Source organism: Pongo pygmaeus, chromosome 6 (assembly GCF_028885625.2).
Source record: "Pongo pygmaeus isolate AG05252 chromosome 6, NHGRI_mPonPyg2-v2.0_pri, whole genome shotgun sequence".
In the NCBI taxonomy this organism is placed as follows: domain Eukaryota; kingdom Metazoa; phylum Chordata; class Mammalia; order Primates; family Hominidae; genus Pongo; species Pongo pygmaeus.
The window spans coordinates 147,953,694-148,097,872 of record NC_072379.2 but is presented as its reverse complement, the minus strand read 5'-3'; the positions used below and the strand labels follow the sequence as shown (position 1 = coordinate 148,097,872).

General features: G+C 41.2%; 1 protein-coding gene and 1 non-coding gene across 17 annotated transcripts; one reads left to right on the top strand and one right to left on the bottom strand.

Annotated features, from left to right (window-relative positions):
* Window positions 1-67,112: 67,112 nt before the first annotated feature.
* EZH2 (enhancer of zeste 2 polycomb repressive complex 2 subunit) lies at window positions 67,113-143,262 on the top strand. 16 transcript variants are annotated; one of them, XM_063667936.1, is made up of 21 exons: window positions 67,191-67,295; window positions 83,891-83,930; window positions 103,990-104,113; window positions 104,725-104,826; window positions 117,872-117,988; window positions 120,761-120,881; window positions 121,733-121,873; window positions 123,357-123,459; window positions 123,992-124,170; window positions 130,937-131,028; window positions 132,508-132,748; window positions 133,250-133,419; window positions 133,862-133,956; window positions 135,107-135,147; window positions 135,614-135,739; window positions 136,521-136,699; window positions 138,947-139,042; window positions 140,234-140,315; window positions 141,261-141,341; window positions 141,492-141,576; window positions 142,940-143,262. In XM_063667936.1, exons 3-21 carry the CDS (start codon window positions 103,997-103,999, stop codon window positions 142,998-143,000), a joined length of 2,229 nt encoding a protein of 742 aa, XP_063524006.1. In that variant the 5' UTR covers window positions 67,191-67,295; window positions 83,891-83,930; window positions 103,990-103,996; the 3' UTR covers window positions 143,001-143,262. The 16 variants fall into 16 exon arrangements, with proteins under 16 accessions (XP_063524007.1, XP_054351784.2, XP_054351782.2 ...); XM_063667935.1 differs by having other exon boundaries at window positions 67,192-67,295; window positions 104,725-104,853; XM_054495807.2 differs by lacking the exon at window positions 83,891-83,930 and having other exon boundaries at window positions 67,116-67,435; window positions 104,725-104,853.
* Window positions 129,561-129,622, bottom strand: LOC129041796 (U7 small nuclear RNA). Its single transcript, XR_008503942.1, has one exon. It is a non-coding gene; the product is annotated as a U7 small nuclear RNA (small nuclear RNA).
* Window positions 143,263-144,179: the final 917 nt, after the last annotated feature.

Here is a 144,179-nt window from a genome sequence, read left to right as displayed (position 1 = left end):
CCCCCTTCTCCAGGAAGATGAGCACGTGGGGTTCCCTTCCCAGAGGCTCCCCCTGGAACCTGCCATGCAGCTATGGAAGCAGCCCCAGGCAGCCGCAGGGGCCCAGGTGAAGAAGGCGGCAGGCGGGGAGCACAGAGCCATAAACCAGATGGGAACAGGCAGCCTTTCTGTCTGGGCTTTGGCTCAGGCCCTGAGGGAGGGGATAGGCTGTACCCACTGCTCCCCACAGCCCTGTGGCATTCTGCAAGGTGGCCACTCCGAACCCTGCAACAAGAAGGCTTTGTGTGTTTTGGTTTTGGCAGGTTGACCCGGCAGGGACTTCTTCCTTTTTAAAAATCTTATTTCTTTCTCTTCTGTACTTGTCTCTTTCTTTCTGCTCAGACCTGCTGCTTCATGCCTGACGCACCAGCTCCACTGGTCTGGCTCCCAGCTTGCAGGCAGCAGCCGCAGTGAGGGCCACAGGCCGGGAAGGGCCCGGGCCTGGCTTCCAGGGGCTGGTTTTGGTCCCTAAGCTGCCACTGCTCACTATGCATGAGCCAATTCTCCTCTTTGGGTCTCATTTTCCCCCTCTGTAGAACAGGAATAAGAGTCCCACATAGGCCCAAGTGAGCCAGGAGGGGGAACACACACGGAGCCCAGCAGGTTATAAGTTGATGCCCATCATGGTGCCCGCTATTCCAACTCTTGGCTTGGCTACAACATGTATTTCTCTTTCTCTGTTACTCTTCAAAGCTTGCTGGAAAACACCTTGTTCGAAAGCTGTCAGTGAGTTTGTTCTCGCTGTCTCTCTCTCTCTCTATACATATATATATATATATAATTATTATTATTTTGAGATGGAGTCTCGCTATGTTCCCCAGGCTGGCCTTGAACTCCTGGGCTCAAATGATCCTCTCGCCTTGGCCTCCAAAAGTGTTGGGATTAGAGGCGGGAGCCATGGTGCCCAGCCAGTGCGTACTACATTATTAAGAGTCTTCACTTGAAGTTTTATTGCCTTTTTTTCTGTATGTAAAAACTGAGTTCCAAGAGTAATCCTTTATTGCTCTCTCAGGACATTCACAGGGTAGGTGAAGAGCAAGGCCTCAGGGCTGCAAGTGGAAGCATGAGAGTAGGTCCTAATCTCAGGCAAGAGAGGTGCGCAGAGCCTGGTGCAGTGGAGCAAGAATTGGTAGATGAGATGCCCAGATTGGCCAGGGCTGGAGAAACTGACTTGAGAATACATTTGAGAATTCAGCAGCAGGCAGAGGTCTAAGGCCACCCTGCCTGGTACCTTGGGCTCTCGAATTGGGTACAAGGTCCTTATCTTTTCCTAAAATCCTCACAAGCAGAGTCAAATGATATTATTTTAAAAACATTTTGTTTATAACAGAATAATTTACAATATAGAAAATATCATGCCACGAAATAAAGAGCAAACAATAACAATGATCATTGTAATAGATAGCATTAACTTTAGCTACCACTGATCTGGGACTGTACTAAGTACAGTCGTTCAGCCTCCTAATCATTCTATGAGGTAGTACTATTATTACATCTATTTTAATAATGAGGAAACCAAGCCTCAAAAGAGTGACTTGGGCATGATCATGGTGCTAATAAGTGGCAGACATGGAATCTGATGAGCTGTGGCTTGGTCAGCTCCAGCTGCTGTAACAAATAATCATTGACTGGGTGGCTTAGACAACAAACATTTATTTCTCACAGTTCTGAAGGCTGGCAAGTCCAAGTTCAAGGCACTGACTGATTTGGATCCTGGTGAGGACTGTGTTCCTGGTTTGCTGACAGCCACCTCCTCATTGTGTCCTCACACGGCAGAGAGATCATCTCTTTGTGCCTGTTCACAAAAAGGCACGATCTTCATTATGTGAGGGTCCACCCTCATGACCTAATCATCTCCCAAGGACCTCACTTCCAAATACCATCACACTGGATATTAAGGTTTCAACATACACATTTGGGGAGGACACAAACATTCGGTCCATAGGAAGGTGGCAGCAGGCTTTTGGTTTCAGCATGTCAATCTTCCCTAGGCACTTAGGATTTTTCTCGTCTATCTACATATGTGGCATTTGGACCAAGACACCTGCAGTTAAGTCATTGAATCCTGACAGCATCTATGAAATGTATTTCTCATTTAGTCAAGAATATCCATGGGGTAGGGGGAAGTGGGGGATGGTTAATGGTACAAAAATATAGTTAGATAGAATGAGTAAGATCTAGTATTTGATAGCACACCAGGGTGACTACAGTCAACAATATAATTTATTGTACATTGAAAATAACTAAAAGTATAATTGGCTTGTTTGTAGCACAAAGGATAAATGCTTGAGGTGGTGGATACCCTGTTTACCCTGATGTAACTTTTATGCAGCGTATGCCTGAATCAAGGTATCTCTGCTAGGCACAGTGGCTCATGCCTGTAATCCCAGCATTTTGGGAGGCCGAGGTGGACGGATCATCTGAGGTCAGGAGTTCGAGACCAGCCTGGTCAATATGGCAAAACCCCGTCTCTACTAAATATACAAAAAATTAGCCGGGCATGGTGGTGGGTGCCTATAATCCCAGTAACTCGTGAGGCTGAGGCAGGAGAATCACTTGAATCCAAAAGGCGGAGATTGCAGTGAGCTGAGATCACATCATTGCACTCCAGCCTGGGCAACAAGAGCGAAACTCCATCTCAAAAAAAAAAAAGAAGATATGTACCCCATAAATATATACACAGAGTATACCGTAATTTATGTACCCACAAAAATTAAAAATAAAAAAAAGGTATCTCCATTGTAACTTCCTGCTGTGCACAGGAAGCTGCAGGCATGTGGCCTCACCCCTGCCTGGGTTGTTCTGTTTCTTACTCTCCTGGAGGAGGGAAATGGCTATGACACATTGCTCCAAGGAAAGAAATGCTAAAGCAGGTAATGTTGCCAGATCAGCTCTCTACCGCTTGATGAAGTGACTATTTGTGGCCTTACAGAGATCATTGCTCCCTGCTATACGAGTCTGTCTATCCTCCTCACCTCCTCCAGTCTTCTGCTAACCAACCTGCCAGGGATGAGCACATCCTGCAGAGCCTGAGACCAGCATAGGCCAGTGACATGGATTTCCTATCAGCAATTTACACCCCAAAATTGCATATGTTCTTTTCTTAGAAACATATTCTTGGCTGGGCACGGTGGCTCACAGCTACAACCCCAGCACTTTGGGAGGCTGAGGAGGACGTAGTCCCAGCTACTTGGGAGGTTGAGGGAGGAGAATCACTTGAACCCAGGAGGTGGAGGCTGCAATGAGCTGAGATACTCCAGCCTGGGTGACAGAGCGACTCCATCTCAAAAAAAAAAAAAAAAAAAAAAAAAGATAAGATAATATTTGTATTATAGGCCAGGCACAGTGGCTCACATCTGTAATCCCAGCACTTTGGGAGGCTGAGATGGAAGAATCTCTTGAGGCTAGGAGTTCAAGACCAGGCTGGTCAACATAGAGAGACCCCATCTCTTAAAAAAAAACAAAAAACTGATAATATATGTATTATATACGATAAAATGTTACATTAAAAAGATATTTTAGGCCAGTGCAGTGGCTCACGCCTGTAGTCCCAACACTTTGGGAGGCCGAGGTGGGTGGATCACGAGGTCAGGAGTTTGAGACCAGCCTGGCCAACATAGTGAAACTCCATCTCTACTAAAAAAATACAAAAATTAGTTGGGCGTGGTGGCGGGCGCCTCTAATCCCAGCTGCTTGGGAGGCTGAGGCAGGAGAATCGATTGAGCCCAGGAGGCAGAGGTTGCAGTGAGCCAAGATTGCACCATTGCACTCCAGCCTGGGCGAGAGAGCAAGACTCCGTCTCAAAAAAAAAAAAAAAAAAAAAAAGATATTTTAAAATTTCTTAAATGATTTACTATCCCAATTTTATCCAACCTTCTGTATGTTGTTTTGAAGAAAACAATTTTTTTCAATGTGATTTTACAGCATACTTTGGTGTTACTTTGTGGTTCTTTAGAGAGAAACACAGTGGCAGGAAAATAGCATTATTTACTAGGCTACTTGAGGACAGAGGCTGTTTCTCTTGTGTTTTCCTTGCCAGTGTGCTTTGCCAATAGCGGCGGCCAGTAAATATTTGTTGACAATCTTCTTGTGAAAGTGACTGGTGTTTTGCTTCAATGTAAAGGATAGAAAGGGGATGAGAACCCAAGTGTTAGGACATGGATACCTGGAACCCTTTTTGAATTCAGATTCTTAGGGATTAAAAGATCTGCATTTGAGTCAAACAAGTCCCTGAGTGCAATTATTTATATTGTTAAGTAACACACAAATATATAGATACAAAATCAAATAACCATTTTTTAATCATTGTGTTCAGTAACTAGTAGTTTGAAAACTCATCAAAATGGTCAAGGTCACTACCAATCCTCAATCCTGCTGAGTTTCATCAGTATTCCTAGTAGTTTGGAATCTTTTAAAGGTTGGACACAGCAACTCGGAGGTAAAGAGATCGAGCATCTTCTGGTGTTCATGTGATTCCTGAAGTCAACCTAGATCTTGCTTATAGTTGATAACATGGGTCCTTGTTTTTATTTTTTTATTTTATTTTAATTTTTTATGGTTTTGTTTTGACTTGAGACAGACTCTTGCTCTGTTGCCCAGAGTGGAGTGCAGTGGCATGATCTCGGCTCACTGCAACCTCTGCCTCCTGATTTCAAGCAATTCTCCTGCCTCAGCCTCCCGAGTAGCTGGGATTACAGACGTGTACCACCACACCCGGCTAATTTTTTGTATTTTTAGTAGAGATGGGGTTTCACCGTGTTGGTCAGGCTGGTTTCAAACTCCTGACCTCAAGTGGTCCACCCACCTTGGCCTCCCAAAGCGCTGGCATTACAGGCGTGAGCTACCACACCCAGCTTAATTTTTATGTTCTTTCTTTTTTTTTTTGAGATGGAGTCTAGCTCTGTCACCCAGGCTGGAGGGCAGTGGCGTGATCTTGGCTCACTGCAACTTCTGCCTCCCGGGTTCAAGCAATTCTCCTGCCTCAGCCTTCCGAGTAGCTGGGACTACAGGTGCGTGCCACCACATCCAGCTAATTTCTTAGTAGAGACAGGGTTTCACCATCTTGGCCAGGCTAGTCTCAAACTCCTGATTTCAGGTGATCCATCTGCCTTAGCCTGAGTATCTTTGTTTTTTTTTTTTTTTGAGATGGAGTCTCACTCTGTCATCCAGGCTGCAGTGCAGTGGTGCAATCTTGGTTCACTGTAACCTTCGTCTCCCAGGTGCAAGCAGTTCTCCTGCCTTAGCCCCACCTAGTAGCTGGGACTACAGTTGCCCACCACCATACCCAGCTAATTTTTGTATTTTCAGTAAAGACAGGGTTTCATCATGTTGGCCAGGCTGGTCTTGAACTCCTGACCTCAAGTGATCCTCCCACCTCGGCCTCCCAAAGTGCTAGGATTACAGGTGTGAGCCACCACCCCAGCCTGGGTCCTTGTTTTTAAAATAAGCAACTCCTATGTAGAAGGCATTGAGGCTAATGAAACGAATACAATTGCATACCCACTACTAAAGAAGTTATTATCTATTTGGGGATATAAGACACATTTGCAAATTATTAGGAAACAGCAAAGGATATGCTAAATGGCAACATACAAAAAAGGAATAAACAAGACTCTTTCATGGTTTCCACAACAGAGGAGCAGACCCAAGGGAGGGGGTCCAGTCCCATGAAACTGCGGAACAGCAAGGATCTGTCTATTGGTTAGAGCCAGAAGGGATAGACTCAGCTGGACACCCTCACAAGCAGCAGAAGAAAGTCAAATGGGGAGGTTTAGCAGTCAAGGAACCCTCTAAAATAACTCAGTAGTTCTTTTGAGGTCTCTGGCAGGGGAACAAAGGTAGTGGCTTCCATAAGGGCCAGCCTTCAAATCTGGCATGGGCTCTGATAGAATTGCCCTTGGGCACAGCAGCAGCAGGGGTTAGCTGAAGGAGTGGAAAGTTCTAGTCGAAGTCTGATATATTACTAAAAAAAAAAAAAAGGTCAGGCTTTACATGAACAGCAAATTCTTAATTTGCTCCTTCGAGCTTGTGCCTTTCCTAGATCTGGCCGAAGATAGTTGCTCTGATTAATTTTCCCTTCTCTTACAGGAGAATGTATGAACAAACAATATCAATTTCATGTTTCACACACTTTCCTAACCCATCTATTTGAAATATTATCTGAGTAGAGGTGAAATTTTATTACAATGAATATTAAGGAACTGTTTGTTATTGTCTTGAACTTATTATTGTATGAGATATATAACTAGAAAACAAAATGAACAAACACAGAAGCAAATTAGTTTTGTAGTAAAGTGCAAAGTCCCAGAAGCCAGACTGCCTGGATTAGAATCCTGCTGTGCCACATACTTGATGTGTGCCCGTGGGCCACTCCTCTACCTCAGTTTCCTCAGCTATAAAACAGGCATAATGGCACTTACCACATAGAGTTATCATCAGTAGGAAGTGTTATATTTTTGTTAGATACTAAATAAATAAACACAGCACACCTCATCCATTGAGGAATTGGTGCATTAAATATCCAAAGTAAATACTCTACTATCCATTTCAAAATAATCAGTTGGAAAAATTATTCCAAGGATGTAGCCATTGATAAAAATGTATTCAAAATCTCGGGATACAAAGCTAACCAGGCGGCCTGCGCTGTAGTCCCAACTACTCTGAAGGTTGAGGTGGGAGGATCACTTGAACCCAGAAGTTCGAGGCTGCAGTGAGTCGAGATCGCATCACTGCACTCCAGCCTGGGCGACAGAATGAGACCCTGTCTCAAAACAAAGCAAAATAAAAACTTGGAGCCCAAGGCAGGAGGATCAATTGAGGCCAGAATTTTGAGATCCCAATATATATACACATTTTTTTGAGACAGAGTCTCACTCTATCACCCAGGGTGGAGTGCAGTGGTGTGATCTCAGCTCACTGCCACCTCCACCTCCTGGGTTCAAGCAATTCTCCTGCCTCAGTCTCCTGAGTAGCTGGGATTACAAGTGTGCACCACCACACCCAGCTAATTTTTGTATTTTTAGTAGAGGAGGGGTTTCACATATTGGCCAGGCTGGTCTTGAACTCCTGACCTCATGATCCGCCCACCTTGGCCTCCCAACATGTTGGGATTACAGGTGTGAGCCACTGTGCCCAGCCACAAAAATATTTTTATTTTCTTTTTTTCCCCAGATACTTCAGAGACGGATATGAAAAATTTTTGTTTGTTTTTTGAGACAAGGTCTTGCTCTGCTGCCCAGGCTGGAGTGCAGTGGCACGATCTCGGCTCATGGCAACCTCCGCCTCCCAGGTTCAAGTGATTCTTCTGCCTCAGCCTCTTGAGTAGCTAGGACTACAGACGTGCACCACCACACCCTGCTAATTTTTGTATTTTTAGTAGAGATGGGGTTTCACCATATTGGCCAGGCTGGTCTCAAACTCCTGACCTCGTGATCTGCCCGCCTCGACCTCTTTCCAAAGTGCTGGGATTACAGGCTTGAGCCACCGTGCCTGGCCTCAAAAATATTTTTTAAAAGTTAGCCAGGCACTGTGGCACATGCCTGTAGTCCCAGTGACTTGGAAGGCTGAGGTGGGAGGATCATTTGAGCCCAGGAGTTCGAGGCTGCAGTGAGCCATGTTCGCATGCCACTACACTCCAGGCTGGGTGACGGAGTGAGATCACAACTCAAAGGTAAATAAAATACAATAATAAATAAAACCAAATGAGTTTGTCTTCAGAAGCTGTGAAATATTCTTTTTGGTATCTCTGGGGCAGCAAATTTCCCTCTTTTGAAGATAGATTTGCTTTTTAAAACGATCCAGAGTCCATCAAAGTCAAGGATGTTGAATATGATAACGCAATGGGAAGCACTGTCTTGGCAAAAATGAAGTGATGTAAAATAACACGACCCATTTTCTTGCATGGGCCACACTTCAACTTTGAAGGAGACTTTCAAAACAGAAGCGTTCCAAATATGCTTCAGCAATGGCAGCACTTCTTGGTAAAGTGCATGTATTAGTTATTGATGGCTGCTTAACAAACAAACCCAACACTTAACAACTAACATTGATTTCCTCACACTAGCTGTGGGTCAGGAATCTGGCCACAGTTAGCTGGGTGCTCAGGCTCAGGGTCTCCCAAGGCTTGAAATGAAGGTGTGGTCCACGGCTGTGGTCATCTCAAGGCTCAGTTGGGGAGAGATCGGCCGCAAGCTCTCTCACAGTGCTCAGGGCCTCCCTGGCTGTTGGCTGCATATATAGCTCCTTGCCTCCGTAGGGCTGTTCAGTACGTGACAGCTGGCTTTCCCCGGCAAAGGAGAGAGACACTTTACTTTTGTCTTATTCTATTCCTTAGAAATGAGTCAATAAGTTCAGATTACACTCAGGGAGAAGGAATTACACAAGGGCACAAAAAAATTAGTGCCAGGAGGCAGGATCCTTGCATAGTTCCCTGAAATGCAAGGGATGATAACATTCATTTCAACAAGATATCTTTCTCTCTCTCTCTCTATGGTTGCTTTTACATTTTTCATGTTCTGTAAGGATGCTACTTTTTTCCTTATACTATATACACAATATATAATATATATCATATCATATACACAATATATATCATATCATATACACAATATATAATATATATAATATACACAATATATAATATATCATATACACAATATATAATACATATCATATACACTATATATTATATATCATACACACTATATATAATATATATCATATACACTATATATAATATATATCATATACACTATATAATATATATCATATACACTATATAATATATCATATTATATATTATATTGTATACATAATATATATTATATTGTATACATTATATATTATATAGTATACATAATATATATTGTATACATATATAATATTGTATACATAATATATATTTTATACATTATATATTATATACATTATATATCAATTATATAATATATAATATTATATACATAATATATATTATATACATTATATTATATACATAATATTATATACATAATATATAATATACATTATTATATTATATCTTATATATTATATTATATACATAATATATTATATTACATACATAATAATTATATTACATACATAATAGATACTATATTACATACATAATATATATTATATTACATACATAATACATATTATATTATATTACATACATAATACATATTATATTACATACATAATATATATTATATTATATACATAATATATATTATATACATAAATATATTATATTATATACATAAATATATTATATTATATACATAAAATATATTATATATTTTTGAGATGGAGTCTCATTCTGTCACCCAGGTTGGAGTGCAGTGGCACAATCTTGGCTCACTGCAACCTGCACCTCCCAGGTTCAAGCAATTCTCCTGCCTCAGCCTCCCAAGTAGCTGGGATTGCAGGTGCCTGTCACCACTCCCGGCTAATTTTTGTATTTTTAGTAGAGACGGGGTTTCGCTATGTTGGCCCGGTTGGTCTAGAACTCCTGACCTCGTGATCTACCCACTTTGGCCTTCCAAAGTGCTAGGATTACAGGCTTGAGCCACCACACCTGGCTGAATTTTTGTATTTTTAGTAGAGACCAGGGTTTTACCATGTTTGGCCAGGCTGGTCTCGAACTTCTGACCTCAAGTGATCCGCCCACCTCAGCATCCCAAAGTGCTGGGATTACAGGCATGAGCCACCGCACTCAGCGATATATATTTTTTCATAAAAAATTATTTCACTCTAAAACCTGATCTTACTCACTGTCACTCTTGGGTTTGAGTCATAGGTTGAAGTTATATATGCAAAAGCTAAGTTCTGGTCCATTTCCTTCACGGTGGACCTCATTTCTGATTATTTGTCACCTGAAGTGGATATTGAAGTGCCTATCACATTTAGCACATTGAACAAGATTCTGGTATTCTAACTTTGTAGACTACCAGCCATTGTAGAATTTGGGGGCTTTGTATGTCAAGGCTTTTACATTCAGGACTCAGGTATTAATAGTTTAAGAAGTTTAAAACGGGACACAAAGTGCCCGTTTTCAGCAAGCTCTCAGCAGCTTGTGAATGCTCCTCAGGTCCTTATTAACAAATGATGCCCTTTTTTTCTGTCGAGATTTAGTAACGATAGGGCCCTTTTGCCAGTTTTTTCGAGGGCATTTTTTTTTTTGGAGCAAATTTACAATAGAGGGTGCATATTTTTCAACAGTGCGGCCGTTTATTTGCTAATGAAGAAAGCCAGTGTGTTGGACTTTTTTGATTGAATCCGAGTGTCAACTCTAACCAACTGCTGGCTGACAACTGCAGACAGAAAGGCTGGATGAATGCCAGCGAGGAAGCCTTGCCAGGGAGGTGAAACCGACGAACACCTCCATTCTTACCTGGTTATAAATTGGATATTGATCCGAATCTGTGAACCTATATATTCTTAAATTTTTTTTTCTTATAGCTCTCAGATTTTAAAACCTATATATTTTATATCTGAAACAAATGAACAAGCTTATGCAAAAAAGGTACATTATCTGCTCACTCACGCCTACACAATTATTGAATTTATAGCAACAAACTGTTGATATCTTTTTTATTTTTCATTTTTGAGACAGGGGTTTTGCCATGTTGCCCAGGCTGGCCTCAAACTCCTGGACTCAAGCGATCCCCTCCCACTCCCACCTCGCCCTCCCAAAGTGCTGGGATTCCAGGCGTGAGCCACCAGGAGGTGGAGGTTTCTGTGAGCCGAAATCGCGCCACTGCACTCCAGCCTGGCAACAAAGCACGACTCTGTCTCGGGGTGGTGGGGGGGAAAGTATACATACATATATGTATACATACATATACATACATATATGTATGTGTGTGTATATGTGTACGTATGCGTGTATATATATATACATACACACATATATAGAAAATTAACCTTGATTATAGGGTTTATTAAAAACCGAATACAATATTTAATACATTCAAAGGTAATTAAAGCAAAATTATTCCTTTCGTGTAAATTTTCTTCGCAGGCATTTTGAAGGTTAATACTTCAACGCTGCTGGGAAGTTAATCTTACTAAAAGAAGATTATAACCAATAGGCTTCCTTGAAAGTTTTTCAAATCAGCTAAAAGCTACTCTTTCATTCAAATCGTCAACTAAAAGCTACTCTTTCATTCAAACCGTCAACTAAAAGTTACTTCTATATGCATTTTGATTGATTTATGTAAACGTTGTCTACTACTGTTATTAGTGCAAAACGTCTAGCTAGTCAAGCGCGGTTGTGGGGGGAGACAATGTTAAATCAACTTAACAATAACCCACAACACTCGGACCAACTGCACTAACGTGTGAGTCTCTTGTTATTTATAGTGCCTAATTGGGGTCTTTTCTAGGTAAGGAGACTTTTCAGAGCCTATGCCATGATCGTAAAAAATAAAATGTGTAAAACTTTTTGATTAAACACAATGAAAACAAAACAAAAAAGCTCTCTCTTAAGAGAGTTTGTGAGAATTATGTTAATCAACCAAGGTTTTTCTGCATTTCATTTTTACAAATGCATTGTGGGTAGCGCCTAGCTAAATATGAAAGTAAACCCGGCGCGTGGTTCGCAGCCACGCGGGCTCCAGGCAGTTGCGCTTTAGTCTGGGTGGACAGCTTCGCCGGAGCTGGGAGCCCATGACCTGCCGGCCCGGGGCTGGCCCGGGGGTCAATGATCCAGGAAATGCAGTCACTCGCGTGCCTGTAGCTGAAGCGCGGCAGCTTGTCTTGTCCGTTTTCGTGTCAGTTTCAGGGCTGAGTGGCAGCGTCTGGACTTTGCGGACGCCGAGGACTCAGAAGCTGGGCTCTGGGGAGGGAGAGGGCGCCGGCCAGCCTGTCCCTCTCCAGGGATTTGCAGGTACCACCTGTCGGCTTTGTTTCATCATCAGGAGCCCCTTTGCCCAGAAATCCCGATCGTCTACACCCAGGTCTCTACTGATCAGAGATTGAGAGTGAGTCAACAAGAGTCCAACACGTGACCCCCATAAGTCTACCCTCTTTCTCCCCAATACTTGTAGATACCACCCGGTAACACCCGTGTGTGCTAAAAATCCTATTCTGGGAGTTCTTCGGCAGTTTAAATCGCCATGAATTACTCATATTTTCTCAATCCACCATGAGCCTGGCACATTTCTTTTCAGTAATTGATTGGGAAAGTGCAAGCCATTGGTGACCTTTAGAAGTTTTAAATGTTTATAATGAAAGGGCTAAGGACAGAGGAGATTACCCACACTAAAATATTTTGCACCTTAAAAATGCTAGCAAAAATATGAATTTATATTCCTTCAGGGAGAAGATTTCGTCTGAGGACGTAGGCCGAACCTTGTGTTTTATACGTCATATGAATTATGCTCTGAGACTAAAATATGAAATAGATTCCATAATTAAGCCCTTTGGAATGTCAGCCTCATCTGAATTATTTCTAAGGATATTTTTGCCTTTTTTGGTTTATTAAAAACTTCGTTTTGGGGAAACTTGTATAGATTTTCTGCACTTAGGCAAAATAAAGCATTTTATTCGAAATATTTCTTAGGGTTTTCCTAGAACTTACTCTTCTTTCTTCCTGTAAAGACAAACCTAGGAAATTGTTCAGAAAAAGGCCCAAGGTGATTTCCTAATAACCTATAGTGATTAGTGAGAAAAACTTTGGATATTGGGGATTTCGGGGTTGATTTGATAATTTCAGGAAAATGAAGAAAACCTCAAATTTAAGATATTAAAATGTTTAAAAATTGTCCTAGAGAAAATGATGGTACTAAAAGCTTAAAAATTTCTGAAGATTAAGAGAGCAGACAGTGATTTAAAAAATACATTGAATCTAGGAAAGGCAGTAGATTAAGAAAGATATTAGGAATGTTGTCAAATGCTGTCTTTTAAAGGTGGATAATTGCTTCAGTGACACTTATAATTTTGGGAATTTTGTCTTATGATTAAGGTGGCAATTACATAATAGTCATCATTCTAGATTGTATAAATTATACTTTTTACATTATTTCGTTATATTACTGGTATATTTTTCTTTAGAATTGATAGAATGCATCAGCTTTTTATCTCCCTTTGTAATAGTTATTTAACCTAAGGGAGATCAGAATATGCCATGCCAAAATATGATACTTTGTCATCAGGATTATTTTGAGCTGAAGGCAATTGAGAATGAACATATAGAAAGAAACTTTCTCAGAGCTTCCCTTATCTGACTAAAAGCAGTGACTTCTGAGAAAGGAGGCTGCTATAAATTCCCCCTTTGGGTTAGGTCTACTCATATATGCATTCATCAGGGAACTTTTATGGCCCTGAAGGAGACCACCCATACCTGTCTAGACAAACAGTCTCACAAACTTTCTTATCTCCTGTTTCTTCTCCTGAAAACTCCTATTTGTCTTTCCTAAGGAAACCCATTTGTTTTTCCCACGATAGCCTTTCTCTCCTCTCTTTTTCCTCAACTAAGTTAGGTATATAAGCCCCAAATGCGAACTACCCCTTTGAGTTGCTCATCACTGAGGACTCCTGTGTGTATGTGTATTACACACATAAACTGCTTTTCTCCTTTTGTTAAAAGTACCTGTCTTTGCAGCTTAATTTGCAAGCCCCCAGTTATTGAACATGAGAGTGTAGAGGAAAAGCATTTTCCCTTCCCTACAGGCCTAAAGGAAACTACATGAAATATTAGAACAAGTACTGATTAAAGGCCAGGCGCGGTGGCTCAAGCCTGTAATCGAGACCATCCTGGCTAACACGGTGAAACCCTGTCTCTACTAAAAATACAAAAAAATTAGCCGGGCGTGGTGGCGGACGCCTGTAGTCCCAGCTACTCGGGAGGCTGAGGCAGGAGAATGGCGTGAACCTGGGAGGCGGAGCTTGCAGTGAGCCGAGATGGCGCCACTGAACTCCAGCCTGGGCGACAGAGCAAGACTCTGTCTCAAAGAAAAAAAAAAGAACAAGTACTGATTTAAAAGGTTAAGGGGTTATGTGATGGGAGGGGAATTTTGTGGCCCAGGCTGATCTCGAACTCCTGAGTTCAAGGGATCTGTCCGCCTCAGCCTCCCAAAAGTGCCGGGATTACAGGCATGGGCTACCGTGCCCTGCGTCTTTACTGTTTTATTGGGATATACTTCCATGGATCTTCACTAGTATTATATCATTTCATCCTCAAAACAGCTCTATCAGGTAGTTAAATCAGGTAAAGTAAATATCTTTCCAGCTTATGCCTGTTATGGGCACGGTGGCTCACACCTGTAATTCCAGCACTTTGGGAGACCAAGGTGGGAGAATCACTTGAGGCTAGGAGTTGGAGACCAGCCTGGGCAACATAGGAAGACACCCCCATCTCTAAAAAAATAATAAACAATATTAGCCGAGCGTGTTGGTGCATGTCTGTGTGTGCCTGTGGCTTCAGCTACTTGGGAGGCTGAGCCGGGAGGTCGAGGCTGTGTCAGTCATGATTGCACCACTGCATGCCAGCCTGGGTGACAGAGGGAGAACGCTGTCTCAAAAATAAAAAATAAAAATAAAAGCAAAATAAATATCTTCCTCTAGGACCACAGCTGTAAAGAGCAGAGCAGGTTTCCTCTCAGCTTAAAAGACTAAACGCTGATGTGCCTGCACGCTAGTGCTTGGCCCATGCATCTTTCTCTACCTCAGAGATAATATTGTAGGGGTCAAAGGTACCTAATCTAATGCCTGGGATATAGTACCTATGCTCACTAAGGTTCATTTGAATTTATTTATATTAATTAATTAATTAATTAACTTTTTGAGATGGAGTCTCGCTCTGCTGCCTAGCCTGGAGTGCAGTGGCGTAATCTCAGCCCACTGCAACCTCTGCCTCCCAGGTTCAAGCAATTCTCCTACCTCAGCCTCCCAAGTAGCTGGGATTACAGGCATGTGCCAACATGCCTGGCTAATTTTTTTTTTTTTTTTTCCTGAGACAGTGTCTCGCTCTGTCACCCGGGTTGGAGTGCGGTGGCACAATCTTGGCTCACTGCAAGTTCCGACTCCCGGGTTCACGCCATTCTTTTGCCTCAGCCTCCCGAGTAGCTGGGACTACAGGCGCCCGCCACAACACCCGGCTGTTTTGTATTTTTAGTAGAGACGAGGTTTCACCCTGTTAGCCAGGATGGTCTTGATCTCCTGACCTCGTGATCCACCTGCCTCGGCCTCCCAAAGTGCTGGGATTACAGGCGTGAGCCACTGCGCCCACCTGGCTAATTTTTGTATTTTTAGTAGAAACGGGGTTTCACCATGTTGGCCAGGCTGGTCTCGAACTCCTGACCTCAGGTGATCCACCCAGCTCAGCCTCTGAAAGTGCTGGGATCACAGGCGTGAGCCACCGCGCCCAGCCCATTTGAATGTATTAAGTAATGACCATTGAATTTGATTTTTCTGAGTTTTAGTTGTTTTTTGTTTGTTTGTTTGTTTGTTTTGAGAAGGAGTCTTGCTCTGTTGCCCAGGCTGCAGTGCAGTGGCGGGATCTCGGCTCACTGCAACTTCTGCCTCGCAGGTTCAAGTGATTGTCCTGCCTCAGACTCTCGAGTAGCTGGGATTACAGGTGCCCGCCACTACGGCCAGCTAATTTTTTCATATTTTTAATAGAGATAGGGTTTCACCATGTTGGCCAGGCTGGTCTCGAACTCCTGACTTCGTGATTTGCCCACCTCGTCCTTCCAAAGTGCTGGGATTACAGTTGTGAACTGCAGCGCCTGGCTTGAGTTTTAGTTTTGAAACTGACCAACACTACATTTGTGTCCTCTTTTCAACTCCTACTATCCAAAGCATTTATGCTAGTAATACCTTCTTTTTCTTTTGGCTATTTAGTTGAATATAACCAGCTTTGTTCACACAGCTAGAGAAAGACCTACAGTCAGCCCTCTGTTTCCGTATCCGTGGGTTCTGCATTCATGGATTCTTTTTTATTATTATTTTGAGACAGAGTCTTGCTCTGTCCCCCAGGCTGGAGTGCAGTGGTGTGATCATGGCTCACTGCAGCCTTGACCTCCTGGGCCGAAGCAATCCTCCCACCTCAGCCTCCTGAGAAGCTGGGACTACAGGCACATGCCACCATGCCCAGCTTGCTTATTTATTTATTTAGAGACGGAGTCTCGCTCTATTGCCCAGGCTGGAGTGCAGTGGCACCATCTCGGCTCACTGCAAGCTCCGCCTCCCAGGTTCACGCCATTCTCCTGCCTCAGCTTCCCAAGTAGTTGGGACTACAGGTGCATGCCACCACACCTGGCTAAGTTTTTATATTTTTAGTAGAGGCGGGGTTTCACCGTGTTAGCCAGGATGGTCTTGATCTCCTGACCTCGTGATCCGCCCGCCTCGGCCTCCCAAAGTGCTGGGATTACAGGGGTGAGCCACCTCGCCTGGCCATTTTGTTTGTCTTTTGTTTGTTTTTTTTAACTGAGGCTCGCTATATTGCCCAGGCTGGAGTGCAGTAGTGCAGTCTTGGCTTACTGAAATCTCCACCTCCCAGGTTCAAGCAATTCTCATGCCTCAGCCTCCTGAGCACTCACCACCACGCCTGGTTAATTTTTGTATTATTAGTAGAGACAGGGTTTCACCATGTTGGTCAGGCTGGTCTCGAACTCCTGACCTCAAGTGGTCTGCCCACCTAGGCCTCCCAAAGTGCTGGGATTACAGGAGTGAGCCACTGCTTCCGGCCTAATTTTTGTACTTTTTGTGTAGAGACAGGGTTTTGCCATGTTGCCCAGGCTGGTCTCGAACTCCTGAGCTCAAGCAATTTGCTCACTTCGGCCTCCCAAAGTGCTGGGATTACAGGTGTGAGCCACTGTGCCCAGCCTTTTTTTTTTTTTTTTTTTTTAAGAGACACGAGTTTCCCTGTGTTGCCCAGGCTAGTCTCAAATTCCTGGGCTCAAGGGATCCTCCTGCCTCAGCCTCCCAAAGTGCTGAGATTATAGGCATGAGCCACTGTTCTGGGCCATTCATGGGTTCTCCATCCGTGGATTCAACCAAATGCCCATCAAAAATATTTGGAAAAAATATTTTCCAAATATTTACAATATTTACATTGTATTAGGTATTATAAGTAATCTAGAGATGATTTAATGTATACAGGAAGATGTGCATAGGTTATATGCAAATATTACACCAATTTATATAAAGGACTTGAGCATCTGTGGGTTTTGGTGTCTGAGAGGGTCGTGGAACCAATCCCTTGAAGATACAGAAGAATAACTGTATTGTATTGGCTAGGTGGGTCACATGTAGGAATGAGACAACTCAGGTGTGTACTATGTACACACTATGTAGTGGCGCTAGGAAGAAGGCAGCCCGTTTCGGCCCTGCTGTGGCTGTTCTGCCTCTGGCACCATCTTTCACACCAATGCATGGTGGCTGCAATTTAAATCCGATGTGGAAAATTCAAGTAGGGAATAAGAGCCAAGTGGTGCCAAAGGTTGGCCCTTGTAGGCCTGGAGGGCCTCAGGCTCAGTGTTGGCTCAGTGTTTCTTGTCTGCCCTTCTGTTGCTGGGCATCCCAGAGCCCACATGCCAGGGTACACAGGCGTTCTGAAAAAGGTGCAATTGCTGTTTCTGATTCGAAGAGCAATATATGATTATCGATAAAATTTGAACATGCAGAAAAATAGCAAGAGGAAAATAAAAATTGCTTGATACGCTCATTACTCAGAGTAGTTATTTTCTTCCAGTTCATTGTCTTTGCATTTTTCTTTAGTTGCAATCACACTTAATAAAATTTACTTACTTTGTTACATTTGCTTGAAATATATATAAGTTAGCTGGGTGTGGTGGCTCACGCCTGTAATCCCAGCACTTTGGGAGGCTGAGGCCGGTGGATCACCTGAGGTCAGGAGTTCGAGACCAGCCTGGTCAACATGGTGAAACCCCATCTCTACTAAAAATACAAAAATTAGCACGCCTGTAATCCCAGCTACTTGGGAGGCTGAGGCAGGAGAATCGCTTGAACCTAGGAGGTGGAGGTTGCAGTGAGACGAGATCATGCCATTGCACCCCAGCCTGGGCAACAAGAGTGAAACTCCATCTCAAAAACAAAAAACAAAAACAAAAACAAACGTTAAAGGCCGGGCACAGTGGCTCACGCCTGTAATCCCAGCACTTTGGGAGGCCGAGGTGAGTGGATCACTTGAGGTCAGGAGTTCCAGACCAGCCTGGCCAACATGGTGAAACCCTGTCTCTACTAAAAATACAAAAATTAGCTGGGCGTGGTGGCGGGCACCTGTAGTCCCAGCTATTTGGGAGGCTGAGGCAGGAGAATTGCTGGAACCCAGGAGGCAGAGGTTACAGTAAGCCGAGATCGTGCCATTGCACTCCAACCTGGGCATCAGAGCAAGACTCCATCTCAAAAAAAATAAATACATAAATAAAGTTAAAGCGGGCACGCATGGTGGCTCATGCCTATAATGGTGGCTCACACCTGTAATCCCAGAACTCTGAGAGGCTGAGGTGGGAGGGTTGCTTGAGTTTAGGAGGTCAAGGCCAGCCTGTGTGAGACCCTGTCTAAGTTAAAGCACTTCCCCATACGTTTAAAATCTCTTCATGGGCATCATTTTCCTTGCTGTGGCCAGCCTGCCTTTTACTCAGTCATACCCCGACTGGTGAACATGCCAGTGACTTCCAGTTTTCACTGTTTTACCTAATGCCAACACGTACATCTGAGTTCATGACTCTCAACTGGGTTATTTCCTTAGTATTTTTGGAAGTGAAATCACCAGGTCTCAGCATACTCTTCAGGTTATCGTAACATCTTGCCAAGGGCTTCTCAGAAAGACTATGAGCATGAATAGAGGGTTCTTGACTAGTGCCTCACCTTAGTGAGGTTTTTGGGGATGACCATTTTTCTTTTTTTTTTTGAGACAGAGTTTCGCTTTTGTTGCACAGGCTGGAGTGCAGTGGCATGACCTTGGTTCACTGCAACCTCTGCCTCTAGGGTTCAAGTGATTCTCCTGCCTCAGCCTCCTGAGTAGCTGGGACTACAGGCGTCTGCCACCATGCCCGGCTACGTTTTTGTATTTTTAGTAGAGATTGGGTTTCACTATGTTGGCCAGGCTGGTCTCGAACTCCCAACCTCAGGTGATCCACCCGCCTTGGCCTCTCAAAGTGCTGGGATTACAGGCATGAGCCACTGTGCCCAGCCATGACCATTTTTCTTTTTCTTAATCTTTGAACATTTGAATGGTGGCAGTGGTTTCTTGTGGCTTTAATTTGCATTTTTAATTTAATTTTATTTTTTGAGGCAGGATCTCGCTCTGTCACCCAGGCTGGAGTGCAGTGGCATGATCACAGCTCAATGCAGCCTCAACCTCCCGGGTTCAAGTGATCCTCCCACCACAGTCTCCGGAGTAGTTGGGACTACAGGTGTATGCCAGCATGCCCAGCTCATTTAATTTGCATTTGTTTGATTTGCAGTCAGCATGAACTTTTTCCATGTTTACTAAACATTTCCCCTTGAATGCTTTCCTTATTATTTGCATATGCTCTTATATATATATATATATATATATATATATATATATATATATATTCTTGAGATGGAGTCTCACTCTGTCATCCAGGCTGGAGTGCAGTGGCACGATCTCAGCTCGCTGCAACCTCCACCTCCCAGGTTCAAGCGATTCTCATGCCTCAGCCTCCAGAGTGGGATTACAAGCTCGCACCACCACACCCAGCTATTTTTTGGTATTTTTAGTAGGGGTTTCATTGTGTTTGTGAGGGTGGTCTCGAACTCCTGACCTCAAATGATCCGCCTGCCTCGGCCTCCCAATGTGCTGAGATTACAAGCATGAGCCACCCGCCTCCCGCCTCTCTAATATAAATTTTTGAATAATTAGCTGAATCTGTAGCATAGGCTGAAAACATTTCCCTAGTTTGTTGCTTGCCTTTAATTGTATGATGTTTTAATACATAAACATTTTAGTTTTTAGCAGTCACATGATTTACTCTATGGTTTCTTCTATTGTTTTTAAGTGTAGAACGTTCTTCTCATTGATAATTCAGTTAAATATTCCCTTACCTTTTTTTTTTCTAGATTTTCCTCTTATTTTCACTTAACTGTTTAATAATTTAATTTTATTTTGGTGTGAGTGATAAGAAACCAGCTTCTTATCTTTCTTGCCTAGCCCTTTCCTCTTATCTTAATTGAGATTTCTAATTTCTACGGTATTTCTTAGCTTCAAAACATCTCCAAGTAGTGTTAAAAACAGTTAAATTTTACTACACTGTACGTTATTTTCTGAGAACAAATTATAGTCTTTCAAGAACTAACGGGCTAAATGACTTCAGTCAGTTCTTTTCACCTCTCTTGGCCTCAGAATCTGTAAAATGAGACTTGGAACAGATCCGCTTTTCTACCAAGTATTCCAAGGAGCACAAGTTTGGTAGGGTTAAATGAGAAAAGAATTTTGTGGTCAACTCTGGGAAATTCTCAGTTATATTAAGTGTAAGAGGAATTTTCTTTTCATTTTATTTTACATTCAGTATTATCATTTATTCAAAAGCATTTATTTGAATGCCTCCTAGGCCAGGCATTGCTAGAGGTAGAGCCCTGAGCGACAACATAGTCCTTGTCCATTGAGCAGGCCATGGATTTCAAGGATGTTATGAAAGAGAAAATCCGGGACCGGGTGTGGTGGCTCACACCTGTAATCCTAGCACTTTGGGAGGCCAACGTGGGTGGATCACCTGAGGTCAGGAGTTCAAGACCAGCCTGGCCAACATGGTGAAGCCTGGACTAAAAATACAAAAATTTTTTGGGCGTGGTGGCGGATGCCTGTAATCCCAGCTACTGGGGAGGCTGAGGCAGGAGAATAGCTTGAACCCGGGGGGCGGAGGTTGCAGTGAGCTGAGATCGCACCATTGCACTCCAGCCTGGGTAAAAAGAGTGAAACTCTGTCTCAAAAAAAAAAAAAGGAAAATGGGAGTGCATGGCAGGGGGCATCCTCAAAGAAGTGCTGAGCCCCGCAGGATGAGGAGGAGTTGCCCAGGTTATGATTGAGAGTGGCAGAGAAAAAGAGCAAATGCCCCTATTGAGAGAGCGTGGAACATTGGAGACACTGGGGAAGTCCAGCCTGAAGCCAGATGGATAGGGAGCTCAGAGGCCTTTTTAGGGATTTTGAACTTTGTTCTCAGGGAGACATGAAACTATTGAAGATTTTCATCAGGGGAGTGATATTTCTGTTTTTCTGGGAGCTTCTGGCTGCTTTGTAGAGAAGAGGGAGAGGAAGGCAGAACCATTAGGAGGCCCAAGGTGTTTTAGAGGAGAGACGTCACGCTGGCGGTTCTGAGTAATGGAGTGAAAATGGGGCAAAAGTGGACAGATTTCAGAACAGTTTTGGAGATGTAATTGCAAGAAGTAAGAGAAAGCGAAAAATCAGAAACGACTCCCAGATTTCTGGCTTGTGCCATTGGGTGGATACCATTTCCTGGAGTATGGAAAAAGTGATATTGACATGGAGACTATGAGGTGGAGGGCGGGATGTGTGGAGACCGATGAGCTCTGTTTTGGAGCTGATATTGTGAATCCCTAAAACAAATAGTATGTAGCATCTGTCATGTTTATTTGACCCATATGCATTTCTGTTTTTCAGACAATCTCTTGGGGCCAGGGTTCCACGGAACACATGTTGGTAAAGGCTAGTCTAGCTACTCTCAGAGGTCCTTCCCAGCTCAAATATTCTCTTTTCCCATAATGCTAATGAGAACCAGAAAGTGAACTGCATTGGCTGATGTTTTAAATAAACTTTTTAATTGAATTGTAAAAAAGACGTAGAAGATGCTAACATCCTAAGTGCAGAGCTTGATGAATTTTTACATAGTGTGCATACCCGTGTAACCACTGCCTAGAGCAACACAGCATACATTATTGCAGATGCCTCCCAGAGTGCTTGATTTTTAAGTATGAAAAGCTTTGGAGGGGTGGGCCATTTGGCTGAACCATCACTTCCAGTCTGTCTTCCAGGACAAGTTTGAGGATACAATGGTACAGAGCAGCTCAGACTCTGAGTGCAGCAGGAGTCTGGTGCACTTGGCCTCTTTTTCTTGGAAAGGGCATTAAAAACTAATGGATGAAGTGAAGGATGTTCATCCAGAGTTGGCCTCACCTGCCAAGTGGCCTTTGTGTGAAGATCTCAGGAAGGAAGGGAAGGTCCCTCATCCATTTGTCAAATAAGCCCCAGCAACTCTTGTTGCCTGGGGTTAACAATGACACAGTTTAGGGTCGACAGATATTGATAGGGTTAATGAGTGAATGACTACCAGAATCTCTGCTTCCTGCCCAGGTTCTAGTCTACAGATGCCAATGCCTCCAAGAAAGCAGCATTCAATGGTAGCTCAGTATCAAACTCCAAATGAGAGAGTAAATGAACACATGAATGAATTCATTTCCTGGACGGAAACGTTCCTCCCCTACCTCTTTCTCTGATGACTCTTCTATCTGCCTGGCCCTAATTTAATTGTCTCCCCACTCTAAGAAGCTATCCCTGAGCCCAGATGGTGTCAGGTCCTCTCCTCATATACTCTCCCAGCACCTTATACTTCCTAATGCTTGCACCACTGCTGTTATCAACGGTTCGCTGCCCTATGTGCACAGAAGCCAACAGCTAGGCAGGAAAGGCGTTTTTTTTGTTTTGTTTTAATTAATTAATTTTTTTTTTTTTTAGACGGAGTTTCGCTCTTGTCGCCCAGGCTGGAGTGCAGTAGAGCGATCTCGGCTCACTGCAACCTTTGCCTCCCAGGTTCAAGAGATTCTCCTGCCTCAGCCTCCTGAATAGCTGAGATTACAAGCATGTACCACCACACCCAGCTGATTTTTGTATTTTTAGTAGAGGAGGAGTTTCTCCATGTCGGCCAGGCTGATCTGGAACTCCTGACCTCAGGTGATCCACTCGCCTTGGCCTCCCAAAGTGCTGGGATTACAGGCATGAGCCACTGCACCCGGCTGGCTTTTTTTTTTTTTTTTTTTCTTTTTTTGAAATGGGGGTCTCACTATATTGACCAAGCTGGTCTCCAACTTCTTGCCTCAAGCGATCCTCCCATCTTGGCCTCCCAGAGTGCTGGGATTACAGGCATGAGGCACGGTGCCTGGCTGAGAAAGGAAAGGCTTTATTGCAAAACCTGCCAGCAAGGAGATGGGAATTGGGCTTAAATCTGTCTCCCTGACTTGGGATCTGGGGCAAGTTTACGGGCTCGGAGGGAGAGGGAAAGAATTTGGGAATGTTGGCTGGACAGGGTCCAATTGGAAGGCTTCAAATTTGGCCATTTATGGTAAGGTATGTGGAGGCCAATTTTAGTCCCGGATCTTCCGGCCACTGGACCCCTCGCTTCTGGAAGAGTTCCGGAGTTCGGGTTCCGGTCATGTCTCAGTCTTCTTGGTTCCGAAGCAAGGAATCGTAGGTTCCGGGTGTTGTTAGAGGGTCCAGCGTTTTCTATTGCGCCTGCCTGGGCTCCATGACGTGAGAGCTTTTTGGCTGTGTTGTACCTTCAAGGTAACTGACCATTTTGTTATCAACAGAGTAGGCCCAGTGTGGGCTGGTCTCAAGGTTACACAACTGTCAGCAAATAAAAGGCCCCTAGAGGTTGTCCCATGCCTGAGAGGAGGCCTAATGAGGAAGCCACCCAGAGCAGGGCCACTGACCTTGGACTTCCGGGGCTCAGGTCTTGGCTTCCTCTGTTGCTCACCAGCTTGTGCCTTTGGGCAGGTTACTTACCTTCTCTGTGCCTCGGTTCCTTTATCAGCTGAATGAGGGCGAGTACAGTACCTACCTGAGTCATGCCGTGGATATTAAAGGAGAGGATATTTATGAAAAGTGCTCAGTGCAGTGTCTGGGGCATGGGAGGTGCTCAAAAAACACTTGCTGTGTGAGTGAACGTTGAGTTACTGTTAGACTGAGGGGAGGTGGAAGGTCCTATGGGGTCTGAAAAAGGAGAGAGGTGGAAAAAGCAGGGGTTTGGCGGGGGGAAGGAGGGTGACAATGAAGGAGAGCATGGGATAATGCCAGAGAAGGAGACTGCGACTTTTTTTTTGTTTGTTTGTTTTGAGACGGAGTCTCGCTCTGTCGCCCTGGCTGGAGTGCAGTGGCGCCATCTCCGCTCGCTGCAAGCTCCGCCTCCTGGGTTCACGCCATTCTCCTGCCTCAGCTTCCCGAGTAGCTGGGACTACAGGCGCCCGCCACCACGCCCGGCTATTTTTTTTGTCTTTTTAGTAGACATGGGGTTTCACCGTGTTAGCCAGGATGGTCTCGATTTCCTGACCTCGTGATCCACCTGCCTCGGCCTCCCAGAGTGCTGGGATTACAGGCGTGAGCCACCACGCCTAGCTAGGAGACTGCGACTTCTAATACACACTTTCATTTTAGGATAGGGCCTGACTTGCTTTTACCCATACAAAAAATGCTTCTTAGCATTTGCCCAAGTTAGAATGAATCTGGCCTTGGAGATAAAGAAACAATTGTTTTCATGTAGATGTCACGAAGTCTGTCTCTTCTTACTGCTAGTTCCTGCCTTGGGAATTTGGGCAGGGGGATCACCTAGGTTGGACTAGGCTTGGCTGCTGGTGCCTACCCTGTTGGATAACCTGGCGATAAGGAGAGAAGAAAGGGTGGGGCTCATCCCAGAGTGTTTACCTGTGATCCCTGCAGATGTTCCCAGTGGGGGAAGTACTCATGGACCATCACACCTTCTTCTCCAATTCCCTTTATATTTTTATTTATTTATTTATTTTTGAGACGGAGTCTTGCTCTGTCGCCCAGGCTGGAGTGCAGTGGTGCGATCTCAGCTCACTGCACCCTCTGCCTCCCAGGTTCAAGCGTCTCCTGCCTCAGTTTCCTGAGTAGCTGGGATTACAGGTGTGCGCCACCTTGCCCGGCTAGTTTTTTGAATTTTTAGTAGAGATGGGGTTTCACTGTGTTAGCCAGGCTCAGGTGATCTGCCCGCCTTGGCCTCCCAAAGTGCTGGGATTACAGGCATGAGCCACCGTGCCCGGCCCAATTCCCTTTTTTAAATTTAGATGTTTATGGACTTGATCCCATTCTACCTGAAAATATTTTTAAGGGTGGGAGGTGGAAGCAGAAAGGGATTTACGGAAAAGATACATTTGGTCATTTATTTTCTGGCCTACTTAAGATATGGTTTTGAAGACAGCAGGAGGCCTATGATCTGTTGGCTCTCTAGATGGCTTCCAGCCCTGTGACTCTATGATCTAATAGAATTTATAGCATTAAATATTCCAGTAGTGACTTGCAAAGATTGCTTTGAAGGGATTACAGATGGTTCTGTAAGTATATACTTTCAGAAGAACATAATGCAATTTGCTTTCTAGCCCAAAGCCCTAAAAATAATTAGGTAGGAGTTCAGACAAGTGTTAAAAGACAGTCGTTTCTGGTGAATCCAAGTGGCTTTTAAAAAAATCAATTTCACTTCTCATCAGAAGAGGGCTTGCATTTTAGATTTCTCATGGTTTGTTGAATAGCGATGCCCAATGAGCACACTGGCATTAAAAAAAAATAAGCAATGAGAAAAATTAGTGTGATATTCCAAGCTCAAATTAAGTATAATAGAGTGAGGAGAAAATTTCAGAATGCTGGAGTGAGTAATGTAACTGAGACCTAAGCACTCACCTTTAGGGATTCTTACTTGGTCCAGTTGTGACTTTAACATATGTCTTCCATCTATTTCTGTCTGTTGCCCCTCATGCCTTGGAATAGTTTTGGCCCATCTGGTTTCCTTTCATGGGATCCGAGGGAGACTTTCTCAGTGAAGTGCAGGTCAGAGTTCAGTTTTGGCTGCACGTAGAGAGGTGGAGATCACTCAAGGAGGAAGAGAAGGAACTAAGGACATGCCAGCAGTGAGGGTCCGGCTGCCAAGGGCTCTCGGGGGTGGGCCCCTGAAGATATTTGGCAGGCGAGAGGGAACCATTCAGGAGCTTTCTTTTCCATAACTTTTTATAATAAAAAGAGCAAAACGTTAACATAGAAAAACTAGAAAAAACAGAATAGTATAAAGAGGGAGATAAACATCCCTTGTAATCTCATCTCTCATTGTGGGGTTTTCTGTTTTTCTTTTTGGTTAGGGAGAGATGTGAAAGTGATACTCTTAGAACAGTAACTTGTTAGGTGGTAGTAGGTGTTATGGGGCAGGGGGAAATTCACTAAGGAGGCAGATTGCGAGTGTAGCAGGGCCCAGGGTGAAGTGCGTGATCAGGGAAAAGCCCACAGACTGGGGATTTTTAAATAAAGAACTGAGGCTGACTGGCCACAGTGGCTCATGTCTGTAATCCCAGCACTTTGGGAGGCTGAGGCAGGGGGATCCCTTAAGCCCAGGAGTTAGAGATCAGCCTGGGCAACATAGGGAGACCCTGTCTCTACAAAAAATAATAATAAAAAAAAATTAGCCAGACATGGTAGTACTTGCCTGTGGTCCTGGCTACTTGAGAAGCTGAGGCGGGAGGATTGCTTGATCTGGGAACTCAAAGTTGCAGTGAGCTGAGATTGCACTACTGCACCCCAGCCTGGGTGACAGAGTGAGACCCTGTCTCAAAAAAAAAAAAACCAAAAAAAAAAAAACAGAGTAAAGCAAGACTAATGGGGCTGAGGAAATAAGCACTGGTTACCTGGAGGTGGGAGTGTGCCCTTCAAAGGAGGAGGGCGTAATGGGGAGGAGGGAAGCCCTCAGCTGGCTGCTGTAAGCTGTTGTCTGACTTGGAGAGGGGTGAGGGTGGAAGTGAGCAGAGAAATGGCACTTCCACAGAAACAGGGAGGTCCGTTCATTTCCTGGCGCACATTAGCACCACCTGAGTGGCTTAAAAAAACAGAAGTTTACTTTGGGAGGCTGAGGCGGGTGGATCACCTGAGGTCGGGAGTTCGAGATCAGCCTGACCAACATGGAGAAACCCTGTCTCTCATAAAAGTACAGAATTAGCCGGGCGTGATGGCGCGTGCCTGTAGTCCCAGCTACTCGAGATGCTGAGGCAGGAGAATCACTTGAACTCAGGAGGTGGAGGTTGCAGTGAGCAGAGATTGCGCCATTGCACTCCAGGCTGGGCAACAAGAGCAAAACTCTGTTTCAAAAAAACAAACAAAACAAAACAAAACAAAACAGAAGTTTACTCTCTCACAGTTCTGGAGGCTGGAAGTCTGAAATCAAGGTGTCAGCAGGGCGGCTTCCTTCTGGATTCTTGCAGGCAGGACCTGTCCTGAGCCTCTCTCTCAGCTTCTGGGGGTGGTCAGCAACCCTTGGCTTGTGGACGCATTGCTCCACTCTGTGCCCCCGTCCTCACATTGCCTCTCCTCTCTTATTAGAATCCTTGTCATTGGATTTTGGGATCATCCTAAACCAGGGTGATGTCACTTTGAGATCCTGAATTGTATCTGTAAAGACCCTTTTTCCAAATAAGGTCACATCCACAGGCTTTGAGCAGGTATATCTTTTTGGGAGCTCCCCATTCAACCCATTTTAGGTCACCAGGAGGAACCAGTTTCTGGAGGAAGGTGATATTTGGTGATTCTCTACAGTTTCACAGGGCACGTGCCATCTCATTCTCCTCAAAATCTATGAGTTAGTTTTGCTTCTCTCAGCAACATCATCCTGAAAATGACCTGGCCATAAAGAGCCAAGTTCATAACCTTGAACCTTTCCAAGACATTTCCTCAAAAAGCCACAGCTCTACTGGTGTGTTCCCATCTTGTGATCTGCCCTGATAAATGACTGATCCTGGAGGACAGTGCGTGGCCCTGTCACTGTTCTAAGATAGCCTTTATTTGAGTGAATGAAGGGATAAATGAATGGCCAATTAAATCTGACCTCTGGCCAGTGTTGAAATTCAGTGATCTTCTGATACGTAAAGTCAGTGGTTCTTATGCTTTTTTGTGGAGTCAAGGGTGTCCTTGGGAATATGATGGAAAATAATGGATCACTCTTCCCATACAATTGTACTTATTCTCACCGGGGCATGGTGGCTCACAACTGTAATCCCAGCACTTTGGGAGGCCGAGGCCTGAGGTCAGGAGTTCGAGACCAGCCTGGCCAACGTGGTGAAACCCTATCTCTACTAAAAGTACAAAAAAATTAGCCGGACGTGATGGTGCACGCCTGTAATCCCAGCTACTCAGGAGACTGGGGTAGGAGAATCGCTTGAACCTGGGAGGCAGAGGTTGCAATGAGCTGAGATCATGCCACTGCACTGCAGCCTGGGCAACAGAATGAGACTCCATCTCAAAAAGAAAAAAAAAAAAAGTACTTATTATATACAATTCCTAGAAATTCCCTGATAGAGAGTCAGCTGGCCGATGAGAAGGTGGCCACAGAGCATCTGAAAGTCATGACCACATTTTTCTTATGAGAACTGGATGGACCTGAAATCTTTACCCGGTAAAACTTCCCACCCTATTTCATCTCATGTGGCGTGGCAAAGAAGATTGGACCTGGAAGTTTTCTAGGGCCCAGTATGCCAGAGGGCTTAGAGGAGAAAAGAGACTAAAAAGAGGGCCTGGTCAGGAGATGGCAGATATAATCCAGAGGAGAGGCCACGAGGGCTCCACCACTGGCTCTGGGAAGGTCAAAGCCCACACTCCTTTCTGGAGCTCACTGGGTGATAAGCTGCCTGCAGCGAGCAAAGGAAAGAGGACTTAAAAATGACTCCAGGCGTGCAAGCCTCAGAGTCAGGCAAGACCCGCACGGTAACCTATAGGAAGAAGGGAACTATTTTTATAAATTCAATCTGTAGCTTGTTGAATCTTTATAAAGTCCATATTTAGTTTGCAGTCTTTAAATTCTAATCACGGAGCTTATAGAAATGATAGAAATGAGTAGCATTTATGAGCATTTTGGACTTCCTTCTCATAGCAAAATGGACTTTAATTGCTGTCAGCTTCAGGTTACTGCTTACCTTTTTCTCTGACAGCCATTTTCATTTGTCTTAGGATCTGCATTATATTATCTATAATTGTGTAATGAAAGTGTGCTAAAGTTAAATAAAATAGTTTTTAAATGGCACTTACAAACAGTTTCTATTGAACACCCAACCTAAATCATAATAGCTTAAAACTCTTAAGAGCTTTTATATGTGAAGATAGTATATTGTGAAACATTTCAGATTGTACAGGATGTGTTTAAGAGGAAAAGGAAGCCCTATGGGTTTACGGAGGCTTAAGAATAGAAAGAGAATGATATTTATGTTTTAAAATTCTCTCTGTGTGCTTGTGTACATGTGTATATACAGAAATGCATAGAAGAAGGGAGGAGGCCCCACGGTGGGAAGGGAGGGAACATTCCCTTTTCTCCTGTGTGTTCCTGTGTTGTTTGAATCTTTAAAATGGAATATATTCAGGAATTACTTGTGAATCAAAATTAAAGTAAGATGGAGGCAAATCATCAAGGCCAACACAGCTGGCACAAACAGCCTGATCCGGGATGGACAGACACCCATACCTTTTGGAAAATGATATAGGTCAGCTCATCTTCTTAGGAACACCGCAGATAGCCTTTGCTTTTTTTGTTATCTTTTTTTTTTTTTTTTTTGAGATGGAGTTTTGCTATTGTTGTCCAGGCTGGAGTGCAATGGCGCGATCTCGGCTCACCGCAACCTCCGCCTCCCAGGTTCAAGCGATTCTCCTGCCTCAGCCTCCCTAGTAGCTGGGATTACAGGCATGTGCCACCACGCCCAGCTAATTTTGTATTTTTAGTAAAGACGGGGTTTCTCCATGTTGGTCAGGCTGGTCTCAGGTGATCAGGCTGGTCTCAGGCTGACCTCAGGTGATCCACCTGCCTCAGCCTCCCAAAGTGCTGGGATTACAGGCGTGAGCCACCGCGCCTGGCTGCTTTTTTTTTTTTTTTTTATCTTAAGTAAACTTTGTCTTTCTTTTTTTTTGGAGATGGAGTCTTGCTCTGTCGCCCAGGCTAGCGTGCAGTGGCGCAATCTCGGTTCACTGCAACCTCTGCCTCCCAGGTTCAAGCAATTCTCCCTGCCTTAGCCTCCAGTAGCTGGGATTACCAGCACCCACCACCACGCCTGGCTAATTTTTGTATATTTAATAGAGACGGGGTTTCACCATGTTGGCCAGGCTGGTCTTGAACTCCTGACCTCAGGTGATCCACCTGCCTCGGCCTCCCAAAGTGCTGGGATTACAGGCATGAGACACTGTGCCTGGCCTGTCTTTATTTCGTTTGGCATTTTGAGGAGTAAAATCAGTGCTGCCTTCAAAGCTTCTTTGCAAGGACATAGCTGGGTGGTGCCAGGCTGTGCTGGGGTAGTGCTGGGCGAGCCAGCTGGGCTTTCCCACAGGCAGCGCAGTGTGTGGTGGGTGCTTCCATTTGCTGCTGTTCTCAGAGTGTAAGAACGCGTCCAGAGAGCGAGATACTAAACACCCAATGACACGGTGAATGAGCACCCTGCTCTTCCTAAGCTTTTTTGATAACAAAATTGAATAGACCCAAATATAACCTGGGTTTGATGGGTTTTTCCTGCCCCAGTTGTCTCATCAGCCCTCCCCACGGTCCCGTGATGCCTGCCCTGCTGCTCATTTGATGCAGTTGGAAAAGTCTCAGAGAGGTGATGGGGGGACACATCTTGTGTCACCAGGCTTCTATAGGTACGTCCGTCACCTGGCGCCGCATAACAAAGTACCACAAACTGGATGGCTTCAAACAACAGAAATATGTTGTCTCACAGTTTTGGAGGCCAGAAGTCCGAAATAAAGGTGTCAGCAGAGCCATGTTCCCGGCACTCCTTGATGTTCCTTGGCCAGCAGCTGCAGCGTTTGGATCTCTGCCACCCTTGCCACATGGCCTACTCCCTGTATTGGCCTCACACAGCTCCTTTCCTCTTCCAATAAGGGCATCTATCACATTAGATTAGGGGCACATCATCCTGTGATATGATCCCATCTTAACTCTTTGCATCTGCCAAGACCCTGTTTCTAAACAGGCCGCATTCATAGGTCCTGGGCATTAGGACTTCAACTTACCTTTTCTGGGGGACACAATTCAACCCATAACAATAGGCCACGGCTGGAATTTGAGTTTTCATCTTTCCTTCCCAACAAACCAAACTTATGTGATTCACTTTCTCTCCTTACTCCATTTAAAAAATATCATAGGTAGCCCTTGGTAAATAACAGCATTAGGTGTGCCAGAAACTTTCTGAGAAGGGATGATCTAGTGGGAGGACCTGGTACCCTGCTGGGGAGCAATCCTGGATAGTTACAGGAGAGAGATGTTCCTGCGGATTTACCACGGGGGGACGTCCTGGCAGGAAGTGGTAGTACCACCCTACTGGCTGCTGTTAAAACAACTTGCTATTCTTCATCTGCAGATTTTGCCAGCCCATGAAATTACAGTAGCCATGGCTGATGTCATTCAAAATTCCACAGGCTTAAATAAAACCTCATAAGTGTAGTGACTCTGTGTGTGTGTGTATGTTTGTGTGTGTGTACATGGGTGTTTGTGTGTGCTGTGTGTGGACAGAGTGTATGCATGTGAGGCTGAGATTTAGGTGTGCTGATGACATGAGCTGATTGTCTTTTTCAGGACTGAAATCAAACCACAATTTCTACAGATGTCCCTTGATAAGGGACACCTTGTAACCTAAAGCCTGGACATTTGAAGATTTAGCTAATTCTAGCTAGGGGTTTTATGGAAGTGGTTTAAGTGAGTTTCTTCTTTTAGGGAGTAGTAGAACTAGGACTTGTTGTTTCACAGGCCTCTAATATGCCCACTGGACACAGGCTTTTTGGCTGTAAACTCTGAGTGCAGAAAGAAAGACAGAAAAAGCTAGATAAATGCCGAGCTATCACTGCCGTCAGGAGCTTGGCGGGAGGAGGAAAAGGCTTACAGAGAGGAGGGAGGGAGAAGAGACAGGAGAGGGACAGATTGAGGGAGAGGCCTATGCCGACCTGAACTGGGAAGCACATAGACCAGGGTTCCCCAGGGATCTGACATCAAAAGTAGAGTTTCAGTGAATTAAAAAGATTATCGTTTTAACAAAGGCCCAGGATACGATTAGAGATAGCATAAAAGCTGTTTCAGGAAAAGTTCAGAATAGAAAAGATTCAGTTACGTGCTGTAAAGTTAATATAAATTATTTGCTCAAAAAGTGTATCATCTTAAACGGCACTTCCAGTAGCCTAAAACATACCTGCACACATAAAGATGTGTTTTCCATCAGACTGTACATAGTGGTGGCATCTCTAATCGCCTGGCAAGGAAAATGAGTGAAAACCACGGAATCCTTGGAGCTGCCTCCCGGTGACAGCCATGATGCTGTTTGTCGGGTCAGATTCACCAGATGACTTAGGAGAAAAGTGTATTTTTGTTTATTTATTTTTAACTTTTAATTTTTTCAAAGTGCATTCAGACTTTAATTGCTTTTTAATTTCGAGAGGAAAGAAACGTATTTTTAGAAGTGAGGCTGCTGCACTCATAGTAAGGCTTGGATATTAGACTCTCTAGTCTCAGGAAACTAATCAACTATTTTCTGTCTCTTTACCTGATAAACTGATAAGACAAAAGTAAGTTCTACAAGTGGAATTAAAAGAAAACTCATTAAGAAATTGCTTGAGAGTTACAGCTAGACATGCATAGAGGTCTAAAGCTGAAGTAGAATTTAACGGAATCCCGAAGCTCCAGGAACGACACTATCTACAGTGGGACTAGGATGTGAAACAGACACAAATGACACTGTCAGGGTTTCAGGATCGATTTAGACAGGTTTCATTTTGCAGCGATGGTCATGAGGGCATTTTCAGAGTCAGCTTTAGTAAGTAGATAAGCCCTTTACAGATGAAGAGAAACTTTTAAAATTTGGCCAATATTATTATCATTAATATACTAATTCAATAATGAAAATTTTTTGAGTACTTGCTAAATGCTGTACACTGCTAAGCATGCATTTTCAGTACGTGTGATTTCTAGATGCTTGCTTTTTAAATAATAATTTTCTTTCATTCCAAGATAAAGATTTTTTTCAAAAAGCCTATCTGATTTTATAATAGAAGGATTTATTTAGCAGAAATTCATATTAAGGAAACTAAAATATTCTAATCCGTCAGGTGAGATATGTCTATACTGAGAAGAAGATATTAATATGCACCAAAGCAGCAAGAATGCTTGCTTGAAATCCAATAATTTTTTGATACCCAGTACATGAGCTTAAGTCACCAAATATTAAAAAAAATTTTTTTAAGTGTAATTATTTCTTAAGGAAACTCCTAAGAAATCTTTGCAAGGCAGAGACTCTATTTTAATCATCTTTGTATCACCCATGGCACCCAGCTCAGAGCTTAGAATGTAAAACATGTTCAAAAAATATTCTTTGCAGGAATGTTTGATTTGGGAATCCAAACCTGACAGTGGCATTTATTTACCTGTGGTCATCAATGCTTGCTTTTTTAAAGCGGCATTTTTTTTCCTGCCCTCAGTGATAATTAATACTCAGCTCAGACTGCAGGGTTTGAATGGAGAAATCTGAACAATAGCTAGACAAGACAAAGCCTGTGAAATCTTATGCAGGCTTCTCTATTAATGTGGTTTAGAATGATATGTTAGGAGCACTGTATACCAGAAAAATATTGATTGCATTTCAGATAATGCAATTTACAGTTAATAAGATGGTTAGGCTGGTCCAGGGAAATATTTGTTTTCTTCAACAATGTTAGGCAGAAAACATACATTTTAATAAATACTACATGAGAACAATCCTTTTGGGTGAATTTCAAGGAAACAAACAGACTACCATATGGCTACACATCGGTGGATTTTCACATTTCTAAAATCTGGATAAATGTATTATCAGTAATACTTTGCTTTACAAATAGATTTGTTTGAATTATTCTTGCTTTAGTACCAGAAACCTTTGCTGACATTTTGTATGTAACGTTTAATATCTTAGGATGATAGTTCTAGGACAGAATATATTATGTGATCACATTTGTTTAAAAAAAAAATACACACACACACACACACACACAAGAAAAACTCTGGAAGACTAGACCCCAGGTTTCATGGGGGTTATGGTGAAGAACAGGGCAGAGTGAGATTATAGGGTATTTTTACTTTTAGAGTTAAATATTTCTGTGACATTTGAATTTTTACAATAAGTATGTATTGTTTTTGAAATCAGAAAAAGATATATTAATTTACGGGGCTGACACTGATGATGTTGACAGTCAAAATAGTATTGCAAAGAGCCTGAAAGTAATCTAGCTGCAGAATCATCTACCAAAACTGATTCCTGCCTGCATGTACAAGGTGGATGCTGCAGCATTGCTCAGAGTGGCCACAGATCTGCCACTCCTTGAAAGACCATCATCAGAGGGAGAGAAAGAGGAAGTACGAAGGCGCATCTGTCTGCATAGACTAGGAAAATCTTGCAGAGGATGAGAACCTAGTAACTCTAAAATCACTGGGGGCTGTGCTTTTTCAATTTGGTACGATGTGCTTGATCCACATGTTAAAAAAATTGGGCGGCCGGGGTGGTGGCTCACACCTGTAATCCTAGCGCTTTGGGAGGCCAAGGCGGGCAGATCACAAGGCCAGGAGTTCGAGACCAGCCTGGCCAACATGGTGAAACCCCATCTCTACTAAAAATACAAAAAGTTAGCTGGGCATGGTGGCAGGCACCTGTAATCCCAGCTACTCGGCAGGCTGAGGCAGGAGAATCACTTGAACCTGGGATGTGGAGGTTGCAATGAGCCGAGACTATGTCATTGCACTCTAGCCTGGGCAACAGAGCCAGAATCTGTCTTAAAAAAAAAAAAAAGACGAGTGTGGTGGCTCACGCCTGTAATCCCAACACTTTGGGAGGCCGAGGTGGGCGGATCACAAGGTCAAGATTTCAAGACCAGCCTGGCCATCATGGTGAAACCCTGTCTCTACTAAAAATACAAAAATTAGCCAGGCATGGTGGCGCGTGCCTGTAATCCCAACTACTAGGGAGGCTGGAGCAGGAGTATTGCTTGAACCCAGGAGGTGAAGGTTGCTGTGAGCCGAGATCGCACCACTGAACTCCAGCCTGGGCGACAGGGCGAGACTCCATCTCAAAAAAAAAAAAAAAAAAAAATTGAGACGGAGTCTTGCTCTGTCACCCAGACTAGAGTGCAGTGGCGCAATCTCAGCTCATTGCAACCTCTGCAATGGGCAGAGTTCAAGCAATTCTCCTGCCTCAGCCTCCCAAGGAGCTGGAATTATAGGTGCCTGCCACTATGCCTGGCTATTTTTGTGTTTTTATTTTTGTATTTTTATTTTTTATTTTGTTTGAGATGGAGTCTCACTCTGTCACCTAGGCTGGAGTGCAGTGGCATGATCTTGGCTCACTGCAATCTCCGCCTCCCCAGTTCAAGTGATTCTCCTGCCTCAGCCTCCCGAGTAGCTGGGACTATAGGCGTGTGCCACCACACTTGGCTAATTTTTGTATTTTTAGTAGCAACAGGGTTTCACCATGTTGGCCAGGCTGGTCTTGAACTCCTGACCTCAGGTTATCCGCCGGCCTTGGCCTCCCAAAGTGCTGGGATTATAAGCATAAAGTACCACGCCTGGCCGGGCTGTGCTTTTTCGATTTGGTACCATGTGCTTGGTCCACATGTTAAAAAAAATTGTTAAAAGATTATATATTTTTAAAAAGATTATATTTAGGTTCACAAGCCACAAGATAGCAAAAGAATCTGCTGGGATATTTTCTGTCTCCTCTCAGCGGCCTTCTTACACATAGATGTTGGTTGTATTCTTCCTCTGTCAGGGCTTCTAAACCCATCCATGGTGAAAGACCAGTTTTGTTTTGCTTTTTATTTCTCCAAAGGCTTACAGACTGATACTTTAATACAATCAATAAAAATGAATTACTGGTAAAATGAAATTAAAAAACAACAGAAACATACAAAATTCAAGGTCCAATTTAAAAATTATTAGATGGAGCAGACATACCATTCCTCTGTCAAATTGCTTTTAAAGAGTGGTTAGTGGTTCTCAACCAGGAAGAGGTAGGGAGGGCTCTTGATTTTGCCCCTCCACTTCCGAGGACATTTGACAATAGCAGAGACATTCTTGCTTGTCCCCCCTGGGGAGGGGGATGCTACTAGCATCTCGTGGGCAGAAGCCAGAGACGCTCAGAAGCATCCAACAGTGCAAAGGACGGCCCCCACAACAAAGAATTATTGGACCCCAAATCAGTAGTGCCAAGGTTGAAAAATCCTGCCTTAAAAGTTTCTACATTGCTAATCTCAGTTTTTTGTATTTATCTCTTGGCAGAATGGTAACATTTTTGGACTGTGGTCCACAGACCACATTTTGAGACGACTGCCCTTACATACTTGAACTCTGACCCAGTAAGGTTGCCAGACAAAACACAACTGGATTCTCTAATCCTTTAACTTTGTGAGGCTTCTGAATAAACAAAATAAGAATGAGCACAAGGGAATGGAGCTTAGTGATGTAATCAAATGAAACATAAATTATTCTCTGCAGTTTGCAGGACTGGGGCTTAAAGCCTAGCTTTGTTACTTCTTAGCTGTGTGAGCTTGGGAAAGCTATTTAAAAAATTTTTTTTAATTTGATTTTTTTTTTTTTTTTTGAGATGAAGTCTTGCTCTGTCACCCAGGCTGGAGTGTAGTGGCATGATCTCGGCTCACTGCAATCTCCAACTCCCTGGTTCAAGTGATTCTCCTCCCTCAGCTTCCCAAGTAGCTGGGACTACAGGTGTGTGCCACCACGCCCCGCTAATTTTTGTATTTTTAGTAGAGATGGGATTTCATCATGATGGCCAGACTGGTCTCAAACTCCTGACCTCAGGTGATCCACCCACCTTAGCCTCCCAAAGTACTGGGATTATAAGCATGAGCCACCGCACCTGGCCTGGTTTTTAATTAAACAAAATTTTTTTTTGGTGGAGATGGTGGGGGGAGGTGTCTCACTATGTTGCCCAGGCAGGTCTTGAACTCCTGACCTTAAATGATCCTCCCGCCTCAGCCTCCCAAAGTGCTGGGATTACAGGCGTGAGTCATTGAGCAAGGCTGGAAAAGCTATTTAATATCTTCAGACTGTCATTTTCCCCTCTGTGGAGTGGGGATAATGCCCTCTTCCTATGGCTGTGTGAGGGTTAAGTGTGATTTTCGGTATGGAGAGCGCCTAACCCACAGAGGCACCTGATAGTTGAACTTCTCCATCAAAGGTCACTGAGAGCCCCAGATCATTCTTCTCAGTCTTTTTATTTCTGCAGTGGAGCCTGAGGCAACACCCCTCACATTTCCTCCTCCTTCTCCGAAGAGTGGGGCTCACCAGGAACTTTGAACTGCCAGGTACCTGAGTGAAGGGCAGGTCCTAACTCTTCAAAGAAGATTCCAGGAAGCTGCTTTGTAAAGTGGAAAGTGTGATGCAAATGTTAGGAATCACTTCGCTGGTTTCGCTGATATTGACTGGGCCCCTACTGGATGCCCTTAATATAAAGCAGTGGCAGTCTGGGCATGGTGGCTCACACCTGTAATTCCAGCACTTTGGGAGGCTGAGGCGGGTGGATCACTGAGGTCAGGAGTTCAAGACCAGCCTGGCCAACATGGTGAAGTCCCATCTATACTAAAAATATAAAAATTAGTGGGGCGTGGTGACAGGCGCCTGTAGTCCCTGCTATTCGGGAGGCTGAGGCAGGAGAATTGCTTGAACCCGGGACGCGGAGGTTGTAATGAGCCAAGGTCGCGCCACTGCACTCCAGACTCCGTCTCAAAAAAAAAGAAAAGCAGAACTAGGCTCCCATTTATTCACAGGTATTAAATAAAAATGATCAGGGAGGAAGGGAAAAGACGATTCACAAGGAGCTTCTAGTCTGAGTTATAAGGTAGCCACAGTGCAGTCAGCTCAGGCATTGGCAGGAACTACTGGGGGGATGTCACCCAACAGATTCCACCTTCACCTTAAAAAGTAACTGTCCAGCTGGTCCTTGCCCTCCTGTCCAGACCTGGAGCAGCAGGGCCCATGCACCTGGCACCTGACCTTGCTGCAGGGAACCACAACAGCGTGTTCCTGTTCTAGGAACTGGGAAAGGGGTGAAGGGTGGCTGTGGGCCCAGCTGGAATGCTGGCCTCGGTGGAGGAGGTGCAGAAATGCCTGGGCAAAGCCAGGGGCAGACCCTCCCATCAGCGGGGAAAGGCCCTTGGCAGGTGGCACCAGAGGGGGCCACGTGGTAGTGTGCCCAAACAGGGGCCCAATAAAGTCTTTACTTCCCTAGCTGTCTTTCTTGAGAATACTTCCCTCTGTGTCATAATTGGAATGTGTGAGTCATGCTCTCAATCTCCGAAAACTCAGTGCTCTCGGTTCGTCTGAGTCTGTAGCAGGTGCTGCGGGGGAGGCTGCGGGAAGCCGAGGACTTGCAGCCACCAGGGGCCAGAGCTTCCCTGGACAGCACCGAGGCGTGAAAGGCATTGCACCGAAGACAGGGCTGGGTGGGGAGAGGTATGGCTACAGAACACACCTGTTAACTACCGGTAGCTTTCTGGGGGCAGAATCTGTCTGTCTCAAGCCCCCCAGCATTGCAGCCACCTCTCCCATCGCAGTCCCGCCACTGCTTCTGCTGCCAGGCAGGGCCTGGAGATATGGCTCTTGGTCACCTTTAGTACGCAAGGTGCGGGCAGGCCCTGATAATGAAGAGAATTAAGACAGTTTCTCTCCCACAGACACTCACAGCCTAGACGAGGAGATGAACCATCAACAAATAATTTAACAAGGATTTGGGAACAGAGTGGCAGAAGCTATTCCTCTGCCCAGGAACAAAGAATCGCTCCTTTCTGTTTCCATGTGAGCTCCTGACACAGATACTCAACAAGCGGAGCCAACATGATTGATCTTATGCCCTGATTATGTGGCAAACACGTTTGCATTTTATGATTGTTCATTTTAATTCATATTATCAGGTTTTGCTACCATGGTAGAACATAACGGTCTTAAACCCTGCGTGTTAATCCCAGTTATCCAAGACTTCCCATGATACACTATAAAAATGTCTTTTTACCCCAGACATGCTTGTGACACTATCTTATATCTTACACGATGTGCCTTTCATTTCTAAAAGCAATTCATTCACATAAATGTTCCTGCAGATTGTTAAAGCCTTAGACTCTGGGACCAGGCATAATTGGAGAACGAATCAGATGTATGTTTCAAAGAAACAACCCCAACACGTATCCAAACAACATTTAAGATTTCTTCCTATTTCACAGGAGATGACTTACGAGTGAACACTCACCCTTTTTTGGTATGTTAGTCTCATATTACCTTTTTCTATTAAACCAGGCATGGGTACACTTTCCAGGGCTGAGCTTTTTGCACATGAGCCCTGTGACTCAACTTTGCCATAACCAGGTATCTTGGGGGCTTTTAAAAGTATGAAGACATTGTTAAGATTAGTAAAAACAGAACCTTCAAAGTCATGAACACTGAAAGTACAGAAATAAATCATTTTAGCTTTTGATGGTTTGATGAAACTTTCTATTCACTGGCTTCATAATTCATAAGCATCAAAGTAAAGGAAATTGTGGTGACATGATTTTGCAGTCATAATTTCTGAGCCTCAGAAATGCATTCAGCTGAATCGAATGTAGTATCTTTCTTTTAATTTGAAATGGGTAAAATACAGATCCACAGTTTAAGAATCAAATTCAGTTTAACAATTGGAAAGAACCTTTGAGAAACTGTGTTCCAAACACATTTTACAGATGAATACTATCAGAATACAACCAGTTGATGATCAGGCAGGCCCCTTAACTTCCCCAGTGCTCAGCTTCCTGATCTGTAAAGTGAGGGGCTGGGCTGTATGAACCCCTAAATCGCCTGTCACCTCAAATGTATTTCAGGATTCTAGTAAAAAGGTGCTGAATGAATGAAGCTAATCCCAAGAGAGACTTGGATTTGCTTGAGATCAGACAGTCAGGGAGAGACACACATCCTCTGACTCCCGGCCATTGCTCTTTATAGAGAACAGATTTAGGGTAAAGATCTTGAATTTAAAAAAAAAATTACACAGAGATTAATGAACAGAACACCTTATAAAAAACAACAACAACACACAACTCTATATGAAAAACCAAGTCACGCAAACTTCTGAGCAATATATTTCAGTAACCTGCACTTTTAAATCATAGACTGGCAGCTATGATTTAAGCACCCTTAGACATCCAGCTTGTGTCCCTGGCATGACCAGGTATAGACTGGAGGAATGTCAGCCAGTGTACTGGCTTCTGCTGCTACATCATGAACTTCTCCAAAATGGAGAGACAACAATTCATTATACCATGACGTCTCATTATAGATTGAATTGTAACCCCCAAAACGACATGTTGAGGCCCTGACCTCCACTACTGTATCTGTGAATGGGAACTTATTTGGAAATAGGGTCTTTGTGATGTAACCAAGTTAAGATGAAGTCACTGAGGGGTGGGAGGGGCTAATCCAGTATGACTGATGTCATTAAAAGAGGAGGGAAATTTGGACACAGGGAGAAGATAGCCGCATAAAGATTGAGGCAGAGATTGGAGTGATGCTGCCACAAACTAGGGAATGCCCGGGGCTACCAGAAGCTGCAAGAGACAAAAAAAGGGTCCTCCCCTAGAGCCTTCAGAAAGAGCATGGTCCTGCCAACACCTTGATTTTAGACTGTTAGCCTTTAGAACTGTAACACAATGAAATTGTGTTGTTTTAAGCCACACAGTGTGATACCTTATTATAGCAGCTCCAGGAAACAAATACACCTCTCATGTCTCTGTTGGGTTGACTGGGCTCACCTGGAGTCCTTCTCACTCAGGGTATTGCAGAGAGTGGCTGGAGCTGGCATCACCTGAAGTCTCAACCGGGCTGGATCCAAGATGGTACACTCACATGGCTACAGTTGATGCCGTCACTGGCTGGGGGCTCAGCTAGGGTGTGGACCAGCACACGGCCTCTCTGTGGTGTGGAATTATCAAAGCATGGCAGTGTCACTCCAAAGAGGCAGGAAGTAGAGACTGCTGTGCCAGTAAGGCCCTGGCTGGGAATGGGTGCGGCATCTGTTCTGCTGTCTTCTATTAGTCAAACCCATTGAGGAGGTGTAGCAAGGTGACTACAGAAAAGCATGTGAGTTGGGAGAAAGTGCTGAGCCATGATTGGAACATACAATCCAGCTCAACAATGTTTAATTGGATAAGTGAATGTGAACCTACTAGAAATCATGTAATTCACTGTTAAGCCAAAATATTAGTGGATTTAGAAAGATATTTGAGATATTTGGAGCCATTGCTTCCCTCTGTTCTTTTTTTTTTTTTTTTTTGAGATGGAGTCTCACTCTGTCACCCAGGCTGGAGTGCGGTGGCACGATCTAGGCTCACTGCAAGCTCCGCCTTCCAAGCTCAAGCGACTCTCCTGCTTCAGCCTCCTGAGTAGCTGGGACTATAGGCGCACGCCACCATGTCCTGCTAATTTTTGTATTTTTATGAGAGATGGGATTTCACCATGTTGGCCAGGCTGGTCTTAAAACTCCTCACCCGCCTCTGCCTCCCAAAGTGCTGGGATTACAAGCGTGAGCCACCATGACCGGCCCCTCTGTTCATATTGATTAATAAGATCAGGTTGTAGAAAACATGATTCCTCAGGACAGTTACTAATATACTGGGACCCAGAGGAGTTACTGCAGCCCCCAAGGGTTCTATATGACAAGGAAGGCTTCTTCAAACCAGATTTTCCCCCAGAGTCTTCATCACCCCTGAATCACAGCTCAGGAGACTGGAAGAGATACTTCCTCTCCCTGCTTGGAATCATTTGTTACAACTGTTATACTATGTTCAGTGATCCCCTAGCTGATGGGGAAAGATTCTTCCTGAAGCGCCTAGCAATTCCTTAGTCAGCATGCCTTTGTTAAATGCCTTCTGGGGGTCAGCATTGTGTTGGCTGTTGATGCCTGCAGTCTTGAGAGATGGAGCTGTGAAAACTTCTGTATTCCCCCTCTTTCTTTCTCCTTTCTGAACTGTAGGAGGTGTGGGAGCTCTGCGTCTTGGAGCCATCTGTGTCATGTCTCTGTCTTTAGATATTCTTTTTCCCACTGTGTGGGCCTGAGGAGGCCCCTGGAGGCTGCAGCAGTGAGGCCGGACCATTCTAGGCTATCTGGTTCCCTTTCCTCTGACAGGGTAGGTGAGCTTTTTATGAGCTGGAAGGTCTCAGGTGGCGCTAGCACCTGGAAGGGCCACCCTCTGAAAGACAGATTCCTGCTACCTGTTTGGGGGAGGATGTTTAGAAGAAAGAAAGGCTGCTTAGAAGGGGGCCAGAAACGGGTGCTTAGAAGAGAGAATGGTGCAGCAACCATTTGGAGAGGGCTGCTTTTGGGTTCTTGTTCTCCTTGTGGGGTGGGGGTGGGGGGTTGTGGGGCAGTGGCTTTTTGTTGTTGTTGTTGTTGTTTTTGAGCTGGAGTCTCGCTCTGTCACCCAGGCTGGAGTGCAGTGGCATGATCTCGGCTCATTGCAACCTCCATCTTCCAGGTTTAAGCAATTCTCCTGCCTCAGCCTCCTGAGTAGCTGGGATTACAGGTGCCCGCCACCCTGCCCAGCTAAATTTTGTACTTTTAGTAGAGACGGGGTTTCACCATGTTGGCCAGGCTGGTCTCGAACTCCTGACCTCAGGTGATCCGCCTGCCTTGGCCTCCCAAAGTGCTGGGATTACAGGCGTGAGCCACAGTGCCCAGCCAGGGCAGTGGCTTTCATACTGTACATATTCAAGCCCTTGAAGACCTTTGGTGGCATCAGGGACCACCCAAAGGGAGGAGTGAGTTAAGAAGGGGGAGGAAACTTTGGACCCACTTATTTATTTATTTTTAAAACAGATTTTATGTTTTTAGAGCCTTTTTAGGTTCACAGCAAAATTCAGTAGAAAGTGGAGGCTTCCAATATACTCCCTGCCCTTTGCCCCACTCCCCCAGCCTCCTACACCATCAACATCTTGCATCAGAGTGGTGCGTTTCTTACGACTGATGAAGATACATCACATGTCATTTATCACCCACAGGCCATAGGTTAATTAGGGATCACTCTTGGTTGGAGTCATAAAAGTAGTTTCACTGCCTCAAAAATCCTCTGGGCTCTGTCCCTGCCTCCTCCCAGATCCTGGCACCTGCTGATCTTTTCACTGTCTCCTTAGTTTTGCCTTTTCCCTCACCGCTTTTCGACCAGAGCTTATCTGTTTTCATGTTGGTCTTTTGTTTAAAAATTCATTCGAAGAATAAATTATACTACTTAAAAAGAAAAAAAGGAATAAAGTTACAAGTTAACAGGCAGTCCTATTCCTTGTTAGCTGTGTGATCCTGGGAAAATCACTTCACCTCTCTGAAACTCAATATTTCATCCATAGAATGGAAGGAATGATGACTGTCTCGCGTCAATACTGTTAGATATGGAAAGTATCCGACAAGCACCTGGCGAATAGCAGAGGCTCAACAAGGACAGGTTTCTTCCCTCTGCTCATCCTGCTCCTTCTCCCATTCAGTCACTGAGTTCAGCCTGTTTCATCTCTAGAGTTTAGAATTTCTCTCTTCTCATCCTCATCACAACTCCTTTCTGGTTCAGGCTTGATCTTATTCAGAGTGTCTACAAACAATGATTATCCCACACATTTGTGCCAAATGCTCACCGTTAATGCAACAAAATGTGTAGATACTGCTTGGCAATTTGGAGATGAGCGTAGGTAGATTCCTAGGGGTTGGCCGGTGAGTTCTGCTGGCTGTTCCCCAGTGCCGCTCTCTGGGGTCTTTTCCTTCACTCTGACAAACTGCCAGGGGACTTGGGTGGTTCCTGTAAGGGGCTTTCATGGTGATGGCAGGCTATCCATTTAGAATTCCACTTCCCAAATTCCTTATACACCAAGCTATTACACTAGCTAGCACTAATCTCACAAGATACAGTGTAACAGCAAACAACCACACCACACACACATAAGACCTTAGCGGGGCAGCTTCCTGGATGGTGTCTCCTTAAATTCTCACCTTTGGGTGTCTTTTGAGTAAACCCTTCCAAATAAAAGGCCCTCATTGTGTCTCTCACTGGGACTGCTCTGTCATCTCTGGAATGGTCTCTAGCCCTGCCCCCAATCCGGGATTTGAGAAATAGGTCCTAAGATGAGCAGAATTGGGTAACTGACTGGAAGCTGGAGATGAAAGAAAATGTCAGGGTAAGTCCCGGAAATGGTGGCAGTGTCACCAAGTAAAGCAGGGAACACAGGAGGACCTGCAGCCCACAGGTGTGGAGCCCGGGCAGGCTGCCGGATATGTGCATATAAAGCTGAGTGAGTCCTTTGCGGGAGGCTTGTTTTGATCCACCTGAATTTCCCAGTCTACCTCTTTGGAGACACCTGTTTCCTCTTATTTCCAAGGTCTGGGGAGGGAGCAAATCATTCTCACCCCATGTCCTGTCTACAAGACAATTCTTGTACGGCTTGGCATTTAGTGTGATGCTTTATGCTTTATGGTGTGATACATCTAGTGTGTAGAAACGTGAAATACTGGTTTATCCTTTAGCTGAACTGACTAGTTGTGTTTTGATACTGTGTATTCATGCATATTACAAATACACACACATGGCTGGGCATGGTGGCTCATGCCTGTAATCCCAGCACTTTGGGAGGCCGAGGCAGGTGGATGGCTTGAGGTCAGGAGTTCAAGACCAGCCTGATCAATATGGCGAAATCCTGTCTCTACTAAAAATACAAAACTTAGCCAGGCATGGTGGTGCACGCCTATAGTCCCAGCTACTCGGGAGGCTGAGGCAGGAGACTCACTTGAACCCGGGAGGCTAAGCTTGCGGTGAGCCAAGATGGTGCCATTGCACTCCAGCCTGGGTGACAGAGCGAGACTGTCTCAAAAAAAAAAAAAAAAAAAAAAAACAGAAAGAGAGAGAAACAGAGGGTGAGAGAGAAAGAATGCTAAAGCCAGTGTGGTAAAATGTTAACATTGGGGAATCTGGGTGAAGGATATATGGGAATTCTTTGTACTATTTTGCCAACTTTTTTTCTCAGTCTATAACTTTTTCAAAATTGAAAAGTAAAACAAAAATTAGTTTAATATATGCTATAGGACCCTTTAAGGACTGAAACGAGGTGGTGGAGGTGGGGTGTGTGTGTGTGTTGGTGTTGGAAGTGGGTAGGGAGCACTAAAAACTTGATGGCATCAGCTCTAAGGAAACTGGTAATCACCCAACATAATTGTGGACAGTCACCTCAACTTCTCAGTTGTTTTGAGAAACAATCTTTTTGCTTTTTCTAGATGTAAAGAGGTATAATTGAATAAGTCACAGCAGAAAATGAAAAGATTATCTGTTTTCTGTTACAGCGATTGTGAAATGCACATAGATCTCAGCCCAGAAGGAATTAATTTGACTAACGTAGATGTAAAATCAAAATTAATAGAACTATAATCCCTTTGGTGATCTGCATTTGTCCTGAATGATCTTATCCAACGTTCCTGGTAAGACAGGACACAATATTATTGCTAAGACACCAGGAGTGGGGAGGGCAATAAGTCAGATGGAGAGAAGATACTAGATGTCATGTGCTTCCCTTGCTTAGAGAAAATGGATGAAGAGAGATTGAGCTACCAACTGTAGAGCCTGGACTGCCGAACCAGGATCCTGACCTTAGGAGCCCCTTCGTGATATGAATACACCGGCTCAGACTGAGATGTGGCCAGAGCATGTGGTCCTGATTTGTATCAGGGCACTGGAGGCTTATGAATGATTCCCAGACTCAAAGGAAACAGAGCACCCTTAATTACTTAAGTCTTGTTAAAGTCCAGTACCATCTGCTCCAACAGGTAGGTTTCACCAGGTAGACAGTCAGGGAGGGTTGCTTATGCAACAAGTATTTATTAAGTGCCTTCTATGTATAAGGCACAGTGCAGAACGATGGAAATAAAATGGAGAATAGGATCTATGCCATTGGAGGACTCATAGGCTGGAGACTTCTGACCAAGGAATTCCCATACAACCCAGTTTCTCCATGTGTAAAAGGGGAGACCTACCTCCCTCACATGCTAAACATGAGATTAAATGAATTGAGGCCAGGGGCGGTGGCTCAGGCCTGTGATCCCAGCACTTTGGGAGGCCGAGGTGGCCGGTTTTAGTAAAAACCCTGTCTTTACTAAAAATATAAAAAGTAGCTGGGCGTGGTGGCACACGCCTGTAGTCCCAGCTACTCAGGAGGCTGAGGCAGGAGAATTGCTTGAACCTGGGAGGTGGAGGTTGTAGTGAGCAGAGATTGCGCCACTGCACTCCAGCCTTGGCAACAGAGTGAGATGCCATCTCAAAAAAAAAAAAAAAAAAGAATAAAAACAAAAGAATTGATATATGTAAAGCAAGCAGTAAACACTTGGCATGTATCCAGTGCTCAGTAGTTGCTGGTTCCCCCTCTGTCTCTTCTCCAGGGTCCTCTCCTGCCTGAGCTGTCTTTGGTTACTCTGAATCTTGCCCACTCTGGTCTGTCCCACCAGGATAGTTCCACAGACCCAACTCTTGACCTTCTGCTGTTGTTTTAACCCAGATACCCTAACAACGCCTGAACTTGTCCTTACAGTGCATCCCACCCTTGTACCAAGACCTCTCACTATAGGGCTGACATTTATTTGGTTAGGAAAGCCATCTGGCTTTAAAATGTGCATATATCTGGGCTGCAACAGTGATTTCAATTTGTAGATTTCACCATGGTTGTGCTGTGAAGCAGTGTTCAGGCTTATTAATTTTATATGCATTGGACTTTTTGAAATTGTTAGTTTGTATGTATGGAAATAAATTTTCATGAAACGAACTACAAGTTCCGTTATATAGGACATCTTTAATACCACAGTAAAACAGCTTTTAGATTACTAGAATGTCAGGTTTCTGCTATAAATTTTTGTCACAAAAGGGAAAAAAGAAAGCATGGATGAAATACAAAAAGAAAAAATAGATGTGAAGTTACTGTGGTTTTGATTATGTTTAGAGGGCAATTTTTACTGTTTTCCCAGGGACCCAGACCTTTCTCCATCCTACGAAGAAGGCCTGTAAAGGTTGGGGTTATTTATCTCAATTCCACTGGTGCTCAGGGCAACCTAGGCCAGCTGGAGTTGAGCTAGAGGCTGAGCCAGAAGGAAATAAGAGGCCAAAGTAAGGGCTGCAATTGCAGGCAGCCTCCAACAAGCACCTGGTTAGGTAACTGGGCTCAGACATGGAGGAAATAGGATCTCACAGCCTCCGGGTTGAAACCTTAGCCCAGACCTACCCAAGATGGAACCCAGCTGAGGCTCTGCTTGCTAATGAGCCCTGCCTGCTCTGTGGACCAAGGGTGGAGGAATATTGATGTTTCAGCTTGATGGTTTTCACTGAAATCACATCGATGGCTGTCTGCCTGAGAAAAGGCAGTTTAGGGTGCTCTTTTCTCCTTGGAGTTAATTTTCCCATCTGCCCCAGGCCAGAAAGCCATGGGAGATATTTCATAGCTGCTTACAGAATGATTCAGGTCTTCACAAAATCAAAACTATTAATAGTACAAAGTACAGAATTCAGCAGAAAGCAAGAAAAGGAGCCATGGAGAATGTCTGTTGTTAGAGAAGAAATGTGAAGAGTTGAACCAGAAGCTTAGATATTTAAAAAAGCACAAAGTTGCATGTGATACTGCTTTACTGGGACTGACAAGGAAATAAAATGGAAAAGCAAATTATCCTACTCCAGTCAAAAAAAAAATTATTTTTACATATTTCCCACAATTTTTGTTCTACTCCCTTTATATACTTTTTTCTCTGCCTAAGAATGAATTTTGAATCATCATTCTGCTGCCAGAAATTTGTCTCACATTACCAAGTGTGTTTGCAAAGTAAGGATACTGATTTCTGCAAATCATGCATAAGAATCAATGTCATTATTTCATAATCAAAGTATGTACACTATCTGTTTAGCAGATATAATTTGAGACATTGGCAATCTCTGATTTTACTTGTCAGAATATGGAGTTTGGATTTATTTCAGAACTTTGCATTTTCAAAATAGTTTATACTTCTAAAAGTAATCTTACCTTATTTAATAACTTAATATTATCTGCTGCCCTGCCCCCATTTGATAACGCAAGTGAGATTATCACTAGATTGTCTCAGATTATAAATTCTTTGTCAGCAGGGATTAGACCCCTGCAGTTTCCTGTATATAATATTTTGCAATTAGATGTTTGACATTGATAGTGCTTTGAAATAGGAACTCAGTTTTTAACTTTTGGTCTTTTTATTTTCAACATAATAAACCATGAAAATAGTGAAAATTCCATTTTTCTTGTTATATGATTTTAGGCATTGTCATTTTTTTCAGTTACAAGCTCAGTTACAGAGAGAAGGAATTATGCTACCTCATACAGAATCAGCAACCCACAGACTCACAACACAACCAACTGGAAAAAGCAGAACAGAACCTAGGAGCTGTATACTGTGGAAGACCAGGTTGAAAGACTGAGCTGACTTTAGGTCAGCCTTCTTCATGTAGTCACCCACAGATGGGTTTTAGGAGCTCTGGACATCCCCCAGAATTCCTTGTTGGAAAATTTGGGGGTGAATTAGTGTCTGTTGCTTACTCAGATGCCCAAAGAAGCTCAGGTATCCCCACTTCCCTCAAAAAGGTAAAATCACAATTCTGTGTTTTCTGTTTTCCTGCTTCCATTAGATTGAGAAGGCAAAGTGTTTAAGGGCAGCTAAGGCAACTTGCAGATGATGCTTGGGTGCCTTAGAGTCATTCCCTCTCTTCTTTCTGCTAACAGAACCCTGACTTTGCTGAGGACAACAGTGTGCCCAGCCTGAGGAGATCATTCATGATATTTCAAATCATGACAAGCTCATTCTCTTTCCTTGTAAATATCCCAGCTGCCCTTTAAGCTAGGACATGTGTTCCATGGACATGTGTTGCCTTTCTTGCCAATAAGATGCAGAGAAGTCTTCAGGGAGGCTTCTGGAGAGCTTCTGCTTTCTTGATACATGATAAAGTAGGGGCTGACTCAGTCCCTTCCCCGTCTTTCTGCCTTGAATTTGCATGTGATACTTGGAACTACAGCAGCCACCTTGCAACCATGAGCACACGCATGAGGATGATAAGCGAATATGCAAAATGAGAAGACAGAAAGAGCCTGAGTCTAATGAGTTTTTATGAAGCTGGCAGACCAATCCTGATATGGACTTTCTCTGAGTTTCTTGTTAAGTAAAGAGTAAACCATCCTTATGACTTAAGCTACGGTTAGTAGAGAGTTTCTGCTACTTGCAGCCAAATGTGGGCCTCAATGGATACAGTGAATAATCTTTTATGGCTTAAAATACAATAAATTGATTCTGTTAAAAAGGTACCACTAGATGATGTTTTCAATGAATTGTGTGAACTACATTATTTTGCTAGACTTCTAACTACGCCTGCAGGAAGTGCAAGGGAAAAATCAGGAGTGAATAGAGTGATCATCTGCATTTAAATGGTATTCCTCCTGATATAAAAAATAGTGGATTTCATCTTATTTTTGGTCTGTAATATTCAATGAGTGGAAATAGTTATATAGGCAGAGACTGCATCTCTACTTCCAACTGACGTGGACATTGTTTCTATGCTTTTCTGCTCCAAAGATTTCTTTTTCTTTTTCTTTTTTTTAAAAAACTTTAATTTTAGGTTCAGGGGTATAGGTGCAGGTTTGTTATATAGGTAAACTCGTGTCATGGGGGTTTCTGGTACAGATTATTTTATCACTCAGGTTAGTAACCAAACATGCATTTATAACTTGATAAAATTCTTGTACTATTTCATCATATTGCCTGCATACAGGTATAAAAGAGCAACCCATTTATTAAGGTTTAAAATTTTTGGCCAGGCACGGTGGCTCACACCTGTAATCCCAGCACTTTTGGGGGTGAAGGTGGGTGGATCACTTGAGGTCAGGAGTTCTAGGCCAGCCTGGCCAACACGGTGGAACCCCATCTCTACCAAAAATACAAAAATTAGCCAGGCGTAGTAGTGCACACCTATAGTCCCAGCTACTTGGGAGGCTAAGTCAGGAGAATCACTTGAACCTGGGAGGCAGACGTTGCAGCGAGCCAAGATCGTGCCATTGCACTCCCGCCTGGGCAACAGGGCAAGACTCTGTTTCAAAAAAAAAAAATAAAAAAAAAATAAATTTTTTTGTTTGCATTATATGTATATATGTTTTTTGAGACAGAGTCTCGCTCTGTCGCCCAGGCTGGAGTGTAGTGGTGCGACCTCAGCTCACTGCAAGCTCCGCCTCCAGGGTTCACACCATTCTCCTGTCTCAGCCTCCCGAGTAGCTGGGTCTACAGGCGCCCACCACCACACCCGGCTAATTTTTTGTATTTTTAGTAGAGATGGGGTTTCATTGTGTTAGCCAGGATGGTCTCAATCTCCTGACCTTGTGATCCGCCCACCTCGGCCTCCCAAAGTGCTGGGATTACAGGTGTGAGCCACCACGCCCGGCTGTTTGCATTATATTTTTTATGTGTTGTAAAAAACTGGCTGGGCATGGAGGCTTACATCTGTAATCCCAGCGCTTTGGGAGGCTGAGGTGGGAGGATCGTTTTAGGCCAGGAGTTTGAGACCAGCCTGGGCAACATAACGAGACCCTGTCTCTATGAGAAAAACAAAAGAAAAAAAAGAAAAAAAGCCCATTTGGACATGTAAACCACTTGGAATTTTAAAATCAACTTCTATTGTATTCAAAGATAAAGCACTTAAAAATATTGAGGAAGGAAAAAGCCACGGAATTAAGTTAGCATATTCTCCTCCAATAAATTTAATTACATGTATTTCTATAAATTTACATACTACTTCATATACATTTATGTATATATTTGTGGATTATTACTTTCATTTTTTAGAGACTGCGGTCTTGCTCTGTTGCCCAGGCTGGTCTCAAACTCCTGACCTCAAATGATCCTCCTGCCTCAGTCTCCCAATGTGCTGGGATTACAGACATGAGTCACTGTGGCCAGCCAGATTATTACTTTTTTAAAAACAGCTTTATCTATAGTATACCAAAGGTGACAGGGTTGGATATTTATCAGTTAGTATTGCTGTGTAACAAACCCCTCCAAAACTTAGTAATTTAAACAGCAAAGGTGTTATCACTTGTGACTGCAGGTCACTTGGTCTAGCCTGGGCTTGACTGGGCATCACTCCACACTGAAGGTTGGTTCCATGCCTGTCTCACTCTTCTTGGACCAGCAGGCTGGCTGGGACTTGTTTTTCTTATGGCAATGGCAGGGATGTGAGAGGGTAAGAGGACAAGCCAAATGTGCAGATGCATTTCAAGCCTTTGCTTGTATCACGTCCCCTGACATGCCATTGGCTAAACTGAGTCATAGGGCCAAGCCCAGCATTCATAGTGTGAGGAAATAGACCTCACTGCTGGGCGGGAGGGACTGCAAAGTTAAATGGCCATGTTCACAGGAAGATCCAAGGGACAACAGGTGAAAACTAGAATGCAGTGTGAGGGAAGAAACACTGGTAACAAAGGCCAGCTTCTGACATTGTTCCAGCTCAGTTTTTAGAAACTGACAGAGCTAAGAGTTAAAGAAACTATCTTAGGAAAGAGAGATGCCTGGTACTCCTGCCACAGAAGATAAAATTCTTCATACTGAACATGTTTAGGCAATGCTTAGAAGAATTACCTTGACAATGCTTTTAAAAAGATCACCATTCACTACTATTGTACTCATGTCCCTTTCTAGAGTGAGCCTAGTATTTCTGTGTAATAAAGAAATTTTTTTTGTCATTGTTTTGCCTTTCTGTTGTGCCGGAATTGTACAGATATTGTTTTTACAAAACCCATAATATGTTTTTTTTTTTTTTTTTGGCGGAGTTTTTTGCTCTTGTTGCCCAAGCTGGAGTGCAATGGCATGATCTCGGCTCACCGCAACCTGTGACTCCCAGGTTCAAGGGATTCTCCTGCCTCAGCCTCCAGAGTAGCTGGGATTACAGGCATGCGCCACGGTGCCTGGCTAATTTTGTATTTTTAGCAGAGATGGGGTTTTTCCATGTTGGTCAGGCTGGTCTCGAACTCCTGACCTAAGGTGATCCACCTGCCTCAGCCTCCCAAAGCGCTAGGATTACAGGCGTGAGCCACTGCACCAGGTCATAATATGTTAATGACCAATTTTTTTTTTTTTTTTTTGAGATGGAGTCTTGCTCTGTCACCCAGGCTGGAGTGCAGTGGTGCAGTCTCGGCTCACTACAACCTCTGCCTCCCGGGTTCAAGTGATTATCCTGCCTCAGCCTCCTGAGTAGCTGGGACTACAGGTGCCTGCCACCACACCTGGCTAAATTTTTGTATTTTTAGTAAAGACGGGGTTTCACCGTGTTAGCCAGGATTGTCTTGATCACCTGACCTCAGGTGATCCGCCTGCATTGGCCTCCCAAAGTGCTGGGATTACAGGCGTGAGCCACTGTGCTCAGCCATGACCAACATTTTTAACAATTAGGAACCAAAATAACAGCCATGTTCTTCACATGCAGCATTTCATATTAATCTTCACAGCAACTCTATGAAGTAGGAATTATGTATTATTATATTTTATATTATTTCTGTTTTACAGATGAATTGAATCTTAGGTTAAGTAACCCGCTAAAGATCACACTTAACAGTCAGGATTTGAACTTAGTTCATCTTGGGTGGGTTGGGTGGCTCATGCTTGTAAACCCAGCACTTTGGAGGCCCAGGCAGGAGGATTGCTTGAGCCCAGGAGTTTGAGGCCAGCCTGGGCAATATAGCAAGACCTCACCTTTCTTTAAAAAAAAAAAAAAAAAAAAAAAAAAAAAGAAGATGAATTTCGATCATCTCATTTAGGATTAGGACCCACAAGCTTAACACGACACACACTGCTTCTTGTATCCCCTATGTGAAAACAGTGCCCATGCTTTTGTTGTTCTAGTGCAATTTGGCACATGAAACCACAACCAAACTGAGACCATGAAATATACATGCTGTAAAATAAAATAAGTTACGCATCTCTGTTTCAGCATTTTGGGTGTCGTATCACACCTGTAGTCCCAGCTATTTGGGAGGCTGAGGTGGAAGGATCGCTTGAGCCCAGGAGTTTTAGGCTGCAGTGAGTTACGATCACATCACTGCACTCCAGCATGGGTGAGAGGGCCAGACCCTGCCTCTTAAAAAAACAAACAAAAAATAAATCATTATTACAACTCTTTTTCAGTGTTGGAATACAGAAAATAGCCCATCTAGATTACTTTTGAGCACTCTATCCTGCAGATCTTGGTTGATTGTTGGAAGAATGCATTTTATGGAACACATGTTAATTTTCTAAGGTTCTGAGCTCTCTTATTTACAAGGGCCAGCAATATCACTGGCCTCATTGGCTTCTCAAACCAGTCTGGCCTGGGCTAGCCATGCCCATGATGGACTAGCGATCTGAACTCTTGTTCCATGTGCCCTGCCACCCTGTTTTGGCAGGTTCCAGCCCCAGGACCCCTTTCCCCATTGCTCAGGACCATGGAGGAGTATGTAGGCAGCTGAGTCCCCACTGCTACTTTAAAATGTCTATTTTTTCCTCTCTCATTCTTGATCATGTTCTGCCTACTTTTCTGCAACCTGGTGTTAACTCAACACACAGAAAAACACTTGAAGAAACTTCTCACAACTCAAACCCAGAATTAACCCTTTAGCCTTCAGCCCCACTCTTTGTTTGCTCATGGATCTGAACGAAAGTAATCACTGGGTTTTTAAATGTTTTCAAGAGTCATGAATTATTGTCTTTCTCAATTGTTTTAAGCTATAAAAATTAATTCTTTTAAAAAGGGTATTCTTAAAAATACTTTTGATATGAATGGTAACAGTAGAACACATCCATTTAACCTAAAAGAGTTTTCATGTAACAGCAAGTCAACAATTATTCATTCAACTAGCATGTGATTTTTTCTTCTTTAACAAGAGTGGTACGGTTTTGTGGGTGCTTTGGGGATGGCTAATAAAAATGAGAGGACATACCTGGTTGATCCTGACAGTAGCAAAAGAAGAAAATAATAAATTTTAAAAAGAAATAGGAGGATTGTCAAGGCCTCTGCTGGGGTGGGTAGGGGAGGTGGAATTCAAATTTTTGAGTAACTGACAATGGCACAAGCACTGACCACTCAGAATGACACTGGTCATAAACAGCCTGTGTGGCCGTATTGGTGTCACCTTAACATTAGATGGGTTGACTTTCCCTTGATGCCAGCACTTACTGGTTTCCAGCTCCATCACCCCAGCTCTGGCTGTAAACTTCTGTTAGGCACTTTTTTTTTTTTGAGACGGAGTCTCGCTCTGTTGCCCAGGCTGGAGTGCAGTGGCACGATCTCAGCTCACTGCAAGCTCTGCCTCCTAGGTTCACACCATTCTCCTGCCTCAGCCTCCCTAGTAGCTGGGACTACAGGCGCCCGCCACCACGCCTGGCTAATTTTAGTGTATTTTTTTTTTTTTTTTTTTTTACTAAAGACGGGGTTTCACTGTGTTAGCCAGGATGGTCTCGATCTCCTGACCTCATGATCCGCCCGCCTTGGCTTCCCAAAGTGCTGGGATTACAGGCGTGAGCCACCGTGCCCGGCCATAAATGTTTTATAATACATATATGTTTTATAATCTAAAATGTGGTATTTTAAAATGTTATGGTCTGTAACAATTAATGAAGAAGTACATTGTGCAGTTTTACTTTTTAAAATTATAGAAGCAACGCACATATTCTTTTTGTAAAAGAGTCAGGGCAAGCCACAATGGCACAGAGCTGAATGGGAAGGTTCCCTCCTCACTGTCCTCTTGCTTCCCTGCCCAGAGGTGACAGAGTTTTGTGCACATCCTTCCAGTCCCTTTCTATGTATTTTTCTTTGTATATATGTGCATGTATCCTTCTTATATTTACATAAATGTGGTAATACTATACATACTGTTTTATAAATTACATTTTTCATTTTATACCACATCTTACAGATCTTTCACTATCAGTATATACAGATTTACCTTACACTTTGTTCAAAAATTAAAAAAATAAATTTTATTCATTTGATCTCAATAGCTGCATAGTATTTATTAAATATATAAACACACATTGATAATATAGCTGTACCATAATTTATATACATCCTGAATTATAGAGATTAATTATATCCCGAATGATGGACACAAAGCCCTTTCCTGCTTTTTCTATTCTAAACAATGTTTCAGTGACTATCCTTATCCTTATGTGCATGTAGATACGTTTTGTTGGAAAGGTTATCTAGCAATGGAGTCTCTAGCTCAGAGAGTGCGCACAAATTCAGTAACAGCAAACACTGCCCAACTGGATTCCTAAACACCGTGTCACTTTACACCCTCCACATGGATGAGTTCTGTTTCCTCAGATCCTAGCATTTTGCTGACATCGTATCTTGAAAAACAGCAAATTTATCAGGTGCGTTTGTCAGATTTCTTTAATGCGCATGTCTTCCTTTTATAATGAGAAAACATGTTTTAAAATCACACAGAGGCTGGGTGCAGTGGCTCACACCTGTAATCCCAGCACTTTGAGAGGCTGAGGCAGGTGGATCACCTGAGGTCAGGACTTCGAAACCAGCCTGGCCAACATGGTGAAACCCTGTCTCTACTAAAAAATACAAAAATTAGCCGGGCATGGTGGTGCGTGCTTGTAATCCTAGCTACTCAGGAGGCTGAGGCAGGAGAATTGCTTGAATCTGCAAGGTGGAGGTTGCAGTGAGCAGAGATGGCACCACTGTACTCCAGCCTGGGTGACAGAGTGAGACTCTATCTCAACAACAACAACAACAACAAAGTCTCATGGAAATGTTGCTTTTCAAATCTGAAAGCAAAGACACCAAAATGGTAAAAGTGGTTCTATTTGGGAGATGGGCTGTAAGCAATTTTCATTTCTTTTATAATCTGAAAAAAAGGACAGTTAATGAAAAACAAGAATGTTAACATTCAAACATAGATGTTATTAAAAAAAAATAGTGGTTATAAAAAAAAAAAAGAGAAAGAGAAAGATACCAAATAAGTCCCCGTGCATTTAGCCATTGAACTAGAACTGGAGAACTGGTTTGTTTATACTGCAAAGTAATGCTAACTTGGGCTTTCAGGACACAAAAAACATTTATCCAGGATAGACATTTGAGTAGACCTTTTTAATATGTTATGAAAACACATATAATTATTATAATCTGAAAGTAGAAATGATTTAATACTTTAGAAAAAAATTAATAATCTATTTCTTGCTAGGATCCAGCCTACTTTAAAAGAACACTGGTTTGTAAAATAATATAAGGTGTGCCATATAAGAAAACTACAGGCAAAAACGAGTGCCTTTTTACTGAGAAGTTTCTGCCAGTTCATTAACTATTACACACTATTTTCTTTTTCAGTCATAAGATGTAAAATATTGAGCAACTGATAATTCTTTTAAGATTATCCTAGGATAATCTTTGTATGAGAGTATTCACAAGTGAGTTTACAAGGTCAATTTCCTGTGCAATATTCTAAGTTCAGTGATTTTTTTTTTCCAAAAATTTCACAGGTCGGATTATGTGTGACGACACTGCAAAGTGAACCAGCTCTATCACTTGATATATTGCCCTTAGTTTAAAATGGCTGCTTTTAAAAACATATGGCTCCCAGCTGAAGTTTTATCACTGCTGTTTTTCTTCCCAGAAGATTCTATACCAATTTGATAAATTCCATCAGTGGGAAAATATTTTCTCCTCAAGTTAGGAGTGAATTTCTGTAATTGGAGATGTTTCTCACATGTAAAATACTGAATCAGAACATGTTCTTTTAATGTCAGGAATGTCTTTAGCCAGCAGTTATTAGTACACCAAGAATTGCAAAGCAGCATGTTAATAGACTGTCATAGAACTTGTACAAAACTAGAGTTGCCTTGTCTTTACAGTGGGTGTCCTGGGCCAACAGGCCAGATATCAGCAGTGAGTGTGTGTGACGGTACTCTGCCTGCTGGCCCACGTGTCTAGGACACAAGGTGACAAGAGAACTTTGCAGCTCAAACTCACCAAGGACATGCAAGAGTTTGAGGGCATCACCCTGGATTGGGAACAGTGGATAAGATCAAGTTCAGGATCTTGTTGACAGATCTTTTATCCAGAGAGTTAGATTTCCAAGCTCACTCACTCTATCCAGTAACCCCATTCCCATCAGGAATGCCTCTGTCAGAAATCTGATTTCTGTCCTGGTTTCAGGTTCCAGGTCACACATGCTGCCTTGAGGTCCTAGGTAATGATGACTCTAGGGGTAAAGGAGTTAACTGCCCCGCCAACCATGGAAGTGGGCTGCTGAAGGCACCCAGCTCACTCTGGTCTTGGGAGCAGATCTAGGTTGTCCCATCGCTGACCTGGCCACCTTCTTACCTTGGCATAGCTAACTACTCCTCTGCTCCAAATCCCACATCCCTTCCTTGCTTTCCTCTTGCTTGCTTTCTTGAGGAATCCTCTAAGTCTCCATGACCTCCAACCCCCCATCTTTATTCCTGTAGCTGGGACTACAGGGCATAAAACAAAATAAGCACTAAGTAAATGTCTTTTGAATGAATAAATGAAGGGTCGTGTACAGCCCAGACTTTCCAACATTTTTGCAAACATTTTGAACCGTTTTACGTTTGTCTAATTATACTGTTTTTTTTGGGTAATGAGTTCTTTAAGCTAGTTACCAAGTCAAGTAATTCTGAACTGTTATCAGTAGACACTGCAGAGAATGCAAGAAGTGCTTTTTAGTTGAAACACGCTGGAAATCAGTGAAAAAGAAACTGGGTTCATTTTATCCAGATAGATAGTATATATTTTCAGAGAGTTTGAACACTTGATTCACTTCTCGACCTTTGCGTTTTCAGCCTAAAGATCAATCCCTTGTCTTCATTTAACGGAATCTCTTTTCTTTTCCCTCCCTAACCCCTACCTCACTCTCTCTCTCTTAATCTTTTTAGGTGCAGTGATCAAACATGCTTGTAGTATTTACTTTTGTAGATACCTCCAGTTTTTTTTTTTTAAGTTTGATCATGGCTCACTGCAGCCTCAACCTCCTGGGCTCAAGTGATCCTCCCACCTCAGCCTCCCACGCAGCTGGTATTACAGGCACAACCCAGCATGCCCTGCTAATTTTTATATTTTTTGTACAGATGGGGATTCACCATGTTGCCCATGCTGGTCTCGAACTCCTAAGCTCAGGTGACCTACCCACCTCAGCCTCCCAAAGTGCTGGGATTACAGGTGCAAGCTACCACGCCTGGACTGTTAAGAAACTTAGATAAACAAGATCATACGATAAATATTGTCTTCTTTCACTTAACACTGTATTTATCAGATTCATTCACACTGTTGTATGTAGCTATAGATTCTCTGCATCATTGTAGGATATTCCATTATGTAAATTAACCGCAATTTATTCATTCTACTTTTGATGGGCATTTGGATAGTTTCCAGTTTGCATTATGAACTTTTTTGTACATGTCGTTTGGTAAGTATATACATACAAACATATACTTGCTAGAGCTACACCTAGAAGAATGGCTACGGTATGGAGTATTCCATATTTGTTCAAGTTTCATAGATATTATCTCTTCTCAAATTTCCAAAGTGGCTGTACCAACTCGCACTTCCATTAGCAGTGCATAAAAATCTTCACTGCTTCATATCCTTACCTACACTTGGTATCTTCCGTATTTTTTCATTTTAGCCATTGGGTAGGTATACAGTGGTATTCCATTATGGTTTTATTTGCATGTCTCTGATAACTAATGAAGCTGGGCACCTTTTTATATGCTTATTGGACATCTGTATATCCACTTTTTTGGGTGCCAGTTTATTAAGGGTATCTCCCCTTTGGCCATTTCCTAACATTTTCTTTTTCAAATCGTCTCTTGTGGTTTATATGATCTGGATGACAAGTGTTTTGTTAGGTAAGTGTATTGTGAATTTCTCCTATTCTTTGGCCTGCCGTTTGAATATCCTAATGGTGTCTTTTGACAAACAGAAGTCTTAAATTTAATACAGATCAATATATGATCAATTGATCAATATATCACTTTTTCATTTATGGTGAGCCCTTTTTTTTTTTTTTTTTTTGAGACAGAGTCTTGTCCTGTTGCCCAGGCTGGAGCGCATGGCACGATCTCAGCTCACTGCAACCTCTGCCTCCTGGGTTCAAGAGATTCTCGTACTTCAGCCTCCCGAGTAGCTGGGATTACAGGTACCCACCACCACGCCCAGCTAATTTTTGTATTTTTAGTAGAGACGAGGTTTCACCATGTTGGACAGGCTGGTCTTGAACTCAGAACCACAGGTAATCCACCCGCCTTGGCCTCCCAAAGTGCTGAGATTGTAGGCGTGAGCCACTGCACCCGGCCATTTATGGTGAGCACATTTTTGATTCTGTTTAAGAACTTTTTGACCATTCCAAAATCATTCCCTGTTTTCTTTTACATTTAGATCAGCAACTCATCTGGTTTGAGGCAGGGGTCAATATTTCCCCTCCCCACCCCATAAGGATAGCCAGTTGACCCAAAACCAATTATTGAAAAGATGATCCTTTCCCAACTGCACTGAAAAGCCACCTTTGTTATAAACCATATAGGTATGAGTCTGTTTCTGGACTCTTTGTTTTCCATTGGTCTATTTGTTGATCTTTGGGGCAGTATCACTGTCTTAATTACAACAGCTTTAAAAAGCTACGTTTTGGCCGGGCATGGTGGCTCACGCCTATAATCCCAGCACTTTGGGAGGCCGAGGCAGGTGGATCACCTGAGGTCAGGAGTTCGAGACCAGCCTGGCCAACATGGTGAAACCCCGTCTCTACTAAAAATACAAAAATTAGCCAGGCATGGTGGCAGGCACCTGTAATCTCAGCTATTTGGGAGGCTGAGGCAGGAGAAACGCTTGAATCCAGGAGGCGGAGGTTGCAGTGAGCCAAGACCATGCCATTGCACTCCAGCCTGTGCAACAAGAGTGAAACTCCATTTCAAGAAAAATAAAAAATAAAATAAAAAGCCAGGTTTTGATATTTGGTAGTAAAGTTGCCCAGTTTCATTCTTCTTTAATTCTCTTGGCTCTTTTCGGCCTTTTGCATTTTGCATGTATTTTAGAATCAACTTGTCAATTTCTACACACAACACAGATGCAAACGCACTCACAAATCCTGCTGGGATTTTAATTGGCATCGTGTTGAATCTGTGCATCTTCCAAATCATAAAAATAACATTACCTCTATTTAGAGCTTTAAGAAAGTTTTCCTCAATATTGTTTTGTAATGTTTTGTGCATAGGTCTTACACATCTTTCATCAGATGACTAGATATTTGATATTTTCCCAAAGGTAAATGGTATATATCACTTTAAAAGTTTAATTTCCTGTTTATTGTTAGTACACAGAAATGGACTTTTTTGTAAACTAGGTTTGTATCCAGTGACCTTGTTAACTTCACTTATTAATTCTAATACTTGAAGATTACTTATACAATTGTGCGGTTTTGTTTCGAAGTCTTATCCTTTCCTAAAACCATTTTTTTTTTTTTTTTTTTTTGAGGCAGTCTTGTTCTCTTGCCCAGGCTAGAGTGTACTGGCGTGATCCCAGCTCCTTGCAACCTCCGCTGCCCAGGTTCAAGCAATTCTCGTATCTCAGCCTCTCGAGTAACTGGGACCATAGGCATGCGCCATCACACCCGGCTAATTGTTGTGTTTTTAGCAGAGACGGTGTCTCACCATGTTGCCCAGGCTGGTCTCGAACTCCTGAGCTCAGGCAATCAGCCCACCTCAGCCTCCCAAAGTGCTGGGATTATAGGCGTGAGCCACCACGCCTGGACTTAAAAAAAAAAAAAAAAAAAAAAAAAAAAAAAGATGGGGTCGTTTTGTTGCCCAAACTGGAGGGTAGTGGCTATTCACAGGCATAATCCCACTAGCAGTAATCAGCACAGGAGTTTTGACCTGGTCCATTTCCAACCTGGGTCGATTCACCCCTCCTTAGGCAACCTCGTGGTCTCTAGTTCCTGGAAGTTCACCATACTGATGCTCAACTTGGTGCAGACACCTTATCAACACAGCCCACTACATCCCAGCACTCCTGGGCTCAAGTGATCCTCTATGTCCTCTCTTTGTACGGTATTTTTTAGTCTTTATTGAGCTTCTCCTTTGTTACAGCCCAGAATAATGGTAAGATTAATAAGTTCTTTGCTTCCCCAAATCCTCAATAGTCTTTTACAAGACAGGTGTCACATCTGGAAAATGATACTCTGCCCAGGGGTTGTTTGTAACCATATTTTGGCCAAGTACTCCTCAGTTTCACACTTGAATTTGTTTAAAACAGCCAGGTAATTTCTAGATAGTCAAAGGCTTTTATCTATTTTAGTCTACTTATTTTGTTTGATCAAATTTCTTTCTTAAACGTCTTAAAATGGTAACATCTTGATCAGTTTAGCTGAAACTCTGTTTGGGAAAGTGAATAATACAATACGGCTGGAACTTACGGTAGTGGAGCTATGAGATAAAGCTGAAATAGCAGCTTGTTACAGCCAGAGGAAGGGACACGGGAGCTGGGAGGTCATGATCTCCTCATTATGTAATTTTGGGGTAACATCCCATTCCTTTTGTGGCCATATCCTATTAGAAGCAAGTCACTAAGTTTAGCCCACAACAAGGGAGATTACACAAGGCAGTGAATACCAGGAGGTGGTATTAATAATACGGGAGCATTTGCTGGGTATGTTGGTTCACACCTGTAATCCCAGCACTTTGGGAGGCCGAGGCGGGCAGATCACCTGAGGTCAGGAGTTCGAGACCAGCCTGGCCAACATGGTGAAACCCCATCTCTACTAAAAGTACAAAAATTAGCCAGGCATGGTGGTGCGCGCCTGTAATCCCAGCTACTCGGGAGGCTGAGGTAGAACTGATTAAGCCCAGGAGATGGAGGTTGCAGTGAGCCAAGATTGTGCCACCGTACTCCAGCCTGGCCAACAGAGCGAGACTCTCTCTCTCAAAAAAACAAAAAAATAAAAATTAAAACAAAACCAAAAAGGGGCATTTTAGAGGCTGGCTACCACACCTTCCTTGGGTTTTCTAGAGGTGACTCAAGCTGGTTCCGAAAAGGATCAGGTTAATTTCAATCACAACCAAAAATTATGTTATCTTTATTAAGGTTTCTCGACATGCCACACATCTCCCGGCCCAGCCTGGGGTGTGTTCCAGGCTGTAGTATAATGCTACTCTGGGTCTTCATGAGAGCTCACCCCTTCTCAGGCTTCTTGTATTGAGAACGATACTCCTCATGTGCAATCTTGCTTGTATCCTATATCCAATCTGTCAGGAAATTCTGTTGCTTATACCTTCAAAATATATCCAGACTCTACTTCCCACCAGCTCACTGTTACCACTTTGGTCTGAGCCACAATCATTTCTTGCCTGGCTTATTACAACGGACTCATCACTGTCCTCTCTGATTTGGCCCCAGCTCCGCTTCAGGATCCTTTCAACACAGGAGCTAGAATGATCTTGTTTAAATGATCAAATCGCCTTTCTGCTCAAAATCCTCTCATTTTGTAAAAGATAAAGACCTAACTATGGTCCACAAGGAGCTGAAAAATCTGCTTGTGCCTCCTCCATTCTTCATCATTTCCTACTTTTCTTCCCCTTCCCGTCCTAGAGCAAATCAGCCACGCTTCCGCCTCGGGCCCAGGCACTGACTGGCCCTTCTCTCTGCCTAGAACAGTCTTCTCTCAGTAAATGCTCCCTCAGCTCCTTCAAGTTTTTCTTCATATGTCACCTTCAAAATGAGGGCTTCCCTAACCAAGTGGTTTTTAAAAAATTATTTTATTCCCAGGCTGGAGTACAGTGGTCCCTTCTCACTGCAACCTCCGCCTCCCAGGCTCAAGCGATCCTCCCACCTCAGCCTCCAGAGTAGCTGGGACTATAGGCACTTGCCACCATGACCGGCTAAGTTTTGTATTTTTGGAAGAGATGAGGTTTCGCTATGTTGCTCAGGCTGATCTAGAACTTGTGAACTCAAGTAATCCTCCCATCTTGGTCCCCAAAGTGCTGGGATTACAGGCGTGAACCACCACATCCAGCCCCAAGCTGTTTTAAAATTACAGCATTTGCACCCAATACTCCCCTCTTCCCATGCCTTATTTTTATCACCACTTCATGTTCGGTGTAATTATCATTCACAGAGTAAGCACTCCATAAATGAGTGCTGTATAATGTGTGGGAAGTAAATCCCATTTTTGGGGTTGAAAGGGAGGTTCTGAGAAGTGAAGGGATGGAAAGGGAAGTTCGGTGGCTGACAGCCTTAACTTTGCACTTCATGTTCTCCAGTTCCCCCAAGACAACCCTGAGAATCAGCTGTGTGCCGGGAGCGCTAGGCCCTGGGGTTACAACTTTGGGGCTTAACTGTTTTTGGTTTCATCTTTTAACTTTAATACTGAATCTTTGTTGTTCACACAGGACAGAACAATCTTTACACAGAAATGAAAAAGCTTTGTGACCCTCAACCTCCATATCCACCTTTGTGTTTAGCCTGGCTTTCTGCTTCATCTAGGCCCCTTGAGTAACTGGCATTCACACACACACTTGCTTATATGTTTACTATTCATCACACACATTAAAAATTTTTTTTCCCATTGAAATAGTCATAGAGGTCTGTTAAATAGGCCTGTATATTTTCTCGCTTTCCTGGGTTAGGCATCTTCAGACAGTTTTTTTTTTTTGGTAGCAAAAGCAAAATACTTCTTCACCCTCCTAACTTTGCTGTATTTGTCATATACGGAAAGGAGTCGCAAGACATCATGAACCCCACATACAATGAAGTCCTTCTGGAATATTTTCAAATTATCTCTCTTCTGCCATTACTGTGGCCTAAACTACCTTGCTTAAATGGATAATGTCATCATTGAATGAAGAAAATACTGTGACCCACTGGCATCCCTTTTCACCCTAGCCTTCATATTATATTTATATTAAGTGTCTGTTATATATAATATCATCCCACCTAGCTCTTTAATGGTTAGAGGCCAACCTACACACTCTTCCCAGTGGGAATGGCTGCTCTGTAAGTTCTTTGTACGTGTTTCTTGTTTTTCCTAACATTCACTTGGTGCCAATAATTCTATTTTGTCCAATCACTTTTTTTTTTTTTTTTAAAGAGATAGGGTCTCACTCTGTTGCTCAGGCTGGAGCGCAGTGATGCGATCATAGCTCACTGTAACTTTGAGATCTTGAGCTCAAGCAGTCCCCTCACCTCAGCCTCAGGGGCAGGTGGGACTATAGGTACTTCTGTGCCACCACACCCAGTTATTTTTTAAATTTTTTGTAGAGACAGGGTCTTGCTATGTTGCCCAGGCTGGTCTTGGAGCTTCCCACCTCGAGTTCTGAAAGTACTGGGGTTACAGGTGTGAACCACTAAGCCTGGCCTGGAACATCTTGATCCATCCATTCCTTGATTCTAAACGTCTAGCAATTTATATGACATTTTACACCATGTTGCATAGTTATATACTGCTTTGATTTGCTTTATGGTAGTCTCTAATTTCGTTGATCTTCCTCTTAAAAAAATGCCTTATTGTTTTAATATTTAATATTACAGGACTGATAAGTTCAGTAATTTGATAAGCAACTTAGGGATAAGTAGTTAATTTCTGAGATTTAAATTGCTGGTTTTAAAAAATTGTAAATTGCTGGCCTAGACAGATATATTTCATCTTGGAAAATGAATGTATTGGTGACTGTAAGTAATGACAGCTATAATTCGTTACGTTATTTTACAGTCACATCTCAGTTGCATAACCTATTTACTTTTTGAAGTCTTATCATTGATTCACAAGATAATTTTGCTTTTATCTGGGCACATGATTGCTTGTTTCTCCTTATCTCTTAGCTTCCCTTCATATATACTTTCCAACATTGGAGTGGTTCAGAATATATGTGAGGAATGGGATGGTGATTTAGGAAAGGCGGGCAAATTATGGGCTAAATCATCTGATGAAAAATTCTGGCCCAGCGCAGTGGGATTACGCCTGTAATCCCAGCACATTGAGAGGCCGAGGTGGGTGGATCATCCCGGTCAGGAGATCGAGACCATCCTGGCTAACAAGGTGAAACCCCGTCTCTACTAAAAACACAAAAAATTAGTCGGGCGTGGTGGCGGGCACCTGTGGTCCCCAGCTACTCGGGAGGCTGAGGCAGGAGAATGGTGTGAACCCGGGAGGCGGGGCTTGCAGTGAGCTGAGATGGTGCCACTGCACTACAGCCTGGGCGACAGTGAGACTCCGTCTCTTAAAAAAAAAAAAAATTCTGGCTAGTTATTAAAATCATTAAAAATATTTCTTCAGATTTTTACCTCAACAGTTCATAGGTGACCTTTTTTCAGTTTCCAGTCTGAACTCTCAATATGGAATCTCAGTTTACATGACAATGATATTTTACCCCATAGATACATCCTAGGAAAAATAAATTCGGAATACTCTTAACTGCATTGCCACATGAAGCAATAGGAGAGATTGTATCCTAAGCAGAATCCCTCTAATTCCTCTGGGTTGAGGCAGCTTGACCCCCCCGTAACCAAGATCAATTTTTTTTTTTTTTTGAGACAGAGTCTCGCTCTGTCCCCCAGGCTGGAGTGCAGTGGTGCGATCAAGGCTTACTGCAAGCTCCACCTCCCGGGTTCACGCCATTCTCCTACCTCAGCCTCCCGAATAGCTGGGACTACAGGCGCCCGCCACCACGCCCGGCTAATTTTTTTGTATTTTTAGTAGAGACGGGTTTTCACCGTTATTAGCCAGGATGGTCTCGATCTCCTGACCTTATGATCCGCTCGCCTGGGCCTCCCAAAGTGCTGGCATTACATGCGTGAGCCACCGCGCCCGGCCCGAGATCATTTTTTAATCACTAAAAAATATTGCAAATATCCTCACACTTTGCAGAGGCGGCAAGTGAACAGTGCTCACCTTCATAAACGATTTTTAACACTGACACATGCTTGGAACTACAAACAGTGGAAGGGTCTGAAATGGCAGCAATGTCGCCCTTTCACAAGTTTCTAGGGCGATAAGCACTGCGAGCTCGGCCAGCCAAAGTCCAGCGGCGCGGGGATAAACGGCCAAGGTAGCAGCAGACATAATCAACGGGGCCCGGGTCGGCGGCGGTGGCTCACGCCTGTAATCCCAGCACTTTGGGAGGCCGAGGCGGGCGGATCACCTGGAGCTGGGAGTTCGAGACCAGCCTGACCAAGACCCGTCTCTACTAAAAATACAAAATTAGCCGGGCGTGGTGGCGCATGCCTGTAACCCCAGCTACTCGGGAGGCTGAGGCATGAGAATCGCTTGAACCCGGAAGGCGGAGGTTGCGGTGAGTCGAGATCGCGCCATCGCACTCCAGCCTGGACAACGAGAGCGAAACTCCCGTCTCAGGAAAAAAAAAAAAAAGAAGTAACGGTTCCGGCGGCAGCGAGCGGGCCGGGCGAGCGTCTCCCCGCAAACGCGGCGCCACAGCAGAGCCGACCTCCGGGGCCCGCGCCCTCCCCTCCCCGGGCACCACCAGGAGCGGCCGGCCCGGGCCTCGGCTCCGCGCGCGGGGAAACGAGCGCGGCGGTTAAAACCGTTACCACCCCCGAGTTTTGAACTGGTTCAAACTTGGCTTCCAGCCCCTGCCCCGCCCCTCCCCCGCCCGGGAACTCTGCGGCGCCGGTTCCCGCCAAGAGCCGCTGGCGCGTCGTCCCGCCCTTCGGCCGGTTCCCGCCACCTATCCTCCCCGCCTCCCGTCCGCGGCGGGCTTCGGGCCCCCGCGATGTCTCCCGGTCCCCGCGTGCCTGCACACCGCCTTCCTGAGAGGTGCCGTGTGTTCAGCGAAAGAACAAAGAGACGGCGGCGGCGCTTCCAAACGGCCAGTCGCGTCCCTTACAGCGAGCCCCGCCGCCGCCCGCGCGCGCACGCGCTGCCAGTGCCCGCCCGCCCGCGAGCCCTGAGCGCACTCTGCGTGGGGCTGGCTCGGCGCCTCCGAGCCCGGCGGGCCCTGTGATTGGACGGGCGCCCGCCTCGCGTCCCGCCAATCGGGGCGGCGCTTGATTGGGCTGGGGGGGCCAAATAAAAGCGATGGCGATTGGGCTGCCGCGTTTGGCGCTCGGTCCGGTCGCGTCCGACACCCGGTGGGACTCAGAAGGCAGTGGAGCCCCGGCGGCGGCGGCGGCGCGCGGGGGCGACGCGCGGGAACAACGCGAGCCGGCGCGCGGGACGAAGGTAACGCGCCGCTGCTGGCGGCCCGGCCGGCGGGGCTCCGGGAGTGCAAACCGGGCGGCGGCGGCGGCGCCAGGACCTCCCCGCCACTGCTGTGCCGGTCCCGGGTATCGCCGAGCGGGGCTCACCGGGGCGCCGCGTTTGTAAGCGTGCGGGGGGTGGAGGGTGAGGGGAGAACCCCTCCTCCCCGGAAAGAGCTGTGAGCTTCGGGCTGGCCCGCGGGACCCTGCGAGTGGGGCAGCGCAGACCCCCAGAGCTGCGGGGCGGGGGGCGTGTGGGGGGCTCCTTTCCCGGTGCCTGCCTGGCCGGGGCGCCGGGGCCGGGGTCGGGGCGTTCCAGTGCCCGGTCCAGGGTGGCAGCTCGAGCCTCAAGTCTCCTTTGTGTGGCGCGGCCGCGGCGGGAGCGCCCGGGTGGGACGGGACAGACACAAGTTGGTGGGACCCAGTCGCCGAGTCCGCACTCAGACAAAGGACGGACTGTGTCTCCGGAGGGCTCGGCGCGAGGGGAAGGGGCATGACACCCGGGCCCGCCGGCGGGCGGGAGAGGGGCGTGGGGAGGCGCGGGCCGCTGCCGGGGTGGGCAGGGCTCGGCCCCCGCCTCGCGCACGCCCCCGGTCCCGGGCGCGCCGACCCCGGGCTGGGGCCGCGGCGCCCGCGGGACAACGTTCGCGGCGGGGAACTCGGAGTAGCTTCGCATCTGACGTTTCCCCAGGACGCACCCCGAAATCCCCCTGAGCTCCGGCGGTCGCGGGCTGCCCTCGCCGCCTGGTCTGGCTTTATGCTAAGTTTGAGGGAAGAGTCGAGCTTCTTTGCTCTCTATTGATTGTGTTTTTGGAGGGCGTCCTGTTGAATTCCTACTTCATTGTGTACATCCTTTTCCATTCCCCCCAAAAATCTGTGCCACAGGGTTACTTTTTGAAAGCGGGAGGAATCGAGAAGCACGATCTTTTGGAAAACTTGGTGAACGCCTAGTGAGTTGCCACTTTCTAAAGAATCGTAATCCTTAAACATTACAAGCTGTTTTGGCCAACTTGTGTGATACATCTGAGAATGGCGACAGGTGCTAACGAAATCAACTGTCATTCAGCCAGAGATTATTCCCCAAATCCCGACGGGTTGAATGAGGATGAGGTGGTAGAAGTAGGTGATCAAAATAGAATGGCTATGACAAATGTGTGTTTAGATTATATGGTTAGTAGTTTCTTATTAATTGGTCTCGTTTTCTGTGAACAATAGCTTTGGTGATTCAGAAAAGACTGGATGGAGAAATGTTTGTTGCCTAAGAAATTTAACGTGTGCTGTCCACAGTTAAACTTCCTTTGTTTATCGCACAGGATCTGTAACATTTAAATTCATTTGGAAATAAAAATGTGTCTTTGCTATTTACTTAAAGGCTTGCTTTTTAGGGTTCAAGCAAGTTATTATTAGCTTAATTTTGTGGCGTTTTCATGTCACCATAAAACAGCATTTAATAAACCTTTGAAAAACACGAATGTTGTCACAGTTGAATGTAGTCTGTATTTTTAGGGGTTTTGGAGTTTATTTTCTATTACTCTTCATAAGCATTAGCCAACTAATTCATATTTAGGAATACTGATCAAGTGTGTAATCCTAACTTGTTTATTTGTAATTTTATTTGCAGGAAAACAGAAGTATTTAAGATATATTTTAATTTTCTATTCATGGTCTCTAAAGTTAGGAATAGGTAGGATTCTAGTCATAGATATAAAGCATCTCGTTCTCTCTTTTCGGAGGTGTGTTGGGTTATGTAATATTTAAGGTTTCCCGGAAACAGGAACATTGCATCTTAAATTCTCGTTTTTGTGGAAAGTGAATATATTCCAAGAAAACAAGTTAGAAAAACATAGGCGTTCTTCTGGTTGCACTGTCCTATATGATAAAGATCTAATGTGCATCTGCTAACTTATGGTTTCATAAAAATGGAGACAAATAAATGCAATATAAATTTATTACATATATTTTGGAGAGTGTTGACACCACTGTACAGGCATTCCAGGTGCTGGTCTAAGTGTTGAGACATAACAAAAAAGTAACGTTTATATTAGTTACTAATAATTCTGTACTTAAAAAATCCTATTAATAATCTTGTCCATTATGAGATAAGCTAGTTATGCAGATTTTTGGCAGAAATTCGGATATCTTAGGATATATATGTGTGTATGTATGTGTATATATATATATATATATATATATATATATGTTTTTTTTTTTTTAAACAGAGCCTTGCTCTGTCGTCCAGGCTGGAGTGCAGTGGCTGAATCTGGGCTCACTACAATCTCTGCCTCCCGGGTTTAAGGAATTCCCCTGCCTCAGCCTCCCGAGTAGCTGGAACTACAGGCACGCACCACAACACCCGGCTAATTTTTGTATTTTTAGCAGACGGGGTTTCACCTTGTTGGCCAGGTTGGTCTCGAACTCCTGACCTGAAGTGATCTACCCGCCTCCGCCTCCCAAAGTGCTGATCCAGACGTGAGCCACCACGCCCAGCCTAGGATAAAAATTTCTAACTTTGCCCTTGAGTGTTCCCTGTATTTGATAATTACTATTCTTTGTACTTGCCATGAGATATTTTGAAAAACATCTCTTTGGGGAATTGGTTTAAAAATTCATATTAAATTATTTTCTGGTACAACTGAGAATATATTTAGTCAGTTTAAGTAGCAGTGACTTAAAAAAAAAACCACACTTGTTGATCTAGTGTAGTTAGAAAAAGTTCTGATACTTTGATACCTAGCTTTGCCTTGCACAAATACATTTAAGTGAATATGTTGGCCATTTAAAAATTTTAGGCAAATTTCTCCAAGTCATACTGGAATTTTCCCAGGATAGCTTCCTTCTTTTGAGGTAGTGTGCTCAAGGATTCTGAATTTATTTCAGTATTACCCTTTACATGAGCAGTGATTGAGAAAGTTGATCTGCTTTTTAAAAACCAACAAGGACAAATCCTCCAATATAATGTATTCTGTGGTTAATTAGCAGTGATTTATGGATTAGCCTTGAAGTCTTTATATCAGTATAGATGACAAATTTTCTGTAAATCATGATAGATTCTATGTGAGTAGGTGAAATCTTCGGGGGAGAGCATAAGTGAACAGCAGCAATTCATTAAATTCAGAGAAAGGTTCGTGGTCAGATGATACATACTTTACCTTTTGGAGGTCTTCCCTGAATTCCCACTCTCGTATTCCCACAGGGTTTTGATCATATTTTATTGTAGCATGACTCAATTATATTGTAATCACTTGTTTATGCATCCCTCTCTTCCCTACACTCAAAGTGCCTCCCGGTAGAGGCTCTGTCTTATTTTTTTCTTTGTATACCTAGTACCTATACATTGGTAGTTGCTAGAGAATAGGGGTTTTAAATATAGTGGAATGAATTAAGGAAACATGAAAAATGTAGGGAAATAATTTGACAAAGGAACTTGCAAAGTGAACAGGATATATTAGTATTCATGTGAGGAACTTTGAAAGGTGTTTTTCTCCCTCTTTAATAGGGAATGATTACAAAGAAAAATAGTTGTCAAGGTGAACAAGTTCCAAGTTTTCTCTAGTTATAATCTGTAGTACTGAAAATTAGATATCCTTTAGATGCAACTATTACACTCGGGCAACTGGAGAGAACTTGATGAATCATCTGGATATTTAGTAATAGTATCTGCTTAATTTGATTTAATGTTGATATTGATGATCTCTTTGCAAAAATATAAGGAAGGGAAAGGGCGAGAGAGGGTAGTAGATCTTTTAACTGAAAAGCTGTTTTGTTATAATTCATGAGTTCTTTATTGGAGTAAATTGAGGTAGGTTTTGGAGCTAAAACTGAAGGATGTAGTGACAGTGTAATTGGATCATTTATTGGGATGCTTTTCATCATTCTTTTAAAATGATTTAAATATGGATTAGCAAATTTAGTGATACCTCAAAAGTTACAGCTGGTAAATTTCTAAGATGGTTGTACCATTCCGTATCTTGCCACTGTTCCACTACTTGGTATAAAAATATGACAAATTTGTGTTTAGATTATATGGTTAGCAGTTTCTTTATAATTGGTCTTGTTTTCCATTAACAATAGCAAGACAGAACAAAATCATAGCTCACTGCATCCTTGAACTCCTGGGCTCAAGGGATACTCCTGTCTCAGCCTCCTGAGTAACTGGTACTACCAGTGCACACCATCGTGTTGGCTAATTTGATTTTTAAATTTTTTGTAGAGATGGGATCCTGCTTTGTTGCCCACGTTGATCTCAAACTCCTAGCCCCAGGCAGTCGTCCTGCCTTGGCCTCCTAAAGTACAGGGATGACAGGCTGAGCCATTGTGTTTGACCCAGATACTTTTTTTTTTTTTTTTTTTGAGACGGAGTCTCGGAAGTGATTCTTGTGCCTCAGCCTCCTGAGTAGCTGGGACTACAAGCGTGCGCCACCACGCTCGGCTAATTTATTTATTTATTATTTATTTATTTTTTTTGAGATGCAGTTTCACTCTGTCACCCAGGCTGGAGTGCAATGGCACCATCTTGGCTCACTGCAACCTCCACCTCCTGGGTTCAAACGATTCTCCTGCCTCAGCCTCTCAAGTAGCTGGGATTACAGGCATGCACCACCATGCCTGGCTAATTTTTGTATTTTTAGTAGTGATGGGATTTCACCATGTTGGCCAGGCTGGTCTCGAACTCCCGACCTCAGGTGATCCACCTGCCCTGGCCTCCCAAAGTACTAGGATTACAGGCATGAGCCACTGTGCCCAGCCTCAGCTAATTTTTATATTTTTAGTAGAAACTGGGTTTCACCGTGTTGGCCAGGCTGGTCTGGAACTCCTGACCTCAAGTGATTCACCTGCCTCGTCCTCCCAAAGTGGTGAGATTATAGGCGTGAGCCACCACACCCTGCTGTGTTGTTTTTGTTTTTTGATACGGAGTCTCACTCTTGTTGCCCAGGCTGGAGTGCAGTGGCGTGATCTTGCCTCACTGCAACCTCTGCCTCCTGGGTTCAAGCGATTCTCCTACCTCAGCCTCCCGAGTAGCTGGGATTACAGGAACGCACTACCACACCTGGCTAATTTTTGTATTTTTAGTTGAGATGGGGTTTCACCATGTTGGCCAGGCTAGTCTCGAACTCCTGACCTCAGATGATCCGCCCGCCTCGGCCTCCCAAAGTGCTAGGGTTACAGGCGTGAGCCAGTGCGCACGCCTGGCCTGGATACTTTTTAAACATTTTTAAATTAAAAATTTTTTTTGGAGACAGGGTCTTGTTGTCACCCAGGGTGGAGTGCAGATGCATGATCTCAGTTCACTGCAACCTCTGCCTCCTGGGCTCAAGTGATCCTTCCATCTCAGCCTCCCAAGTAGCTGGGACTGCAAGTGCATGCCACCACGCCTGGCTAATTTTTGTATTTTTTGTAGAGATAGGGTTTAGCCATGTTGCCCAGGCTGGTCTTGAACTCCAGAACTCAAGAGATCTGCCTACCTCAGCCTCCCAAAGTGCTGAGATTATAGGTGTGACCCACTGCACCCAGCTTTTGTTTTTAATATTTGTAAGAACCACCTTTTGTCTATCAACAGGTGAATTAACAAAATGTGGTATATAAACCAATGAAAACATAAAAGGAGTGAAATAAAGACATAAAAGGAGTGAAATTCTGATATTTCAAAATAAAAATAAAAAGATTTCAAAATAATTCAGACATAACAGGAGTGAAATTCTGATACATGGCTGGACCTGGAGAATATTATGCTGAGTGAAATAAGCCAGACGCAACCTTTTGTACAAAAATACAAAATTGTGTGATCTCATTTATATGAGGTAGTTAGAAGAGGCAACTCTATGGAGACAGAAAGTAGAATAGAGGTTACCAGGGCTGTGAGGGTAGAGGTGAATGGGGAGTTTAATGAATACAGAGTTTCTGTTTGGAATGGTGAAAAAATTCTGGAGATGGATAATAGTGATGGTTGAACAATGTTTTGAATATACTTAATGCCACAGAATTGTACACTTAAAAATGGTTAAAAATGGTAAATTTTACATGATATATATCTGTATCTCTATATATCTCTATGTATCTCTATATCTTACCAGAATACAAAATTTCATAACACACCCCGAAAACCTTTACAGATGAGGAAACTGAAGGAAACTGTCTACAGGGGAGGAGTTAAGAATTTGCCCAGGATTATTCAGCTGGGAATTTGCATTCGGGATCCAAACTTAGTTCTGTTTGACTCCATATTATCTACTCCATATTATCTGTTCTGTATTATCTGCTGGCTTTCTGGATGATTAAAGATATTGTCAGCTCCGAGAAGAATGAGTTTATTTGAATCATTCAGAAAGTTACATTTAAAAGTAGGTAATTGTAGTTTGATGAAAGGTACAGTGTGAAACCCTAGACAGACTAAAGGTTAACTTTGAGGATTTCTTTCTCAGCCAGAGTGGTAATAGTATGCATTTGAGAGGGGAGGAGAGTAGAGTTCTAAGGATGTGGTCTTTGGAGACAGTTTCTTCGGTTCCAGTCCCTCAGCTACCAATTTGTGTCTGGGATGTTATCCTCTTGATGTCTGAGCATCCCTGTCTGTAAATTGGTGAGGATAATGATAACATCTGATAAGGTGGTTGTGAGGATTAAAGGAATTGATACATGTGACATCCTTAGAACTGTACCTGGCATGAAGTGTTTGATAAATGATTTTTAGTTATTGTGCCAATATTATTTTAAAGAGTTGATGTACTTTCTCATTAATGGAACCAAACACTTCTCAAGTTAAAATTACGTGCTTAGGACTGGTAAGTCACAAAAATGGTACCACACATGTTTTATCTATTTCAATTTAGAAATGTCTATTGATTAAATGTGTTCAGTTTAAACTACTGAAACAATGTAGACATTTATAAAATGAAAGCGTATTGATCCGTGTTATCTCATTCCCTACCTTTAACAGTTTGGTGTATATTCTTCCCCAAATTTTCAAATATATTCATATATGAATATGTATTTTTACATATATTTTATAAAAATGGGACCAAGTTATTTTGTTCTAACATGGCTTTTTTTTAAGGTCAATACAAAGATCTATTTTTTTAAAAAATAATTGATACTCCTTTAGGGCTCACTATATGCTTGGTACTCTTCTAAGTCATTATTTTATATAGATACTATAATATCAAGAGATGGAGAGATTAAGTAACAATTAGTTAGTGGTAGAGGAAGGATTTTAATTTGGGCACGTTAGCTTCAAAGTCCTGATCTCCCAGCCAGGGATCATTTTTTGTAAGGCCCGCAAGCTGGGAACGTTAACATTTTAAAAAGAGTTGTAAAACACCACCACCCCACTTCCCTGAAGAATATATAAGGGAGACTAGATACCGCCTGCCAAGCCTAAAATACTTACCATGTGGCCCTTTACGGAGAAAGTTTGCTGCCCCTTGCTCTAAGCCATCCAGCTGTACCTCTTTGGTAAGTGGGATGCATAGTATTCCAGTTTATGAATGTGCATTATGCAGCAAACCAATCCATTGTGATTGACGTTGTTTTCTCTCCTGAAAAGAAGTGAACATCCTTATGTATCTTTGAACATTTGTGTGACAATTTGCTATAGAGTTGGGAGTTGGCTGTTTCAAGATTATGAACATTTCTAGTTTTAATAGGTGTTGTCAAGTTATATTAATTTTTAGTTAAAACAACAACTGTATTGAAGTATAATTTATATACAATAAAAAGCACACATTTGAAGGGTATGATTTGAGGAGTTTTGGCAAATGTATGCACCTGCACCGCTGCCTTGATCAAGATCTATAATGGTTGCCATCATCTCAGAGTCCTTTCATGCTCCTTTACAGTCATTCTCTCAACATTTTTTTTTCCTCCAAGATGGAGTCTTGCTCTGTCACCCAGGCTGGAGTGCAATGGCGTGATCTCGACTCACTGCAACCTCCGCCTCCTGGGTTCAAGCAATTCTCCTGCCTCAGTCTCCCCAGTAGGTGGGATTACAGGCGTCTGCCACCACACCCAGCTAATTTTTGTAGTTTTAGGCGAGATCTCAGCTCACTGCAACCTTGACCTCCTGGGCTCAATCGAACCTCTCACCTCAGCCTCCCAAGTAGCTAGGACCAGAGGCATGTACCACCATGCCCAACTAACATTTATTATTAATATTTTTTTGTAGAGATGGGGTTTTCCTGTGTCACCCAGGATGGTTTCCAACTCCTGGGCTCAAATGATTCTGCCTTGGCCTCTCAAAGTGTTGGGATTACAGACATGAGCCACAGCACCTGACTTGTAGTAAACTCTCTGAATTAATATTCCATTGTAGGCATATGCTACAGTTTTTAAATTCATTTACCCATGGATGGACATATAGGATTGTTGTCAGCTGTTGATAAAGCTGCTATCACCATTTGTATGTCTTTCCTGGACATGTTTTAGTGGTAAATATTGATTTTTCTTTGTAAGAAACCGTTAAACTCTTCTCCAAAATAGTTGTACCATTTTACATTGAAAGTTACAGTTGTAACTGTGCAGGAGTTACAGTTTCTTCACATTTTCATTGACACTTCGTGTTGCCAGTCTTTTAAATTTTGGCCATCAAATGAGTATTAAGTATCTCATTGTGGGTTTGTGTTTTTCAGATGATCAATGATGTTGGAACATCTTTTCATATGCTTATTGGCCATTTGTATACTTTTTTTGGTTCAAGCTTTTTGTCCCTTTAAAAAATTGGATTGTTTGTCTGGTTGAGTGGTAAGAGGTCTTTATATGTTCTGGGTACATAGTCACATTATCTGTCAGATTGTGTTGCAAATATTTTATTGTCCAGTTTTGTTTGATTTTGTGTATTTTTAATAATATAAAGATCAAGTTAAAACTTTAATATGGGAAGCATAATCAGATAAATTATGTGAAACAAATTGTTCTTAATTCATGAGTCATTAGTGTAACAAAATGTTATGCATTTGCAGAAACATGTAAACTAAAAGGATATTATTCATATACTGTTAGGTGTATGGCATGATAAGTTTTTTTGAATTAAACTAGTTTTGAAAATGGTTGTATTTAGTAATTCTCTTCATTTTGCATAATTCACACCTTTTCATTTATTAGTGAGTTAAACCTTAAATTTTTTCTTCAAAGGATAAATGAGAATATTAAAAGTAAAAAGTGACCTTGATCTTAGAATGTGGTGTGTAGAAATGATGATTGCCAAACTTAGTCTGCCTACTTTGACAATCGAGTAAAAATTTTTTTTTTTTTTTTTTTTTTTTTTGAGACGGAGTCTTGCTCTGTCCCCCAGGCTGGAGTGCGGTGGTGTGATCTCGGCTCACTGCAAGCTCTGCCTTCCGGGTTCACGCCGTTCTTCTGCCTCAGCCTCCCATAAATTTTTTTATTATAGAAATGGATGGCTTTTCAGATGATATATACTTGGTTTCTGTACACTATTTTATTTTTGTAAAGTACCAGTTCTTTTGCTCAACAGCTGAATTGCCCCCACAATAAATTTTTAGTTTTTCTTCAATATTCAAGTAATACATAACTTTTCCTGTTTAACAAAGAAAAAAATATATAAAGCAAGCTGTTGGACCTCCATTGGGTGTTGTTTACCACCACTGTAGGTGATCGTGGCATTGTCCACCTCAGTCTTCTCATGGCTGTGGATTCAAGTTAAGAAATTCCTGAAGGTAGCATTCCAGGTAGTCTGTAGAACAGCCCAAACTCTCTGAATTAGTATTATCTCTGATAGTTTTCTTTGCTTTTTTATTTGAGACGGGGTTTTGCTCTGTCACCCAGCCTGGATTTCAGTGGCACAATCTTGGCTTACTGCAACCTCCACCTCCTGGGCTGAAACAATCCTCCCACATCAGTCTCCTGAGTAGCTGGGACCACAGGCACATAACACAATGCCCAGCTAATTTTTTGTATTTTTGTAAGAGACAGAGTTTCACCGTGTTGCCCAAGTTGGTCTCAGACTCCTGAGCTCAAGCGATCTTCCCATCATGGCCTCCCAAAGTGCTGGGATTACAGGCATGAGCTGCTGTGCCTGGCTCTGGTAGTTTTCTTCTTATATCTTTCTCTTGTTGATCTCACTTTGTTTTCTTACTAGTCTACAGGAAATTTCACGTGGAGATTCTGTGCCTGTCCTCTTTCTGGAATATCTTCCTTATTTTAGCATCTCAAGATGCTGTTTAGCTTCTGGCTTGAAACCACCCCTCTCCCATCCCAACCAAATTAAGCAGCTTCTTTCCTGCTTAGAAGTACCATAACATGTGTATTAATCTTTTGTCTTTTTCTCTCTCCTTCCCTTCATTTTAAGCTCCTTTTTATTAATCTGTAGGGCAGAGCTTAGAAAAAGGTTTTTGTACATTGTAAGTACTAATAAAATACTTGTGAAGTTGATTTGGGACTTGGGAGACCTCTCTTCTGTAAGCAACTCAATAAATAATTATTTAAGTACCACCCTCACCCAGTGTACTGTTAGCTGCTGTTATGATATTGATTACTATAAAATTTTAATGTATATCCTTGGTAGACTTGATCAAAGTCAGAAAGCTTGAGAAACTCTGAGGCAAAAAAAAAAAAACAAACCAAACAAAGAAGAGCATGAAATGATTCTGCAAACTGATCTTACGATGATGTTTCTTTTTTTTTTTTTTTTTTTGAGACAGAGTCTCACTCTGTCACCCAGGCTGGAGTGCAGTGGCACGATCTTGGCTCACTGCAGTCTCTGCCTCCCAGGTTCCAGTGATTCTCCTGCCTCAGCCTCCCAGGTAGCTGGGATTACAGGCACACGCCAGTACGCCCGGCTAGTTTTTGTATTTTTAGTAGAGATGGGGTTTCACCATGTTGGCCAGACTGGTCTCGAACTCCTGACCTCAGGTAATCTGCCTGCCTTGGCCTCGCAAAGTGCTAGGATTACAGGCGTGAACCACCATGCCCGGCCTCTTTTTTTCTTTTTTTTTTTTTTTTCGTACACAGAGTTTCACTCTGTTGCCCAGGCTGGAGTATAGTGGCGTGATCATAGCTCACTGCATCCTCAGACTCCTGGGTTCAAGGGATCTTCCCATCTCAGCCTCTCAAGTAGCTAGGACTATAGACATGAGACATGATGTCTGGCTAATTTTTAAAATTTTTTATTTTTTGTAGAGTTGGGGTCTTATATGTTGCCCAGGGTGGCCTGCCACCTTGTCCTCCGAAAGCTGGGATTATAGGCTTGAATCAGATCCCAGTGATCTTTATCCCTCAGCTGCATTTATATGGGCTAAATTCATACATAGTATATCAAGATGTCTCCAGGAAGTTCAAAAAAAAAAAAGGTATCAAAAAGACAATATGTCATGACTGCTTTAGTGCCTTAGTTTTTGATACTAAAGACTAGACTGGAGAAATGCTTTAACAAATCACAAAAATCTAAGAAAATAGTTAATTATTTTTAAACAGTGGAAGAATTTCAATCATAATTAAAGCAGCTTTTGTATTTTTTGGTGTCATAGCCTATAGTGAAATTTCATATATTCTATTTGTAGATATACGAGTTCCTACCATATGCTTGCACATAATAGAACTGATTACTATTTGTTGAGAACCTGCCCTGTACCTAATATACATGTAGTTTCTAAATCAAACATTTTACTTTTTAAAAAAATTCTAAAAAGCCCATAGTAAATTAATCGTGTTTACCATTTAAAAATATACAGTTCAGTAGTGTTAAATACATTCACATTGTTGCACAACAAATCTCTAGAACTTTTTCGTCTTGCAGAACTGAAATTCTGTACCCATTGAGCACTAATTCCCACTTCCCCCTCCCCCCACATTCTTGGCAGCCACCTTTCTACTTTCTGTTTCTATGATTTTTGACTGTTTGAGATACTTATATGCATGAGATTAAACAGTATTTGCCCATTTGTGATTAGCTTATTTTGCTTAGCATAATGTCATTGAGGTTCGTCCATGTTGTAGCATGTGACAGAATTTTTTTCTTTTCTTTAAAGGCTGTATACTATTTCGTTGTATGTATAGACTGCATTTTAAAATCCATTTATCTATTGGTGGACATTTGGGTTGCTTGGTGATTTGGTGATTCACGATTCACGGTTAGCCAAGAGTAATATGCAGTTAATGTTGGTATACAAATATCTCTTTGAATTCTTTTGGATATACGGTTGCCCATTGAACAACACAGGTTTGAACTATGTGGATCCATCTATAAGTGGATTTTTTTCAACCAGCCATAGATAGAAAATACACTATTTGGCTGGGCGTGGTGGCTGATGCCTGTAATCCCAGCACTTGGGAGGCTGGGGTGGGAGGATCATTTGAGGTCAGGAGTTCGAGACCAGCTTGGACAACATAGTGAACCTCATCTCTACAAAAAATAAAAAAGTTAGCTAGGTGTGGTGGCATGTGCCTGTAGTTTCAGCTACTCAGGAGGCTGAGACAGGAGGATTGCTTGAGCCTGGGAGGTCGAGGCTGCAGTGAGCTGTTATTCATGCCATTGCACTCCAGCCAGGGCAACAGAACAAGACCCTGCTCAAAAAAAAAAAAAAAAGAGAAAATACACTATTTGTGGGATGTGAAACTTGTGTATAGGGTGGGTGGGCTTTTTGTATATGCAGGTTGCATAGGTCAGATTTTGGGGTTTGAGTATGAGTGAATTTGGATGTATACAGGTAGTCCTGGAACCAGTCTTATTCTTCCTCTTTTTTTATTTTTTGGAACCAGTCTTCTGCATATGCTGTGGGACAACTGTATATCCAGAATTGTGATTGCTGGATCATATGGTAGTTCTATTTTAATTTTTTGAGTAACCTCAGTACCGTTTTCCATAATGGCTGCATGATTTTTACAGTCTTACCCACAGTGCACAAAGGTTTCGATGTCTCTGCATCCTTGCCAACACTTGTTATTTTCTGTTTCTTTTGGTAGTGGCCAACATAATGGATGTGAGGTGCTGTCTCATTGTGGTTTTGATTTGCATTAACAATGTTGAGTATCCTTCATGTTTATTCACCCCAAATATTTTACTTTTGAATTTATTGAAAATCATGCATTTTAATTATGTAAAACTCAATACCATGCGTCATTTGTTAAATGGGAAAAGGAGAATTTGTCCTTATGACTATTATAAAAGATTCTAATAAGGTGAACCTTTTTTTTTTTCTTTTGAGACAGGGTCTCGCTTTGCCATCCAGGCTGGAATGCAGTGGTGCCATCTTGGCTTACTGCAGCCTCTGCCTCCTGGGTTCAAGCGATTCTCCTGCCTCAGCCTCCCGAGTAGCTGGTATTGCAGGCATGCATCACCACACCTGGCTAATTTTTGCATTTTTGTAGAGACGGGGTTTCACCATGTTGGCCTGGCTGGTAATAAGATGAACTTTATACTTTTTTTTTGAGATAGAATCCCACTCTGTCACCTAGGTGCAGTGGCACGATGATGGCTCACTGCAGGCTTGACCTCCTGCGCTCAAGTGATCCTCCACCTCAGCCTCTCAGGTGTCTGGGATTACAGGTATGCACCACCACCCCTAGCTAATTTTTGTATTTTTTGTAGAAGATGGGGTTTCGCCGTGTTGCCCGGGCTGGTCTAGAACTCCTAGGCTCAAGTGATCTCCCACCTTGGAGTCCCCAGGTGCTGGGATTACAGGCATGAGCCACTGCATCGGGCCAGAACTTTATACTTTGTTAAACAGTGTGCTGATGATAGGAAAAAACTGTGCAATCCTTATTCACAAAATTCTGATCTAAAACGTGTTATATTAAAATTAATTAATAATGCAAGCAAAATTGGCAAATTTATTTGTAAACCCCATTTTGGGTTACTTCGAAAATTATTTATGGATCAGAAAAGGTTGGGAAATACTTTTCTAGAGTAATTGAGCAGGCCCTGTAGATGACAGAAATGTTGCTTGAACTGGCATAGAGGAAGAAAATGTTGAATTGCCCCCACTTAATTCCTTAAGTAATGTTGCCTCTTTGGAGAATATTTGCCTGAAATAGAGAGCTCAAGTTATGCTATAAAGATTCTTTTTGAAAAATAGAGACAGGGTCTCACATTGCCCAGGCTGGTCTCAAACTCCTGGGCTCAAGTGACCCTTTCAACTTGGCCTCCCAGAGTGCAGGGATTACAGGCATGAGCCATCATGCCAGACCAAGAAGATATTTTGGAGGGCTACATCCCACCAATAGCTTGATGTTGTACAAAGAGTGGTAGGCACTGGGCGAGGCTCTGCCATTACACGAGTTGTATTTCCTTGGCAAGTAGCTTTTGTGGATCTCTCCTCTTCATGGTAACATGAATGAGATGAACAAATAATGGAACAACTTGTGTTTATTAAGTATCTACCATGTATGTGCCTGCAGAGAGGATGTCTTCATTTTGCAGATGAAGTAATTAGTAAATAACTTGCCTAGGTTCCCTCAGCTAGTGGGCCCTTGAATAGGCTTTTATGGCCAAGTGCATTGACTCACACCAGTAATCCCAGCACTTTGAGTGGCTGAGGTGGGAGGATTGCTTGAGCCCAGGAGTTCAAGACCAGCCTGGACAACAAAGTGAGGCCCCATTTCTACAAAAAATTAGCTGCATGTGGTGGCATTTGCCTGTAGTCCCAGCTACACAGGAGAGTGAGGTGAGAGGGTCGCTTGAGCCGAGAAGGTAGAGGCTGCAGTGAGCCATGTTTGCACCCCTGCACTCCAGCCTGTGTGACAGAGTGAAACTGTGTCTCCAAAAAAAAAAAATAGGCTATTGCTGCCTATAGGATCCTTTTTAGTGCAAATACTGGGATTCTAAGCACTTGGTTTCTGTTATCCAGGTCAAACTATTTCTCTAGAGAGTTTGATTGCCATCACAGGTGATGGTAGATTCTCCCTAGCTGGCATTTATTTAATCCAGTGGTTATATGCATCTCTCCCAAATTCTTTATCAAGTTAGTCAATTCATAAAACATCTAATGCTGATTATAAGCCTATTATCTTGTTTGTGTCTCTGCATTATGGGCATAATAGCACCTAAAAGCTTTTGCTATAATGGACTATGATGTATCTGAATAAATTACCTTTATAAACAATCAAATCTAAATTGGCAAGTTCAAATTTACCCAATTTTTCTTATAGAATTTACCCTTGCAGTTAAAGAAATAATTGTTTTTTACCATTTGTCTGGTATGACTTGTTATTTACGAATAGCATGTAACTGGCCAGCTGTACTATACACATTTTCTAGAAAAGAAAATTTCTTCAAATTTCTTATTGGGTGCCTTAGTCTTTTACCCATTAGGGCTATTCAAATAAAGAATGAGATATTCTTTTATTCTCTAGAAAGAGACATTTTATACTAATGGAAATACCAATTTTTGAATCTAGACTACCAAAGAAAAAGTCATGTTTTTCTACTCTAGAGGCTATAGATTCTTAATGTCAGCCACTCATCCTGGCCCTCTCATTTTCCTCTTCCCATATGGAAGTTCTGGGGTGATAAAGTTTGGCTCTGTGGCCCCACCCAAATCACGTGTCAAATTGTAATCCCCAAAGTTGGAGGAGGGGTCTGGTGGGAAGTGATTGAATCATGGGAGCAGACTTTTCCCTTGCTGTTCTCCTGACAGTGAGTTCGTGTGACAGTGAGTTCTTGTGACAGTGAGTTCTCGTGAGATCTGGTTGTTTAAAAGTATGTAGCACCTCCCACTTTGCTCTCTCTTCCTCCTGCACCAGCCATGTATAATGTGCTGGCTTCCCCTTTGCTTTCCGCTGTGATTATAAGTTTCCTGAGGCCTCCCCAGCCATGCTTCCTGTATAGCCTGCTGAACTGTAAGCAAATTAAACCTCTTTTCTTTATAAATTACCCACCCTCAGCTCTTTATAGCAATGTGAAAATGGACTAATACAGAAAATACGTACCAGAGAAGTGGGGCATCGCAATAAAGATACCTGAAAATGTGGATGCAGCTTTTGGACTGGGTAATGGGCAGAGGTTGGTACAGTTTGGAGGGCTCAGAACAAGACAGGAAGATAAGGGAATGTTTGGAACTTCCTAGAGACTTGTTGAATGGTTTTGACCAAAATGCTGATAGTGATATGGACAGAGATGGCTAGGTTGATGAAGTCTCAGATGAAGATGAGGAACTTATTGGGGACCTGGAGTAAAAGTCACTCTTGCTATGTGTTGGCAAAGAGACTGGCAGCATTGTGCTCCTGCTCTAGGGATCTGTTGAACTTTAAACTTGAGATGTTTAGGGTATCTGGTGGAAGAAATTTCTAAAAGCAGCAACGTGTTCAAGATGTGGCCTGGCTGCTTCTAAAAGCCTGGCTCATTTGCATAAGCAAATAAATGACCTGAAACTGGAACTTAAATTTAAAAGGGAAGCAGAACATAAAAGTTTAGAAAATTTGCAGCCTGCCATGTGGTAGAAAAGAAAATCTCACTTTCTGGGGAGAAATTCAAGCTGGCTGCAGAAATTTACATAAGAGGACGATACATGGGGTAAAATGCTTTTTCCTCCCCTAAAAGCCTTGGTATTAATCTGGAAATAGCAGGAAGGTAACTGTAGGAATTATATAATGGTTTCCCTGTTGCTTGGTCATTTCTTTGTATCATTTCCATAGGTCAGTGGAAACTCAGAAAACCAGTTTCTCTGGGCTTTTGGTAAGTAATGTTATAGTAATCAACAGATGGTAACTTTTCGGTAAAACAAATTGTCTTCATTTGTTTTGTGCTGGTATAACGGAATACCTGAGACTGGGTAATTTTTAAAATTATTTATTTATTTATTTATTTATTTATTTATTTATTTTTGAGATGGAGTTTTGCTCTTTTTGCCCAGGCTGGACTACAGTGGCGCAATCTCGGCCCACTGCAGTCTCCGCCTCCTGGGTTCAAGTGATTCTCCTGCCTCAGCCTCCCAAGTAGCTGGGATTACAGTTGCCCACCACCATGCCTGGCTAATTTTGTATTTTTAGTAGAGACAGGGTTTCACCATGTTGGCCAGGCTGGTGTTGAACTCCTGCCCTCAGGTTATCTGCCTGCCTCGGCTTCCCAAAGTGCTGGGATTACAGGCGTGAGCCACCACGCCTGGCCAAGACTGGGTAATTTATAAAGGATAGAAGTCTGCCAGGCGCGGTGGCTCACGTCTGTAATCCCAGCACTTTGGGAGGCTGAGGCGGGTGGATCGCTTGAGGTTAGGAGTTTGAGACCAGCCTGACCAACATGGTGAAACCCCATCTCTACCAAAAAATAAAAATTAGCTGGGTGTGTTGATGTGCACCTGTAGTCTCAGCTACTTGGGAGTCTGAGGTGGGAGAATCACTTGAACCCAGGAGGTGGAGGTTGCAGTGAGACAAAATCACGCCGCTGCCCTCTAGCCCAGGCAACAGAGTGAGACCCTGTCTCACAAAAGGAATAAATATATATATAGTATATACGTATATATAGTATATACGTATATACATGTATATACATATATATACATGTATACATGTATATATATGCATATGTATGTATGTATGTATATATATATTTCTCACAGTTTTGGGGGCTGGGAATTTTAAGATCAAGGTGCCTGCATCTCATGAAGGCTTTCTTACTGTGTCCTCATATGGTAGAAGATACAAGGGCAAGCTGGGAACAACTCCCTCAGTCAGACTCTTGTATAAGGGCATTCACAAGGCAGGAACCGTCATGGTCTAATCACCTCTGAAAGGCCCCACCTCTTAATACTGTTACATTGACAACACCTGAGTTTTTGAGGGACACCTTCAGACCATAGCACAGATACTGTGACAAGTCTCATCAATTATTAAGTAAATAGTACTCGAAGGGTTTGAAATTTTGTAGTACCCCGGCAGTGTGTTTATATTTGTGATAAATTTTAAGTATAGGAAAATCATGGAAAGACTTACTGCTCATAACTGCCCTACCTCGTTTATTTCTATCTTTCCCTAAACTACTACCGTTCTTAGCAAGATCATGAACTGTGGGGCCGACATAAGCCAGAGGAGTTTCTAAAGAGTCTTCTTCAGTGAGGGGTTCTGTTGGTAGCCATAGAATAAAGAAATGGCACTTTGCAGACATTGGTACTTCCTTGAAAGAACTGGCTGTGGCATATACAGAACTCAAAAATTGAAATTACTAGATAATGGTTACTTGGTTTAGGTTGCCTGGAAATTATGAGAGGTTCTGTAAATGCTTTGGGATTAGTAGTTTGAACCACCTAGTCCATTTTATGATTCTGTCTTCAGAATATAGAAGGAATTGCATCTTATTTGGGGATTAGGATATAAAGTTAGTGTACAAGGCAAAATAGCATATAGGCAAAGTTACCCATGCAGAGTTTGTGGGAAGATGCCTTACCACAAACCAGTACCTTCTTTTTAGGTTCAAGACCAGCCCATTTTTCCTCTAGAATGAGAACAGATCATTGCTCTTCTGTTGAGCCCAGAGTTGTTGGTTTGTACCTAAGGGCAATCCTATTAGAATCACTCCTGAGTGGCTAAATATCCTCAGTCTGAGAGACTTGGCCAGCAGGTTATGGCAAGAGCAGATTCATGTCGCCTCTCTCGTGTTCACTTAGGCATACGCTTAGTGTCTGGAATGGTAGGTAGAACCCTTGTATTTACTACCAAAATTGAGCTTTCTCTGACATTTTTGCTCGATGTATGTTAGATTTGTGTAAGTTAAATTAGATGTTGGCTTATGCGTGGTATAAGATTTAAAATAGACTTCTTAGCAAAAAGCACACCTGGTATCAGATTGACTTACTCCTTCATTTTGTTTGCTTTTATTCAGTGGAGTGTTGAAATAGCAGGTATCTCATGTCTCATCTTTGAATTATAATGAATTTCATATCATAGCTTTAGTTTCTGGTACTTTTTTTTTTTTTTTTTGAGACAAGTCTCACTCTGTCACCCAGGCTGAAGAGCAGTGGCGCAATCTCGGCTTACCGCATCCTCTGCCTCCTAGGTTCAAGTGATTCTCCTGCCTCAGACTCCCAAATAGCTGAGATTACAGGCACCTGCCACCATACCCGGCTAATTTTTGTATTTTTAGTAGAGACGGGGTTTCACCATGTTGGCCAGGCTGATCTCCAACTCCTGACCTCAGGTGATTCGCCCACCTTGGCCTCCCAAAGTGCTAGGATTACAGGCGTGAGCCACTTTGCCCCGGCCTCTGGTACATAATTTTTTCCGTTTTCCCTCCAACAGTGTTTCAGTAAACTTGAGTATATACTCAATGAAATGAGAAGATTTAACTTATAAAATCGATTTAGTATAGTTTTCAAGAAAAACTTAAACCTTTTTTTTTTTTTTTCGAGACAGTCTCACTATGATTGCCCAGGCTGGAGTGCAGTGGCACAATCTTGGCTCACTGCAGCCTTGGCCTCCTGGGCTCAGGTGATTGGTTCTCCCACCTCAGCCTCCAGAGTATCTGGGACTATAGGCACATGCCGTCACACCTGGCTAATTTGTATTTTTAGTAGAGACAGGGTTTCACCATATTGCCCAGGCTGGTCTCAAACTCCTGGACTCAGGCAATCTGCCTGCCTTAGCCTCCCAAAGTGCTGGGATTACAGGTGTGAGCCATGGCCCCCAGCTGAAAACTTTAACCTTTAGATGTCAGTTCAATTAGTGAGTCTGTTTTATCTGTTGTTCAAGCAAATTCTTTAAAACACTTAAAATAGTTCAGTTCTTCAATTGGTTGAAATTTATATGGCCATTTCTTTTCTAAGCAGTACTTTCAGATAAACACCAGAATGCTGGTCTGTGGACTTCAGTTTGAAATCAGTAGTTTACTCTCTTACTGGAAGGAGGAAAGTGATCTTATTGTTGTGGAAAATATATTACTGCAGAATCTACTCACTTTTGCTGCAACGGTCAAGTTAATGTTTTCTATCATTCAGCTAAGATTACTAAATTAGTATAACTTTCCTTTACCTCTGAACTTTTTAGCACTACAGAAACCAGGACTACAAATATGTTCTTTACTTTTTTCTGTTATTTTCCCCTATCATGAGACTTCTTGAACGCAAATGCTGTTCATTATGCTTTCTCATCTGTAGTTGCATGTACATGTAATCCACTGTAGTGAAGGCACTAAAACCTGTTGTATTTTCCACATTTCGATAGATCTCTCACAGGATTTAACACTTTTGGAATGCTCAGTAAATTATTATTGACTGCTTGATAATACCTCTTTGTTCCTGCCTTTCCCCAAGTCCTTCAACAGAAGTTTCTTCTAGCACTTTGCAGGTCAGTTGAGTGGAATATTTGGGTCCCCCACAGTAATGAGCTTGTGTGTTTTTGTCATTCTTTTTTCTTTCTTTGAAAAAACAATAGAGTCATTTAAGGAAGCAGAAAGGTCCCTGGATCAAGATTTTTATTTTATCTTTTATGGTGATAGGGTGAGGTGTGAGTATTTAGGGAGATGGTTGGTAGGATGGCGTTGTCTTAGGGTTGCAGGAGGGTCAGAAGGGTGACTGTAACTACTGATGATATCTTACAGTGGTGAAGGAGAAGATAAGTGAAAACAGAAGCAATTTGTTTAAACAAATTTTAGTAGGTATTAGTCTCTTAATTTGGCACTGACATATGACAGATTATTTCATTTAAATTCTGTAGTTTGACAGGTATAATAAGGTACCCTTCATTAAATATTCTTCACATATACTCGTTTGCCTTTTTCTAGTTGCAAGAGTGGTGATTTCTATGTTTCATTATACATTTTAGAAATATATAATTTGAATATATGGTCTGTTCTAGGTTCTCTGTGAGTCAAGAAAAGGCAGGGTATTATGACTTCTGATTCATATGATGTCTGGATATATTTAAGGGAGTAGTTCTCAAAGTGTGGCCTGGGATTATGGGATCAAAACTATTTTTTCTTTTTTTTTTTTTTTTTTGAGACAGGGTCTCACTCTGTCATCCAGGCTGGAGTGCAGTGGCGACATCTTGGCCCACTGCAACCTCTGCCTCCCAGGTTCAAGTGATTCTCGTGTCTCAACCTCCTGGAAACTATTTTCATAATAATACTGAGTTGTTACTTGCTTTTTTTAAAAAAACAACAACAACAACAACAAAAAAAACCGTGTTGGACATTTGTACCCATGGTGTAAAAGCAATGAGTAGACACTGTTGGCACCTTAGCACTTGCAGTTAAAAAAGCCAGTTTTGTTTGAGAATGTCCTTGATGAAGTACTAAAAATGATTAATTTTACTAAATCTTGATCCTTGCGTGCATGCAATTGTAACATTCTGTGCAACAAGATGGGAATGTGTGTAAAGTGCTTCTGCTGCATATTGAGATATGTTGGGTTTTGAGCAAAAGCACTTATGTGATTAAGTTGTGAGCTCCACTAGCCACTTTTTTCATGGAAATTTCATTTTTACTTAAAAGAGGGTCTGACACACCATGATTATTCAGACTTAGGTATTTGGCAGACATTTTTTTAAATCAATGAAGTGAGACTGTCACTTCAAGGAAAACAACTGACCATATTTGTTGGCAGAGAGAACATTTGGGCTTTCAAGCAAAAATTAAAATTTTTGGAAAACTTTTGTCTGTTACTGTGAGCATGACAGCTTCCCAGTACTTAAAGACTTTCTGATGAGATTAATGGATTTAACAACATGATTTTTTGAAATATGCCAACTTCTGGAAAATCTGCGTAACTCAGTGGACCAGTACTTTTTAGATGAGGAATGATGATTTATAACATCGTGCTTGGGTTAAAGATTCATTTAAAGTGAATAGACTAATGAATGTTAATGTGGCAGAGTAGGAAAAGTTCACTGATACAGTTTCAGATTCCATGTTGCGTCTAATCTTGTAAGAAAGAAATTACCACTGCTAACTGAAGTATGGTGGTTATTTTGAGGAAAAATACCTGTGAGATTGAATTGTGAACTGAACTAGCCACTTTTTAATAGAACTGTTTTGGTGTAATATCAAAGCACGAGATCCACAATGACCTCAGAAGGCTATTCAAACACTCTCCCTTTTCTAAGCTAAGTGTGTTTGAGATTGGATTTTCTTCATATACTTGAACCAAAACAACATATTGGAACAGATTGAATGCAGAAACAGTTATGAGAATCTGTTTCCTATTAGACAGATATTAAAGAAATTGGCAAAAATATAAAACACCACTTACTAATTAATTTTTTTTTTTTTTTTTTTTTTTAAATAGAAGAAGGCTATGTTGCTCAGGCTGGTCTGAAACTCCTGGGCTCAAGTGGTCCTCCTGCCTCAGCCCCGCAAAGTGCTAGGATTACAGGCATGAGCAACCACGCTTGCCCTCACTCACTAATTTTTTTTTTTTAAAGGAAAATAGTTTCTTTTTAAAAATGTGTTATTTATATTAATAGGTACAGTTGGCCCTTCATATTTTCAGGTTCAGCTTCTGTGCATTCAACAACTGCAGATCAGAAATACTTGTGGAAAAAAGCCAATAAAATAATAGAACAGGCCAGGTGCTGTGGCTCATGCCTGTAATCCCAGCACTTTGGGAGGCCAATGCGGGTGGATCACGTGAGGTCAGGAGTTCGAGACCAGCCTGGCCAACATGGTGAAACTCTGTCTCTACTAAAAATACAAAAATTAGCTGGGCATGGTGGTTTGCACCTGTAATCTCAGCTACTCAGGAGGCTGAGACAGGAGAATCACTTGAACTCTGGAGGCGGAGGTTGCAGTGAGCCAAGATTACGCCACTGCACTCCAGCCTGAGTGACAGAGTGAGACTCTGTCTCCAAAAAAAAAAGATACAAATAATACAGTATAACAACGATTTATATAACATTTACATTGTATTAGATGATCATCATAAGTAATCTAGAGCCAGATGATTTAAAGTATAAAGGAGAATGTGCATAGGTTATATGCAAATACTATGCCATTTTATATAAGAGATGAACATCTGTGGATTTTGGTATCCATGAAGTTCCTGGAACCAATACCCCCTAGACCGCCATGGATACTGAGGGCTTGCTACAACAGTTTTTAATAAAAATAAAAAACAGGCCAGGTGTAGTGGCTCACACCTGTAATCCCAGCACTTTGGGAGGCCAAGGCGGGCTGATTGTTTGAGCCCAGGAATTCAAGACCAGCCTGGGCAACATGGCAAAACCCTGTCTCTGCTAAAAATAGAAAAAAATAGCCAGACATGGTAGTGTGCACCTGTGGTCCCAGCTACCTGGGAAGTTGAGGTGAGAGGATCACCTAAGCCCAGGAGGGCAAGGCTGCAGTGAGCCTTGATTGCACCAGTGCACTTCAGCCAGGGCCAGAGTGAGACCTTGTCTCAAAAAAATAAAAAAATAAATAAAATAAAAGTAAATTGTAAAAAACTCTTTAGTTTTTCATTTCTATTATGTTAAATGTTAATAGCTATAACACATATAAACTAAACAGGTCATGAGACCAAAATGCTGAAGAATGGTGTTAATGGTGTTCTTACTTTGAACTACCGTTTTTGTTTTTCTGTGCTAGCTAATTACTATGTGAATAATTAACCTCAATGAAGTTCTGTATTCTCTGTTGTAGCAGTGGCTGATTTAGGGCTCAATTGTCTTTTGACCTGTTCTTCCTTCTCATATGATTGCATCTCGATTTTTAATTTTAGACTTAGTTTTTAATTCTAAAATTAAAAATCTTTTTTTTTTTCTTCTATGCCCACTGCTGTCAACCCAGTCAGGGCCCTTATCACTTTATTCTTGAATTACTTCAGTACTCCATTTTTTTTTCTCATGTGGTGTTTTTCAAACTTGTGTGTTGATTGGAATCCCAGGGTTAATTTGACTTTAATTTTATGAATATGAGTTCATATAAGTTCCTTATGATAAAACCAGAGAAGATTTACAAATTAAATATAGACCATCAAATTAGCTACACATATTTAAGGATGAGATTTTGTTAGAACCAAATAGTCAATGTTAGAGCTTATAGAATGACATAGCCTCAGGATCAGCTTTATAATAAATCAGTTTTTTAAAAAATTTGGCTTGATAATACTAACAGAGAATGGCTATTTGCATAAATATGTTTTATAAAATGGTGTTAACTTTTAGTCTTTGTTCAGGATAATGAGACCTACTAGTTAACCAGAACGGGGCCAGCAAGCAACTCTTGAATGCTAGTTTTAATGCCTGATCAAAATTCTGCAAAGCTGTGTTGATCACTGAGGCGTTGCGGATATACTGAATCTGCATTAAGTGGATATTTAATCTAATTATTTCTGGAATCTTTACCAGAAAACATGGTCTTACCTAGTTTGCTCCTGGGTTTGCTGTTGGTGAACTGCCATTGGTTGGTGGGATCTCTGTGTCCCATGGGCTTTGCCAGCACAGCTGGGCCTCTGAGTACTTCAGCTTACATTCCTTAGTGTGCCACCCTTGCCTTAACTCACTTACCTGTATTGTTTTTTCTCCCATAGCACTCAACATCATCTTACATGTAAACATTTTACTTTGTTGTTGTTGTTGTTTTTGAGACAGAGTCTTGCTCTGTTGCTCAGGCTGGTGCAGTGGCACATTCTTGGCTCACTGAAACCCCTGCTTCCTGGGCTCAAGTGAGTCTCATGCCTCAGCCTCCTTAGTAGCCGGGACTACAGGTGTGTGCCACCACTCCTGGCTAATTTTTGTATTTTTAGTATAGACGGGGTTTCACCGTGTTGGCCAGGCTGGTCTTGAACTCCTGGCCTCAGGTCATCCACCTGCCTCCGCTTCCCAAAGTGCTGGGATCACAGGCATGAGCTACTGCACCTGACACTTTGTTTTGGACTGTTTCTATCCAACTAGATTTTAAGCTGTATAAGGTCACAGATTTTTGTCTGTTAATTTGCTAAGTCTTCAGTTTCTATTGTAGTCTCTAGCTTGTATTAGATGCTCAATAAATATTTGTTGACTTAATGAATGCATATTAACCCTTCTGCTTTTCTTTATTCAACTGCAAACTCAAATGCTCTTTTCTGAGTTGTGTGCTCCCACTGTGGGTAAAGACCAGTTTTTCTCTTCATTTTAAACACAACTAAACTGGCCCTGAATTGTATAGAAGAATCCTTTTGATTTGTTGTTTGATCAGTACAAGTTCAGTCAGTGGCACAGTTATTTCCCTTGATTCAGATTCTGTAGAAGCCTAAAAGTGCGTTATCTCTTCAAGTAGACATGTCATCATCATATAGGCTGCTATGGAGATCTTTTTTTTCCTTTTAAATTGTTTGTGTAACGTTTTCTGTTTTAAAACAGTGGAATTAACAGCCTGGGCACTATAGTGAGACACTTTCTCTACAAAAAATAAATTTAAAAAAATTAGCTGGGTGTGGTGGAGTACACCTGTAGTCCCCAGCTACTCAAGAGGCTGAGGCGGAAAGATTGCCTGAGCCCAGGAATTTGAGGCTTCAGTGAGTTGCGATTGCATCACTGCACTCCAGCCTGGACGACAGAGTGAGACCTTGTCCCTTCCAAAAAAATTGAAAAAGTAGAATTATATTTGGGAGTTTTTTTCTCAAATTCCTTTGAAGTTAAGATTTATAAAAGTATGGGAGGCCAAGCTGGGATTATCATTTGGGCCCAGATGTTCCAGGCTGCAGTGAGCTACGGTTGGGCCACTGAACTCCAGCCTGGGGAACAGAGTGAGCCCTGCCTCAAAATAATAATAAAAAAAATAATAATAGTACAAGCTCTCTTAATTACTACTTGGTTTTTTTTTTTTTTTTGAGACAGAGTCTTGCTCTGTCACCCAGGCTGGAGTGCAGTGGTGCTATCTAGGCTCACTGCAAGCTCTGCCTCCCGGGTTCACGCCATTCTCCTGCCTCAGCCTCCCGAGTAGCTGGGACTACAGGTGCCTGGCACCACGCCCGGCTGATTTTTTGTATTTTTAGTAGAGACGGGGTTTCACCATGTTAGCAAGGATGGTCTCGATCTCCTGACCTCGTGATCTGCCCGCCTTGGCCTCCCAAAGTGCTGGGATTATAGGCGTGAGCCACCGCGCCTGGCCACTACCTGTTTTTTTTTTAACCCTATGTTTTAAATAATTCTAATCATCTATTCATATTTTTTGTTTTTCCTATTTAACATTTTATGTAACATTTTTAGATTTTAAAATTTGTTTCTGTTATCACTTCTAAAAGTGAATGTCATTTTTAAAAATGAATGCCTTTACATTGGGTTGTTATGTAACCTAATTTGCTTTAACAAATAACTTTATTTTGGAATAATTATTTATTTATTTATTTATTTATTTATTTATTTATTTATTTGGGACAGAGTCTCGCTCTGTCACCCAGGCTGGAGTGCAGAGGTGCGATCTCAGCTCACTGCAGCCTCCACCTCCTGGGTTCAAGCAATTCTCCTGCCTTAGCCTCCCAAGTAGCTGAGATTACAGGTGCTCGCCATCACGCCCAGCTAATTTTTGTATTTTTAGTAGAGACTAGGTTTCACCATATTGGCCAGGCTGCTCTTGAACTCCTGACTTCCGTGATCCACCTGCCTCAGCCTCCCAAAGTGCTGGGATTACAAGCGTGAGCCACTGCACCTGGCCTATTTTGGAATAATTTTGGATTTATATAGCCATGGTATGTTTGTTAAAACTAAGAAATCAGTATCACTATGTTGTCATTAACTAAACTCAAGACTTTATTTGGATTTTGCCAGTTATTCCGCTAATGTCTTTCTTTGGTTGGTTGGTTGGTTGGTTGGTTTCAGGATCCAATCCAAGATACCACAGTTCATTTAGTTATCATGTCTCCCAAGTTTTTCTGATCTGTGGTTGTTCTCAGCATTTCCTTATTTTTCATGACCTCTTAATCATTTTAAAGTGTATCGGTCAGATGTTTTGTAAGAATGTCCTTTGATTTCGGCTTATCGGATGTTTTCTTATGATTAGACTGAGGTTATGGGTTGAGGTTTGGGGGAAGGATACCACAGAGGTGAAATCCCTGTCTCATTTCATCATATCGGGGAGTACATAATGACAGCAGTACTTACCATTGCTCATGTTAATGGTTATGGTTTTTTTTTTTCACAGAAACGTTACTGTTTCCCTTTCCAGACTCTTCTTTGGAAGTGAATCACTGAATCTAGCTCACGCTCAGGGGGAAGGAAATTGAATTCTACCTCCCAGAATGGGGACATACACTCATGTATTAGTTGGAATTCTTGTCAGGAAGAGTTGTTCCTTCTCCTCCATTTGTTTATTTAATCACTTATTTATATCATAGACTCATGAATAATTATTTTATTCTGTTATAATACTGTTATGATTTATTCTGCTGCTCAAATTATTCCAGCTTTGGCCACTGAGAGTTTCTTCTGTTTGCTTCCAGTCTTGGACCTATCCCTGTCCTTTCATCTTTGGAGCATTTCGCTTCTGCTACTGGCTTGCCTTGTAGTTTCCCTGTCCCGACCCTAGAATCAGCTGTTTCTGCAGACCCTGCTTCCTTGTATTTATTGGAGGGTGGTATTTAGAAACAAAAGTCTTGGGTGCAGGGTATGCTTATTGCTCCTGGGGTGTCACTGCTTCTAGGCCCTCTGTTGGACAGACCCTGGAAATGCACGTATTTCAGCTAACCTACATGTGCATACATACCTATGTTTCTGTATCTATCCGCATTTATTTGAAAATACGTGTGAGTTCATATTGATACATCTGACTAATTCATCACCACCCCTTGCTTATTTGTAACTTCTTTCTGTGACATTGAGAAACTTGGCTCACATTATCTATACTTTATTTACTTATTAGTTTAACCCTAGTGTACATGTAGAGTATTTTCAGAATTACAGACTGGTACCCTTATGAGAAACAAATTTACCAGCTAGAGTACAGTGTAGATTGTCCAAAGTTCTGTAGATTAGCTCCTCCGGACCTCCTGCTCCTTCCATGAGATTATCTCATAAAATTATAATACTGTTAGACTTGCTGTATAGTTTGCATTCTATCCTGAGATCCCCTGACATCCTGTTTTGTTTTTATTTGCATAGTTTATCATTTTTAAAAAGTCTTTATATTGAATTGTTAACTTTTTAATATAAATGTTGTAATTCCTGATGTCGCTCATCTGCCATTTATGTAGTTGATAGTCACTACTTTTTTTTTTTTTTTCTTTTTTTTTTTTTTGAGATGGAGTCTTGCTCTGTCACCTAGGCTGGAGTGCAGTGGTGCGTTCTCAGCTCACTGCAACCTCCGCCTCCTAGGTTCAAGCGATTCTCCTGCCTCAGCCTCCTCAGTAGCTGGGATTACAGGCGTGCATCACCACGCCCGGCTAATTTTTGTATTTTTAGTAGAGATGGGGTTTCACCATGTTGGGCAGGCTGTTCTTGAACTCCTGACCTCATGATCCACCTGCCTCGGCCTCCCAAAGTGCTGGGATTACAGGTGGGAGCCACAGCGCCTGGCTGATAGCCACTACTTTTTTAATGCTGATATAGTGCTTACCATCTGCCAGGCACTGGCTATGCACCGTAAATAAATTTACTTCTCACAATTACTCTGAGGTGGATGCTCTTGAATTAGCCTTTTTTCATGAGGAGAGTGAGGCACAAAGATGTGCAGTAACTTGGCCAGCTTCACACCCAGCTGCTAAGTGGGAGAACTGGGATCTGAACCCAGGGAATGAGCTTTGGAGTCCAAACTCTTGCTTTTTGTTTAATACTGTGTATAGGACTTAGAATTAATACGACTAACTCTTCTTAGTTTCGTTTATTATTTGAATTTGATTTGAAATGGAGAGTGCTGCTACCCCAATTCTCTGCCCCATGTCTGTAACAGGCATTATTAATCATGACAGCACTCTCTCTGCTGAGCTAGAACGTGGCCTGGCCTAAGGCCAAGAATCCTTATGGACACAACCCTCAAAGTGGTTGTATGAGATGAACTCTCCTTGCTATCTCTGATCTTGTCTGTTTTGAATCCTGATTCTAGTGCCCAGTGCATGGCAGTGTGTGCCGGCTTCTCCTGGATTCCCCTCTCATGGTCTTCCTTTTTACAGGGACAGGTTTTCTATATTCCCCCTCAGGCATAGGATCTGTTTCTCTTAAGTAATTAATTTTTATCACTTACCAATAGTTTAACATCTATATGTCTAAGTTCTCTTTATATTGCTTTTCTTATCCTTACCTACAAAATCTTATTTACCATTAATTTAAATTTGAGTATATTGAAACAATGGATTGTAACTTTAAAAATAAATGAAATTGCCAAATGATACTAACAGCTGCCTTCAAAGCATTTAAACATACAAACAGGCACTACTGAAGACTGGAGAGTTATCAAAATTGGCAATTTTTTGGCAGTCTTGCTGTTAAGTAGACATTTTTAAAAGGAAGGACATTGAGAATATTGTAATCATATTACTTATATCTTGTTGGGTTTGGATTTGACGTTACTTAGCCTGGTATTCAGTTAAGAGTCAAAGTTGCTGCTATTGATTTAGTTGAGAAGGATAAATAGTGCATGTAGTTTGTTGTTTTCTTTAGACAAATAGAAACAGAAACATTTATTTGGCCAGACCAAATAGGTGGTCATTCCCTTGATTTAGCAAATCCTTGAGGTAGAATTTTTTTTTTTTTTTTTGAGACGGAGGCTCGCTGTGTCGCCCAGGCTGGAGTGCAGTGGCACAATCTCGGCTCACTGCAAGCTCTGCCTCCCGGGTTCACGCCATTCTCCTGCCTCAGCATCCCGAGTAGCTGGGACTACAGGTGCCTGCCACCATGCCCGGCTAATTTTTTGTATTTTTAGTAGAGACGGGGTTTCACCGTGTTAGTCTCGATCTCCTGATCTCATGATCTGCCCATCTTGGCCTCCCAAAGTGCTGGGATTATTGGCGTGAGCCACCGCGCCTCCCGGTAGAATTTTTAAAGAAGCAGTAAGGGCTCTGACAATACCTATGGGACTTTTTTCAAATTATTCAGTTATTGGCAGCTGGGTAAGAAGGGACAGGAATGTCTGATTTAGGAAAAGACCTCTCACAAGTGGAGTAGGGGCGTATCTGGTAGAGAACAGTGCTGATTCCTTGGACTTGTGTGGCCTGGCCACCTGAGAGGTAGGTCGGAAGGTGTGTCTTGGCCATGTCCTGGGGCCTCTGTAAACCTGAGAGGATGGAGGAAGCTCTACTTTTTCTGACGATGCTGTTGGTGATAATGAGGTAGGCTATGAGAGCCCATCTTCCATTAATTCAGACGTTCCTGTACAGTTGGCCCTCTGTAAATGGGATTCCACATTTGTAGATTCAGCCAACTGTGGGTAAAAATATTTGAAAAGAAACAAAAATGTGTGTACTGAATATGTACATACTTTTTTCTTGCCATTATTCCCTAAACATAATAGTTTAACAACTATTTATGTAGTATTTACATTGTATTAGGTATTTAGTAATCTAGAGACGGTTTTAAAGCAGGGGTCCCCAGTCCCCAGGCCATGGACTGGTACCCATCTGTGGCCCCTTAGGAACTGGGCTGTACAGCAGGAGGTGAGCTCCGTCTCCTGTCAGATAGGCAGCAGCATTAGATTCTCACGGGAGCGTGAGCCCTATTGTAAGCTGCACACGTGAGGGATCTAGGTTGCACACTCCTTAAAAGAATCTTTTTTTTTTGGAGACGGAGCCTTGTCTCACTGTGTTGCCTAGGCTGGAGTGCAGTGGCATGATCCTGGCTCACCTCAACCTCCACCTCCCGAGTTGAAGTGATTGTCCTGCCTCAGCTTCCTGAGTAGCTGGGATTACAGTCGCCTGCCTCCACACCCAGCTAATTTTTGTATTTTTAGTAGAGACAGGGTTTCACCATGTTGGCCAGACTGGTCTTGAACTCCTGACCTCAAGTGATCTGCCTGCCTTGGCCTTCCAAAGTGCTGGGATTACAGGTGTGAGCCACCATGCCTGGCCATCCTTATGAGAATCTAACTAATGCCTGATGATCTGAGGTGGAACAGTTTCATCCTGAAACCATGTACTCTCTCCCCTCTTTGTGGAAAAACTGTCTTCCACAAAACCAGTCCCTGGTGCAAAAAAGTTGGAGACTGCTGGTTTAAAGTATATGGGAGAATGTGTATAGGTTATGTAATAGTGTACCATTTTATATCAGGGACTTGAGCCTTTGTGGATTTTGGTATCTGTTGGGGGTCCTGGAACTAATCCTCCGTGGATATGGAGGAACAACTGTATATATGGTCTCAGTAATAAATATGTATCTCAGATACCCTCTGTATTAAGAAAAAAAAAGATGGGGGGAATTTCTTGGCTCATATAACTGAATAGTTCCGAAATTTGTTTGGGAAGGTCTGCCTGACTTAGGGTTTAGGTCATGAGACTACAGTTCTTTCTTGGCTTTGACTTTTGTTTTTTGTCGTTGTTGACTCTGTTCTTTGTAGGCTCTTCTCTCAGTGGTTGCAAGATGGCTTCCAACAAGTCCTTGGGCAAACATTTTTCCAGGTTTAGACCTAAGGGGAGAAGAGTGAGCATTCTTGTCCTAGCATTGCAGGAAACCTGAGATTTTCACTGTGACTGCACTGATTGTGGCCATGTATCTAACCCTGTACTGGTCACTATGTCTAGGGAGATGTACCTTGGTCAGGCCAGGGTCACAAGCAGCTTGAGTCAGCTTCCTCCAGTGTACTTGGTAGTCCTCAGAGAAGAGGTGGTGTGAAGTTCCCAAGAGAAGGGTGAATTGACCCTGGGTGGCAAAAACAACATAGCATCTACTGTAGTGAGATAAAGTAAGATGGTAAGGCATGGTGTTCAGGGTATTTCTGAGTTTGGTTTCATTCACAAAATAGATTGTGAACACTGTAATTGCCCTTAATTTTAGTTAACCTATGTAAATGTAAATCTGTGAGGTGTCACTACATTCTACTAAAGCTTTGATGGGCTCCTGCCATATTCTGGTTTGGCTTTTGTATTAAAGAGCCATTGTTGTTTTGGTTTCACTGTATACAGGTAGACTTTTGTTTTAATGAATAGAGGTATAATCTGTTTTGAACAGGAAAAGCTGCTTTTGTATTCTGGATAAAGTTCATACTAGAGGGATTTCACCTATGAAACTAAACAAATCTTTGAAAAATTTACAGTGTCCATTCAGTAGAAGTCGTTTAAATAAAGGCTTCTGCCAATATATGAATATTTAGAGCTGTATTTTATTATTTTACTTTTTTTGAGACAGGATCTCATTCTGTCACCTAGGCTGGAGTGCAGTGGTGTGAAGACAGTTTACTGCAGTCTCCACCTCACAGGCTCAAGAGATCCTCCCACCTCAGCTTCCTGAGTAGTTGGGACCACAGGTGTGCGCCACTACACCTGGCTTGCTTGCTTATTTATTGATTTGAGATGGGAGTCTCACTATGTTGCCTAGGCTGGTCTTGAACTCCTGGTCTCAGTCCTCCAAGCTTGGCCTCCCAAAATGCTGGGTTTACAGGCTTGAACCACTGTACGTGGCCTTGAATCTGTGTTTTGATACTATGCTTACTTGGCTGTGGTGTTGTGAAAAGATCACTGAAAATGGAGTCAGAGGCCTGATTTGAGCCTGTCGTTTGTTGTGGGGGAAGGAGGTCAGAGGAGCTAACATCTAAAGGCTCACTATATGCCAGGCACAGAACCAAGTGTTGTTTGCATGTGTATTTCGTTTTTGTTGCCGGACTTTGAGGTAGGTTTTATGGATAAAGTCTTTAAGGCAATATCAGCTTCCTTTTTAAAAAGAAATTCCGGAAACTTGAGTTTTAGGCTCAAGATCTCTAACTGGTAGTAGGGACAACTGAACCACAGGGTCCTAACTGACCCTGCGATTTATCTCCTTTTAGGGGGGTTTCTTGATAATAGGGTACACTTTACCTCATTTTTTGGCTCAAGCATGGTTAGGCCACCCTTCCTTTTCATACCTATAGCTAAGCTTTACAAATGATATGCTGATAAGATACAAGCTACTCGTTATTCGTGTGGGTTAATAGACCTGTTTGTTTGCTTGTTTTTAAGTCTATAGCCACCCTACCCCCAATCTACAATTTCACCTTCTAAGGTTTTAGTTACTCAGTCAAATCACAGTCTGAAAATGTTATGATATTTTGAGAGAGAGGAGAAGACTCTAGCTACATAACTTTTGTAACAATATATTGTTATATAATTGTTCATTTTACCATTAGTTATTGCTGTCAATCTCTTACTGTGCTTTATTTATAAATTAAACTTCATAAGTGGGTACGTATAGGAAAAAACATGGTATATTCAGAGTTTAGTACTATCTGCAGCTTTAGGCATCCGCTGTGGGGTTGGCGGGGGGCGGTCTTGGGAGATAAGTGGGGACTACTGTACAATTATCAGGCGCACACAGGCTCTGGGATTTTACAAATGAGTAAAAGTGGTTCTTGCTATTGAAGCACTTACAGTGGGAGTAGAGTGAAATACATGAAAATGTGATTTTAATATGTTATAAATGCTATGATGGTGGGAGTTTGTTTTGTGTAAAACATCCTTTTAATTGGTACTTTAAATTTTAATATTCTTTCACAGGTCTACCTATTTAGTCTTATACTTTCAAAGAACTATCTGGACACTGTAGATCTGTCATGATATACTTTATTAGGTATGTTATTAATGGTAGAAACAGCATGGAAAGTCTTCCAGAATATTAGACAAGGACAGTTCTAGTACTAAAACATAAAATGCTAACTAACGTCTTCACCAAGACATAAAATATGTATCTTAAAAAATAAATTGTAGGCCAGGCGCAGTGGCTCACACCTGTAATCCCAGCACTCTGGGAGGCCGAGGTGGGCGGATCACAAGGTCAGGAGATTGAGACCATCCTGGCTAACACGGTGAAACCCTGTCTCTACTAAAAATACAAAAAATTAGCCTGGCGTGGTGGCGGGCACCAGTAGTCCCACCTACTTGGGAGGCTGAGGCAGGAGAATGGCGTGAACCCGGGAGGCAGAGCTTGCAGTGAGCGGAGATTGCACCACTGCACTCCAGCTTGGGGGACAGAGTGAGACTCCATCTCAAAAAAAAAAAAAAATTATAATAACACCCACATCATACATCAGTGAAAACTAAACACGTTACTACCCTAGGACTTATTGCACAGGGGTGCTACCTCCAAGGAGAAATTTGTCTAGGCAGCAGATGGACTAGAGGTGATTAGCCTATGAGCGAATGAGGCTACAGATCGTTCCTTTTTATCTGATTCCTTTTCTTTCTAGTTCCTAGGCCTTGGAAGTGCTAAGTGGTCTTAAGTAATTTGCATAGAATTAGTTGAGTTCATCTGTTAACTAACTAGCAGATAGGAAGAAAACTATTGTCATGAAATTATTTAAAAAATAATAATCCTCCAGTTTCTTCCCATCTTTGACGTCCTTTGGTCCTACCTCACTGCCTTCCTAACACCATTTTCTGCTTTACCTCAAAGCTGGGGTCATCTTGAGTTTAGCCTTCTTAATCTGAGTGACTGTCAGCTTTATTCCACTTTAGGAACTCGCAGGCAAGGCCACACTTGGAAACTTTTCACTTGGAATAGTTCTATCTTGGTGATTTCATCAGCCTTCTTTATGTCAAATATACTCAAATTCCTGCCCATTCTTATCTCTTCATTCCCTTCAGGTCCTTAGTCCTTTTAATTTGTGACTTTCACTCTCCAGGTCCATTCTTGTTAAATGTCTGCCAGCCAGACTTTAGTTGCCCCCTGTCCAGCTTTCTCTTGCTCAGACCTAAGATTTCTTTAGGTTCTTTTTTTGCCTTTTGAAATCCAGCTCAGCTTTTAAGATTGAGTTCCTTGTTACCTTTCCTGCCATCCTTCTGCAGTTCCTAATATTCTTTTCTTTCTCCCAAAGTGCTTTTGTATAAACAGTCAGCCTTCCATATCCGTGAGTTCCAAATCCATGGATCCTGAATTCATGGATTCAACCAGCTGCAGATAAAAAATATTCAGAAAAAAAAAAAGATGGTTGCATCTGTACTGAACATGTCTGTACTGTTTGCCTTGTCATTATTTTCTAAACAATACAGTATAACAACTATTTACATGGCATTTACATTGTATTAGGGATTATAAGTAATCTAGAGGTGATTTAAAGTATGTGGGAGTCTCTCATATCCCAGGAAGCCAAGTAAAAAAAAAAAAAAGTATATGGGAGGCTATGCATAGGTGATATGCAAATATTACACCACTTTACATCAGGGACTTTTGAGCATCTGTGAATTTTGGTATCCGAGGGGTGTCCTGGAACCAATTCCCCAGGGATACTGAAGTATGTCTGTCTATCTCATACTATATTTTTCCCTTTATCTTAGGTAGAATATCAGCTCCGTAGGGGCAAGGATTTAATAATATTTGTATATTCATTTTATTCAAGTTCGTATACACTGCTTGGGTCATAATATGTATTACATGCTTGAGAAAATGAATTTCTTCCCCCATTTGTTACAGCTCTGAGTAAACAGCCATCTGCTTTCTTTGTCATCTGTTGGTGGTTGAGTATTTCTGTAGAAAGCTACCCATTGGCCTCAGGACTCTTACTCTGAATCTTCTTCTTAGGTAGTTTTCTCTGTGCGTGAAGTTTTTATGTAAACAAATAGATGAAGCGTGCCCTACTCATTTATTTGTTCAAGACAGAAAGAAAGTCACCTTCTTCTTCACTTTCCATATTTAAATCATCATTTGGTGGAATTTTGGCCTAAGCAACTCTTGAATTCACGTACTTTTCCCTGTCATCGCTAGTGTGGTGTAGAAGCCTCTGTCACCCCTTGTCGGGATGCTGTGCTGCAGCATCATCTAACCTGGTTGCAGTTATTCTTTTACTCCCTCACTGCACACCCTTTTACTTAAAACATAAAAGTGGCTTCCCATTGTTCTTAAGATAAAGCACAAATTGTTAGTGTGGCCTGTAAAGCTTTGTATAGCCTGACAGAGAATGTCCTGCTAATAATTTGAAGGTACAGGATGATTTTAATACTTTAGGAGAAAATGTTCTAGGAAAAGACACTTGTTTAGACTTAAGGTGAGGACTCTGCAGTATGAATTAGACATCTGGTGAACTATAAGCTGTCCCCGCATTTAAACATAATTGGTTCTGAGAGCCTGCAACTAAAGATAAGGCAGAAGAATTTACTTTGCATTTCCTGCATTCCTTTATTAACATGAGCAGAAACCCCTCATGTTAATAAAGGTGGCACAAGAGGGAAAAATACAGACTTTATCAGTGTTTAAGGAGAGGTGCATGGTTAAGTGTGTGGGGAGAGAGTACCTTTGTACATTTTATTATATGGTGAACTATATGTTTTCTACCTTTAGTACTGTTTGTAAATTTTACTTCTTGGATTTACCTTTTTCAGTTATATTATTCCATTATGCCTTGCTCCTGTAACAGCTAATTTAATGATGAAAAACTTAGGATATGTCTTTATATTTTCTTCCCTCCACAAATGTGGATCTCATAGAGTTAAAAACTAGGTTGTGATATATAGTATACCTAATTCCTGTAATGGGATCATGTTCCTATAATATGGCTGCAATTTAGTGTAGAATTTTTGTAAATAAAAGTGTATTTTAAGTTTAACTTAAACTTTCAATGAAATGTTTTAAGGATTTAACCATGCAGCACAAATGAGCACCTTTCTGCAAATGCCAACAGTGTAATATGTGTCATTTCTTCACTGATTGTTAGTTTGCTGCGGATTAAAACACAGGTGATCATATTCAGGCTGGTTAGATTAGTGATTTTAATATGAAACCATTGCTTTTAGAATAATCATGGGCCAGACTGGGAAGAAATCTGAGAAGGGACCAGTTTGTTGGCGGAAGCGTGTAAAATCAGAGTACATGCGACTGAGACAGCTCAAGAGGTTCAGACGGGCTGATGAAGTAAAGGTATAATTTTATCTTTTGTGAAAATGAATATACAATTAAGTATAGGTTTTTTTCCCCTCCTAAGTTCAATGAGTTTTTATTTAAAATAATTCTAGCCAAGTTTTTATTTACAATAAGATGAGTGAACACTTGGAAGCTTAGGTTCTTGATCTGTCTTAACATTATACCATGCACATTAATCAGTCTTTGTTTAGTATACTTTTATTTGCATATGCAGCTGCAGGACCTAAATGTAAAGGGATGCATTTCATGATTTTATGTTTCTAAAGTCATTGTGATTAAAAAAAAAAAAAATACACACACACACACACACACACACACACACACACACACACACACACACACACACACACACACACACACACACACACAGTCAACAAAGAAAGGATGGCAGTCGTTTCCTGTTCTCTAACCACGTGCAATAAAATAACAGATGTGGTGTTTTTGTATTATTTGAATGTGGGAAACTATAGTGTAAAATCTATATGCACCTAAGAAAATGTTCTTGATATTTTTGAGGATACACTAGATTTTTAACCTGCTTTAGAGGTGTTACACATTTTCTAACAATGAACAATTTCTCCTTTCCTCTCCTTCATTTTTTTTTAAAGAGTATGTTTAGTTCCAATCGTCAGAAAATTTTGGAAAGAACGGAAATCTTAAACCAAGAATGGAAACAGCGAAGGATACAGCCTGTGCACATCCTGACTTCTGTGAGCTCATTGCGCGGGACTAGGGAGGTTGGTTAACATAACATGTTGTAGTAATTATCATCATCTTTTGGTTTATGCTATTGGAACATTTGTTTGGTTATTGGGGGGAAATCATTGACCTCAGGGTGTCCATCTTTTTATTGCTATTTCTTTTTAATGTGCAACTGTTAATGGCTGCTGTAGATCACACTATTAGCTATTCCTATAACAGAGTTCTAAGTGTTTGGAATATACTTTGAACTAGGTAGATGCCTAGATTTTATAAGAATGTTGATTTAAAAAAAAAAAGCTTTTAAATCAAATACTCTTTAATGTCCTCATCAGATCACTATTTAGAGCAAGGTTTTCTGACTCACTGTTGTAACCCCAATTTGAATTAGCCATGTGGTAAGAAATGTTTTCATATTCATGGACAAGAAAGCTTTTTATTATATATTTTGTTCAAAGGCTAAGCCTCTCTATAAGAATTTTTAAATTTCGTGTTGAGAGATTGGAATTTCTTTTTCTATAGTACTTTCTGAACGAGGTAGCTCTTAATTACTCCCAAGAGTTTCCTATATTCAAAGAAAGGCAGTAAATCTATGGTAGAATCTATAATTAAATATCCCATTAAAACATGATTGTAGCAAGATGAGAAGAAAATGGCAAAAGCCTAAATAGCTTTAGGCATTTCTGTTTTTAAGTGCCTGTGTTGTATAGAAAGACATGGCATAGGATATTTAAATGGGAGTTGAAGCAAAAGGGGAAAGAGTGAGTTGGAATTAAAATTACACTATGTAGTAGATTGTTTATCTGAATGTCTAAATATGAGAAGCACCTAAACAATGGAATTTGTTTTAAGATAATTTTTCAATGAGTAGCCATTTTTAATATAACATTGTTGTAACAAGCAACAGTTTGCTATTGTATGAGGCCTTCTGGAGATTGTGTGACATATGAATTTCAAAGACTTGTCAGTGATATCCCAGTAACAACAGACATAATCCTAATGATGATTTCAGTGATATTCTGGTGGTCTCGATGGTGACACTTGGAATGATTCTTAGTCATTTATGCGTTTTGTTAGGTGACACCTCTGTAAAGCTCTGACTTATAATTGTATAAATATTGATTATACACTGACACTTTCCTCTTCATCTGGTACAGGCCAGAGCCTAGATGTTAGAGGTCAGTGGCATGGGGGAAAGGGATTCTTTTCGATGCCCATCAGAACGTTCTTAAAGGGAATAAGGATGGGGCTTTTAAGTAATTGCTTTGAAAGTTTTTATCTGGTTTTAGAAATGTTGAATTGAAAGAAAAACCTCATTTTCTCTCTGGAGGAATAAATCTTAGAAATTTGGAGAAATTAGGTAGATTCACATGGAAAACGTATTTTTGCCACCCATTAGGAATCTCAGAATGCTACCAAAAGCCTAACTTAGGTTTATAATAAAAGTCAACAGAAATAATGAATTATGTCACTGTGCTAGGTACTTTATACACATTACCTCATTTAATCTTCATGATAAGGAAGGAGTATTACACTTTTTTTTTTTTTTTTAAATCCAGGCAAGGAAACTGAGCCTTAGAAGCATTTAGTCAGTTTGCCTGCTCTAATGATCTGATGTGGGCCCAGAAGAGCACACTTTGCTCAGACCCATGAAGTATTAGTGAAGTACATTATTGACATACAACTTGAATTGCTCATAGTATATTTGGCATTAAATTTAAGAGTATTGTTTGTTCAAGTGGATATTTACTAATTGAAATTTTCTTTTAATTTTGTCAAATGGAGACAAGTCATTGAATATAAAGATACCTAATGTTCGTGAGTTTATGTGAAAAATTGTGAGAAGAAATCAGCATTTTAATAAAACAAAATTGTTTTCTAAACTTAGTACTTCCACAGTACCACACACACACATAGATTGAGAATAAACATTTTCACAGAATATGGGGGAAAAGGAGGAAAATAATCCCCAGCCTTAGGAATTCAGTTTTTGTTGCATAGAACTTTGACCTGATTAAGGTCAGTCGTTTTTTTTTTGTTGCTGGTGTTGGTAGCTGATCCTGCTTCAGATGATCCATCTATTATTTTCCCTTTCTCCCTTTTTAAACCATCACCACTGACTTATAGAAGCCAAAGTTTATATCGTTTGTGATAAGCTTCTTGGTGTTATCACAATAAATCGTAAAGGTTTAGGGCTAAAAAGGACTGTAGTGGTCTCATGGTCTAGCCTCCTGACTTTTCAGATGAGACTATATCCCTGTTTATTTTTTCTTTCGTTTAAGCATTTCCATCTACATATTATTTCTTTTATATATTTGAAAGATTCTAGTCTGAAGTAGGTCAGGCAGGAGGAGAAAATAAAAGTGATTCTTGTTTGGCAAAGACTTTCCTAGTGGTAGGCTTGGCAGAATTTCAGACTGCAGTGTTGATTCAAACACGTAAAGTCTATAGCATTCAACATTTGAAGTGCCATTATAGCATTGTTTTAATTAACTGCTTGCTTTTATAAGCTAATTATATGTAAGTGCTGGTGTCTTCAATTTAAATCCTCTGCAGCATGACAAATCAATGACAATTTTTAGTTCTTTTGTCAGGTCTTAAACTTATACTCCTGTTTGTAGTTTTAGAAGTGGATATACTCAGTTTGAAAATGACTGATTTTCTCCAAGTTATTTTGGTAAAGAATGTCTGACAAAAGTTTACTGAAGTGAGTGCTTTAGATGCTGACTTAAGGTCAGAGAGCTCTGCATTTGAACCCAAAGACCACATCGCTAGTATGTGGTTTTCTTACTGTGTGTGGTTTTGTTTTGTTTTGTTTTTGTGACAGGGTCTTGCTCTGTTGCCTAGGCTGGAGTGCAGTGGTACAGTCACAGCAGCCTTGACCTCCCGGGCTCAGGCGATCCTCTCACCTCAGCCTCCTGAGTAGCTAGGACTACAGTCACACGCCACCACATCGGGCTAATTTTTTTTTTTTTTTTTTGAGACAGAGTTTCGTTCTTGTTGCCCAGGCTGGAGTGCAATGGTGCAATCTCGGCTCACCGCAACCTCTGCCTCCCAGGTTCAAGCGATTCTCCTGCCTCAGCCTCCTGAGTAGCTGGGATTACAGGCATATGCCACCATGCCCGGCTAGTTTTTGTATTTTTAGTAGAGATGGGGTTTCATCATTTTGGTCAGGCTGGTCTCGAACTCCTGACCTCAGGTGATCCACCCACCTTGGCTTCTCAAAGTGCTGGAATTACAAGTGTGAGCCACCGAGCACATCGGGCTAATTTTTTTGTATTATTTTGTAGAGACAGGGTCACACCATGTTTTCCAGGCTGGTCTCGAACTCCTGGGCTCAAGCAGTCCATCTGCCCTGGCCTCCCAAAGTACTGGGATTACAGGTGTGAGTCACCATACCCGTCCCTTAATGTGTTTTTAAGATACTTTGGGGCAACTCTTTTTTTTGTTTTTGAGATTACAGAACCTAAGCATTATTGTTCCTAGAATTTTAATACAGAATGTGTTTACTTTAAAAAAACACTTCTGACTTTTTGAAGACAGTGACTATATCTGTTTTACATTTATTTCTTTTATTCTTAAGTTAATCTTTTAAAGAAGCATCCAGCTTCACACTGTCATTACTCAATACGTATAGGTTGAGGGATGTACATTTTATTCCCATAATATGTCTCTGTTTGTCAAGAAATTGTTTCTAGGTGACTTTCATAACTTTGTCTTGTCAACCAGTAATAACTATGTTCTGTAGGTCTTCATATTGGTAGTTGTATTCTTCAGTGTGTCTCTTTTTCCATTTTTAATGAAGAAACTGGCTTAAGAGTTACTCTTGAGGTTCTCATTAATGTATTTCTTTTTCGTACATCTGCCCATTTCTTGCTGATAATCACAATCTCCTTCACTGACTTCATATCAAAATGTTTTCTACTGTATGTGTTATGACTGAAAGAGAGGTTTGCTTAGATAATCCCTGTCTTCTGGGCAAATGGTACGATTAGTTTAGTAATTTAATCCATCTTGCCAATATACATTTCTAGATTCCCAGGAGAATATAATGTTCTTGTAAGAGTTCTGTGTCTTGTTTACTAAGGAAAAGAGAGAATATGGTGTATATTCTTGGGGCTTCAGAAGGTCTAAAATAGAAGCAGCATCAGAAGGGGATCATGGTCCTCATATGAAGAATTTAAAAACTTTTGGACTTTTAAATATTTACAGATTTGCTCTTTGTAGTAATATTTGAAATGATTGTAAGTTGATTGCTTAGCATTTGATACTAGCAGATTTTTTTTGGGGGAGAAGCTTCTATCAAAATAATGTGTAAATTATTTTGTATGTTGGCAGTTTGGACTTAACATTTTTGTTGAAGGAGAAGAAAAATACCTGTTACATGTAAACACTCGATTGCATTTTTTATTGATTTAGTAATGAAGTTCCTTCAGTTAATTGTAAATGAAAATTTAGTTACTGTTTACAAAGAAAAAAAAATATCCTAGTGTATTTCATGTATAATTTAGTGTACTTTACTCAGATACATTCTTTGAGTGTAGTAACATGGTTTCTTTATACATTGCAGGATTATAGGCCCTATAGGTTTAGATTCTCATGAGCCTTTTGAGCAAATATGGCAGAAAGCTGGTCACTTTTCTCATGTCTTTGAATTAAGTGGATGGCTCTTCAAGTGTCTGTCTTACTCTTAGTCTGAACATATACGCTCATTCTTATTGCCTCAAGGAAGTGGTCTGTGAGTTGCTTTCTGTGGCTCCTTGCCTCTTTTAACTATTATTGGTATTTACTTGGAGAGTTGAGTCTTGTTAGGTTAACTGTCAGTCGTTCCAACCTGTATAACTTGTAAATCCATGCAGCCTTTGCTTTCTTTCTGGCTTTATTTAGGCTGAAATAGATGTAACATTTCTTAAATGATCAAATAAGGATTTTTTTTTTCCTTTTGAACAGAAACTAATATAAACATTTTATGCTTTTCCAAAGGGTTAGCTTAAAAAAAAAAAGGTCATTTGTGACATTTGAGTTCATATAGCATCATATATTAAATACATGTCATTTATTATGTTTATATTTTAAATTTGATTATATATCTTCAGTTTAAAAGGTGAATTTTAAAAAGTCAAATTTAGGCAACTAATAAAACTAGCAGAAGTTGCTTTTCATTTGTAGTTTTTCTCCTGGAGTATTGTATATATAGTTTGTGTTTTATAAATTATTGTTACAAAGATCATGTATCTTCCCCAAATGCAAAACCGAGTTCTGACAGCTATTTAAAAATAAAACAACAAATCCAAACAAACAAAGGTGCTTGGTTAATCTGGAATGTTAGAAATTGTTTTATTCTCTGAAGAAACAAGAAAATTGCATTAGACTGAGGACTTTTGCCATAATTTAGCTTTATAATAGGGATTGACTTAAATTTACTCCTTAGGATTCTGTCTTACCTTCTCTTAGCAGATTTTATAAAAGAATATCACTTGAGTAACATTTTGGGAAGGCTGGGCAGATTTCATAAGCTGCCCAACAAGGCAGTTTTATACTAGCTAATGTGACTACCTGTTGGGCTAATGAAACTAGTTTAAAAGTTTTATCTTTTTCTCTCCACTGAACAGATCATTGTAAAATGATTATTGTAAAAATTTACATAACAGAAATAGGTAAAACAGAAAGCAAAAGTCCCTGTAGTCCAACTGCTCTGGCTTTTATTCTTTCAGATTTCATTTTTATATATACTAGGAGGTTAATAATATTTTATTTTTAAAAATTATTGGGCAGATATACATCCTTTCCATTTTGGGCCATCACTTTACAACCTCTGTCCAAATTTTCATTCTTTTAAAAAATGTGTAGTGTTTGACATTATGGATATACCATAACTTATTGCCCCATTCTTGATGGACATTTAGATTTTTAATTTTTACTTTTGCAGTCAGTGCTGTACTGAACTTTATATACATCCTTGCATCTTTTGAGTAATTCTGTAGAAGTTCCTAGAAATAGAATTATTAGATCAAGATGATATGCATATTTAAAAATTTAGCAGATATTACCAAATGCACCCTCAAAAGTTTTACATTACATCCCCACCAGCTGTTTATGGAAGATCTGTTTACCTATATTCTCAACACAATATTATCAATCTTAATCTTCAGTCCAATAGGTAAAACATTGTTAGAATTGGTTATTATACCGTGTCTTAATTATTCAGTGAAATTAAATGTCAGTTACTGTGTGTTTATATTTGTGAATTGGCTGTTACAGTGTTGGATCTTGTACAATTAGGTTGGGCTTTTTTTATGATTCATAAGGACTTTTTGTATATTACAAATACTAGTTTTGGCTGGGTGCGGTGGCTCACGCCTGTAATCCTAGCACCTTGGGAGGCCAAGGTGGGCAGACCATTTGAGATCAGGAATTCTAGACCAGCCTGACCAACATGGTGAAAGCCCATCTTTACTAAAAATACAAAAAAATTAGCTGGGCGTGGTGGCGTGCGCCTGTAGTCCCAGCTACTTGGGGGGCTGAGGCAGGAGAATGCCTTGAACCCGGGAGGTGGAGGTTTCAGTGAGCCAAGATCACAAGACTCAATCTCAAAAAACAAAAAACAAAAAAAAAATAGTTTTTTGTCATATGTTTTACAGATTTTCCCCCCCATTTTGATGTTATTTCTGGTATATCTTGGTTATACAATTCTTTTTCTTTTAATTTTTGTCTTTCTTAAAGGTTCCAAAAGTCTTTCTTCACTTCAAAATTATAAATTATCTACCTATCTTTCCTTTAGTTTTCTGTTTTCATTTTTATATTCTAATATCATTTAACCCATCAGGAATTTCCTTTGGTGTAAAGAATGAGTAGGGGATTTGGTTTTTAATTTTGTTCTTTTTAGTTTCCTGGTTGTTTCAACACTATTTACTGAGTAATTAATGAATAGTGAGGGGCAGCTGTAAACTTGTTTTCGAAGATCAGCAGAATCAGCCTTCTTGGTTGGTGGTTCCCTGGGCAGTTCTACCACTTGAGCAAGACCTGAAGTGTTTCCCTTCAGAAACCACAGCCTGTGCCATCTTGCTCACTCACTTTTCTTTCTTTTTTTTTTTTTTTTAATAATTTGACAGAGTTTTGCTCTGTTACCCATGCTGGAGTGCAGTGGCATCATCTTGGCTCACCTCAACCTCTGCCTCCTGGGTTCAAGCTATTCTTGTGCCTCAGCCTCCAGAGCGGCTGGGACTACAGGCATGTACCACCACACCTGGCTAATTTTTGTATTTTTAATAAAGACAGGGTTTCACCATGTTGGCCAGGCTGGTCTTGAACTCCTGACCTCAAGTGATCCGCCCACCTTGGCCTTCCAAAGTGCTGGGATTACAGGCCTGAGCCACTGCGCCTGGTCTTGCCCACTCACTTGAACTCGAACCTCTACTACTTTGTAGTATTAAACCCAGATCCACTGATTTAAGCAAGGTTTCAAAACAGTTTTACTGCCACAGCCTATATAAACTATAGATTTATATAATACTCTCTGTTCCATTTTAGTTGTTTTTTCCCCCAATGACAGAAATTGTTCTGTTTTCTACTCACAGGACTGTTACTGAATTAGAAATTTGAGTTTCAGTGTGATGGATGAACATCACTCTTGTTACCTGCTTCGTGTACTTTTTTGAGTGCTTACGTCCTGTGATGATTATTCTATTTCTGATCTCCGGTACTAAGCAAAACTGGAGTTTTTCCGCAAAGCTGCAGATGAGGGAATGATTTACCTTAACAGCCCTTCAGGATTTTAACCTAGGATTAAGTAGGTTTGTATGTTCGTGATTCCTTTCATTCAGGGCCCGGCTTCTGAAGGTAGGATGCAAGGAAGAGCTTTAAGGATCTAAATTTCCTCCCAGCCTGAGCAACATAGTGAGATCCCATCTCAATAAAAAATAAAAAAATTAGCCAGATGTGGTGACACATACTTGTAGTCCCAGCTACTCAGGAGGCTGAGGTGAGATAATCACTTGAGCCCAGGAGTTTGAGGCTGCAGTGAGCCATGATTGCACCACTGCACTCTAACCTTGGCAACAGAGCTAGACCCTGTCTCAAAAAAAAGAAGAGTCTAAACTTCCTGATATTGTATTCCAAATGTCCTATGTTAAATGCTGTGTTATCATTCCCTGCCCCTTGGAATGTAGAAACCGTTACTTACAGATAAAAGTGAACTGAGAAGCAAATACCCTTGTGTTGTACGGTAGAGGTTCTTCACCCAATCTGGAATTGGTCTGTAACAAATATTGAACAACACAAACTGAAATAATTTACAATCTGATATGAATTACTCTTTTTCATTTCTTAACTCCAACACTTGATTAGTTGCTTTCATTAAATACATCTGTGTCGATATCTTAATAGGATTTTTTCTTCTGTTTTTATTTCTGCCTCTCCTGTTGGAGCGACTCATTTCTTTTCAAGTGTCGTCTTCAATCTCCCTTCTCCTATTTTGCCTTCTCAACCTGATTATGAATTCACTTCCATTATTGAGCTTCTCTTTACTTTATCCAAATTTGCTATTTATCTCATTGCAGTTTTTCTTCAGTACTTACTTTGCATAAAAGTAGCCTGAACTTAAATTATATACACGGTCATTTTCACCAGAAGGGCTAGCTAATTTAAAACTTGGGCGTGTTATCTTTTCTTTCCTCAAATCCTGCAGAATATAGGGTAGTTTCAGAAATCACCCCCAGCTTTTCTCTAGACTTGGTGACAGCTGATGCTTTCTTCTGACTCTTCCTCTCCTGGAGTGCCGAACTTCCTGCACCTTCCTCGCTGTTGTCACATGGAAAGGCTACAGGATGTTAGACAATGTCAACAGTTTACTGTGTCTCTGGCATGAAATAAATGGACCAACCAGTATCTGAGAATATTTTTTACTTGGCTAATTGATTGTGTATTTTCCCCTACTATATGGAAGTTGGACTTAGCCCTTCTCATGTTAAAGATTATTCAGAGGCAGGACGGCCATGGCTGTTGTCTTTGGGATGTCCTGCTGTAAAATGGGGAGTCATACCTACCTCACTGGGTAGTTGTGAAATTTAAAGACGCTAACTTTGGTAAAGTCTCTAGCACAGTGCTTGGCACATAGTAGGGTGTGTTAATTTCTTTCCCTTCCCTGCAGGCCATTCACCTGCTCTTCCCTCTACGATTTTCCATAACACAGTTTTTACTTGGAACCAGCCTTCTGCCAAGAGTCTCAGTTTGGTTGTGTACTCCTACAACTACTATTTTTGGCTTGACTTCCCTCTCCAGCTCCCAGTGGTCCAGCCACACAGTCGCCTATTGTACCAGCTGGTTGATGTAAGTCTATCCATCCTCAGAGGAACCTGGTTACTTACCAGTAAGCTGTGTTTCTCTGAAAATGTAGCATCCTTGGTAATGAATCTAGTCCCCCCCCACCCCCCTTTTTTTAAACCATTGATGATGAATCATCTCTAACTTCCTTGTGTGATCCTCAAGTTGGAACTGGAATTAGAGAATCTAATTTGTTGGTAAAGGTCTCCTAGTAAGTTCCTGAGTCCAGGACACATGGCTCTGACCAGGTGAAATGTGGAGACCCATGAGGTAAAAATTCTTTTCACTACTCTGAGTGACATGAGACTTAATTATGTAAACTGTCAAGGATGATACATTTTCAAAGAAAAATAAGTTGCTGGTAAGTAACTGGGATTTTTGAGTAATTTTTCTGTAAGTCAATAAATAAGAATCCCACGTTTGTTTTCACAAACAAATGCTTTTGCATTTGAATATTTCATAAATGAAAGGAATATGGTTATTAGTTATGGTTAATAGTTAAAGAATGGGATAGGTTTCTAGAGATACTAGAAATACAATGAGGTGGGGGTAGACCGTCAGTTTTCTAAATAGGTGCTCTCTTAGCTTTAAAAAGAAATTGAAGTCTCCATTAGAGAAAATCATCAAATGTAGTCTGTTCGTTCCAGAAACATTTTTTGAGTGCCTACTGTTTTTTTGAGACACTGTGCTGAGTATCGTTTCAAGACAGAGGTGAAGCCACACTTGGCTCAGCTGCTTTTGCCCTCAGAGAGCTTATTTCTTGTCTCTTAGTGACTCTCGCATGACTCAGAACTGAGGCGATGGGATACTGGGGTATGACAGGTATGGGACTGGAAGTAGTACTTAGTGCTGCAGCCTGTGCCTTAATATTTTCTGTGCTTCCATAAGTTCTTTCTGTTAATGGGAAAAATCAGCTGACTTCATTCAGAATTTGCAGAGTATTTGCTGTATCACTAGAGCAACCATAGATGAAGCAAAGCCAATGCTCCTTCTTTGTTGTAGTTGAAAACTCATTCTCTAACCCGTATGTGCGACTTTGGAGTTAGGTGTTAAAGCAGGTGAATAAGTAAGTCAGAGTCAGAGAGGCAGCCCACTCCTCCTTAAGCTTTAAAAGCGCTTCTTCCTTCAGAAGCCACAGAATCAATTTATCCCTGCCAGATGTAAAAAAAATCGGATTTTTTTTTTTAAGAAATGAAAATTGTTTTGTACTTTAAGTCACTGGATAGTATTTGATACTATCAGTATCAGTAATTATATTCAGTATATTCAGTAATTATAAACACCTCCACCCCCAAATTTACCCAGTTAAGTAGAAAGAAGGGAAGAAGACTTGGTAGTATTAATAAGTTGTTGTTGGAGGAGATGCTCCTATTACATTGTCATATGTCTCTATTTTCTTTTTTCTTTTTTTTTTTTGAGGCGGGGTCTCCCATCACCCAGGCTGGAGTACAGTGGTGCTGATCACGGCTTACTGCAGCCTTTGCCTCCCAGGCTCAAGTGATCCTCCCACCTCAGCCCCTCAAGTAGCTGGGACTACAGGCACGTGTTACCTTGCTGGGCTAATTTTTTGTGTGTTTTTAGTAGAGACAGGGTTTCCCCATGTTGCCCGGACTGGTCTTGAACTTCTGGGCTCAAGCGATCTGCCTGTCTTGGCCTGCCAAAGTGCTGAGATTATACGCTTGAGCCACTGTGCCCAGCCATGTCTCTGTTTTATATAGTAAATACTGCATGGTTGTAATTGTTATTTTACCCCATGAGCATTGCAAGGGCAAGAACTACAGTGCAGTAATTAATTAAGCTCACGGGTGTTGCAGTCAGACTTTAAATCCAGGTTTTAATCCTGGTTTTGTAATTTGCTGCCTTTCTGACTAGACAAATTATATAACTTCTCTGAACCTCAGTGTCCTCATTTGTGAAGTTTTGATGCTAAAACTACACCATAAGGTTGTAATGAGGAATAATTAAGATAATGTATATAAGCACTTAGCACAGTGCCTGCAACATAGTACGTGCTCAATAAATGTTAACTGCTGTTTTTATTGGATTATTGGATGGATGGATGAAGGATTGTATCAGAGGCCAAACAGCAGGAAGGGGAAAGACTGTGGGCTCTGGAGTGTTAGTAAACTGTTCACACCTTCTTGTTTACTTGAGTTATGAGCCTTATTAGTATTATTATCTTTATCTTTGCCTTTTTGGAAAGCAAATTAATAGATGAATCACTGTCACAGTTCTTCCTAACTACTCCATCCTTAAACCTTTACTTCCACTAAGGAAGGAATTATTTTTGTGCTGCAGTGACTGTGATGATTGAGAGATTATCCCACTGGCCTGATGCAACCCAATGCTGAGGGTCAGGTGTGGCCCATATGCCAGATTTCTACTCTGAATTTCACCACACCTAGTTCTGCTATTTTTAAGACATTTTAGATAAAAAATTTAAACATTTAATATGTATGTGTGTGTATATATATATATATATATGATTTTTCGGTTTCATTTTACTACACTTCTTTTTTGCTGTATTTTCATTGATTGTGGATTATGAATGTATGTCTAGGATATTTTTGAGAAGGCTCTGGAGGACTTACACCTGGGCAGTAGTACTCTTTAAGGAATCTCGGATTCGTAGACAGGGTGGAAAGTGCTGTGGTTATTTGGGCACAAGAGTTTTACCATATTTCAGAGAATCAAAGATGCAAAATTTTTCACATTTTAACATTGGAAACCAACATGCATCTTAGAATCACTGTGATAAGAATGGATTATATCTTTGTTTAGTTGGCAGCATTTTTTCTTAGTGATACAGAAGATAATGATGTACCTTGAAATCGCTGTCATCATAGATTGTATGAAATATGGTGTTTCAAGGGACTATGTGCACTGACACATTTTAGCAATATGGTATCATGGCAATATAAGGAGTGGGAAGAGCAGGGGCTCCAGAGTCAGGCTTTTGGAGTTTACATTCTAGCCCGAGAACCATGCGCAACCTTGGGCAAGCTACTTATCCTTTCTTTTCTATAGTTTTCTCACCTGTAAAATGGGGGCTAAGAATAGTACCCATCTTACAGTGTTATAATGAGGATTAAATAGAAGACATGTAATGTGTTTAAAATAGCCTAGCACGTAGAAAGTACTTAGTAATTAGCTAATATTATTAATTCAGAGATTACAGTTTTGCAGAATAGATTTGAATTTACTTTGTTGTGATTGAAACACAAACCCATTACCCTTAATATTTATGTATCATCTGATAATATCAGCAATTGACACTTAGATTTTAAAAAAGGAAGATAAAGATAAGGAAGATTAAGTTTTCTTATTCTTGTTAAGTAAGATTTAAGTGGCTTATTTGCTATACATATTACTATTCTGTGTGGTTGGAATGTAAGAGAAATGAAGGATGAGCTAGGAAATAAATGTATAAAAGCATGGAGCAGTTAATCAGATTGCTGAATCTCACATAAGTACAGTTTTTGATTCTTACTGATATTGGTAAGTATGGGAAGGGTTGGAGGATTTGGAAATTTGGAAAATTTGAAGCATTTTTGCACCCTAAGTAAAAGAGAGAAAAGAGAGAATCCTATTTGGTTTATATGACCACTTTACTGTCCTAGGTAAGGACTTTTTTTTCAAAATTAAATATTCAGATAGGCAGCATCTCTTTACAATAATGATGGCTACAGCTTAAGGTTGTCCTTTTAAGAGTCAATTTTATTTTTTCTGTTTTAGTGTTCGGTGACCAGTGACTTGGATTTTCCAACACAAGTCATCCCATTAAAGACTCTGAATGCAGTTGCTTCAGTGCCCATAATGTATTCTTGGTCTCCCCTACAGCAGAATTTTATGGTATGTAAAGAAGATGTCTTCTGCTTATCTGATAATAACTTACTGGAAACGAAAAAGCATAGATAATTTTATTGTCACGGTGAATCAAGACAGTGTAAATTCTAAAAAGCTATCAAAATAACACTTGAAGTAATTAAAAAAAATTGATTAATATAGTTTTTTTAAGGCCTGTGCAGTATCACTCTTTTCCTATACTCTCCAAAGGAAAAGTGTTAAGGAGTAACCATACCTAGGATTAAAAATATTTAAAAGATAGGCTGGGCACTGTGGCTCATGCCTGTAATTCCAGCACTTTGGGAGGCTGAGGCAGATGGATTACTTGAGTCTGGGAATTGGAGATCCACCTGGGCAATATGGCAAAACGCTGTGTCCTCAAAACAAAAATTAGCTGGGTGTGGCGCATGTCTGTAGTCCCAAGCTACTCAGGAGGCTGAGGTGGAAGGATGGCTTGAGGGAGGCGGAGGTTGTAGTGAGCTGAGATTGTGCCATTGCGCTCTAGCCTGGGTGACAGCCAGACCCTGTCTCAAAAAACCAAAAGGAATGAAGCTTATAGTTCTTATCCTTAAAAAAGTCAGTGTCCTATAATCTAAGTCTGACTGAGTTTTTGTTAATTGAGAACTTATTACTTAAAACAATTTTAGGTAGCATTTTATTGTGATAATGTACCTTATGATGTAATATTCATAGGGCTTGTAAAACATGAGCTGAAACATATTTCCATTGCTAACTCTGACCCAGCAGCTTTTGTAATAAAATGCTAGAGAGAAACTGAAGCATGTGTTCTTGACTTGTATTGCTAAATAAAAAATATATAGTTGTATTACTTAATTGATATATAAAGTGGGAAGGCTAATAAAATGTTGATAGAAGTCCTTGGTGAACCTGCTTTAGGGAAGTTTTTAGTAACTTTTATACTTTGTACAGTACAGTGTCAACTTCAGTTACTCTTCTGTAGTTGTATAAATTTGAGTGTAGTTTGAGAATTACGTTGCATGACCTTGAGGGAAGTTTCATGTTTTCACAGACTGAAATTCTGGAAGAATATATTATTTAAATTTGTCATTAAATATAATTTGTGAATCATCCATGGATTTTGCTGGTCTAGCCTGGGTGACAGAGCCAGACCCTCTCTGATTTTGCTGACCAAAGCAGATTAGGCACACAATCTTTATTATAACTAAGGTACGTTTTGGAGAGCAGGATGATGTGGATATCATTGAAAAGACAAAATATCTAAGTGTCACTTAATTTTGGCTTAGATATAAAGAAATCAACCCCTAGTTTAAATGAGATTAGTGCAAGTGAAATGAGATGAAAACAGGCCTCTAGTGTGTATATAAGCTTGAATTTGAATATATGAATACATTAAAATCTGCATTTTAATTATATGCTCCTTTTATCCCACTTTTTCTTTTCCTTGTCTGTCTACGGTACTGTTATCTTTATGAACTCTCCAGTTGTCCTAAATTTGTTACCTAGGGATTATTTGAGATTTTCTCCACATTCCCTGGCTGCTACTATTCCTATGTGTGGGCTTTCCCAGCATGTTCTTCCCTGTGGGCCACGATCATAGTGCCGGGCCGAGCCTACGCCATCTCACCCTTTAAAGAGCTTCTGTGTCCTCCCAGTCAGGCATAGCCAGTCCATTCTGCTTATCAGAATTACCTTTCTAAAATTCTGTTTTCAACCAATACCCTTTTCAAAGGCCTCTTAAGACTTAGACTTATCTTCACTTGGAATTAGTCTCTTTAAACATATACTTCAGAACTGTCCAGTCTTTATCTATAACTACTGTCATTTTTATTCTTCATTGAAAATGCTCTTCCTCCTATGAATGTCAACTTTCTTTATCTTGTATTCTTAAGTATTCTATTCTGTCTTAACTTTTCTTTGATTGGCTCTTCTTTCTTCTCTGTTGTCTTCCAAAGCTTGATAAAAACTCATCTATCATCTTTACTAGCACTGTCAACTTTGATATTCATCTCATTCATCTAAATATTGAAATATTTTGTTTTTGTAGAATGTTCTTATTTTACATATAAGTACATATCCTTTTGGCATAAACTTTAATGGACTATCAATACTCTGTATCCCTAGAATTTTATTATATTGGATGTCTTAAATTTTTTTTCATTTTAACTTAAACTATTATAAGTTAATGGCTGTTTTAATAACTGGATCATCAAGTGGAGTTTGGGAGTCTTACGGTAGTTTTTTGGTATGGGTCTTTATAGTTGATCTTGATATACCGTATTTCATCATCCTCTATTAACATCTAAAGTGTGCCTTAAAACTGATGATGGCTGGGCATGGTGGCTCATGGTGCCAGACACCTGTAATCCCAGCACTTTGGGAGCCAAGGCGGGTGGATCACTTGAGCTCAGGAGTTCGAGACCAGCCTGGGCAGCATAGTGAGACACTCGTCTCAATTAAAAAACAAAAACAAACGGATGATGTCTTCTCATAATCTAGAGCATCTTTTTCTTTCTTAGAGGTATGTAAAATAATGGTAAGTTTTAATGATTGATGACAGACTAAGTGCAGTATTTTTTCTAGAATTAAATTTTTTTTCTGTCAACAGTTTTCTCAGATATGCTTATTGGTGAGAGGGGTCTTTTATTTTTTGATAAATTTTAGAGTTTGCTCTCTTGACTAGTATTTTAAATCTGGAGAACTGGGTACAGACATGTACATATGAAAAGTTGTATTTTAGTTATTTCACATTTGATACTTAGAGTAAACCTGCTTTTTAAATACATTTTTTTCTTTTAGGTGGAAGATGAAACTGTTTTACATAACATTCCTTATATGGGAGATGAAGTTTTAGACCAGGATGGTACTTTCATTGAAGAACTAATAAAAAATTATGATGGAAAAGTACACGGGGATAGAGGTGAGCCATATGCTTCTTCTCTTGGAATAAGGGGCTAAAGAACTGAGAGACACTTTTGTTTATGAAGCATATAGGGCATGAGAAAAATTTTAATACTAAAATTAAGTTTTGCACTGAACTATAAGGGACTGAACCTGGGCCCAGGCCTAAGATTTTCAGTATTTTCCCTAACTATTTTTGGGAAAATTAGTTAGGAGGATTATGTTTGCCACTTGATAATTATGCATAGTTGGTTATAACATAATGGCAATAACATGTAAATTAAATAGAACTTGAGTGTATGTAGATTTTAAGATTCTTTAGTAGTAAAATTAATTAGGATTGGGGCTCTGCTTCTGTGGCATATGGGAGCTCCAGCAGCCCCTACTGCTAAAAAATACTGCTCCTCTAGGGACTACAGTACCTGAAATTCAATCATTAGAGTTATGGTTTCAGTTTTTTATGTCCAGGAGGCCCTGTTAAAGTGTCTGAAAGGATAATATTTGTAATATCATCATCCATTGTCATTATCAGCAGAAAGCAGGGTCTGAAATGATCAGTTAAAGGACAGATCCATTGTTTGGGAGGAGGCTAAAGCCACAATCAGTTCCTAGAAGATTCAGTTTTCTACTAGAAACTTTTGGGGAGGGGCCGTTCTACGGAAAGTAGCAGGTATTAAAGATAATTTTGCTTCCTAACTTTGCCTAACGCCAGTCTTGAAAATGATCTTATCTTTTCCTTCCCTCATTTCAATAATAATGTTTTAGTGCTAGTTACTAGGCTATGCCTGGTTTGTCCAAGTAGAAAAAGGATACATAAACTTTTGACATTACTACTTCTCCTGTGTGTTTCTGACATTTGATGCATTTCAGAATGTGGGTTTATAAATGATGAAATTTTTGTGGAGTTGGTGAATGCCCTTGGTCAATATAATGATGATGACGATGACGATGATGGAGACGATCCTGAAGAAAGAGAAGAAAAGCAGAAAGATCTGGAGGATCACCGAGATGGTATGCCTGATTATTAGGATTCTGTGTAGCCATTACAGCTTTCTTTCAAAAACAGTAGAAAGAGTAGAAATAGGGCTTAGTTTCTTCTTTCTCTTTTTCTTTCTTTGTTAAATATCACATTGATAGCAGTATAATCAAAATTAGCATATTATGGCCAGACAGGGTGGCTAACCCTGTAATCCTAGCACTTGGGAGGCTAAGGTAGGCAGATTGCTTGAGCCCAGGAGTTCAAGACCAGCCTGGGCAACATAGTGAGACCCCATCTCTACTAAAAAGTAAAAAAATGAGGCAGGGTGGTTGCCTGAGCCCAGGAGGTTTAGGCTGCATTGAGCTGTGATTGTGCCACTGCATAGTCTGGCGGGGTGGCAGAGTGAGACCCTGCCTTAAAAAAGAAAAAAAAAAAAGCATAATACTTGCAACATTATCTTCACTTGAGTATCTTTGTTTCCTTTGGCTAGCAAAGAACGTAGTTTTTTGTGTGCTTCACTGGGCATCATTATAATATATAACATTGATATTCACTATGTACAAATTGTGTAATAATCACTTCTTATGCACCAGCTCACTTAATCCTCATAATGGCTTCACGAGATGGATGTTATTATCAGATCCATTTTCTTTTTTTTTTTTTTTTGAGACGGAGTCTCGCTGTGTCGCCCAGGCTAGAGTACAGTGGCGCCATCTCTGCTCACTGCAAGCTTCGCCTCCCGGGTTCACGCCATTCTCCTGGCTCAGCCTCCCGAGTAGCTGGGACTACAGGCACCCGCCACCACACCCGGCTAATTTTTTGTATTTTTTAGTAGAGATGGGGTTTCACCGTGTTAGCCAGGATGGTCTCGATCTCCTGATCTCGTGATCTGCCCGCCTCGGCCTCCCAGAGTGCTAGGATTACAGGCATGAGCCACTGCGCCCGGCCTATCAGATCCATTTTCTATTTGAGGAGATAGATTTAGAGAGGTTAAGTAACTTATAAGATTATACTATTGGGAAGAAACAGTCAGTAGTTGGTATTCTCTGCTTGGCAAAGCTCATGCTAAGGCAGCATAGAATAATTTGGCGGGTGAAATAGCAATTTCTAAGAAGCATATTTCAAAAAGAGAAAATAACAAAAAGTTACCTTATTGACCTTATTGATCATCTAGTTCAGCTCCTTCATTTTCCAGATGAGTAGACAGACCCAAGAGGTAAAGTGATCACTCTCAGTCACAAAATCAGTTAGTAGCAGAGCTGGGAGTAGAACCTAGGTTTATTGCTTCCCAGTGCTCTTAAAGCTTTTCATATTTGAATTTGAATTTGAATTTTGTTTTTGACTGAGTGGCATTCCACAGACATGTAAAGTATGTGAGAAGTAAGTAAAACACAAAATTGAGATGATTTCTTAGAAAATCAGCTTTGTTATAGAGACATAGTTGGGTGGAGAAAATGAAAGATCAAAAACTTGTTTACTTCCATTCTTTTTTTCCTTTCATATTCTCCTGTTTAGATAAAGAAAGCCGCCCACCTCGGAAATTTCCTTCTGATAAAATTTTTGAAGCCATTTCCTCAATGTTTCCAGATAAGGGCACAGCAGAAGAACTAAAGGAAAAGTAAGATTTGTTCCTTTGAGGCAATCTTGCCCTGTATGGTATGTAACTCACCATTTTGGTTTATTACAAATGGAATCAATGTAGCGGATGAGCCACTACACTTTGTTTACAATGTTTGCAAGATACTTGAAGCAACATGTATACTTGTGGTACTCTGCATTACAAAATATTTCCTGTAGATAGAATAAATACATATGTATAATTTATATGTACACATAAACACACACATATACACATAAAATTTACAGTAGTACATTTACAGGAAAATTATCTGGATACTGGTAGAAATTTGGTGTTTAGTTAAAACTAATATAATATCCTTTTCCATGATATATTTGAATCATATCAATGAATTTGATTCTTGATAACACCATGCACAATATTTAGTTGTCTCTTTATCTAAATAGAGCCATTCCTTTATGTTTTAGGCAAGATAAACATCAAAAGTAACACATGGAAACCTTTTAGAAACTGTTTTCAAAAAAGTGATTTTTGTTTCATGTTTACTTAAATTTTTCTTGGTTAATGTCAGATATAAAGAACTCACCGAACAGCAGCTCCCAGGCGCACTTCCTCCTGAATGTACCCCCAACATAGATGGACCAAACGCTAAATCTGTTCAGAGAGAGCAAAGCTTACACTCCTTTCATACGCTTTTCTGTAGGCGATGTTTTAAATATGACTGCTTCCTACATCGTAAGTGCAATTATTGTACGTTTTCATTTTCTATCTTTGTTGTGGAATTAATGTTTTTAAGCAGCTTGCAGAGTGCTATCATTTATTACAACTAGAATTTATCATTTAATCTTATAGTTACTTTGAAAAATATCTTTAGATCTCAGTATTATTATTTTTACTTTGTTGCTTGAGGATTGCTCTGAAATCTTTTGCATGTATTTCATTTGGACTACTATTTTCCACTAATACGGAATTCAGGTCAGTGATTTTTTTTTTTCCCCCCGTAAGTGCTAACTAAGCAGTTGTTTTACAATAAAACTATTATTATGAACTGGTAGCCCAGAGCAACATTGCTGATATTGATGAATAAATTGTGTTAAATAAGAAATTGGCCAAAAAAATGTTCAGGTAAGTGCTTGTTGATTTAATGTAATTTTATTTTATTTTATTTTTTGCCCTCTGGGTAAGTTGTTTTTTTAAAATACCTGCATTTGAATACAAGTAAAACGTAAAATGTTGTCAGTGAAAATTTAAGTATGGTATATACAAAAATACTTTTTTCCTCTGGCATTTCTAGGGAATGTGGTTTCTTAGTAAATTTTCCTGGTAATTGAAACTTTTAAGCACAGTTTAAAAGCATCAACTACTTTTGAGGCACATATTTTGAAAATGTATTTAATACTTCCTAATTTTCCTAGAGTAGTTTGCTTATTATAGTTTGGTTTTTCCTATATTGTATTTTAGTACGTCTGTCTATGGCATGGTAATTTCTTTAGGGGCTTTGACCCATTATAAAATCGTTTTCCCCTGTACTCAACGGCCCCACATTGCTTTGTTGTTTTGAGTTCCTGTGCCTACCATTGACAGATTTATTCCTCCTCATTCACCAATGATACGTCCTTTTAAGCTTGCCCAAGTAGCTGTACCTCACCTCCTCCTAAGTGTTTGCTCTACTTGTTTTTGCTGCAGCTAATAATATGTTGAGTGATGTATACATTGGTCTGGAAATGTTAAGTTTTGTTTTTGTGTGTGATATATTAGTAGTTTAGTTATCTTAAAATAGAAAAACTTGAAGTAGATTTTTAGAATTATCATTATATTATTACCTCTTTGCTGTTGTTCTAACTCCACATCTAGTTTAAATTGATTTGGTAGTTTTAAAAATTCGTAGTAAGTCATCCATTTGTTGCTTCAGCCATTGGACAGTTAAGCCCTTGAAATAGTTGTCTTGAATTTCATTTTAATTCCCCTTTACACACCATGAATTTATGAATTACATCCGGTTTTTGTTAAGAATATTGTACATTTTATGTAGATACCATTATAGCAAAAGAAATGAGTGGAAGCACTATTTTGGAGTCGCTGAAAGGTCCTTCCAATTTGTTGTTTATAGATGTAGCATTTAATAAAGATTTTTGCTGTAAAAATGAACCGTAGAAGTAGGACACTACTTTTAAACATTACAATAGAGTTTTTTATTGTGCTATTCAGAGATGAGTAATTTTTTTTTTTTTTTTTTAACTTGAATCTTGAACCTGTTACTTGTCTCATTATTCTAGCTGGGGGAGAAGAGAGGAATATTTTACTTTAATAAAGTTGGCTTTCATGGGGCTAATTGGCTGCCTCCTTGTAGCATTTGGTGGCCATAGGTCCAACTGTGCTAGGCCCACTTTAGTTCTTTTTACAGTAGAGCCAATGTCTTCATCATTCAGTCCTGTTGAGTTCTGTAGGAACTTCATTGTTTTACATTAACTGTGACAAAATACCACACATGGTATATTTTTCTTAGGTAAAATAAGTTACTAAATAAATCATTAAATATATACAATCATGCATTACTTATGGATGGAGATGCATTCTGAGAAATGTGTTCTTAGGTGATTTTGGCATTGTGTAAACACAGAGTGTACTTAAACCTAGATGGTACAGCCCATGACACACCTAGGCCACACATCCCTGCAGCATGCCGCTGTACTGGATACTGGAGGCAGTTGTGACACATTGGCAAGTATTTGTATATTTAAATCATAATAAACATAGAAAATATACAGTAAAAATACAATATTATCTTATGGTACCACTGTTATATATGCGGTCCATCATTGACTCAGATGTTATGCAGCACACGACTGCTTTTTTTTTTTTTTTTTTTTGAGATGAAGTCTCGTTCTGTTGCTCAGGCTGGAGTGCAGTGGTGTGATTTCGGCTCACTGCAACCTCCGCCTGCTGGATTCAAAGGATTCTCCTGTCTCAGCCTCCTGAGTAGCTGGGATTACAGGCGCCTGCCACCACGTCCAGCTAATTTTTGTATTTTTAGTAGAGATGGGGTTTCACCATGTTGGCCAGGCTGGTCTTGAACTCCTGACCTCAAGTGATCCACCTGCCCTGGCTTCCCAAAGTGTTGGGATTACAGGCGTGAGCTACTGTGCCTGGTCGATTGTATGTTGAATATAGCATTTTGTGCTTTAGTTTTCTGGTCTCTATCTTGGGGATATGGTAGTACTTCCTTTACAGAGCTGTTGTGAGGATTAGATGAATTAATGTGGGGAAGATACTTAAAATGGTACCTGGCTCTTGTTAGCTGTTGTTATTTTTAAAATAGGTCATCATTCACATGGTTATGTTTCCAAAAAGTATTAATATGAAGATACGCTGGGCGCGGTGGCTCATCCTTTTAATCCCAGTGCTTTGGGAGGCAGAGGTGGGAGGATTGCTTGAGCCCAAAAGTTTGAGGCTGCAGTGAGCTATGATCATGCTGCTGTACTCCAGCTGGGTGACAGAGTGAGACCCCATCTCTTTTATAAAAAAAAAAAAAAAAAAAGGTATGAAAATGTGTACAATAAAGTCTCCCAATGACTTTCTGTTCCCCATCCTTCGAATTTTTACCTCACTCCTTCCACTTTTATTAGTAGTTAACCACTTTTATTAGTTCTCTTGTATTTTTTTACAGTTTCTTTGACAAGTACAAAGATACTCTTTTTTCTGACCATCTTATTTAAATGGTGCCATAGCATTTAGGCTTTTCCCTTTTTTTGGAATAAGGATAGGATTTAATATTGTAGCTATTAGCTTTATCTGTATAGCTGCATAGCCTGTACTGTAGGAGGTTCCAGAACTTACTGGACTGGTTTCTAATGGTGACCATTTGGATTATTTTGAGCCTTATGCTGTAACGGTGCCACAGCAAATATCTGTACCCATTTCATGCAAGTTTAAGTTTACCAGATGAACTCTATTTAGGTATTGCCAAATGACCTGCCATATGGGGATGCAGCACTTTAAAGCCCTACCAGCAAAGTCAGAGAGCCCTGCCCATAGAAGGTGTTACCAAACTAATTTTTAAAATTGATTTTGTAAGTGAAAAATGACTTTTAGCATTATTTTTAAATTCTTGTTTTTCTTTATTTTTTAATCTCAGCTTCCCACAGGTGATAAGCATTGTTTTAATATCTGGATTTAATTCCTTTGAATGAGGGTAGGATCTTCGTATATGTTGAAGAGTGACCTATTTTTATTCTTTGTTTTTTTGATTTTGTGAGACAGGGGTCTCGCTCTGTCGCCCAGGCTGGAGTGCAGTGGTGCAGTCTTGGCTCACTGTGACCTCTGCCTCCTGGGTTCAAGTGATTCTCCTGCCTCAGCCTTCTGAGTAGCTGGGATTACAGGTGAGCACCACCTCGCCTGGCTCATATTTGTATTTTTAGTAGAAGCAGGGTTTCACCATGTTGACCAGGCTGGTCTCAAACTCCTGACCTTAGGTAATCCACCCACCTCAGCCTCTCACAGTGTTAGGATTACTGGTGTGAGCCACCGTGCCTGGCCTATTTTTATTCTTGGTCTCATAGGTCTTTTTGATGTCTTAGGAGCTTTTTATATAATCAGGAAATTAGGTTTTTTGAAATATGAGTTGCAATTTTTTTCAAGTTTATTTGGTAAAAGTCCCATAAGCAAAGTTTAAACTTTTTCTTTCTTTTTTTTTTTTTTTGAGACAGTCTTGCTCTGTCGCTCAGGCTGGAGTGCAATGGTGTGATCTTGGCTCACTGCAGCCTTTGCCTCCTGGGTTCAAGCGATTCTTGTGCCTCAGCCTCTGGAGTAGCTGGGACTACAGGCACGTGCTACCACATCCAGCTAATTTTTGTATTTGTAGTAGAGATGTGGTTTTGCCATGTTGGCCAGGCTGGTCTCAAACTCCTGACCTCAAGTGATCTGCCCGCCTCAGCCTCTCAAAGTGCTGAGATTACAGGTGTGAGCCACTGTGCCTGGTCAGTTTAAACATTTTTTAAAAAGTAGTTGAATTTATCAGTTACCTTTCCCATTCCAAGATTATAAAGGGTTTCTCACTTTTTTCTAGTATGTTTTAGGCTTCATTTTTTAAAACATAAATCTTTGATCCATTTGGAATTTAATATGATGTGGATTATAAATCTGATCCTCTTCCTCACTTCCAAAGTTGCCTAGTTGTTTCATTTACTGAAAAGTTCATCTTTCATTACCTTGAGATATTTCCTTCATTGCCTGTTGCCATATATATTTGGGTTTCTCAACATTGTGTTCCTTTAGTATATTCATGAGGCAGTATTCAGAGATCTCCTGGCAATTCTTGTTTTTCTATATATATTTATTTATTTATTTAGAGAGATATATATACATACACACATACATACATACACAGGGTCTTGCTCTGTCACCCAGGCCGGAGTGGTACAGTGGCACAATCATGGCTCACTGCAGCCTTGACTTCCTGAGCTCAAGCTATTCTCCTGTCTCAGCTTCCTGCGTAGCTGGGACTACAAGTATGCACCACCATTGCTGGCTAGTTTTCTTTTTCTTTTTTTCTTTTCTTTTTTAGAGATAGGGTCTCACTATGTTGCCCAGGCTGGTCTTAAACTCCTGGCCTCAAGTGATGCTCCTACTTTGGGCTCCCAGAGTGCTGGAATTACAGGTGTGAGCCACTGCACCCAGCCTATATACATTTCAAAATGTTTGTCTAGTTCTTTTTAAAAAAAATTAGTGGTATGTTTATTGGAATCTCATTAAATTTCTAAATTACCTAACTTCTTTTTAAAATATAAGGGTTAAGTCTAACTAACCATACCATCACCTCTCTGTGTCCTTTAATTACCTCCCAAGTTTTCTTTATGTGACTCTTATACATTTTTTGTTGAGTATTTGTAGGTATTAAACTTGCTGCTGCTGTTGGGCTTTTTCCACATTTTGTCTTCTGTTTTGTACCCTGCTACCTTACTGCATTGTCTTCATGTTTATCAGTTTCTCAGTACATTCTTAGGAGTTTTCCAGCTGTGTAATTATACTGTCTGTAGTTATTAATGGTTTTGCCTTCTATCCAGTCTTTATAACTGAAGCTTCTTTCTCTTTTCTACCTACTTTATTTATTTATTTTTTGGTTGGGTGGGGGCGGGGAGTGGGGAGGCTTTCTGATAAAAACCAGAAAGCCTGCTAGACAAATTCTAAAAGAGCTGTAACTGTCTTTTCTACCTACTTTAGCTTGTATTTTCAGTACAGTTTAAAAATTAGTAGTGCTGGTAGATAGAGATAAATGTTCTGTCTCTTCTGGGTGAGTTTTAGAAAATTATTCTTTACATCCAGGTTTTGAGATTTATTTGTATGCAGTTTATGTGTTCTCTAATGTTCGTTTTATTTTTGTTAATATTCTTGTTCTCTCTATATTTCATTGTCACTTTTTTGTTAAGAAGTGGTTTTTATATTTTAAATTATGTATTTTTTTCTTCAGAGAACCAGCTACAATGTTAGTTTAACTCATAAACAGAAAAATAGTTGTATTAGGGTTCCTAAGCGAACGTAATCCAGCACCAGATTAGTATTGGTGTTAGGCTGTCTGGAGCCTAATTGCTCACACACTTCCAACAGAATCTGAGCCTTGAATTTTTCTTCTTTAAAAACACAACTTTGTCCTTTTTTTTTTTCTTTCCTTTTCTCATCAGTCTTTAAGTGTGGCTTTTTACAAATATTTAAAAGGTGATTTGTTTTGTGGAAATGTCACTTGTTTTTCTCCAAATTAATTTTCATCTTGTATAGTTCTTAATAGTCCATTTCCAGCATTTCCCTTTTGTATATGAGGAAGCAAGTTTTTGCAAGAACTTCTGTGAAGTTTGCACTGCTGTCAGTGTTCACACTCTTTTAATGCAGCAGTGTATCTGCATTTGAATCTTTCTGTTACGTTATTTTGGAATTTTAGGTTTCAAACGGTGTATCTTTCTAAAATCCGTTTTTTTGACATTGCAATTTTCTGTGGCAAGACACTATAAGCTCTCACCAGGTTCTTGGATTGGGTATGATTCACAGGAATTGAATGTTAGTAATCTAGGGCTGTCCTCTTTATCATTAAAAATGAGTTTTTACAACTGGTGACAAGCTGATTGCTGACCTTTCTTTAGAAATCAAGAAATTATATGTCAGAATTAATCTGATTTAATTGTAGAAGGACTATCAACTGCTTAAACAGAGATAGTAAGATTCAATTTAAGTAAATGTTTATAACCATAGTTATGTGCATCAGTTTTACTTGCAAGGAGAAAAATGAGAAATCACGACTCATTCCAGAATTTACTGTTTTTCCTTCCTGCTTAATGGTTGGAGGAGGAGGAGTGGAGAATACATTGTGATCATTCAGTAAGAGCCTGAAGGAAAGTTGTATGAAGTAACGTAAACCACATATTAGCAAGATTATAATCCATTAATTGACTTTTCCAGTGGAACTGGAAAAGTGAAAAAGTAAGTATTTTATAGTTATATTAGATTCTTTGTTTCATTTATTTTGCAGCCTTTCATGCAACACCCAACACTTATAAGCGGAAGAACACAGAAACAGCTCTAGACAACAAACCTTGTGGACCACAGTGTTACCAGCATTTGGTAAGACTTAGTGCCTTATTATTGCAGAGGGTACTCGAGAGGACTTAATTTTGCACTTTGGTGGAGGTGATCAAGTCAGCGTTAATGTTGTCTGCACCCGTGCTGTTATGGGCCATATGATAGACAGAGCTTTCTCACCCATGCTGTTTCTTCCATAGCTCATGTACTGCACATTTTAGTCCTTCATTAATGTGGTATTATTCTTTTTAAAATCTGTGTTATCTCTTCAGCAACATTTCAAGGTCTTTAGGATCAAGGACTTTTATGCCTTCCACAAAGTCTGTGAGAGTTGCAAGGCACAGATAGTCCACTTAGAAAGCAGGCATGCAGTAATCATATGCAGTAGATCCCAAGCCCCTCTCATAGCCATATCCCTCTGCTTGAGTTATAGATGCACTGTCATTTCAGCTATATGATAGGTTCCACAGATTTTTTTTTTTAATTGATGGAGAAAAGGTAAGGGGTTAGGAAAATATGAGGTAGAAAAGTTGTTTTTTACGGGTACTCTCTTATTTTTACCATTTCCCCTCTTTGAACCAAGCCACTCCTACCTAGGAACTAAATGGGTATATATTGCCTGTTGGATTTTGGACAGAAGATTCATTGAATGGCACCTGCAGAAGGTATCCTATTTTTAAGCAATTTGGTTTTTGTAGAATGAAGTATAAAACTGTTGGCTGCTGTCAAACTTCTCCCTTCTATTTCCACTAAAAAAATGGAATTCTTGAGCACTTGTTTTATAATATTCTTTACAAGGCAGAATTTTGTTTGGCTCATCTAAAATGTTTCTGTGGTCTCTATAAACCATGCTCTTACCATTGTTTTATACTTTGAGACTGGATTATTGTACTTCATAATGCAAGATGCAACCCTCACAGTCTTATTCCTGAAGTTCCTTTCATGTCTTCCTGTGGCTGTGTATCCTTCACAGGAAAAAAAATGCTGGATGTTTTAATAGTAAGACAGGAAGTGACAAAGTCAAGCATGTTTGTGTTTTGTGTTCTTGTATACTTTAAATATTAACACGAAGAGGTATGCATTATCTTAATCTCTGCATAGGTAGTCTGACTCCGTGCACATTAGGTATATGATTCTTTCGTAAAGATTCACTTTTAAATAGACTGTATGTCCATAGAGATAATTACCTTTATTACATGAAGTATATTTCATACTTTATCTTCTTATATTTTAACTTAATTGTAACTAGTTAATATATTTTACAAATTCACAATATAGAACTGTCTTGCCTGATTGTTGTACCATTCTAGGAATATATAGAACCCATATTTCTTTTTCTGAAATTTTCAGACTATCAAAAGCATATCAAAACAAGTATATTAGACATGCAAATGATTATTTGTGATAAATGGATAATGTGATAAATTTTTTGACTAACCTGGCTTATATAGTATTTTTTTTCTCTTCCATCAAAATGAGTTTTAGAACTTTGCCCTGATGTTGACATTTTTCATTTCGTAGGAGGGAGCAAAGGAGTTCGCTGCTGCTCTCACCGCTGAGCGGATAAAGACCCCACCAAAACGCCCAGGAGGCCGCAGAAGAGGACGGCTTCCCAATAACAGTAGCAGGCCCAGCACCCCCACCATTAATGTGCTGGAATCAAAGGATACAGACAGTGATAGGGAAGCAGGGACTGAAACGGGGGGAGAGAACAATGATAAAGAAGAAGAAGAGAAGAAAGATGAAACTTCGAGCTCCTCTGGTAAGACACGTCTAATAACTGGGTTTTACTGTTCTGCGAAAGTTCATATTGTGAGGATTAAGGATGTATAATGCATTGAATAATTTTCTTAAAGTTGGTTAGTTTCAGTATAAAGACCAGAGTCTAAGACCAGAGTTATCTCAAGAATGTGTAGCTGTGTTGTTTCTGTTTCCTGCCTCCACCCCTACCTTAGCTTGTGGTGTTTGCCCTGCTTAGTTGTGTGAAAGTTGATGATGCACTTTATTCTCATTCTTTGTGCCATTTTCCTTTTTCGATCTTTCTCAGGTAGGGAATAATGAAATTTGGATCATTTGGTTTAATATTCTTGAAGTTCTATGAGTAGTTTTGTTGGAAAATGTGAACTACTGATGAGTTAGTATTTTACCGATTGGATTTTAGTTGTCCTTATCTTTTTGCTTTTTTCTTAAGCACACCCTGAATTTTACTTCTTAATATTATTTCCAATCATTTCTTGACCAGTGCTTACATTTGGTTTTGTAGAAGCAAATTCTCGGTGTCAAACACCAATAAAGATGAAGCCAAATATTGAACCTCCTGAGAATGTGGAGTGGAGTGGTGCTGAAGCCTCAATGTTTAGAGTCCTCATTGGCACTTACTATGACAATTTCTGTGCCATTGCTAGGTTAATTGGGACCAAAACATGTAGACAGGTAAGATATCTGATAAAAATGTTGTTAAAAGAGCTTCAAACATAGAGATAAAAATGTACTCGTTGTCCAAACAAAGAAAATTCTTGGTTATTACTAAGCTCCTATTCATCTCCTAAAAATAATTTTTTTTCTTCCCAAGAGGGAATTGAATGAAAATTATTCTCCAGGTATGTTGCAGAATTTCCCCACTGTAGACTTTTAAGGTTAGATAGCAGTAGATTTTAAAAGCTAGTAAGAATTTAAATTTAGCATCACAGTTCTTGACCAGAATATAATTACAGCTACCCCTAATGTGAGGGTAGGGACAGCGATGTGTGTTATGTCCCCAGCATCTAGCAGTGTCACAGAACAGACAAAGACATTTTTCTGGTATGCATGAGTATAAGAATGGTTTGCCTAAATAAGACTGTCCTCATGGCTCTGTGACTGTGCCTCTTGTCAGGTGTATGAGTTTAGAGTCAAAGAATCTAGCATCATAGCTCCAGCTCCCGCTGAGGATGTGGATACTCCTCCAAGGAAAAAGAAGAGGAAACACCGGTGAGTCTGTCATGAAGCTGCTTAGAGAAGTCAACACAGATAGACACTGCAGGCAAGGCCCTTCCTAAGGACTGTTGTTGGTTTCTACTTAGTCTATTTTTAAAAAACCTGAAACTGCCATCAAAAACAGAACTATGGAATCTTATTTCCACTGGGAATTGCTAGTATTTTTCTATAAGAATACAGTAGCCTTCAGTATATTTGGTATGTTAAGAGTCATAAAAATTATGGTTACCAGACTGCATTTGGGTTAAGAAAAACATATTTAGTAGCTTTTGCAGTAAAGGTTACATAAACAATTACTTTAACATCATGAAATGTTCTGTGTTTCTGATGTGAGCTCTGGGCCAGTTTTTAGAAGTATCTTTTATTCCAGGAGCTTGAATTTCTAAGTTGTGTGGCATAGCATTCTGATACTCCTAATGGGTACCCTACTTTAAGCCTGTGTGAATGTTATTTTCACCTTAGTGAATGTTTTCAGGCTGATTTGATTTGTAAATGTAGAGCCAGAAAAATTGATGAATGGACTATCTGCTCTAATCTCCCCATACCTCCACCTCACATTTTTAAAAACGAGAAACATAATTGGGTAGGTAAGGGTGCAGTTAGATTATGCTTCTTAAATTGTGTACAGGCTCATGTTACATTTTGTTACTGTAACATTTTGTTACTTTAACAAAAATAAGTGTAGGGCCAACCCAATTTAGAATTTTTTTAAAGTCAAGTTTTTATTTTTATTTAGGCTTTAGGAGATGCTTCTGAAATTTTGGTTGAATGATTTCTGACCATGTAGTTCACTTGATTGGTTTATGATGCCTGAAATAAGAGGAAGTGATCAGTGTCATCCACATCAGAATAAATCAACAGGCAGACACACCTGCTGCTTTGTGCAGCATGGGGAGCTCAGGAGTTCTGACCAGGAGTCATGGATGAACACAGGAAATGATGACTTGCCACACCTGGGGCAGCCTGTGCCATCAAGCTGTTCAAGTTGCTTCAAACTGATGGCAGATAGAAACTGGGCAGGGCATGACTCTTGGCTTTAACGCATTCCTGTATTCATGGCACAGATAGATCCAGTTAAGCAGCTCTCTGTTGGATTTGTAGCTTCCCGCAGAAGTTTGGTTTAATTTTCTTTGTGTTTTTGCAGGTTGTGGGCTGCGCACTGCAGAAAGATACAGCTGAAAAAGGGTTAGCATCTTTCCATTCCCCTCATCATTAACTTAACAATGTCTGCTTTGTTTTCATTTGTTTTAGAATAGTAACTGGATTAGAGCTTGGGTTATTCTAATATAATTGCCTTCCGTATGTTAAACCAATTTGAATGGAGGATGTCTACTGATGAATCCCCAGTCAATTCTCTTCTGTAAAAGTGGAGGCTGACTGGAAGGTGTGAGTCCGAGTCAGTTGAAGGAGAAGTGCTTTGGGATGGGACTGAGATGTAGCCATGCTCTAGATGGAACTCATAAGCACTTGGGGGTGGGACAGTATTTTTGCCATCGTTTTGGAAACCGGAATATGTGTAATGTTATGCATTCAGTAAAGGCAGGCCAGTTACACTCCACAGGTAGTAGGGAAGAATGTACTCGTGTTAATTGTGTATGATCGTTTCCATCTCCCTGGATTCATTGGCCTGCATGATGTTATCTTTACTCAGACGGCTCCTCTAACCATGTTTACAACTATCAACCCTGTGATCATCCACGGCAGCCTTGTGACAGTTCGTGCCCTTGTGTGATAGCACAAAATTTTTGTGAAAAGTTTTGTCAATGTAGTTCAGAGTGTAAGTATTTGTTGCTTTGATGCAATTGCATGAGAACTAAATAGGTCTTTGGTTAGCAATTTAAAAAATCAAAAATAAGAACACGGGAGCACTCCCTTGTTTACTTGACGAAACTCATCAATTTGACAAGTGTTTATTGAGCCCCATACCTGGCCCTGTGCCAGTGGCCAGTCAGTCGCCTGGGTGTTGTGTGTCTATGTGTGTGAGGCAGGCAAAGTTGTACTAAAGGAACCTGAATTTTATTTTTTTCTTCTTTGATCATTTAAATTAAGTTGTATTAAAGTTGGCACAGATTGTAAGAGGAATCTAGAAGGAGCTACCCAAATAATTTTTGGGCACCAGAAATTGTCAGAGTAGGAGAGTTTTAGTCTTCAGATTAAGGGAATGTAGCATAAACATAGATTTTTATAATTGTTTAATGAGACTGCACATGAAGCTTGGGTACTAAGGGAGTGTTTAGAACTAGGGGCTATTGGAATGGTCAAGGACCATGGATATTGTTCCATCCAGACCCTTTATTCACACCGACTTTAAATATATACACTATTTAACAAATGGAAAATGGAAAAACAACTCAGTGGTGGTCTTTTTCAGTGCAAACAGCTATAACTTCGCTGTTAATACTTCCATTTCCTTGTCTATATAGTAGGGTAATAAGGCGGTTGTGAGGGTTGAGAGTCAGTCAGATGCCCAGTACAGCCCTTGCCATGTATCTTTCTGCAAGTTTTTGCATATGGTGATGATGGTGATGAGTGAAGAACCTCCAAACCTCTCTCTGAAGGTCAAAACCGCTTTCCGGGATGCCGCTGCAAAGCACAGTGCAACACCAAGCAGTGCCCGTGCTACCTGGCTGTCCGAGAGTGTGACCCTGACCTCTGTCTTACTTGTGGAGCCGCTGACCATTGGGACAGTAAAAATGTGTCCTGCAAGAACTGCAGTATTCAGCGGGGCTCCAAAAAGGTGAGCAACAAGTCGCTTCTGGAAGATTGTTTGTAGTTAGCTATTTAGTGATGCAAATGTCAGGATTGTCTTAGATGATTTAGCTGGGGCAAAAAGTAAAAGTGACCCTTGAAAGGTGCAACTGATGAGAAAGTGTTGATAATTTTCTCTGGGTAATGCACCCTTGGGCAGTCTCTTCAGTTTTATATAGAGCACCGTACTCTGATAGTAGGAGAAACCAGCAAATTCTGAGAAGTAGCCATTTATGGTATCAGATTTAGGAATAAGAGGTATTTTTTCTAGCTGTTTAATAGATTATTTGAATTTCTCTTTTAGTTAATAGAACTAGTAGTTTATCTAGTATCCTTAATGCAAATAAATGGTAATTTCTATCAAAATATAGACTCATTCTCATCAAAGAGTATTTATAGATTCCTTGTTATGTAGAGTAAAAGATGAAATTTCCCATGGCAGGTTTTTATAGATTTACTTCCTGTTTGTTTAATAACCTTGAAAAAAACCCAGCTAGGAACTCTATATTTTTAGTCTGGGGAATTGTATGTAGGTGATTTAACTCTATCAGCCAGGAAGTAATGATTGAGCAAAAGACACTTCAGCAGCATGTATTTGGGAAATTACGTATCTTTTTTTTTTTTTTTTTTTTTAGGGCAGATGATAAGTTCTTTCTTCAGTCAGTTCTTTTTATAATAGCTGACATTTATTAAGCATGTAAAAATAGCAGGCACTGTTTTGAGTGCTTTAGTGGATTCGTTCATTGATTCTCCTAACCCTGTGAGTGAGGAATAAGTGTTAACCCCATTTTACGGGTAAGGAAACCCAAAGTCACAAGACTTATTAAAGGAGCAGGAGATCAAATCCTCCAGGCTCCCATTAACCTGCTCTTACGCTCTGTGTGTGTGTGTATGTGGGGTGTAGAGTAGACATATCTTTGTTGTTGGACCATTTATTTATAATTGAGAACACACTTCTTACCAGCAAGTCCCCTTCTACCAGAAATTCTGCTCCAGGCAAAACATTGAAGTTCTCTTGGTTTTGTTTGTGTCTTTGAACCAAAGTCTGTGTTTATGGCAGAAAGTTGTGCAGGGTGGTGGGTTTTTTGTTTTTGTTTTTAGCTTTGACTTTTTTTCTTTTCTGTTAGACGTTTAGATCATTTTACTCTAGGCAGTTACATGTCCATTTAGGTCATTGGATCACAGTGACTCTGGTTCAGTTTCCGATGGCATACCCGCTCAGACCTAAAAATCTCAATTTCCCCCCCAAACAACTTACCATTGTACGCCTTCCTCACTTTGTTCAGAAAGTGGGTAATTCTATTCATACTGACATGTCCTGTTTGTAAGACATTTTTTAACTCTTAAAAATGTTAAACTATGGAGATACCTTTTACCAGCTGGGTTTCATTTGCATAGCAGTATTTAGCTAATTTAGTTTCTGATCAGAAGGCTATTTGGGAAGTTCACCCTGACAGTTGAGTGGTAAGATGGTCCAGAGTAGGACTAGATAGGAAGCCTTTGGAAAGGTCACAAGAAAATTTTGGATGAAAGCATAATACTGAGCCGTGATGAAAAATTGGCATATGTTTGGGAACACATCCCTAAATACATAATTTACAGCAATGATCATCTTGGCATTTCTGCTGAAAGTAGACTGCTGGACTGACAAGATCATGATAACACCTCCCAGTAGTTTCTTGTGTTATCCTGAGGAGGTGGGGTGGAAGAACAAATCCAAAGCCAAGCTGCTATGGGCTTCAGAGGGAACCAACGCCAGTGAACAATCAGGGGGTGTCCTGGGGCTGAAAATGGAATAACTATTAATAGAATCACTTGGGGGAAGTAGAGGGAAAGGTATGAAGAGGAAGAGTGATTTGGTGGTGTCCTTATATTAAATTCAGGTTGAAAGTGAATTACTCGAGGAAATCAAGGGCTGAAGAAACAGGGAAGCCAAAAGTGCAGCAGGCCTAGAGCACCTTGCTGAACGATGGTCATTGCAGAGGACCAACACCAGCAAAAGATTTTCTGTAAGACAGAGATTCTTATCTGCTGTATGAGGAAAACATAATGTTCATAGTTAGCCATTCTCAGCAGCTTTCACATTGACTGAAGCTGTGTGCTCAATTACTGCCTTAGAACAAACAAGGTCTGAGGATTTACATTGATAGCTTTTGTTTTCATTCTGTAGTCTACTTTGTCCCCAGTCCATCTTCACCCTCCTTTTTTGATTATGTGATTGTGTTTTATTTTCTAGCATCTATTGCTGGCACCATCTGATGTGGCAGGCTGGGGGATTTTTATCAAAGATCCTGTGCAGAAAAATGAATTCATCTCAGAATACTGTGGAGAGGTAAGGCACTGATTACCTGTATTCAGGTGGCATTGTATATACTAACTTTTCTTTATTTTAGATTGATTTTATTAGATAAGTCTGTGGGTTTGATTGGAAATGAATTGCCATAAACTGCCTTTTCAGCCTGGACTTCTGCATGTTTGTGGATTTGCATGCTTAGTAACTGGATTGTGCTGGGCGCAGTGGCCGACTCCTGTAATCCCAGCATTTTGGGAGGCTGAGGCAGGTGGATCGGTTGAGCTCAGGAGTTGGAGACCAGCATGGGCAACATGGCAAGACCCCATTGCTACAAAAACTGCAAAAATTAGCCGGGCATGGTGGTGCCTACTTGTAGTCCGAGCTACTTGGGAGCTGAGGCAGGAAGATCGCTTGAGCCTGGGAGGTTGAGGCTGCAGTGAGCCATGTTTATGCTACTGCACTCCAGCCTGGGTGACAAAGTGAGACCCTGTCTCAGAGGGAAAAAAACAAAACAAAACAGGATTGCTTGGTTCTAGCCACATTTAGCTTTTCTCATCTAGGGACAACAGGGAGAACAAGAGCTTTACCATAGAGTGTCCTGCTTAATCCACAACCTAGTTGATAAGGACCGAGAAACAATGTCATTAGTTATTCACCTTTTAAATTGTTGAGTTACCGAAAAATCATAGGCCTAGCTTCAGTTTGGAACCAGCTCACCCAAAAAAAATTTTTTTTTTTTTTTTGAGACGGAGTTTCGCTCTTGTTGCCTAGGCTGGAGTGCAGTGGCATGATTTTGGCTCATTGCAACCTCCGCCTCCCGGGTTCAAGCGATTCTCCTGCCTCAGCCTCCCAAGTAGCTGGGATTATAGGCATGCGCCACCGCACCCAGGTGATCTGCCTGCCTCAGCCTCCAAAAGTGCTGGGATTACAGGCGTGAGCCACTGCAGCCGGCTTTTTTAAAAAACTCAGCAAAAAGATTTTGATTCCTCACTTTCTCCAAGGATAATTACTTCAGGATGTGGAAATATTTCTGAGTTGGGGTCCTTAGTAGACAGTTATTCTTTGATTTATTAGTGTGCAGACTGAATGGGAAAGAGAACTTGGCTGTAGTGACCCTTTTTGTTGCGTTTTCTCCAGAAGGTCCAGTATTCACTCTGTGTGCTTTTGTGTGTTCTGTCAGGCTTGATCACCTTTATCCAAAAGAATTTTCTCCTGTGTCTTTCTTTTTAGATTATTTCTCAAGATGAAGCTGACAGAAGAGGGAAAGTATATGATAAATACATGTGCAGCTTTCTGTTCAACTTGAACAATGGTATGTTTCAGAGCTGGGAGGCAGTGAGTTCCTCTGAGTTGCATGTGGCAGCCTTCTGCCGGCCGAGTGTTCAGAAACGAGGGTAGAGGTCAGGGCGGTGACCAGAGGCAGGATCTCCTTAGAGGCATGGGGGGGCTGCTTGCTTGAAAGGAACTGCAGCAAGGAATTCCTCAGGGAGCAGACAGACTAGATGTGCAGGAAACCGCCTCTCTGGAGTCCGGGCCGTCTGTGGGTGGCGCTATCCCAGCATGTGGCTGTGAAGGGGACGTTGTGCTCTTGCTGCTCACCTCACCTCTTGTGTTCAGGTAGCTCAGCACACCTCCTCCAGTCAGTGCCTCTGAGCGGGGAGGGAGGGGAGGAGCACTGCATTTGCAACCATCTTCCAGACTCCCCTGGATATTCTCAAAGGACTGAGAGGAAAGGCAGCTGCTTTCATAGCTGATGTTCTGGGATAGAATGTAAGGCTGTGTAGGGATGTTTCTGGTGGGATTATGTGAAAATGGAGGTAGGCTTAACATGTAAGATATTCAGAGAAACTCTTAGTTGGAACAAGTAGAATAGGTTTTTTTCTATGAACGCTTTATAGACATTATAGTGAAAAAAACTAATTTTAAATGTGAAAATGCCTATTCTTGATGTTTGGAAGGATTTTGTCAGATTTTTTTTTTTTTTTGCTGTGTTTTGCTCAGTAATGTATGTTTATAGTTGATAATTAATAGCTTTTGAGTCAGATAACCATCTTGAATTATAGGTAATTAATTTTAACCTGGAACAATAGTGTATTCTTCCAAATGTCATTTCTTACTGAATGAAGTTGCTTGAATGATTTATTTGCTTTTGCAGGCAAACCCTGAAGAACTGTAACCAGTTGCATTTACAGAATCATAATAACTTGATTTACTTATAACTGAAATTATTCAGTGGGCTGTGCTTATTTCTTTTTAGATTTTGTGGTGGATGCAACCCGCAAGGGTAACAAAATTCGTTTTGCAAATCATTCGGTAAATCCAAACTGCTATGCAAAAGGTAGGTACCTTTGACGTCAGGATTGGAACTCCCTTTTCAGTCCTGTGATGAGGGACTTGAATGCTTCTGGGATAGTTGTTACGTGAACAAGTCAGTTAAGCCCCCGTGGTCTGTCTTCATGCTCACTGACACCAGTGTGTCTCTTTCCAGTTATGATGGTTAACGGTGATCACAGGATAGGTATTTTTGCCAAGAGAGCCATCCAGACTGGCGAAGAGCTGTTTTTTGATTACAGGTTGGTAAAGTGCATTTCTAGCATGATCTCTAAGGGCTTTTGTTACTGGATTGTGAACTCTGGACAAAGGAGGGTTTTTAGTTCTTTGCTTCTTTTGACGGGTCACTTTGCCGTGAGCATTAGTGGGGAATTAGGTTACACTTTCCTGTTATGTATTCATTATCCATTTATTTATTATACAAGTCGTGCTTATTTTAAAAATAGAGTAAAATCCATGCAGAAAGCCCCATTTCTCACCCTGCTGTTGACAGCTGGGTGAGTCCTAGACCTTCTCATATCATGCCACATGCTGCATGCTTGCTCGTGGAGCGTTTTCCAGATAAGTGCGATCACACTGTCCTATAGATTTTTCTGCAACATGGTTTTACTTGACAGTATACTATGTATATCTTTATGGATTAGATCTACTTAATTTATTGTTTGCTATGATACTTATAACACATATCATTACCATTTTAAAAGGTGCTATTGGCAAATCGCTGTCTGATCACCCTGTGGGGATGCCTGGGACACGTGGGCCACTGATGGTATCTGTGTGGTGAGGCATTAGGCTGCCAGTTGACACTGTCAAGCTCTGTGGGATACATTTAAGTCAGCCATTGAATACAGATTTAGGTGCAGTCAGTCAGATGACTGTCTAGTTAATGAACTCCTGTGGCCCCGTGTACATCCCACCCAGAAGCTGTCTTTGAGTACTGAGTTCTTGCATATTCAGGCTGGCCTTTAATGGCTGTTGCACAGCAGAGAGCTCTTAGTGAGGCAGACAGGGTCTGAGTGAAGGGCCCACTTTAGCAAAGGCCGCTGCCTTCACTCCAGGCTGGCTCTGAATGAAGAGTGTGGGGTGGCGCTTCCTTGGGATGACCCGGTGGCCTCACCCCCCGTGGTGGGCTGCTTGTGCTCTTTTCTGGGTGTCTGCTGCACTCCAGTTCTGTCTTCACCTGGGGGAGCAACTGGCGGGCTGCTCTTTGGCCCTGTTTGCCATGGTCATCATGTTTTCCAGACCATGGTTCTATTTTGCCTTTCCAGCGTCAGGCCTAAACATCCTGATGTGAACCAGCCTTCCTGGGGCCACTTGCTTCAGAGGCATAGGGGAGGCTGGTCAAGCTCTGAGAATGCTTGTAGACAGGTTTGTTCAGTTCAGAACTTGGCAGCATCTCAATTAGATGGCCAGCAACACAGACCTATGCATTGCCTTCTATGAATGTGCCCTTATGCAGGCAGCTGTGTAATTGGATGGGTTTTTTTTTTTTTTTTAAAAGACATTTTAATGCACCCACTATCTTCAGCAGGCTTTGTTGTGTTAAGTCTCAGCACATGTTGGATGGGTGGCCATCCAGCAGACATCTCCTTCCTGTTGTTTCAGATACAGCCAGGCTGATGCCCTGAAGTATGTCGGCATCGAAAGAGAAATGGAAATCCCTTGACATCTGCTACCTCCTCCCCCTCCTCTCTGAAACAGCTGCCTTAGCTTCAGGAACCTCGAGTACTGTGGGCAATTTAGAAAAAGAAAATGCAGTTTGAAATTCTGAATTTGCAAAGTACTGTAAGAATAATTTATAGTAATGAGTTTAAAAATCAACTTTTTATTGCCTTCTCACCAGCTGCAAAGTGTTTTGTACCAGTGAATTTTTGCAATAATGCAGTATGGTACATTTTTCAACTTTGAATAAAGAATACTTGAACTTGTCCTTGTTGAGTCATTTCTCATAACGTGTCAATAACTGCTTTTAGGACTGCTCAACAAAAAACTTTTAAATTTAACTCCTTGGGTTTGTCTTCGTATGAATCTTGATTTAACTAATACTGCCTGTTAATATGTGGTAGACATATATGAAGAACACTGCTGTGCATCCTGAGGGCTTACGCAGTAAAGGGCTTGATCTTATAGACAAGACCAGGGTGGGTACGTTCCAGTCAGCTGTGCAACCTGGAGAAAGTGATTTAACCTCCAAGTCTGTTCCCCATATATAAACTGACAGAGTAGACTTAGGTTATTTTTAAGAACTTACCTAGTTCTAAACTCCATTAGTCTAGATAGAGTTCTTTAGAAACACAATATAAGTTGGGATTCCTTACCTACCTTATCACAAAAGGTGACAGATATAACCAAACTGTAGTTTTATATCTTCTCAAAGAGGTAAAAATCACAAACTCTGAAAGCATCAAGGAAACGACATGTACCTTGCATGCCTTATGATAATGTGGTTGGTCTCAGAATTTGCGTTTAACTTCCCTGCACCCTCTGCAGGTACATTCACCAGCAGCATCATGGGAACCCTGACAACCGCTGCAAACCAGTCCATACTGTCAGTTACTTAGCAGTTGCTTTTCTACAGTTAGATTTTTATTTACAATGTGATAGTATTAATGTGAAACCTAATTAAATGGACTTATCTTGCTGTCCAGTTCCACAGCATTTGCGGGATCAGGTTTCCGACACATCAGTGCACAGGCGCAGCAACTTGAGTCCTAAAGTTAATTTGCCACTTGATTTGGGATTGAGGAGATCCTCCCTCAGTCTCGTCCCATGGTTTCTTAATGACAGTGCTGATCTATTTTACGTCTAAATAACTCTCCACTCTCACCCAGAAAATGGTACCATT

Excerpts from the sequence above, each read along its gene's own strand:
- EZH2 (XM_054495807.2), top strand. The coding sequence starts at position 67,152 with ATGGCGATTGGGCTGCCGCGTTTGGCGCTCGGTCCGGTCGCGTCCGAC. Across the intron at positions 124,171-130,936 it reads ACATCGTAAGTGCAATTATT|CCTTTCATGCAACACCCAAC; the intron begins GTACGTTTTCAT and ends TTTATTTTGCAG. Across the intron at positions 131,029-132,507 it reads CACAGTGTTACCAGCATTTG|GAGGGAGCAAAGGAGTTCGC; the intron begins GTAAGACTTAGT and ends TTCATTTCGTAG.